This window comes from Giraffa tippelskirchi, chromosome 2, assembly GCF_054371585.1.
Source record: "Giraffa tippelskirchi isolate mGirTip1 chromosome 2, T2T-mGirTip1v1.2.pri, whole genome shotgun sequence".
Lineage (NCBI taxonomy): Eukaryota > Metazoa > Chordata > Mammalia > Artiodactyla > Giraffidae > Giraffa > Giraffa tippelskirchi.
Genome location: NC_137276.1, coordinates 150,396,745 through 150,540,923, shown reverse-complemented (window position 1 = coordinate 150,540,923; position 144,179 = coordinate 150,396,745). Strand labels below are relative to the sequence as shown.

The 144,179-nt window shown below is 40.3% G+C and overlaps 1 long non-coding RNA gene and 1 other non-coding gene across 2 annotated transcripts; one reads left to right on the top strand and one right to left on the bottom strand.

Annotated features, from left to right (window-relative positions):
* Positions 1-30,161: 30,161 nt before the first annotated feature.
* LOC145539421 (uncharacterized) lies at positions 30,162-89,184 on the bottom strand. Its single transcript, XR_014077783.1, has 5 exons — positions 89,116-89,184; positions 87,091-87,179; positions 36,077-36,229; positions 35,141-35,348; positions 30,162-33,647 (listed from the first exon to the last, which is right to left on the bottom strand). It is a non-coding gene; the product is annotated as an uncharacterized LOC145539421 (long non-coding RNA).
* A 9,245-nt stretch (positions 89,185-98,429) lies between these two features.
* Positions 98,430-98,502, top strand: TRNAR-CCU (transfer RNA arginine (anticodon CCU)). Its single transcript has one exon. It is a non-coding gene; the product is annotated as a tRNA-Arg (tRNA).
* The last annotated feature ends 45,677 nt before the right edge of the window (positions 98,503-144,179 follow it).

Below are 144,179 nucleotides of genomic sequence, written 5' to 3'. Positions count from 1 at the left end.
AATGTCTAGGCCATTTACAACTAGAAAGTTTAAGATAATTAGGGGAATGGATTAGTTGACAGAAAAGCAATGCTGAAGAATTAGATGATAATGTTACATATTAAAATCAATGTTTTGCCCAACCAGGAAGAGATTCTTTATTGTGAATGAGAGAAAATGGATCAAAAGTTGAATCCTTGAATGTTGACTTTTTTTAAACAAGCTTATGAGTGTTTGAAACTAGTCAATAATGGCAAAGTAAGAAAATATCTTCATAGATAAAGATCAATCAGAGAAACATCATATAAAATATTACCATGACCATGGTAATATAAACACTGATCATGCATGTGCACTGAGAAAACACCAGTCTTGGAGGTCAAAAAATGCTGTCAGAGAATTAAATGAATTGTATTTTGATACTTAAAAGCAAGGCTATTACTTTAACTGTTGTGTTTCAGAAGTTCTTATGAGTAGAAGGATACAATTATTGACCTATAGTCAATATAGTAAAATAGAATTTTATTTTTGAGTGAGATGATTATGTACTCATAACTGAGGGAGAGAGACAGAGGAAATCCAGGGAGTGAGAAGGAGATTTAATCATTCACCTCAAACAAGCAGGCACAAGATACCATAAGCTCTGTGAGGACAGGAGTCATGTTTGTCTTGATAACTTTCATGCCCTCAGCAGTTGATGAATATAAATTCTTTCCCATCTCACCATAACGTTCGCTTTTGCAGAGGATGGATGACAAGAGCAAGAAATGGTGCAGTGAAGGTAAGAATGAAGAGGAAAGATGGGAATTGAGATATATCATCAGCAACTAGTCTTAGCTGAGAAGGGATGTGTTGTGAAATGAATGTGAGAATACGGACTCAACAAGAGTAGTCAGTTCTTTTAGAAACTATAGATTTGAAGGAAAGAAAAGGAAAGAGCTGAAGTGGTGGCTAGAGACGGGCTGCTGGATCAAGGGGGACTTTGTTTCAAGGAAAAATGGGAGTAGACAAAAGGGCAAAAATAAAGGAGAAGGATTCTTGAGGAGCTAGGTGTGGGTCCTATCCGCACACAGTTGGATTGGCTTAGAGGCCACACGATTTGACTGAAAGAGCAATGCAAGGAGAATCAAAGGTGTTTGCCCTGCCTTTGGTCCTCATTCATCACCTTAGCGAGCTTGGGGAGGCAGCTTGAGTGCTTTGAACATCAATTTTACCATCTCTGCAGTAAAAACATATGAAAATATGTGGGATTTTTTCATCAAAAATTAAACAAGATGAAAGAGTTTTAAGAAAACACAGCACTGGAAGACACAGGAGGCTCTGTTAAAACACACTCAGAGAAACTTTTGTGAGCTATCACCAGTGACTGTGTCCCTAGGGTGAGCAAGCAATTACCAAGATGGATAGAACCACAGACCCAACTTCTCTTAGTAGCCCCATTATTTATTTCATCATTGTCCTTTTCTGCTCTGATTTGGCTGAGCAGGCCTCTCTGGGAACTCTGGTTTTTAAGCCAGAAAGAACAAACTGAGTACTACTATTGGTCCTTTTGTATCAAGATTTAGCAATCAGCAAATTAATAATGTCTCAAAGATTAGCATCGGTTTGAAAGGCAAAATTCACACAAAACAATTAATTAAGAGCATTAAAACAAATGCATTGCTGAGAGTGGAATTGGATCCAGGAGACAAAATGGGTTAAAAAATTTTTCTTAAAGGAATGCTCTAATTGAAAACTGGCAGCGGCAGAAGACACAGTATAGCTAAAACAGTATCTTATCAGAAAATTAGCAAAATGTAATTTTTATTGGATTTTACAGATGTTATTTTTAACCACATCAAAAATCCCACCTCATGGCTACTGGTACAAATTGTCATAATTACTATAATTTGAAGTCTGTGCGATGGAATGGCTGAGATAGTTATCTCAATCCCAGACTGAGTCTGCATTAGTTGGGCAGCCAGGAGAAGGAGCTCATGTTTTTGTACTTGGTCTGGACTTCATTTGTGTCCTTTATCCAATCTTATTCTCAGGAATATTGAAGAATAATTTTTTTTCCTACCTGAAACACTGGAGAAAATCAGGAGGTTAATATTAAGAGTGCTGAGGTCACCTTTAATTAACATACCAATCACCTCACCTCCAATCTGCAAGTAAAGCGTTGTATTTTATTCTATTTTTACATTTCCTGGTGAACTCTATCATATTTAATGCATATACTAAGTTCTGGGCATAATATATTCAACTACCTATATAAGCATGGCTGATAATGCTGAACTAAGAAAAAAAGGAGCTTTTATATCCCTCCTGATATCCAAGTTAAAATATTTCCTTGCTACTCAGGGAGTAAAACTATGACAAAACATGTCTAAAATATGTCTAACCTATAAGTCATAAAGAGAGATAAAAAAATGCCTTAGAGGAAGTTCTGTAGATAACTTTTATCCACAGATTGACAGTGATATCAAATAATGAAAACAATTATGACTGGGTCATACTTTAGCTCTGGGGTTAGATTGGCAGAGAGCCCAGCTCAGAGACTGTAGAAAGACTCAGTCAGTATAAGGAAAGAAGTCTCCAAAAGAGAATAAAGCTCATCGGACTTAAGGAAGCACTTTCCAATAAGAGAAGAATGGCTAACATGCAGTTTTAGCGATCGTCCAAAACTGAGTCATCCGTCATTTTAGGTACTGGAAAATTTTCACCATGGTTTCTTTCACACTCTCAACCTTCGCTTAACTAAAGGATCAAATGAAGAAGAGGCCTAGATTAAATCTATTCATTCAACAGATACTATGTGCTGGTGCTGCTCTAGGCACTAGAGAACAGTAGTGAACAGAAGTGGTATGTCCAGTAGAAGAACACAGACAGGAAGAATGCAGATAACAAACACGTCAAAAATAATTCAGTAATACTGTAATGCCAGGTAGTATGTACACTTTGAAGAAAAGTCACACAGAGTAAAGAAATAGGAGCTGATGGAAAGGTGGCTGTTTGGATGTGAATGCCCCTCAATTAAGATGGCATGTGGGCAGAGACCTGAAAGAAGTGATGGAGAAATTCAGGTGGATACATGGGATATCTCATTCCAGACAGAAATAGCATCAATCAAAGACTCGAAGTTAGGAACATTCTAGGATAGAGTGGAAGGAGATAAGGTGGGAAAAGGAGGCAGACTACATCATGCAGGCCTTGTAGGCTATGGTAGAAATCTTAGATTTTGTTCTAAGTATGACCAGGAGCCCTTGGTGAGTAGGGAGGGGGAAGTTGAGTAGTAGTGTAATGCAATCTGACTAAAGCTACAAAAAAGTGACTCTGCTACTGGGTGGAAGGTAGGAGCAAAAACCACAAGAAGAGGGATGAGGCTGAAGTAGAACTAGCCAAGAGATAATGGTGGCTTTGACCACTGGTAGTAGTGAAGGGAATGAGAAGTGGTCAGATTCAGGATATATGTTGAATGGGGTGTCAACAGGACTTGTCAAGGGATTAGATATAATGGAAGACAGAAAGAGAAGAATATGAAATGACTCTTAGGCTTCTGGCTGAGAGAATGAATGAATGTAATGCCACTCACTGGAATGGGGAAGACTTGAAGAAGTAGGTGTTTTGGATGTTGGGATGGAAATCAAAAATTAAATTTCAGTCATGCTGAATTTGAGATACTCATTAGATGTTCAAATGGGGACAACAAGAAGGTAGTTGGATAACAGATCTGAATCCAAAGGAGAGGTCAAGCCAGAGTTGTAAATTTTTAATTTGGAAGCCACCAGCTTATATAAATCCATGAGACTAGGTGCATCTATCCAGAGAAAATATGGAGAGAAAAGAGAATCCAAATTGAGATTTGAAAAGCAGAATTCCTCAAAAGTAACTGAGAAATATTACTTGACCTCTATAGGGCCCTTTCAATACAACTCATAGTGAAACAGACTGACCTCGGACAGGTAAGAGGACAAAATCAGGGGCTTAGAATAGACCACAATCTAGATTTAATTATTAATAGAATACTCCAGAGAAGGCAATGGCACCCCACTCCAGTACTCTTGCCTGGAGAATCCCAGGGACGGTGGAGCCTGATAGGCTGCAGTCCATGGGGTCGCTAAGAGTGGGACGCGACTGAGCAACTTCACTTTCACTTTTCCCTTTCATGCACTGGAGAAGGAAATGGCAACCCACTCCAGTATTCTTGCCTGAAGAATCCCAGGGACGGCGGAGCCTGGTGGGCTGCTGTCTATGGGGTCGCACAGAGTCGAACACAACTGAAGCAACTTAACTTAGCAGTAGCAGAATACTCACCTTATTATTGATGTTACTTTTATTTGTTATACAAAGTGAGATACTATACAATGAATATATGAAGTACAATTTTGAGGCACTTCTCTTTTTCAGTAAATACTGGATAAGTCAGTTCTGATGCAAGTGGTCCAATAATCTTTCTATAAGAAAGGCTTCTCTAACGTGTATCTTGGAAAGGAGCAACAATTAAAGGGAAAAAATATCAGGTTAGTATATAAGTCCCAAACATGAAGGTTAAAACACTAATGAGGTTTTTTTTTTTGGCTCAAAGAATAATAGACTACAGGAGTCACCAAGTTTTTAAGGTGATGGACTATAATTGGTAGTAATGAGGAATCTTCATTTTTCACTGCAAATTGTGCAATTAAGAAGAGGCAAAAATAGGAAAATCTGTGTTAACTTTCAGAAGCATGTTCTAATGAAAGTCATGAGAAACTAAAATAAAAATCACTGAGAGTCTTGGAAGAACTTAAAGGAAATGGACAAAGATCTCATCCTAGGATTATTTAAAGCAAAAAAAAAAAATTATAGAATTACTTAGTTCATAGAATCTCACACCTTTACAACATTCTATTTTTCTCTTTGCAAAATTGAATTATATTTGGTTTTCCTTTAGACTCAAAATTAAATTTTAAGGAATCATTTGACGTGAGAATCAATTGAGCAACATGTCCATCTTCTAGAAAGTGGTTTTCAGTAAACATTAAACATTCAGAGTGAAATTGAGTCTATGGTTTTTCTCTTTTGTTTATTTGTTGTTTTTTAAATTAAGACTTTGCTGTCAGTAGAGAGAAAAAAGGAAGGAAGTAATTGAACAGAAAAAAAAAAAAACAGTAATGTAACTAGTCAAAAAGATGCCATAATATGTGTTGGGAGCAGTTGGCTTAGGTATTGGGAGAGAAGGATGGTAATAGCTCAGAAAATCAGGCATTTGGTTTAAGTTGCTTAAACTAAAAGGAAAAGAGAAGAGAAAAGGGGTGGGGACCATTGGGAGTGGCAGAGTTGACTGCAAGTGCCAGCTACTAGCAAAGGAACCAGATAAGGAGTTAAACAGCCCCCACCCATGAAGATGCCTCTTTCATTTGGGTAGCCTAGATAATAGATGACTTAAGTGACCACTTTTCTCCCTTCCTGTGCCCTAATTCCACTCTTATGCTTTAAATTAAGCAATAAAGAGTGAACTGTGAAACCCTAGACACCCCACCCTCTTACCGTAAACACAGAGCCCCAGAGCTGATATTTCTCTCTCTCTACCCACAACCTGGATCTGTGACCCTCGGGTATGCCTTGTTCCCTCCAGGATCTGTGAATAATAAACCTTTTTGCTCAAAATTCCCTGATGGATTTTGCTGAAGAATCACGGGGTCAGTCCAGCCACAGCATTGACCCATTGTGGAAACGTTTGCAAGGCTCACTACAAGTAATGTGGAATCGGGGAATGACCCAGACATTTCTTGCTGATAGCATCATTATTAGTAAACTGAGACAACACAGAGATTAAAGTCAATTAAAGTACCTAGGAGCAGACACCTGATTTGGGAGTCAGCTCAATGAATCCCACAGGATTCTGCAACAGTTCTAGAATCAAACACCAAGAGCCCACCTCCTTCCAGGATCTTATTAAAGTGTACACAAACCCTAGGCAGCTCACCCATGTACAAGGAGATGGACAAACACATATTCAAAGAGTTTTAAAACATTTGTGGCTCATAGTGACAAGTCTAAGTGATCAATATTTTTATTATTTTTTGGTGAATTTTATTTAAAAAGGTAGGGATACATATGGCCTGTTTTCAAATAGCTGTTATTACATGGTCCATGAACAAATGTCAGTTGCTCAGTCGTGTCCGACTCTTTGTGATCCCATGGACTGTAGCCTGCCAGGCTCCTCTGTCCATGGGATTCTCCAGGCAAGAATGCTGGAGTGGGTTGCCATTTCCTGCTCCAGGGGATCTTCCTGACCCAGGGATTGAATCTGGATCTCCTGCATTGCAGACAGTTACATGGTGGGACTCTTACCTATTATGTATGAGACATGGAGTTAGTTAAGACATTGAAAGTACAAAGGTGAGCATGGCAGGCCCAACTCCTCAACAGTTGGGGGGCTGGGTGTGATGCTGATGAGAACAAATGAGTAAAACAGACGCTTATAATACAAAATACAAAAGAAAAAAAAAAAGGGGTGGGGAGGAGCATAAAATCTGACCAGGACTGACACAGAGATCAGGGAAAGATTTTCGAAAAAGTCAATGTTGAGTTGAGCCCTGGATGCTGAAAAGGAACGTTCAGAGTGAAAATGATTTAAAGATTTGAATTTCACCTATGTACAAAGCAATCCACTTTTTGAAACACCTTGCTCCCTCATTATACTAAGTAACAGACATTATTCTATAGAAGTCAATTCAAGTGGACATCTGGCAGTTTTCATTGTCCTAGCAAAGTTTTAAATTTTGAATCAATGCTGAAGCTTAATCAGGTATCTACAGCAGGCAGATAATCCACATATTAGGAATGTAAATTTTTATTCAACATAGGGTAGATGGAGATGTTTTCAGTTAAGGGAAAAGGTACTATAAAAACAGGTTATCCTACAGGTTTACAGTGAGTCAGGATTCTATTGGATATTATTTAGGCAACAAGAGGTGTACTTCATGTTTTCATATTTCGGTCCCTAACGGAACTAAGATGCAGAGAAATGTAAACTTTTTCAAATCTCAGAGGTATTCTGTTTTTTGTTCCATATTATAATCTTTGCTAGTTATTAGTTAAAGAAGATTGGCTGCCCCATTTTTGCTTCTTCATCTGGTTTATTCGTGCTCAGAAACAAAGTAACACAAAAGCATTTTCCAATAAAATATGACTAATGAATTAGAAAGTGCTATCCGGTACCTTGTGAACATTTCAAAATACCGTAAGTCTTTTTCTTCATTAAGATATTCCCAAAACAAAACCAATGGGGGAAAATGAATTCCACTGCATAAGCATGAAATATGATAACTAATAAGAACAATTATAATCATTTTCTTTAGAATACAGCAACTATGAATGACACATGTAAATAGCTCCAATATATTCATTTAATATTACTGATAATTAATGTGAGCACTAAATTAGAATTCCTTTATCAGCCAGAGTTGTAAAGCACTGTAACAGCCTAGAGATTACTGGAAAAGCTGATACCTGGGTAAAGAATATACCCAGTCTGCTGATAATGAAGGAGTGTACTGACTTTTAATTCCATAAATAAATAGAATGTTTTTAAGCATCAGACTTCATGAAAATTTTGCTGAATTAATTAGTAAACACATGCTGCATGTTTGTCCAAATGCTTTATTCCCTGCAGGAGCTAAATACCTTTCCTCATTTGCATCTGTGAGAATATTGAATTGTCCTAATTTTGAGCAAGCCCACAAAATGCATTGGGAGTGATCTCGGTAAATTTTAAATAGTTACATAATTCGGTAAAGTGATATGTTCAACACACTTCTTGACCTTTTTCCCAGATACTGTCAGAAAAATAAACAAGATCCTTTTTGGCTAGGAAAAACAAGTTATCCCACACCTCTCTTGGAAAACCTTTTCTCTTACATTTAAAATAATATGAATTCAGAATAACTCCAAATGAAGTAAAATAAATGACTATGGTATATCTAAAAGATGAAAGCATATGTATTTTAAGTAATTTAAACTGATAGAATGCCAACATTTGGGCAGTATTAGAACATCTGATTTGTAATAGGTTCTCAATAAATGCTTGCTGAATGAAACAAGCCTAGTGGAATTTTTTTAAAGTAAAACTTGGATGAAGACATAAAATTAATATCACCTATGTTATTGTTTTGGGGGGGCAAAATAATGTTTTATAAGTTTGCAAATTTTTTTAAAATTATATATTTATTTATTTGGCTGCTCCGGGTCTTGGTTGTGGCATGTGGGATCTAGTTCCCTGACCAGGGAATGAACCTGGGCTCCCTGCACTGGGAGTGCAGAGTCTTAGCCACTGGACCACCAGGGAAGTCCCAAGTTTGCAATTTTAATATCATGCAAATCCAAATGCTTATTTCTTCTTTCCTCTGACACTTTTAATTCAGGCCATCTTTACCTCACTTCTCAGTGACTGAAACATGCATAATGGGCTTCCTGCCCCATTTCTGCCCACCACCCCCCACCACTGCCCCACTCATGCTCCCATTCTTTTTCCATTCTATAAGCTGACCTTTCTAAAACCTTCTGTATCTGCCCCCCCATCCCTTCAGGATAAAGCCCAAAGCATTCAGAATACTTCATTGTGTGCCCACAGCCAATCTCTCCAGCCTCCTCCATCTCTACAATACAACTTCTGGCACTTAGTGCTCCAGCCATATTCAACTCTGCAGCTTTTCTGCAAGCCATGCTCTCACCCCAGAGCCTTTGCACATGCTGTCCCCTGTATTAGAAAGCTTTACTTCCTGCCAACTATTGGCCTTCTATCCTTTCATCTAGCTCACTCACACTTGTCTTTTTCGGTTTTGTCTGAGACATTATCTGCTCCAGGAGCCTTCTCTGACAGCCCCTCCTCCTCTCTTAGGATTAGATTCATGTCATATCACCCTATGCTTTCACTTAGCTAATGACTCAAAATCATGGTTTGTTTGTTATTACCTCTTAACAAATTCCTTGAGTTCCCAACACCTAACATGATGCTTGGCACATAGCTGGCATTAAATAAATACTCTGTGAATGAATTAGGAAAACCTTCAAAAACTGAGCAATCTTCTTTGATGAAGTTGATCTAGTAATAATTTATATTATAAATGATAATAGTGAAAAAAGAAATACACCAAAAGAGACCTGGATTATCATCATCCTAGCTCTGTCATTAACTATAAGTAATTTCTCTGTACCCCAATTTAACTTGCAAAATAGGTATAACACCTACCCCTCCTACTTCACAGGAGGATAGATTCAAAGGGCTCAATTTAGTGAAAGCACCTTGGAAAATATAAGGTATTAGTATTAGTATGCAAGCCATGCTTGCATGCAAGGTATTAGTATTACTGTTATTATTAAATGCCTAAATTGCCACTTTGTCATATTCCTGCTCAAAAGTCCCTAGTACCTCTACCCTGTCACCCACTCTTCCACCTTCAATAATACTTCCCAGAGCATGGCTATGCAAATTGATGATTAGTCTCATGGACATTTCTGTGTCTCAATTGGGGGTTTTCTGCCTGGCAGCCACTCTAATTTCACTCTAGAGGAAGTTCTTCTCTCTCCAATCTTGTATCTCATCCTTTGGGTGAACCAGATTCTGGCCTAGGACATCAAATAGGAAGCCTAAGTAGGCCAGTGAGCACCCTGCATTCTCCTAGCCAATGGGCATGGTCCCTGGGCCTCCCCAAGCCATGACTCAGCCAGTCCAATCAGAGTGAACTTCAGGACTTCTCCAGGGAAGAGTAGAGCGAAGATGGCCATGCTCCTCTGCTGGGTCAACCAGGCAGCAAACCGCCGTAGGAGGTGCCAGCAGTCATACTGCAACAATAAGCAAAGTCTGGTAAGGTGAAGCCAATAAATCCACAGCAAAGAGAGACATGAAAATATCTTGTCCTTGGGGCATTCTCTAGCTGCTTAGTCATGCCTCACTTGACACTAGCTCTACCCAGCAGTAATGATAATCAGGAAGAGGTATTTGGGCATCTTGACAATTAGTGTGACATCTCAGAGCTTTTCTTCCCAGAAAACAGATCTTTAAAAGTTCTCTTCTCATCACAATAATGCTTTGAAAAATAACTAAAATGTAAATCCATATTCAACTAATGCTTACAGATCAAATTTATGAAAACAAATGTTGATAAGTGAAGGGTTTTATTAATTCAAAGTATTACTGTAAGTGGAATTATCAGCATTGACTTGATTACTCATCTTCCTTCTTGTTCAGCTGCAGGTCTGCAATGTTGTTGAAATATGAAGCTAATGCATAGAAAAGTGGTTTATTTTCTACAAAATCAGTATCCAAGGGGAAAAATATTAAGTCCATGTGATCTAGGAAAAACTACCCTAAGAGGCACTTACTGTTAAAATTCCAGCCTGACTATCCTATCTAAATCTTTCAAAAATGTTTCTGGCTCTACAGTTTTGGTAAGATCCAGTTTAACACAGGCTTGTCAGAATTGCTTTCTTCAGTAGTAAGCAGTTAGATCAGGAAATAAACCACAAAAATTCTTTAATTGCTATTCATCTAAGTCAGGTCTTATACTTTGGCTGAAAAAAATAAACCAAAGGAAAGAAATGCCTAGCAGTCTTTTTCTGGGTATTTTTTTTTCCACACAAGCTAACAAAAACACCTTAACCAGCAAAGGGGTCAAAGAATAGAAAGGAAATATCTCTTCAAACCTTCCTTTCTAGGTAGAATTAGCCATTTAAGCTTTGTCCATATTAGCATTAAGCTAGCAAGGCTGGAGAGTGACTTAATTCATATCACTTTGCCAATTTGTTTACTTAATATTAATCCCATGTGTTTTAGGAATTGGTCTGAATCAAATTGCATTGGAATTGCTCTGAAAAGGTTAAGCCACATCTCAGGAGCATCTTAAACTATTTATTATAATAATTAATTTAGTTTTTAAGACTTATAATGAGTTGATTTATAATGAATTTATAATTCCCAATTTATAGAATGTTAATATATCAATGGATGGTTGAACATGGCCCACCTCTCATGTGTCCTTTTGGTATGAACACTGTTGTTTAATATCCAGTCTTAAATAGGAGAAATCTTTTAGAGAATTTCAAATAAGTAGTTTGTGTGTGATGAGTTCATGGTTCAGACGCAGACATCAACAAGGTCAACCAATTAACAAATAGAGACTAAAAATGACAATAATGCAGTTACTATTTATCCCTTTCTAAATTTGGAAAACTCAGCAGTGGCTACAGGATTGGAAAAGGTCAGTTTTCATTTCACTCCCAAAGAAAGGCAATGCCAAAGAATGCTCAAACTAACGCACAATTGCACTCATCACACATGCAAGTAAGGTAATGCTCAAAATTCTCCAAGCCAGGTTTTAGCAATATGTGAACCATGAACTTCCAGATTTTCAAGCTGGTTTTAGAAAAGGCAGAGGAACCAGAGATCAAATTGCCAACTGCTGGATCATCAAAAAAGCAAGAGAGTTCCAGAAAAACATCTATTTCTGCTTTATTGACTATGCCAAAGCCTTTGACTGTGTGGATCACAATAAACTGTGGAAAATTCTGAAAGAGATGGGAATACCAGACCATCTGACCTGTCTCTTGAGAAACTTCTATGCAGGTCAGGAAGCAACAGTTAGAACTGAACATGGCACAACAGACTGGTTCCAAATACGAAAAGGAGTCCGTCAAGGCTGTATATTGTCACCCTGCTTATTTAACTTATATGCAGAGTACATCATGAGGAACACTGGGCTGGAAGAAGCACAAGCTGGAATCAAGAGTGCCAGGAGAAATATCAATAACCTCAGATATGCAGATGACACCACCTTTATGGCAGAAAGTGAAAAAATAAAGCCCCTCTTGATGAAAGTGGAAGAGGAGAGTGAAAAAGTTGGCTTAAAGCTCAACATTCAGAAAACTAAGATCATGGCATCTGGTCCCATCACTTCATGGCAAATATATGGGGAAACAATGGAAGCAGTGTCAGATTTTATTTTGGGGGGCTCCAAAATCACTGCAGATGATGATTGCAGCCATGAAATTAAAAGACACTTACTCCTTGGAAAGAAAGTTATGACCAACCTAGATAGCATGTTAGAAAGTAGAGACATTACTTTGTCAACAAAGGTCCATCTAGTCAAGGCTATGGTTTTTCCAGTAGTCGTGTATGGATGTGAGAGTTGGACGGTGAAGAAAGCTGAGTGCTGAAGAATTGATGCTTTTGAACTGTGGTGTTGGAGAAGACTCTTGAGAGTCCCTTGGACTGCAAGGAGATCCAACCAGTCCATCCTAAAGGAGATCAGTCCTGGTGTTCATTGGAAGAACTGATGTTGAAGCTGAAACTCCAATATTTTGGCCACCTCATGCGAAGAGTTGACTCATTGGAAAAGACCCTGATGCTGGGAAGGATTGGGGGCAGGAGGAGAAGGGGACAACAGAGGATGAGATGGCTGGATGGCATCACCGACTCGATAGACATGAGTTTGGGTAAACTCCGAGAGTTCGTGATGGACAGGGAAGCCTGGCGTGCTGCAATTCATGGGGTCGCAAAGAGTCGGACACGACTGAGCGACTGAACTGACTGATGGGCCAGATACTGGAGAAGGAAATGGCAACCCACTCCGGTACTCTTGCCTAGAAAATCCTATGGACAGAGAAGTCTGGTAGGCTACAGGCCATGGGGTTGCAAAGAGTCAGACATGACTGAGCGACTTCACTTTCACTATGGGCCAGACACTATGCTAAGAAGGTGAAAAAAAAATACTATTTCTCATAACCACTCTGCAAAGTAAATTTTACTAAACTGATGTTATAGAAGAAGAAATTGAGCATTGGAGAGGTTAAGGGACTTTCCAAATATTAAGCTTTAAATTAGAATATCCTTACACAGCAGGGGCTTCCCTGGGTGCTCAGATGGGAAAGAATCTGCCTGCAAAGCAGGAGAACCAGGTTCAAACCATGGGTCAGGAAGATCCTGACCTGGAGAAGGGAATGGCAACTTACTCTAGTACTGTTGCCTGGAGAATTCCATGAACAGAGCAGCCTGGCGGGATACAGTCCCTGGGGTCACAAAGAGTCGGACAGGACTGAGCAACTAACCAGAATAACATAGAATAACATAGCTATACAGCTATCCTTCTGATCGGGCCAATATACAACATTTAGCTTGCTATTGGCTTTTCTGTTTGCCAGGATTTGCTTCTTTGTTTTCCTTTTATTATAATGTGCATAATAATGTACATTTTGGTGTGTGAAAAAATTAGCATGGTAATTCAATATTAGCATAGAATTTTAAATTAGTATAGAATTTCAAGCACAACTCTCAAGAATTATTGATGAACCTCGAACTTTCTTCAGATTACAGTTCCAGGACAGAACCCTTTCACTGAATATAGGGCAGAAATGAGGCACAGAAGAGAATACACACCCCTTGGCTAGCCACGGGGCTCACTAGCTGCAAAGGTGAAGTTTGAGTGGCTCAAGAAGGTCATGAGAATCCTTTGGTCTGTGCAGCTGCTCCTCTGAGATGAAGCATGCCAACTAGTCACAGGTATTTCATGACAGCAGATGGTGACTGTATATAGGATATGATTTCTAATTTACTATGCATTCATCCTACGGTATGTGCATAATCCCATATAGTCTTCCCAGTGGTCACGTACAGTAGTGAAAGCTGGACTGTAAAGAAAGCAGAACTCCAAAGAATTGATGCCTTCAAACTGTGGTGCTGGAGAAGACTCCTGAAAGTCTCTTGAACAGCAAGGAGATCAAACCAGTCAATCTTAAAGGAAATCAACCCTGAATATTGATCAGAAGGACTGATACTGAAGCTGAAGCTCTAGTATTCTGCTCACCTGATGTGGAGAGCTGACTCACTGGAAAAATCCCTGATGCTGGGAAAGATTGAGGGCAGAAGAAGAGGCCATCAGAGGATGAGATGGCTGGGTGGCATCACCAATGCAATGGACATGAACTTGGGCAAACTCCGGGAGATGGTGAGGGACAGAGAGGCCTGGTGCTCTGCAGTCCATGGAGTCTCAGAGAGTTGGACATGACTTGGCCACTGAACAACAACAACATATGCATAATCATTCTGCTTACAGTGTGGTCTGAGTTTTTGTATCCTTAGAGATAATCAAGGCCTGACTTGCTTCTCCACTGAGTCTGCTGCAGGGGAATGACAGGGCTAGGAAGCTCAGAAAGCCCATGTTTTAAGGTATCTTCCCCAGCTTTGCACTGACCGTTCTAACAGGGGTAGAAGTGGACTGGGAAACTTTTGAAGGGTTAAGATCTCAGCATCTTTCAGCTGCTTTCCTTTTTGCTCAAACTTCTCAGGGCCAGGGCATTTGCCTTTCAGTATGACTGTGCTGCTCTCACTTGGGCTAGACATCAACAGACAAGCATCAACCAATTCCAGGCGAAGCCTCTTCTGCTACTGAGAAAATTCTCTGTAAGTTTCCTCACCTCTGTTTCAATGTCAAACAAGATTTTTTACTGTGAACATTTGGGTATCTTTCCTAACAAAGCTAGCTTCCTGTATGAATAAGAATACTTCTGACTCAGAATGAGATATAATCTTTCAATGCCCTCTCAATCAGGGCTCTTGGTGTTGGAGCTCTGGCAATCATTAGTGAAATGAAATTTGTCTTGAGAATAAAAACCATTGCAGAGAGAAAAATTATGCAATCTGCTAAAAGAGAGGCCTAGGGACATGAGTTTATTTTCTAAAATGTTTCAGTCAACTTAAAGAAAAAATTGAAAACTACATTAATTTAAGTGTGATAGGACTGGGACTTGTGTGAAGTATGAGAAATCTCAGCAACTTTGTAGTCTATCAGCTTGGACATCATGTCCTGAAGAGGACAAGGTGACCTTCTCCACCCAACTCTGAGGATAGGGCAGGAGACAGAGGACATTGAGGCCTTAGCAAGACCTGTGCCCACTGGCCGGAGCTGCTCTAGTTTTATTTACAGGTTGTGATTCTACACTAGACGTATTGACGTAAAAGAGCTTTTGTTATCACCTAAGAAACTGGTGGATCACATGGTAAAGAATCCTCCTTCAGTGCAGGAGACCCAGGTTCGATTCCTGGGTGGGGAAGATCCCCTGGAGAAAGGAATGGCTACCCACTCCAGTATTCTTGCCCAGAAAATTTAATGGATAGAGGGCCTGTCGGGCTACAGTCCATGGGGTCGCAAAAAGTCAGACATGACTGAGGGACTGAGCATGCACAAGAGAGACTTAGAATTAAAAAAGTTGATTTCCACTCATGACTACTGTGACACCCTAATTTTATACATGGGGCAACTGAGGCCCTAGGAGATAAGGTGGCATGTTCCAGGGTCTCCCCATTAATAAATGACAGAGGTTTCCTGACGTCATCTATTACTTTCTACTTGCCTATATGACTGGGTGTTTTGCTCACAAGTCACTTTTTTGTGTATCTCAGCCTTTTTAAGATTTTAATTTTTTTCCACTTTTATTGAGATAAATTGACCTGCAGCACTGTATAAGTGCAAGCTGGACAGCATAACAACTTGACTTATCTGAATTGTGAAATGATCACTGCAGGAAGTTAACACCCACAACCTCTTATAGTGTACCTTAGTCCTAAGCTGCCTGCAGCCTCTTGGGCCTCACAGGCTTATGGACCCATGTTTAAATCCAAACCATCAATACTGTAAGGGATTCTCCTCATGTAAGGAGGATCCTCCCTCATGTTTGTGGTACTGAAGTTAATCAAAGGTCAGTGCTCCCTGATGTAACATGTACTGCTAAGACATTCTTTGACTGAGGAAGGTACATTCAGTCAATCAGACTCTCTGGCAAGAAGGAAAATTGTGCCTCCTGTGTTGCCTGGGCTTTTTGCACAAGTGGATGACAGTGATGTATTTACAACAGAACCTTGACAAATGGCTGGCAGGGCTTCAGATCTCAGAATTGGTTTTGGAAGGATAAACCTATTAAGAGCACTGTCCTTGACAATCTGGATCCTTCAGACTTTTAGGTCTGAATGGTTTAACCCAAATGGACTTGTTGCTGTCCCAAGGCCCACCTGCCAGCCTGTGTTTATGCCACTTCCCTGTGAACCCATCTGAATCTTCGAGGCTCAGGTTCATCACATCCTGCCCATCCTGAAAGCTTTGTGGGCCTCCTGGATCATGAGTGGGGTCTCCTGGTTCTCACTCCATGTGGACCACTCAGGGCATTCATGATTCACATTATCATTCAGACAATATTACTTTCTAAAGGTAATAGTTCAAAAAAAGAAAAAAACAAACATGTATTTAGCACCTACTATATGCCAGAGACAATAATTTTTCTAAGTAGGGATTGTGCCTATTTTATACACGAGAGAATGTGAAGTTCAGTGAAAATTAGAAACTTTCCCAAGATCAAATAGACAATAAATGACAGAATGGCTACTTGAACTTAGAATTCTATAGGCTGAGGTATATATCATTGTATAATGTGAGCTAAGCATACCTTAGGCTGTACATCAATGTCTCTCTTTTGGGGTATAAGCTACCTGAAGATGTGATTAGTTTCTTATTTGCCTCTTATCACCGTGAGGTTTTATACAGCCACAATCAGCGTGAGTCCTCAATGAGGAAGTGTCATGGTCAGCATGAGGAAGACCACATTCTGCAAACACAAAATCCTTTAGCACTGGAACTGCTGGTCACACACACACACACACACACACACACACACAGCTACCGTCACTCTCAGCATTTGGCTCTCTCTGCCATGTCTGCTGCAGCTTGGCGTTCTAATATCTGATGGATTAGTGCTGATCTACACTGATTGCTCACACCTGCAATTCAAACTAACCCCTGTTCCGCTTTGTGCAATCAGCCATGCCCAGGTAAGACCATCAGCTTCCCAAATGACAGGCAAACAGAGACCCACCTGACAGGTCGGACCAGACACCTGTGAGATCCGCAAAGTGGAAAGAAAGGGGGAAGGGAAAGGTGGAATTACAAAATTAAAAGGCCAAATGTAAACGTAAACCAATGAGTGCTTCCTCTACTTTTCAGAAAGATTAGAAACTTCGTAGATGTAAAACATCAAAGGTCTCCAGCTAATGAGTAAGTAACTGGCGATGGAATTGTTACAGGCCAGGATTTGATATTTGTGTTTCTATGCAGAGTAAGCTTTAGTCAGAGAAGTTAGACCCTAGATTATCAAAAGTGCCAAACATTATTGTGCTTTGATTTTCAATGTTGCCTACCAGCAAATTCTAGACACATTTGCCAACATTGTCCTGATAATCCTCACAGCATTCCCTTCTGGAGGTAAGGGGTATGGATGGAAAAACGCAGTGCGTGCAAGGATAGGACAACTTGTTCAGAGTATTATAGCAAGACCAGGAAAATACATCTGTTCTTCTTGATGAAAAGGGTCCAACTTTGTCAATTATGTTTTCTGTTCTGAATTTCTACCATCTTAGTTTTCAATATGTAGTAACTAATAGAAAAGGAGTGGTGTAGATATTTATAAATATATGTATGAAGGTATATATGTACAAATTTGTTTTATTAATGATAATAGTCACAGAAGTAAAAGCCATATACCCATTTATCACATTACCCTCATCCTTAGTACTTTTGATATTTTGCTTTCTCAAGGGAATAATAGTTTAATCCTGAGCACCTGGAATAATTCCAGCTACAACCATAAATAATTGGATTTTGGTTTATTTCCTCCTTTAGGGAAAAATTCCCTCTAACTTTTCTAAGTGTCAGATTTTTGCAACAGAAATTTTACTGAATTTGTTCAAGGTATATGACTGTTTTTCAAGGTGTAAAAGAAGAAATATCCAAATGATGGAGTTGAAGGTGTTGGAGTTTAAAGACATTATTTTCCAAATAAAGCTAAATATAAAAAATATCCATCACAATATCTTACATAATAAGTCACCATTTTTCCTGCTGCTACTTATTAAAGCATTGAACCAGGGGAATTTTGCTTTTCTAATTCAAGATTTAGTTTGTGGCTTGATGAGCTTATAAACATTAAGGCTCTGACTTCTTTTCAGGACAAGTTAGTGACAACTCTAGGCCGTCCTGGAAGTGACTTCCACTCCCCAAGAAAATCATTCCACAGACTTTCATTAAAGACAGAATGATGCAATGAATAACCAGGATCTTCTCATGTCCTTTTCTTATTTTTCTCTTTAGAGAAGTTGTATACCCTATTTAGTGTTATATGTATAGTATCATCATCATATTAGCCAGATAGTCAAAGTTGGCTCAGGGGACATATTTGAAATTGAGTGGATTCAAGTTCCAATGAGAATGCTAAAGCTTGGTTCTAGAAAACACTCTCCCTTTTGACCAAGCCCTGAGCCAACCTGGATGATGTGTAAATGTGCTTTGGGGTTGAGGGTTCGTCTCACCCTGAGAGAGTGAAATCTAGGGCTTAACACTAGACAAAGTGGCTGGGTGAAACTTCTGAAGACTGATGCTCCCATCACTATCCCCTTTCTCCACGTATCTTTTTATTAAGATGAGGAAGCAAAGAGGCTCAGGGAGCCAAACCACCAGCCTGACACCATTTGACAGATGAAGCCACTGAGAATGCATGCACATCACCTTCCTGTATCTTGTTTCCCTGCCCCGGGTCCTTTTGAGAAAGAACAACTCAAAATTACTACCAGTTGCTACACATATTAATTATCCATGTGCCAGACACCATAGCAATACCTTACACATGATCTCCTTTAATTTCAAAAGGTGGCATCAGGGCATGGTTAAGAGCATGGCTCTGGACCCAAGACCGCCTGGATCAAAATTCTGCTTTTTAGCTGTTTGACCTTAAGCAAACTTTCCTTGTCCCAGTTACCTCTTCTGTGATAGAAAATCCTTTCTCAAGAGGTTTCTGAGAACTTTCCCCCCTATTTTTGGCTGTGCCACACAGCATGCAGGATGCGGGATCTTAGTCCCCTTACCAGGGTTGGAACCCGTGCCTACCCCTGGAAGTGTGGAGTCTTAGCCATTGGACCTCCAGGAAAGTCCCACCTGTGAGAATTAAGTGATTATAACATGCTTAGGATAGTGTTTGGCTGGCACACCGCATAAGTGCCCAATACAAGCTGGATATTATTGTCACACAATTCTGTGACATAGGTAATATTAGCACCATCTTATAGGTGAAGATTGAGACTCAAATTGGGTTAATCTGATGGTTCTTGAAGTGTGGTCCCTGAAAATTTGTTGGAAATGCAAATTCTTGAGCCTCACCCAGCACTACTGAATCTGAAACTTCAGGGTAGACCTCTGCAATCTGTGTAAATATAGCCCTCTAGGGGATTCTAATGATGCATGCTAAAATTTGAGTGCGTGCTTAGCCACTAATTTATGTCGATTCTTTGTGACTCCATGGACTGTGGGATTTCCTGGACAGGAATACTGGAGTGGGTAGCCATTTCCTCCTCCAGGGGATCTTCCCAACCTAGGGGTCAAAGCCGTGTCTCTTGAGTTGCAAGGGATTCTTTCACCACTGAGCCACCAGGGAAGCCCAAATCTTGTGTACAACTAGATAAAGCAACTTGCTCAATGTTATACAGCTTTTAAATAATGAAACAAAGATTCACTCTGATTTAAGAGCCTATGTTCTTTCAACTAAACATGGTATAAATTCAGGACCAAATAGGAACTATGTGTTTTCTCCCAAGGTTTTGACCACACATTAGTGGGATAACTGTCCTCCTTTTACCATATTCCCACATATGGTTTCTTCTTTGTCAATGCAGCATCCCCTGCCTTAGCTATGCTATGAGAACCTTCTGTTTGTTTTCCCCAAATCCTGAGCTCTTATACAGCAGTAAAATTCTGAGGGTGGTGAGAGCTAGGGTGAAATGTTACACTATGATCAGAAAAACTTGTTATTTTGATAGGTGACATTTTCACGCAGAATTTTCAAATATGTGATTAAAATTAAAAAGAAGTTGATATCTAATTTTTCATTCTACCTCCAAGATTGAGAAGGGCATAAGAATATATGCATTTAAGAATAAGTAAGCACAAATAAAATCCAGTCTAAAGTGACTGTTCAGATGTTAGACTATCCAGTCTAAAAGCAACTATCTGGACGTTAGAAATGCCATAATTAACTGCCACTTGGTCATCAATAACTTAGCCAAAACTTCCTGCTGATCTCTTCCCAAAGCCATAACTTCAGAGAGGTAACTATCCCCCCTCAAATGCTCCTGCAGCTGTATCCTACTCCAGAGTCCATGTATCTTGCCAATTAATGTAAGCAAAGAGTCGTACCCACTTTATCCTCCCCCTCTACTTGCCACGAACAGACTTCTTTTCTCACTAAAGGATTCCTGAATAGAAACCATCTCTTCTGTGACCTTACAAAATTCAGATATGCTCTGTTATGTTCTAGCCCCACAGTGACTATCCTCAGATTTGGGATGTCCTATTTCCTGTTTAGTTGTTTAAGACTGTCTTCCTTAAAAGCTGATTAATCTCAGGTGCCTGGAGTGAAGGCCATAAGGCCATGTAATATTGAGGCACCAAGAAGACTTCAATAAGTGGTTTAATGTATTTGCAGCGCCCAAAATTAGAACAGCTTCCTTTTTCTTTAACAGCAGATTTTTGTGCTACAATTTACAGTTCTTCCCCCTCTAACAACTTGAGTTAATTTCTACTCAGAAAAAAAGGAGCAAAGGAGCCTAGGTAAAGCTGTGGATTGAGATAGAACTGGGCAAGTAAAAGGGTGAGGCTAAGCAAGGCAGAACCTTTTGGTGGTTGTTTCCAGTGACCAAGGCATCGCTGGGTGCCGAACATTCGGGCAGAGGCAGATGAAGAACTGGAGAGACCTGGAGACATGTTCCTCAATGGTGACATGGGGAGGGGCTCAGGAGTGGGCCTCCAAGACACAAAAGAAGAACCAGGATTTCCTCCGTGGTCCAGTGGTTAGGAGCCCTCCTGCCAATGCAGGGGACAGGAGTTTGATCCCTGGTATGGGAAGACCCCACATGACATGGGGCAACTAAAGCCCATGTGCCACAGCAACTGAGCCCGTGCCCTACAACTGTGGAAGCCTGAATGACTTAGAGCACCTCCACAGCAAGGGAGGCCACCGCGATGAGAAGTCCATCTGCGACTGGAGAATGGCTCCCACTTGCCACAACTGGAGAGAGCCCAAGCTCAGCAATGAAGACCCAGTGCAGACAAAATTAAATAAATAAAAATTTTTAGAAAAGAAGAAGAAATAGAGGCTGTGATGATTAATAAATGTCTCCTTCTGCCAGAGCTAGTTAATGTGCTATAACACCATTCCAGTTCCGTGAAAATAATATGCACATGTACATGTCTTCTTACAGGTATAATAAAATATAGATTATACCATTCAGAGTTACAAGTATTATTTTATATATTTGTATATAATTCCTAGGTAAATATTAATATATATGTAAGCTCTTTTACACTGTAATATACCCATCATGTTTAAGCCTTGGGTTCGTAATCAGAAGGTAGAAAGTGGAACATTTCCATTGGAAATGTAACACTCAAAGGCTCATTGGTCCTGAAGCTAAGGAAGCTTAAGCTCCTGGGCCCTCATAAGGCTATTAGGATTGTTGATATAATCACTACCATTCTCTAAGTGATCTAAGGTTTTTTTATACATCATTTGCATGCATGTATCATCAAAAATGTTAAATTTTTCTAGACCTGCAATGATCTCTTATAACGATTGACATTTCCTGGGTCACTATGAAAGCTTTAGCATGATTAAAAATATCTTGCTTCAGCCATAGTATATTATTTAAATCTTGTAACGTCTGGGGATGAGATCACATACCAAGCAGGATGTTTTCTATTTCTGTTCAGTCACCCTTTCATTCAACCATTACTGTTTACTCTGTGCCAAATGTTGTAAGTTTTTAAAACTTGTTTTCACATATAATTGTTACATGGTTATACTCAAGGCTTAAATGTAAGTCCACATTCAAACTTTTTCATTGTTTTCAAACATTTTTTAGGTCTTCATAATTACCACTTTTGGTTGCTGCATAATGTTCTATTTAAGAATATCTGCCACACTGTAACATTAAACTGTTCTTGGGTATTTAAATAATGCATTGTTATTAGAAATAATGTTGTAATTGAACATTTTTCTACAGAAAATGCTCTTCTCTTTCTTTGGATTATTTCTTTATGTTAAATTCCTTCAATAAGTCTGGGGAATTGAACTTTTTTTGGACAGTTCTTACATTCCATACTTTCATCTGAAATTTAAGGATACACCAAAATTTTGCAAACACTTAAACATTGTCACTTTATAGATGCCTGTTAGCAAATATAAAACAATGCCTCAGAACTTCCCTGGTGGTCTAGTGGTTTATATTCTCCAGTTCCAATGCAGGGGACACAGGTTCAATCCTTGGGTGAGAAACAAGATCCTACATGCAGTGCAATGTGGCCAGAAGATTTAAAAAAAAAAAAGCCTCCTTTTTCTTTCAGCTTTGCATTCCTCTGATAACTTGTGAGGTTAAACATTTTCTCCTACTTTTTAAAACACACTTACTACTCTTAAATTTTGTACAATAGGGCTATATGAAGAGTATCAGTCCAAAATGAAATATGGACCAAGCACACTGTGAGTGTTGGGTACTGAATTAGGTATACGTGGGAATATTTATGTGAAGGTTATGATGGGGATCATACTGAGTGTACTATGACTTGGAAAGTCTGTCCGACCTTGGGTTCATATCCTTCCTCTTCCACTTACTAGCTGGAAAAATCTGGACCTTAAGTTCAATGTCTATACAATTGTAATAATGATATAAAGCATCCAAGGCAGTAGTAAAAATCAAATAATTCAGAAATAGAAATTGCCCCCCAGCACGTAGCACAGTGCCTAGTAAGGAGTAGGCACCCAATAAGTACGTGGCCTCAGTCAAGTACCAATAACACAAGAAGTGCTCGATAAATAGCAAATTTTAAGATCTCCCTGATCTCCTGGAATTAATAACCTGAATGAGACAAAAAGACATGATAAAATTGTAGTAAGTTCTTTATATGGGTATTTACACATGGGAGGCCTTCAGTGTAGAAATAGTACATACAAAGAGAGTGCAAAGGACTCTTGACAGAAGACATGGGACAAAAATAAACACTACGACTTAGTTCATCTGATTAAGGCAGGAGTGAATAGGCCAGATAAACCTATAGAGATAGAAAGTATGTCAGCTATTGCCATGGCTTGAGGAAGGGAGGAAACGGAAGTAACTGCTAATGGGTATGGGGTTTCTTTGGGGGTGATAAAAATATTCTTAAAATTTGATACTGGTGATGGTTGTACTACTTTGTAAATATACTAACCACCACTAAATTGTACATTTTAAAAGGTGAATTTTATACTGTATGCATTTGTTTCATTGTTTAGTCGCTAAGTTATGTCCTACTCTTTTGTGACCCTATGGACTATAGCCCACCAGATTTCTCTGTCCATGGGATTTATCAGGCATGAATACTGAAGTGGGTAGCCATTTCTTTCTCCAGAGGATCTTCCTGACCCAGGGATCGAACCCAAATCTCTTGCATTGGCAGGAGGATTCTTTATCACTGAGCCACCAGGGAAGCTCAGAATAGGACCTATGTTATTTTCTGTGGTTCTTAATTTAGATTCCATGCCAATTAAGGGAATTCTGAAGCAAGATTAAATAGGGAATTCATTCAAAGTCTCCAATTTTCCATTTTTGCATGTAATTGCGCCCCAAATTCAGAAATTATGGGCTTGGTGGGATAAACTTTGGTACCAGTTGCCCCCTTCATCAAGAAGAAAATGGGAACATCTCTTGTTATCCTTTCCTATCCTAAATTAACTATTAGTTTCCTTGAATTTAAATGGTATAAGAATTACTGTTTTCAATTATCCTGGGTCTGTTTAATGTTTAACAGTGTCTAAAAAGCTGTTGAGAGCATATTTATAACTAGTGAGCAGCAGATCACAAAGCCTGGTTATTACTCACAGGATGGCTGATGATTCCCTGGGCAAAGACAGCAGAGATGCCTTTTAGGATCCCCTAACCAACCAGTCAAAAGGCAAAAGAAGGCAACTACAAGAGGGAACACCACCAGTTAAATATTGACTGTCTCTTGTTTCTTCTGGTGCTGCCCTTTGAAATGTCTTAGATGATTTTTCTCTTGTCCTTCAAAATCGCTGAGTATTTCTGCAGAATTTAGTTATTTCAGTATGAAGTGGCCATATAGTGTGTACAGTATCTGCCATATTGTGATTTATAATTTAAAAATACATATTTGATCTTTGTCCAGTTTTAGGCACAGAGTTCCTTAAACCCTTGGAATTAACTATGTGTAAGAGCAATAAAAGTACTGTTTGTGTTTTGTTAATGACTTTTGGACCACACCTAAGGATGGGATGGGGTTCCATGGAAGTAGGGGGGAGATCTTTGGTTGGGGGAAGGAACCACAAGATTAGAGGGGTTGGATCTTTTTGTCCTACTCCCTGTCCTATGAAGAGAGAGGGCTGGAGATTGAGTTCAAGACCAAAGGCAAATGACTTAGTCAGTTGTGCTTATGAAAGGAGGCCTCTGTGAAAATCCAAAAGACTGGGGTTCAGGGAGTTTCTTGGTGAACACATGGAGATTTGGGGAGGTAGCCTGCTCTGAAAGGGGCATGGAAGTTCTGTGCCTCTTTCTCCCTAACTTGTCCTACATGTCTCTTCCATCTGGCTGTTCCTGAGTTCTATCCTTTTATAATAAACTGGAAATCTAATAAGAAAAAGGTTTCTCTGAGTTCTTCGAGCACTTTTAGCAAATTAACTGAACCCAAGGAGGAGATCATAGGACCCTCTGATTTATAGTAACCAGTCAGTCAGAAGCAAAGATGAGGATCTGGACTCACTGGCCACTCTCAGAAGTGGAGGGCAGTGTTGTGGGACTGAACCTTTAATCTGTAAAATCTGATGCTGTCTCCAGGTAGACAGCGTCAGAAATGTATTGAGTTGAATTGCAGGATACCCAGCTGTTGTTGAAGCACTGCTCGACGTTGGCGGGGGGGGACCCACAATTCAGAGATGGGTGCAGGACCCTGAGGGTCGTACACGCCAAACAACTACATGTAGCTTAATCTTACATATAATCTGTATTAACCTATGTAAAATATAATTTTTCTGCTAAAAAATTCAAGAGAAATACATTTTTTAAATATATATTCCAAGCTTATAATAGACTGTATGAGCAATCATGCAAAACATAATTGTATGACTGCACACACAGTAACATACATTACACACTGTATCAAACATCAGATTGCCGTGTGTTAAGCATCAACTTATTCTAAAACTGTTCAGTAATAAATGAAAAATGTGATTTGGCCCCTTGCTGTGTGGTTTCTCTTGCCACACGCTCTCCAGCTGTTACCTGCTGGATCACACTCAGAATACCTGGCTAGACACTCTCAAAATTATCAATCAAACATGGAGGAATCAAAGCCTGGCTCATGTTTCTTGCTTGAGCCAACAAGAAGCAAAAATCAGTCCTCTGCTACTTTGTCCTAGTAGAAAGTTAAAAAAAGAAAACTTAAGGGAAGCAAACAAAAGCCTTCTGCTAAAACAACTGATGAAACCTACGCAATAATTAATGACTTCAAATGTCAAATAGACACGCTAGATTTGCCCCCCTTAACAGACTCAAACAGTAGTTCAATTTGAAAGTGCATGTGTCAGAGGGGAATAAACACAACAAATACATTTGCCCTGAACTGAATCTGAGAGCCGGTGGAGAGTCCAAAGTAATGGAGAAAACAAATCCACATTGCATTGTTTCCATTTTATTGTAGGCCATAGGCCATTACAGTGAGTGTTTCTTTTACTGGAAGTTCCTTTCAACCCTTGCTATTTAACAAAAGGAAGCTTACCCTTGGGGAGTTCAAGATTTGGGAAAGAAGTTTAGTCTGCTCACATCATTGATCCCCTCCCCCAATTCTGTTATCACTTTTTATATCTTTAAACACTCCCAAGCTCAGTTCCTCCCTGCCCAAACACAGTAAGAATGAATTGACCTTAAGAAGATCAGAATACTCTGATAGCCAAGTGAGTGGGTAGATGAAATTCTTAGAAGGAGATTTTCCCAAATCTGAACTATCCCCCAACAGTCCTTTCTCCCGGGAAACCTGGCATTTGAATGAATAGAGACTATCCTCTTCTTCCCCCTCCTGATCTTTCTCTTCCATCCCCTGTCACGTGCTCAAAAGCGGTGGCTGGGGAAAGAATCAAAGGAAGGAAAGTCCTCAGAGTTATGAAAACTCTTCCAGTTTTCCTTCTGATGTGGCTGAGTTTGTGTAGTGGAAGAGAAAAAAACAAAAACAAAAACACCCTGTCCTATTGACGCAAAGAAAACAGAATTCCACAATTGGCTCCATTTACTCATTCTTGAATAGATTACTTGAGCCCCGTGGGCCTCAGGTTCCTGATCTATTAAATGGATATAAAATATTTGCCCTTGCTGATTTACTGTGAGGAAAGTATCTGACACATGGTAAGTGCTTAGGAAAAGCAGTCTGTCATCCTGCGTGTGCTGAGTGTGTATACCAAAAGAGGTGGATCCATGCCTGTAGCCTCTGCACGGGAAGAGTGCCCCATGAATGTGCTGGGTGACCCCCAAAGCAGTTACAGTCCACTTTAGGCACACTTTTGAAAGGAGATACAAGATCTCGATTGAAAATCTCAGGTGATACCAGCTTATTCAGGGATTGCTTCCTAATACTTTGAGGGCTTCCTTCAAAACAGGACATCATAGAAATACTAGAGGATTTTTTAAGATGGACCAAATTCCTACTGTAGAGTAAACTGTATGCAATAGTGAAATAAACTTAGATCTAATTATGTGTATAATAATATATAATACATCTTTTTCAATTATAATCAGCATTTACAGATAAAAGATGGCAAAAAATGAAATGAGATGAAAAACTATCAATACATAACAAGTTGATGAGAGTAGAACAAAATGCTAATTAAAGTAGAATAGCATTCCCAGACAAATTTAATTTAGACAACTCTGTGTATGTGTGTGTGTGTGTGTGTGTGTGTGTGTACTCTCAGCGGTATCTAACTCTGTGCAACCCCATAGACTGTAGCCCACCAGGCTCGTCTGTCCACAGAATTTTACAAGCAAGACTACTGGAATGGATTAACATTTCTTCCTCCAGGGGATCTTCCCAACCTAGCGATCGAACCCAAGCCTCTTGCATCTCCTGCACTGGCAGACAGATTCTTTAACAGAACTGTAGAGAACCTTAAAATTTCAAGTTTGAAGACCCCTCAATGAACACGCAATCTAGCCAGAGAGCCAAAGCATATTCTACATTTCAGTGTATGTGAGAATTAGAGTCACTTCCATTTTCTCATTTCTCAGATCACTTTTTGAAAGTGTCTTACTCAAATTGTTGTATGTCTATCTATAAACAAAGATACATTTATGTAAATTTATACACATGCCCCTTCAATGCCCTTTTTCCTCTTGCATTTTGTTTGACTTGCCCCAGCCATCCTCACTCCCCCATATCAGCACTGCCCAGCAAAGTAACCCTTGTTAATAACTTCATATATATCCATTCATGTTTCTCTAGGATGAGGTAACCCTATACAGACACACACATACATAGGGCTGTTTTCATTTGTTTGTTTTACAGAAATGGAACCATCTTTACACAACATCCAAGAACAGTTATTCAGATTCAGCCCAATCTTTATCTACATTCCACATCTAAAACTAGCAGCTTTATAATGTTTGGCCTACTACCAGAAAAATCAACTAACATACTTTAAAGATATTTTCAAAAGTAAAGATGAAATAAATGGATTTTATAGAGCACTCTGTAGTTAACTTGGAGATTTGTACATAGTGCTTTTTCAGTAAAATTCAATTCTGATTTTAAAACCATTTCTAGTATTTATAAAGCTTTTTTTTCTTTTTCTTTTTGGTGGCTGCTGTTTGAACCACTACTCATCTACAGTGGCAAACTTTCAGAAGTTTCTGGGTAAAAGTTTTGGCCAAGATGTGTGTATGTTCTAGGGGGACCAGGCACATATACAGACAGCAAAAGTCAAAGGAAAGAGTGGAAACAGAGTGTGATGGGTCACTCTGAAGGATGTTTGAGTCCCCAGGAAAAATGAGTCAGAGGTTCCACCTCACAGAAGCACACCAGTTGCCACTCATTAATGCCTCAGTCACCAAGGCTCTCATTTAGTTTATTTTTGACTTGGTGAGATAGGAAAAGACCTCAACAAAGCAAAGAGGCTTCAAGTCTCCAATTCCACAGCTTAGGGCCTTCTTTCAACTCTCTCAGGCTCCCAGTGCCCCTGAGGTCTCATCCTCATTCCCCACTAAACTGCTTCAAAGAAAAGAACCTAAGGATTATATTAAAAATGAATAAGAGAGCTGAGGCATTATACCTGTCAGTATTGTTTACCTTTTAAAGAAACCAAAGCATTATTGCTTTTCAATTACAACAATAGATTTATTGTCAAGGATAATAGAAACATAGGAAGAGGGCCTACAGAACCTTTCCAGTACCCCTGAATGCACACATAAGCCCCCTAAAAAGCTGGCCCAGAGAACCCATTATAAACAGCACAGGGCTAGGAGTGAAGAAAGTCTGGTTTGGTTGCCACTCAGCCATGTACAAACATAGAAACTTAACCAGTCGCTTCTCTTGTCTGGGTCCCAGTTTCCTCATTTGTAAAATAAAAGTCTAGAATTAAAAAAAAAAAAAAAAAAAGTCTTGAACTAGTTGACTTCAAAGTCACATCCAGCTCCAGCAAGCTGGGATTCTGTGATGACAGCAGCCCTTTGGACTGGACCATATATGATCATCTGGATTTTGAAGAAGTTGCATGCTTGTCACAGTACCATGAGAGACTTCCTGGAAAATCCTGAGTGAAAACCTTCTACTCTGTCCTGGAACCTCCCCACCCCTCAGTTCCCCTTTATCCCTGAAGGGAGAGAGGAGAGCATGGCCCAAGGAAAATTTAGCTCCAATTCCATATTAGTGTGTGTGTGTGCGTGTGTGTGTGTGTGTGTATACATATATATATATATGTATGTATAGATTGGTAGCTTGACTTCTCATAGAATTATTCCATTTGTTCTGTCTACAAAACTAAACTCTACACTAATGACAGGATTCTTTTTTTAACATGAAGAGCTAATCATGCCAACTCCTGCTCAAACATCTATCATAGTTGTTTATCACCTACTGTAGCAAACACTGTTGATTGCCAACTCTGCAATCATTTGTCCCCTTTTCCCTACTTTCTCTCAGGCTTGATTTTGCTCCACTATCCTCTACCTGGCCATATACTTCAGAAGAAGTGGGTCTTTCCCCCTCCAGGGGGCGAGTCAAGGTTAGTGTGAGTCAGTCATGGTGGTCACATTCCTCTTGCCAGTGAATGGTTTAGGATCGGGCATGTCATGCAGTTTTGGCCACTGAGCCATGAGGATGAGTTGATGGGAGCTTCTTAAGAAAGCTTTTCCTCACTGATTAAAAAGATACACATCAAGAAAGAAAGCAAACAAACAAACCTCTCCTTCTTTTCAGTCATCTTCTGATCAGGAGAAGAGCAAGTCTGAGGATAAACCAAGGATGGCAGAGCAGAAAGGTGGAAGGAACCTAGGTCCTTAATGATAGAGTTGAGCCACTGAATTCAGCCTTCTTGAAATATCCCTACATTTGAGCATATTGTATATGTTGAAGAATCTTCTTTAGAGTTTAACCCCTTTGTGTTGGGGATTTCTGTACCTTGCAGCTGAACACATACTAATACATCTACAGTGTAAAACTAACAGACACTTTGTTCTTCATGTTTTAACCATCTCATCTCCAACACCATACATGAGTTTCTAGCCACCTTAAACTTTGCCTAAAATACCATCCCCCAAATTGTCTAATTTATGAATAGTAAACACCATTATTCATCCTTAAAGTTCTAACAAAAGTACCTCCTACTTTTCAAAAACTTTGGCCAATCTCCTTGGGCAGGCCCTGCTGTCCTAATTTTCCACAGCACTCTGACACGCCTCTACTCCGTCATGATAATTTGCATGCCCATCAACCATACTAGGCTGTGAACTTCTTGAAGACAGGGTCTCAAGGGCCTCTTTCTCTTGTACCACCATCCCCTGAGCATGGGCTCAATTCATGGGCACACAAGCAACATCTACTGAATGAATCTTAATGCCTGACTTTATCACTTTAGGAATACTGCATACCCCTAATTTGGAAAGTTTAAATCTTTGTGATCTCAGTGTGGGCCTTGCCACACTGTGGCAACTTCTCCACCAGTTCCTAACCGAGACCTTCCCAGATGTGGAGAGGCAGCTTTGGAATTAGTTATGTTTGATAGTCAGACCTTCAATCATGTTCTCTTTGTTAGAAGAAATGAACAAGAAAGAGAGAGGTGCCCAACTCCCTGTGGGCAGTGGTCACCATCCTGTCCTCTGGATCAGTTCCAAGATGAAGAAATGCTAAGGCACCCTGGGCCCCTGGGCATCCATCCTGAGACCATCAGTGAAGGCTTAGTTATGAAAGTGACAAAACCCCTCAAAACAGAAATATGAACCAAGGAGATTACAGACCACAAATCCAAAATCTTAGTCTATTCAGCTTGAGTCCTCTTCTATGTTGAGAAGCTGCTCAGTTGCAATCAGACATCACCTTCTGTGACACTCTGCACTCTGCCACTCCTCCCTAGCTCCCTGCCCTGCCCCCAACACACACCAGACACATGTGCAAACATCTAGAAAATCAGTTCAACTTCCTTCTGTAAGGATATGCTGCTTGTTCCAATAGCTCTGGTGGGTGACTCTGTAAAAGTCCACATCTGCCCAGATGTGAAACAAAAGACACACCCTGCAATGCAAATGATAAAGCCGTTGAGAACTGGAACCAAACAATTTCAGCGATGCCCTATTCAGGCCAAAGCGCTCGTTTGGAAATGTAGTCACGTTGAGTGTGACAGGGGGTGAACAATTACACTAGGGCTGAGATGACTCATTTAAATAGCGCAATTCAAATATCTTACTCATCTTGCAATATAATCAAACTCCTGAGGGGCTGCTACACTCCTTGCAGGAAAGAAAAAAAAAGTGACAAACGGGAAAAATGCAGAGACATTACAGAGCCTGGTTGGCAGTTAGCAGAGGCTGACAGGAGTTGGGGTGAGCAGGTACTGCCTGCCATCACAGTGAGAAGTCTTCAGCAGACTTTACAGAGCAAACTGGCACATTCTCATCTCCTCTTCCCAGCCTCACGAGTCCCCACTGGCTGCTCACTCTGTCTCCCTGAAAAACACACGAATGCTGGGCTGAAGCTGCTCCATCATCAAAATGTGCTGGGTACTGACTATCTGCTAGTTCTGGGGACGCAAAGACAGGACACAGTTTCTCTCCTGGGAGGAGATCCCACGATAACAGGGAAGAGAGACAAAACAGGGTGACCAGTGCTAGAACAGAGAGGTAGAAAAGATACTTCTGAGGAAACAGGGAATTCTACTTGAGACTGCAAGGCAAGCCTCACAGGACACATGTTTAAAGTGTCTTAAAAGATGAATAGAATTCTCTAGATGAGTAAGGACGGATACCCTGAGCTGTCTCAGAAACAAGGCAACGTTTCAAGTGGTAGGGTGCTGGGCATGTCTCTTGCAGGGGGTATTGAAAGCATATAAGTGGGGGCAGGAGGTTTCAGCTTTTACATCTATGCCCAGCCTTGAGCTGCTTCTCCAGCCTTGACTAATAGGCTGGGCACATCCCTCAGTACAGCCTGCTGCCTCTCCTGGCCTTCCTGCCTGAATGTGTGCCCCGCCCTCTACCTTGATTCCCTCACTCTTTTCCCTTCTCTGCCTGGACCTTCATCTCTCTGTGAAGCCTCCCCACATCCCTGGGCAGACCAAGATGCCTGCCCCTCTGCACTTCCCATGAGGCCGCTTGGCCAGACTATGTCTCCACCCCACAAAGGTACGGATGTAGTCTCTGCCTTCAGGGAGCTTGGGCCTCAAAGCCCTAAGACACAAAGCAAAAGACACAAGCTATGAGCACAATTCCTAGTGTCCAGATGATCACTGTTAATGATAGAGGCTCCAGAGACCCAAAGGCCACAGCCTGAAGAGAGTTCCAGGCCAGGCCATTCCTTCATCTCTTCCAATTCCAGGGCCCCTCGCTGCTTTGTCTCCATCCATGATCCCAATTTTGTTTCATCTCTTTAATCCTCCACGTAAGGACGGCTCTATTCTTTTCTTGCCGCATAACCAGTTATCTTGGGAGACCATACAATGGTGAAGGAGAGCACAAGCTTTGACTTCAGGCAGGATTGGTTGGAATTCCAGCTCCAGCAATGTGATGACTTGCTGTGGAGACTTCAGAAGGTGTCGTGGCACTCATTGTTTCAAGACACAGCAAGAACTCAAAAAGCCACAGGTCTTGTGTCTGTTGACTGGTCTTGGGTTATGTAATGCTACTACACCCATTTCCAAGCTTCAGAACTATTTTCCTGAGTTCCACCCATTTTCTTTCCACCCTGTCCCTTAACCCTCAACAAGAGCAACAGATCCTACACAACTTCACAAGCTTCATGAAAGTGGTGGCATTTCCGATGGGTCTGAAAGACAGGTATCATTTAGACCTGTAGCTCTGGCAGGAAGAGAGCAGGCCAACCAGTGGGAAGTGGTGAATAAAGATGGAGGGACGAAAGCATGTATCTTGTTCCTGCAGGCGTCAGGGGCTATCTGGCTATGGGATCCACGCCAGAGATATTAGCAGTCAGCATGCGCAGAGCCTGGGACCCTCATCCGTGGTTAGGGGGAAACCAAAGCATGGGTGTGTGTGTGTTGAGGGCTTGGGAGTTCGAGCAGTTTGTAGAGTGACAGTATGCAGGATGCCCTCAGAAGGGAAGAGACCAAAGGCAGAGTCTGCTCTTTACGGTCGACCTTCTTGTCATGCGAAGCACACTGGCCACAAATTCAGAAGCCCTGGGTTCCAAAATCCGCAACTGATGAGGCAGGTGACCTTGGGATTTCAGTTGATTCATCTGTAAACCGAGAGGCTTAATTTTCGTGTGGAGTCATCCAAGTTCAAATACCAGCCTGGCCACAACAGAACAGGAGCTCAGCTAAGATTCTGCATGTATTTGTGTCTTCATTTCCCTCATCTGTAAAAAGATGACAAGAGCGAAATACTCCCTTTGCAATGCTGCTGCAGAGACGCCATGCCAACAGCCACACCTGACACGCGGTAGGAATTCTCATAGAAAAAGAAAAACTGTCACTGTCAAAAGTCCTTCAAATTTAAAAAAAGAAAAAAAGATTCACAGGCCTTTCTATGCCAGAAATGACCAGCAAAAAACAAACAAACAAAAGTCTGGAACCCAACACAGGGCTAGTCTGTGATACAACATGAATATTTCTTTCTGATCCATTTTTCAAAAAAAAAAAAAAAGACTGACTTCAGTACATACTGATCCTTTCCAGATACATGTTGTCTTCAGAAAACGTAATTGTATTATCAGGAAGACAGTAAAGCAATTGTAAAAGTCCTGGAAGCAATAAAACTCAAGTAAGCCTTTGATTTCTACCTCTGACTTCGCCTGCATTTCGAAGAACAAGAGCTATCAAACAGGGATGCAGGAACCACTTGTGCCCTTGTGTGACTTGTGGAGACCCTGGAAAGCAAACAGACCACAGAAATATAACCAAGGGTTGGCCAAAGTCAACCCAACCTCAGCTGTCCCGCAATTTTGTCTGAAACAGATGAATACGGACCCTTTGGGAACCTGGCAATAAAAACATATGACCTATTTGAAGACTCTGGCTAATGAGGTCTTGATTTAGTTCTTAAAAGAAATAATATGAGTCCTAGTCCTAATCTACCCAATACACCTTGCACTGACCTGCTGTTAGGAAAACATTCATCACATTGCACCGGGGGTTCTGCATGTCTGTCTATCAGCAAGACTGAATACAAGGGCATGTCTCCTTCACCCTTCTCTCCCCAGTGCCTCCTGTATGTCTGTCACCACACCTACTATGCATTCAACCTCTGGAATCCAGGGCAGCTGGACACTAAAGTGCACACTCTTACAATTGCCCCTGCCTCCTAAAGAACGGAAGGAAAAAATGCCTGGAATAAAGGGTGAAGGAACATTCACATCCCATGCCAGTCTTTCCACCCTGAATACTCATTCCTCTCATCTTTGAGACTATTCAAGTCTCCTCTGGAAGGCATTCTTCACTGAGCCCCACTGGATTCTGTCTCTTGCCACTCTGCCTTTCTCAGCTCTTGGGGACTTGATGTGCATTAAGAGGAACTGCTGCCTCTTTTCACTCTCAAGCCCTCTGCCTCCTTGAGTAGCCTCCCTCTGGGCTCTGTCCTTTGGCTCTGCTGTCTGCTTGTCCACTCAGAAAGCTCCTCACTTTCTAAGCTTCTCTCTTTCAGCCTTCCTTTCTCACAAAAGATGTATCTCTGAGGGGAACAGAGCAGGACCCAAATAGGAGATTCTCACCTGGCTATTCATTACAATCATCGACAGAGGTTAAAAATAATAACAGATGGCTATGTGTGAACATAGTTTTTGGAAGAAAACAGATTTCAAGGAGCTGTAAGAAATGTCTGCCTTAGGACCTCCCTGGTAGTTCAGTGGTTAAGACTCTGTGCTCCCAATACAGGGGACATGGGTTCAATCATGGAGAATTAAGATCCCACATGCTGCATGGTGTGGTCTTTAAAAAAAATAATGTCTGCCTTTGGGGAGTAGGACTGAGAGTTAGGTGAAAGAGATTTTCTTTTCTGTACTATGAATTTTCACTTTGGGCATGCATGTTACTAAATTTTTTAAAAATGAAAAAATTCAGACTCTGCTCCCAGAGATGATTATTTAGTTAATCTGAGAAGCCTCAGCATCTGTATTTTATTTAAAGCTCTGGGTGATTTTGATGCAAAGACAGAGTTGGGACTAGGGGAAAGAAGTGTGAGTGTGAGTGTGTGTGTGTGGCTAGCGTAGGTGAGTGCATATGTGGTTGTGTGTGGCAGTGAGGGCAGAATTCCACAGTTGAAAAAAAAAAAAGAAATAGTCCTCCTTCCCAGTATGCCCCATGTCGAAATTTCCCCTGCCGTCCCCTCCCAGAAGTCAGATTAGTTTTGGACTCAGACACTCACCTTCTCCCAAGGAAAGGACAGGATGGAGCTTGTTCCCCACTGGAACATTGGTGCCGAGCAGTGCTGAGCACGGAGTCAGGAGCCAGGCACCCAGGTTCAAGTCCCGGTGCTCACTGTGCCCCTTGGGGCACAACTCCCTGACTCTTCCTTGTGTAGGATTGTATGAGGACGACATGCATTGCTATGTCCAAAGTGCTTTGAGCCAGCCCTGGTGTGGGAGAAGGACCATGCAATCACTGGCTACCAGCACAAATGAGAAAAACAGGTGAGTCCTCCTGATGAAGGTGGGAGCCAGGTCATCCTCCTCAGGGCCACTGCAGAGCCCTCTTCCTGTCCCTGTGGAATCACCTTGCTATGCTATTATTTGTTTTCATTCTTGGCTGCATTACTGGCACTTTTGTGCCCTAAGGGAGACACTGCATCTCACTTAATTTTTTGTTGTCTTTTGCACATAGAACAGTGGTCTCTGTGCACCTGTAAAGCACACCAAGGAAGGGGTCACAAGGTTAAAAGCCTAGCCCACCTTGCAGGTAGTGCAGAGCCTAAGGAGGGTAAGTTATGAGGAGGAGGAGGAGGAGAAGGGATAGGAATTCCTGGAGTAGAGAACTTGTCCCCATTGCAGGAGACACTCCAGTTTCCCCAAACGGCTGCCCACTTGCCTCTGTGTCTCTTTCTCTAGATCTCAAGCGATTCTTAGAGAAGGCATAAGGGCTACATTTTAGCTCTTTACTATCTCTTTTGAAACCCTGAGTAGGGACAATCACACACACACACACATACACTTCCATACTTCTCCCTTTCCAGAGTTATTCAGTTGCCACCTGTCCCATGTTCTGAGTATGTCCTTTCATATGGTTCAGCTGGGGCACCTCTTTCTTCCTCATCCAGCCATGACTGACTCGCTCCTCTTCCTCATGGGCTTATGCATTCACCTACCTTGGAACACTTCAGCACTCTGTCACCTTAGGCTGAAATTTGGTCTCTCCTCCCAGGTGGAGGACTCCTTGGCAATAACTCTTTTCTTCTCCCATGTGACACACTCCCAGATTCCAGTCCATTTCTTTCTGCAGCTGACATGCTCTGAAACCCCTGAAGAAAGCAAGGGAGATGTTAACTTGGCCTCCATATCAGTGGGGAGTTGGGGGTGGAGGTTGGAAGGCAGACTTATCTCTGCGGGAAGAAGTTTTTTTAGTAGAGTCTGCAGACACTTGAGAGATTGTGTCCTGGTTCTAAAATCCTAGATAATTCACTCCATCAACAGAGTGGCCTCTTGCTTTTTTATTAAAACTGCACAGGAATAACCTTGCCACGCTATTGCCACTATTAATACTGTGCAGACCTTATCACATTACAAATTGTGTTATGAAAATTGAGTGCCAACACAGGGGAAAACTGATAGACTCAGCTACCCGCACTGTTGATAAGAGAGCTGACTTCCTTCAGACCTAAGCTAGCTCCCTCCTGGGCCTGTGAATAAACTGTGACCTCTTCAGGCCCATCTGCAAACTCGCCCCCATCAGAGGACCGACCACCAAGTGCTCCCAGCTGACCTGAAGAACTGGCTCCATCGGCATCAGGGCCAGCAGTTGCACTCACAGCAACTGGCAGGCCTCTCAGCAGACAGAGACACAGCCCAATCTATACAGTTTTGGGCTCTTATGAGGACATCTCCCTACAGTTTCCACTTCAGCCATCCAAACCATGCTTGTAAATAGGCCATCGTCCTCACTTCCGTGATCTTGTCCTATTCTGTGTGAACTAGTTCTTCGAAGCAAAGGCAGGGGGCAGGGGCCAGGGCGGTGGTGATCTTACTAGGTACGCCCAGAGGGCTCTCCAGCGGGATTTTAGCCCCTCTCTTGTCACCGTGAGTGCACACACATAGCACTGTGCCCATGGGGGTTTCGGCGGAAGAGGTTTCCATCTCCAGCTCCTTACCACTGCTGCTGTGTACATCTTCCATAGGAATGGGGCCATCCAAGTCCAGCAACCCAGAGAAGGACCCAAGGAGTCACCTCCTTAAGGCTTCCCGTGCCCACCAAAACCAAACATGGGCTGAAATCAACAAGGAGCTGGTTTATAACTTTCTAAAATAACTTCTTATTCTTTCTGGGAAAACCCTCCCCAATGATCCAAACTGATTCTCCTCATTTCCAATGCAAATAGCACACACATAGACACACACACTGTGGCATCTTTTTGTGAGGTTAATGCTGGCATCCAGAACGTCCAAATTCAGCACCACTTTTTAACTTTCCATCACCAGGCCTTATCTTTCCAGAAAACAGATGAAAAGGTCTGACGGGGGGAGGTGATCATAGAGATGAGACTGGCTTTTATTAAAAGAGCGTTTTCCCAGACCTTAACTAAACCTCATCCACTTTTGTCAGTCAGGGCCGACAGTTGAGAGCAATATTAGAGGAGGTAATTGCATGTATCAGTCAACAGCTTTTGTCCCGCGGCCACTGAGAATTACAGTAAAACAGGCACAGGAAAACAGCATACTGGATTAAAGGCAAAAAAGATCTTTCTCTAGTTTCTCCCTACTCACCAGCTGTTATGTTCGGCTGCAGAGACAGAAGCGGCTATAATATCTGGGGGAAATCTAGCCTACCACAGTCTGGGTTTTTTTCCTCCTCCTGTTTTCCCTCTGCCTTGAAAGTGATTAATTATTGACTTTAAAGAGAAACTTTTTCAAAAAGCATTTTGTCTTGCCATAGCAACGAAGCTATTCACCATATATGCATTTTTTTCTCTCAGTAAAGCATATGAACACATATGAACCTGAACCTTCTACCATTTCTTAGGCAGACTATCAAATCACCACCTCAGAGCCTTTGATGTCACTTGGTAACAGGTCCCAGTAGTTGCTTAAGTCAACAGTTGGCAAGACACATACATATTTTACATACAGTTGATTGCAAATCACACCAAGCCAAACTCAAGCTGATGCAGAGGTGGCATAGGGGTCTGACATTTGCCCCAGATGAGGGGTGAGCTGGAGGAGAAGAAGAGAGAAGAGATTGGCCTATCCCTGTAGCCCTGGCACAAATACCCACAAGATATGTGTCATTGTTGCCATGTTCCTGGGGCTTCAGACACCATAGACTGGCCCCTACCTCAATACTGAAGGAATGCCCTTTCTCTCCATCATAAGAAAATGAGAAGACTGTCCAAAAATCTGCCAGAGACTGGATTTGAAAGAGAATAAGAGATGCATCCTTAGGGATAAGTCGAGGGTACCTTAGAGGGAAAGCTGGCTGCCCTGGAAAGAACAGAGACCATGTCCAGGGACATAGCAGGGGCCAGAAAACTGTGGTCTCGAGGGATTTCCGAGTGAGTGAGTGAAACAAGGTGCAGAGGTGAGTTTGGCCGGCTTTCCTGTGACTCTGACAGAGGTCATCTAGGACATCGATGTGGTGGGCCAGAATAGAGATCTTGTTATTCATGAATTCGAGCCTTGAATACTTGAAATCCTATGGTATATCAGGGCAGCCAAGGCTGACATCATGATGCAACAGGGAGCAGTTATTATTTCCATTTTACAGATCAAGAAACTGAGGTTTACAAAGGTAAGCCAACTCAACCAGGTTAACACAGCCAGTGAGTGCTGGAGGCATGATTCCAACTCAGCAGTTTTGCTCCTGCCACTACAACCATCTCACCTCTCGGGGAGGTGCATGTCCAGCACCACTTGACTGTGGACACCAGGGAGCTATGGGAGAGATCCGTCATAGTTTCCTGGGCATCAAATTTACTCAAACTTTGGTTGGTGTCACCCTACACTAGAAGTAGGGTGGGGTAAGATTAAGTAATTGCATTGCTTAGTATGTCAAAACACACTTTTTCATGTTAAAGTCAATGGTTATATTGGAGAGCCAGAGGCCATATTCCTATTTTTGAAAAGACTGAATAGGTAATGAATGAATATGATTCAAAATTCCAACACTACAAAATAGTACAAAGTGGAAAGTTTTTCTCTCACTTAACCTCCAAGCCTCAATGCCTATTTCCCTTTTCAATAAGCAAATTATTGTCTATTTTGTGCAAAGTCGGACATGACTTAGTGACTGAACAGCAATAATATATACACATATAGTCTTTTTTTCCTTTTTTAGACACAAATAGTAGCCCACTAGATATGCTTTTCCACACTTTGCTCCTTCTCATTTAACAAATCTTGGAGTTCACATCTGTAAATAAAGTCCTCCATCATTTTTGTTTACTGCTGTTAATATTTCATGAAATTGATGCATTATTATTTAATTAACCAATCCTATTACTGGACTTTCAGGATGTTCTGAAAACTGTACTACTATAAACAATATCTCAGTGAATAATCTTTTACATGGATCATTTCAGACATTTGAGAATATATACGTGGGTTTCACTGCTACAAGTGGAATTGCTCAGTCAATGAAATTGCATTTCATTTTAATAGATATTAACAAATCTATCTCTAGAAGTCTTATCAGCTGGCAGAAAACGATCTCTCAATGGTATCAAACTCTTTTTGTTTGCCATTATGATAAGTGAGAAATGAAATTTCACTGTCATTGCAATTTACATTTCTCTCCCTATGAGCATGGCTGAATAGCTTTTCGTGTACTTAAGGTATTGCATTTCTATTTTCTGCAAACTATCCTTTGCTCACTTTTTTGTAGGGCTTGGGACTTTTTTTCACTGATTGGTAGAGTATGGAAACTAGGCTTGTCTGAGACTTGAGTTGCACAGTTTCTCCATGCCGGACAATCTGCCTTCTCTTGTCAGTGTCCACTGAGAAGCCCAGCCCACAATGGTGGCACCAGGACCAACAGCCTGGCCATCACCATGGTGACCCAACTATACCTGCATGCATGTGTGCATGCGTACATGTGTGCATGCATGTGTGCTCAGTTGCTCTGTCGTGTCAGACTCTTTGCAACCCATGGTCTGTAGCCCTCCAGGCTGTTCTCTCCTTGAGATTATCCCTGCAAGAAATACTGGAGTGGGTTGCCATTTCCTCCTCAATGGGATCTTCCTGACCAAGAGATCTAAATCACATCCCCAGTGGCTCATGTATTAGCACATGGATTCTTTACCACTGAGCCACCTGGAAAGCTCCACCCATACCTGAACTCTCATGAAACCTACTCACTGCCTGGCCAAGCTTCCTGCCACAGCCTGGGTTCATCCCCCACAGTCTGCTCTCCTCCAAAAGACAGCTAAGTTACCCCAAACTAGCTATTCTATCCTCAGGCTCCCCTGAGGAGGTAAAGAGGTGAGGAGGAAAATGAGAACTAGTGCATATTCTCAACACTAAATCCCAACCCAGGGTTCATACAAACCACTATTTTTCATCCACTGAGCACTCCTAATGTCATGTAGAGGGGCTTGATAATAATCACTATCATGTATCAAACATTTACTAAGTGCCAAGCCCCAGTCAAAATACTTTACATATATTAATTCATTTCATGAATTATCATCAACCTATTCTACAGATGGCAACACAAGTGATGAAAATGTTAAATGATTTGCAAAGGGTCATAAAGCTGATATGAAGCTAGGATTGAAAGCCAAGCATTCTGGACTATATGACAACCTAACCATACTCTGACTGTAAACTTCATCAGGAACACTGGCCACCACTCAAGTCACAGATATCACATGAACATACACACAAATACACACACTGTATTTAGAGAAATTTATATAGAGAGAAATTTCACTAATATTTTATGATATTAAGGAAAGCATATCCTAGGACAAACATGATATGGTTGGTGGTCTTATGGCACTTAAATAAACTATGATACTGCAAATTAAAAATGCCTTGGGCTGTACCTTGCCTAGTTTTAATTGAAAGCCAAATAAGTTGCATGTAAGTCTGGGGAATGATCTATTACTTTCAAAGAATAAAGGAAATAATATCTAGGAAAAGATGGCCAGAGAATTATAACATGGGCTGGTCCCAAGGATATATTTGGAAGCAATGCTTTGTTACTTAACCTTACACCACTCTCATATCCCCAGCAGAAATGCATCCCAACCATCAGCACATGCATATGACAAATCTTACTACAAAAAGTGACTTAGGAACACCTACTTGTGCATTATAGCTTAGGTCTATAAAGTTAAACGTCCTCAATTCAAACTTTATCGAAGTAAAGTCTGATGCTGTAAAGAGCAATATTGCATAGGAACCTAGACGGTTAGGTCCATGAATCAAGGCAAATTGGAAGTAGTCAAACAGGAGATGGCAAGAGTGAACATTGACATTTTAAAAATCAGCGAACTAAAATGGACTGGAATGGGTGAATTTAACTCAGATGACCATTATGTCTACTACTGTGGGCAAGAATCCCTTAGAAGAAAAGGAGTCACCATCACAGTCAACAAAAGAGTCCAAAATGCAGTACTTGGATGCAATCTCAAAAATGACAGAATGATCTCTGTTCCTTTCCAAGGCAGACCATTCAATATCACGGTAATCCAAGTCTATGCCCCAGCCAGTAATGCTGAAGAAGCTGAAGGTGAACAATTCTATGAAGACGTACAAGACCTTTCAGAACTAACACCCTAAAAAGATGTCCTTTTCATTATAGGAGACTGGAATGCAAAAGTAGGAAGTCAAGAAACACCTGTAGTAACAGGCAAATTTGGCCTTGGAGTACAGAATGAAGCAGGGCAAAGGCTAGTAGAGTTTTGCAAAGAAAACGCACTGGTCATAGCAAACACTGTCTTCCAACAACACAAGAGAAGACTACACATGGACATCACCAGATGGTCAACACCAAAATCAGATTGATTATATTCTTTGCAGCCAAAGATGGAGAAGCTCTATACAGTCAGCAAAAACAAGACCGGGAGCTGACTGTGGCTCAGATCATGAACTCCTTATTGCCAAATTCAGACTTCAATTGAAGAAAGTAGGGAAAACCACTAGACCATTCAGGTATGACCTAAATCAAATCCTTTATGATTATACAGTGGACGTGAGAAATAGATTTAAGAGACTAGATATTACAGACAGAATGCCTGATGAACTATGGACAGAGGTTCATGACATTGTACAGGAGACAGGGATCAAGACCATCCCTAAGAAAAAGAAATGCAAAAAAGCAAAATGGCTGCCTGAAGAGGCCTTACAAACAGCTGTGAAAATAAGAGAAGTGAAAGCAAAGGAGAAAAGGAAAGATATTCCCATTTGAATGGAGAGTTCCAAAGAATAACAAGGAGAGATAAGAAAGCCTTCCTCTGTGATCAATGCAAAGAAATATAGGAAAACAATAGAATGGGAAAGACTAGAGATCTCTTCAAGATAATTACAGATACCAAGGGAACATTTCATGCAAAGATGGGTTCACTAAAGGACAGAAATGGTATGGACCTAACAGAAGCAGAAGATATTAAGAAGAGGTGGCAAGAATACACAGAAGAACTGTACAAAAAAGATGTTCATGACCTAGATAATCAGGATGGTGTGATCACTCACCTAGAGCCAGACATCCTGGGATGTGAAGTCAAGTGGGCCTTAGGAAGCATCACTATGAACAAAGCTAGTGGAGGTGATGGAATTCCAGTTGAGCTATTTCAAATCCTAAAAGATGATGCTGTAAAAGTGCTACACTCAATTTGCCAGCAAATTTGGAAAACTCAGCAGTGCCACAGGACTGGAAAAGATCAGTTTTCATTCCAATCCCAAAGAAAGGCAATGCCAAAGAATGCTTAAACAACCGCACAGTTGCACTCATCTCACACGCTAGTAAAGTAATGCTCAAAATTCTCCAAGCCAGGCTTTCACAATACGTGAACCGTGAACTTGCAGATGTTCAAGCTGGTTTTAGAAAAGGCAGAGGAACCAGAGATCAAATTGCCAACATCCGATGAATCATCAAAAAAGCAAGAGAGTTCCAGAAAAACATGTATTTCTGCTTTATTGACTATGCCAAAGCCTTTGACTGCGTGGATCACAATAAACTGTGGAAAATTCTGAAAGAGATGGGAATACCAGACTATCTGACCTGCCTCTTGAGAAATCTGTATGCAGGTCAGGAAGCAACAGTTGGAACTGGACATGGAACAACAGACTGGTTTCAAATAGGAAAAGGAGTACGCCAAGGCTGTATATTGTCACCCTGCTTATTTAACTTATATGCAAAGTACATCATGAGAAACACTAGGTTGGATGAAGCACAAGCTGGAATCAAGATTGCCGGGAGAAATATCAACAACCTCAGATATGCAGATGACATCACCCTTATGGCAGAAAGTGAAGAAGAACTAAAGAGCCTCTCGATGAAAATGAAAGAGGAGAGTGATAAAGTTGACTTAAAACTCAACATTCAGAAAACTAAGATCATGGCATCCGGTCCCATCACTTCATGGCAAACAGATGGGGAAACAGTGAAAACAGTGTCAGACTTTATTTTTGGAGGCCCCAAAATCACTGCAGATGGTGACTGAGGCCATGAAATTAAAAGGTGCTTACTCCTTGGAAGGAAAGTTATGACCAACTAAGACAGCATATTAAAAAGCAGAGACATTCCTTTGTCAACAAAGTTCCATCTAGTCAAGGCTATGGTTTCTCCAGTAGTCATATATGGATATGAGAGTTGAACTATAAAGAAAGCTGAGCACTGAATAATTGATGCTTTTGAACTGTGGTGTTGGAGAAGACTCTTGAGAGTCCCTTGGACTGCGAGGAGATCCAACCAGTCTATCCTAAAGGAGATCAGTCCTGAGTGTTCATTGGAAGGACTGATGTTAAAGCTGAAACTCCAATACTTTGGGCACCTGATGCGAAGAACTGACTCATTTTAAAATACTCTGATGCTGGGAAAGATTGAAGGCAGGAGGAGAAGGGGACGACAGAGGATAAGATGGTTGGATGGCATCACCGACTCAATGGACATTAGTTTGGGTAAACTCCGGGAGCTGGTGATGGACAGGGAGGCCTGGCCTGCTGCAGTCCATGGGGTCACAGAGTTGGATGTGACTGAGCGACTTAACTGAACAGAACTGACTGAATTCAAACCCACCTCTCAAATCCAAATATGCTGAGCTAGACACCAGAATCACTCATTCAGCCATGTCTCTGCAAGGCCAGATGAATCAGGCTCAGGTCTGCTCTCCACTCCCTTCTCATCCTCTATATGACTACAAAGGAAAAAATGATCAGGCACATCTTCATCACATCAATGCAAACCAAAACAGCTGTGACTAAAGGGATTTGAAAACCAGAGACCATCGTTGTGACCGGGTGATTCTGTACAGGAACTGGCAAAACAGAACCTCCTTGCACTAGTTTTGTAAGGGATTCCAGCCAGTGTCTATTTTTAAAAACAAAGTCAGATTTTGAATACTCGGTATAATAATCCAGATGGTGATCTAATTCGATTTTTAGTTCCTTCTACCCAATATTCCATTTTGATCAGTTGACTATTAATTCATCCCTTGGTATTTAATGCATTGTGGTGACTTGAATGGGAAGGAAGTCTAAAAGGGAGGGGATATATGTATATGTATGGCTGATTCATTTTCCTGTACAGCAGAAACTAATGCAACATTGTAAAGCAACTATATTCCAATAAACATTAATTTTAAAAAATTTATCCCTTAGGCTGAAGGACATTTCATTTATTTATCACAACAAAAACTTATTCTGAGTCCCTATTGTTCTATGGGCACTAGAGATAAAAAAAAAAAAGACTGAAAAAGAAAGAGTTCCTATCTCTAAGGAGCTATGGTCTATTAAGATATAGGAATCAAAAGAAAAAACTTTATTTTTTAATAAAGCTCTTTATTTTGTATCAGGATATAGCTGATTAACAACGCTGTGATAATTTCAGGTAGACAGCAAGGGACTCAGTCACATGTATACATGGATCTATCCTCCCCCAAACTCCCCTCCCATCCAGGCTGCCACATAACAATGAGCAGACTTCCCATGCTACACAGTAGGATCCTACTGGTTATCCATTTTAAATACAGCAGTGTGTACATGTCAGTCCTGAATGCTCTATCTCTACCTCTACCCCCAACCCTGTTCCTCCTCCCTGGTAACCGTTAAGTTCAAAAAAACCAAGAAGTTTTAAGGGCAATTGCCATGTTATAGAACTTCAGCTTGGTGACAGTTAGGCACAAGTGCACAGCACGGCCCTCAGAGCTGAAACTAGGCAAGAAGGCAAAGGACACCCGAGGCAGGTGACGACTGGGTCACCTGGTAGAGCTGAGGCCTTACCAGGTCCAGAGGGGGTGCACAGTTCAGAGGCGTCGTGAGCAGAGGCCTGCAGACGAGAAAGACGTGAAAGACGTGAAAGACGAGAAAGACGAGAAAGACGTGAGAAGACACAGAGGCGAAGAACGGCTGTGATTTGCAGAGCGAAGGCTGAGAGAGAAGCAGCTCTCAGCTTGAGCATGGGCACTCTGCCCAATGTGTCTTTGATCCTGATGGTGGAGGGGACACAGAAATACACTAAGCAGGTGTGTGCTATGACCAACTCTGGGCTTTAGAGAGGATCTCTCTGATAAGAGAGCTAGAGGAGGCAAGATTAATAAGCAGGTGACATTTGACTATTTCCCTCTGGTCTCTCTCTTTTCACAGTCTTTTCCTTGCCATCTCCTCTCTGACTTCTTCCTCAGCCAGATGGCTCAGGAGGTTAAGCATTCATGATAGACTGCAAAGGATGGGTAAGATTTAATCAGTTGGCGTTTTGATAACAGACAAGCAAAGAAATGACTCTGGATGTAGAATTTGGAAGAATCAAATTAAGTTGGTTGGATAGATATCTGAGTGGGAGATACCCCATTATAATTTTCCAGATCACACTAAATGACATCCACCGCTGGTCTCATTAGCACAAGATCACACACCCACACACCTGCAGAATCACTTATAGGTAAGATTATTCAATGCAGCAATATTTATCATACCATGAGACTGAAAATAACCTAAATATTTATCAGTGTGGGGCTGTTTAAATCAATGATGGCATATTATAAAATGAAATACAATAAAGCTATTTTTCAAAGCCTGGGAAAACACATTATAAACTAAGTTAAAAAGGATACAGTAGTAAGTGGAAAACGCAGAACAAGGACTATACTATACTACCATTTCGAGATAAATGATACGGGGAGTAGGGGAAGGGAAATATGTATGTATTTGTTAGTACAGGCATAAAAGAAATTTGGAAAGAGACCCAAGAGAACAATAGTATTTGGTTGCCAGTGGGAGGGGGAAAATGGGTGGCTGGGAGAATCAGGCTTCAGTCTATGTAAAGGTAGTCCCTGTCCTTGACTAGCTCACAGCCCACACAGACGAAAACACTTACCATGGCAAGAGCTCATTACAACTATCTTACAAGCTATAGCACCAAGGCAAAGAAGGGGTTAAAGACTTGGTCTCGGGTCAGAGAAGACAGGACTTAGATGTTATTCCTCTGACAACAGCCCACATATCCGTGGGCCCAATGGTTCTTCAGGCCCCTGCTCTGCAAGCTGTATTTAATTCATGATCCAGCACCCAGGGGGCTCTTCCCCTTGCTCTACAGACTGAGGAACTGAGGTGGACACTGAGGAACTGAGGTGCAGCAGGTGAAGGGATTTGCCTCAAGCTTTCCAGGTGACGTTAGTGGTAAAGAACCCACCTGCCAATGCAGGAAACATAACAGATGCGAGTTCGATCCCTGGGTTGGGAAGATCCCTTGGAGGAGGGGATGGCAACCCATTCCAGTGTTCTTGCCTGGAGAACCCCAAGAACAGAGGAGCCTGGCGGGCCACAGTCTGCTGCTGCTGCTGCTAAGTCGCTTCAGTCGCAGTCTATAGGGTCGCAAAGAGTTGGATGCGACTGAGCGACTTATCAAGCAAGCACACAAGTGGATGGCAGTGCCTCAAGTCTGAACTCACCACGGTGTCCCTCCCAGTGGCACAAACCCGGTCACTTCGGCAGTGCTCAGGACTGGCTGTGGAGATGCCACTGAGCCAGTCCTCTTTGGAAGCCCTGAACAAGCCGTGTGCTCAAGAACCATTTAGATGCCGCCTCCTCCCTCCTCAGCTGAGGCAAAACCCAGCAAACACCTGAGGATGTGCTCAGCAGTCACTGACTCCACTTGGTCCTGGCCACCTCCTCAGACCAGGATCCCCATCTTGGAACTTTCAGTCTGGTTCTCATGCAGAACAGTGTGGGCCTTCTGCGGAGTTAACCAACTGAAATCTCAACATTTAGTTATTAATCTCGCTTAAAAGAAAACAAAACAAAGGTCCATCCACCCATCACCAGTGAGCGCACTTCAGCCTTTAATTTCTCTGTAGCAACATATCAATTTGTTCTCATTTGCAAATCCCCACTCCCCTGCCTGCAGCAGTGAGCCAGGCCTGCAGTACTTATGGCTTTTAGAAACAGAACAGGGCTTAGCCTGAGGCAGCTCAATTCCTCAGAGATTTCAGAGCCCTGACTTGCTAACACTTCTTTAGTTTTTCCAATGAACTGCTCTTCCCATCCAGGACCTTTCATTTGCTCCCGCAACTCCACACAATTAACTGTTCAGCTCCCCTCTGCCCTCCTCATCAGCCTCTTTATTCTTCCTGCTCCTTCCTTGCACTTCCTAGCCACGGCCTGGTCCTAAAAATAGCTTCCCCCTTGATCCTGCCTGCTCTTTCATCTGTGATGTTATTCCTTTTTCCCTCTCGCTTCTAGGTGCCTTTGGAATAAGAGAGAAAAAAAATCATGTTAGGCAAATTTAATACTAAAATAGTGATGATGTACAATAAGTAACAAAAGCGGCAAATATTTATTGAGCACTTACTTTGTACCCAGGACCGAGCTAAATATCTAGCAGGCATGACCTCTGAATAAACACCTTTTCTGTTTTGCAAGCTATTTTTGTCTCAAATAGTAAGTGGTCTGTGGAAACACAGGCTATGGTTGATTTCTTCGCAGCCCACCCTCTAAGATGACAGTAATGGATTGTGTTACCATATAACCACGTTCAAGCAGACTTTAACTGTGTGACAGTTCCATTCAAGAACCACCTCTCTGCTAACACTCCAGGCTTCCAATGCAGGGGATGCAGGTTCCATACCTGGTCAGGGAATTAGGATCCTACATACCGCATGGCCCAAAAAAAATAAAATAAAGAACCAACTCTCTGGCTATAGGATGCTACACTGTAGCCAGAAATGGGTGGATGAATAACCACCTTCCCTCCTACCTCGGGGTGCCATGGAACAACACTGTCTTGGTTTTATTGTTAGGCTACCAATTTCAAATTTCAACATCTCTCACCACCACCAAATCCCTCCTGCTTGAAATGCTACCTTCATTTGAAACTATAAAACATGACAACCCAATAGCCACAGGATTAAAAGTTTGGAAGAGAAATATGTGTTAAAGTGACTTTTGATAATCTCTCCCTTCAACCTACAAAGTTCTTATTAAATTTCACTATTTGGGATGGGCACCCTTTTTTTTTTCTTTTTGGCCACATCGAAAGACTTAAGGAATCTTACTTTCCTGACCAGAGATTGAACGTGGGGCCTTGGCAGTGAGAACACCGAGTCCTAACCACTGGACTGCTAGGGAATTCCCTGGGATGGGCACTTTATATAACATCTTCATTATAAGAAGATTCCACTAGAACTAAAGATCTAAACAACTCTTGGAGCTTGTGATACTACATATCCTATGCACCTTGTTGTCTTTTTTTTTAATGGCTAAGTTGATGAATACTTGTTTTATTTATTCTATTAATATATCATCCGAACCTGGTCTCCCTTCCTCAAATCTTTCTCTCCTCTAATCAATCTGTTTCTACATGTTGCTATAGTGGTATTTACAATAAAAATCTTTGATTAAAATTGTCAAACACATAATCACTATCTATTTTGCCCACTGATACATCCTAAGACTAATAGGCGCTCAATAAACATATTTTTAACAAACAAATGAATTAATTTAAGATCAAAACATATTAAAACAGGAAGCTTACTGCTGCCTACAAATCTACATTTTTTTGGTTTGGGTTTTTTTATTTGTTTGCTTTAATAATTCTTCCCCAGTGCTGACAGGAATGTGATAAATTAAGTATCCTCATATCTTTGACAAAAGAGAATTTAATAACATAGCTTTTAAGAGATTTCATATCCTTTCACTCCTATGGATTGACTCATAAGAACAAGGGGAAGTTCATATAAAAAATGTTTCCAAAATTTGAAAATGTTTTAAGTTTAGCAATAATAAAATGTTAAGCAAATGGTGATGTAACCACCCATGAAACAGTGTGTAGTTATCAAAAATGATTATTAAATTTATGTAACATAATAGGTGGGAAAAAGTAACAAATCATGCACTGTGATAATACCTATATAAAATACACAGAGACTCATGCAGAAAATGCTACCAAGGGGAACTAAATTTATACTCTGTCCGCCCAGCTTACAAATTGCATTAATTTTGGTGGGTTCATTTCTGTGGTCAAATTTCCTCACGTTAACTATAATGTGATAATAATAATAATTAAATCACTGACTTCTTAGGAGTGTAGTAGGAGGGAAATGAGTGCTGTGACTGAAGAGGGTAAGCACTCAGCAGATGTGCTAACTCCAGTGTAACTATGAGGGTGATGAAACTATGGAGTTTGTCTTCATCTCCGAAATCCTAGTGCATGCGTGCATGCTCAGTCACGTCTGACTCTTTTGTGACCTCCATGGACTATAGCCCACCAGGGTCCTCTGTCCATGAGATTTCCCAGGCAAGAATACTGGAGTGGATTGCCATTTCCTCCTCCAGGGGATCTTCCCAACCCAGGAGTCAAACCCAGGGGGGCATTGTAGGCAGAATCCCTAAATCCTCAGTGATGGGCTAATAGTACATAAGTCATGATGTGCTCTCATCTTTCTCCCCCTCCTCTGGGAGAAATGCCTGGGTCTGGATCACTTCCACCCATGGTGCTTCTGTTTTCTTCCTCCTAGGACCTCCTGTGGTGCTTCCTGCTGGACATTATTGCTGGACAGTGCTTTCATGTGGCCTGGAGTTCATCATTACTGTTTTGTGTACATACTGATCCTTGAATTACCCTATGTGGCTCTCAGGAAAGGGGCACTTGGGATCCCTCTTCATGGGCCGTTCATCAGTTCAGTTCAGTTCAGTCGCTCAGTCATGTCCGACTCTTTGCAACCCCATAGATTGCAGCACACCAGGCCTCCCTGTCCATCACCAACTCCCAGAGTTTACCCAAACTCATGTCCATTGAGTTGGTGATGCCCTCCAACCATCTCATCCTCTGCCGTCCCCTTCTCCTCCTGCCTTCAATCTTTCCCAGCATCAGGGTCTTTTTAAATGAGTCAGCTCTTTGCATCAGGTGGCCAAAGTATTGGAGTTTCAGCTTCAACATCAGTCCTTCCAATGAACACTCAGGACTGATGTCCTTTAGGATGGACTGGTTGTATCTCCTTGCAGTCCAAGGGGCTCTCAAAAGTCTTCTCCAACACCACAATTCAAAAGCATAAGTTCTTCGGTGCTCAGCTTTCTTTATAGTCCAACTCTCACATCCATATAAGACTACTGGAAAAACCATAGCCTTGACTAGACGGACCTTTGTTGGCAAAGGAATGTCTCTGCTTTCTAATATGCTGTCTAGGTTGGTCATGACTTTCCTGCCAAGGAGTAAACATCTAACCAAATGCATCACCACAAGTTATTTTGATTTTTAAAACGCATTGATTTAGTGATCATATAGATAGATGATGTTATGTAAAGTGAAAGTGAAGTCACTCAGTCGTGTCTGACTCTTTGCGACCCCATGGATTGCAGCCTAAGAGGCTCCTCTGTCCATGGGATTTTCCAGGCAAGAATACTGGAGTGGGTTTTGTCCATAATTAATCAACATTAGCTCTTTTTTTCCATTTCTTCTTCAATCATATTTTATTTCTATAGTCACATATATGCTAAAGAAACAAATCTTGGTTTTCCTTGGCTTTTTATTTCACATCAACTTAATTTTACAACTCAGCAGAGCCTGCAGATTAACTAATTCTGTATCTTTCCCATACAGAAATAAATGCAATAACTGAGGTCAGTGATAATTGCTGGGGCAGGAGAAGGATGGTGTACCAAGTACAATGCCAGGATGCCAGAGGATAGGCCATATAAGACTTCTGTGAAAGAATGCTTTGGAAGGCAGGAAACCTTTCAAATTCAGTACAAATGATGCTCCCAATCCAAAGGTAAGTGGTTCTGCTCAAAGTTTTTTGTACCCACTATTTCCCTAGAATAGGAGTACTGCCAGCAAATACATTTAATTGCACCAGTTCTTTTTGTATTTTTCACAATTAGCTTATCTCCAATTATATAAACATGTGGTACACAATGACCTTCTTCAGTTATGGAGCTATTACTAGAAAATAAAGGTTACTTTAACTTTGAGAGTTGGTTTGAGGACAAACCAGATTAAACTTATGTGGATATATAAAATAATAGACTAATGCTATTGTCTGCTTCCCTTAGATTATTTTATTAGAAGGAACATACTAATTACAATAAAACCAAACTTGGACTCTGTGGGTTTCTAAAGAAAATTCCTTTGTAGCATCAAGACAGGATTTCCCACCATTTTTCTCTTTCTGATGAAATTAACTCCCCATGGTTGGTCAGCAGGATAATCTAATTTTAGCCAATCAGCTTGGGAGCTGCTGTTGACCTCACAAAAGGAGAGAAAGTATCTGCAGTCATAGCAACCACCCGTTCAGCTCTGATCATCTCTGGACCCTTCCGCCTAATGACAGACACCGGCTTGCTTCTTAGATGATTAATCTTTTCCCCTGTGAATCTCCTTGAATACATTAGCCAAACAAGTCTGATAAATTTGTTTATCCCAAGACAATCATTAGAAAATTACCTGCAAAAGTAATTCTCACTAGAGCAGTTTGTGAATGGAAAGCCATATGGCAGATGAGAACAGAAATACGCTATAAAATCTCTTGCTGTATGTTGCAACAGGTCAGGAAAGTTTTCCCCTTTAAACTTTATCATTTTACATTGGATCACAATAGCACAGAAGCCTAAAGGCCATTTCACAAGAGCAGGAGAACTTTAATCCAGTCACTAACTATTTCTTCTACCAGCTTTGCACACCTACTGTGCATTAGGCTTTAGGGACACACCACTGAATACAAGCTCTCTCTGTCTTCCACAATCTCAGAGTCCAGTGGGAGGAGATAGATGTGTAAATAGATAATTGCAGCACACCATAAGGGTCATGAAAGAGAAAATGCAGAGAGAGCTGAGAGCACTGGAAGGAAGTGGATAACTGTCTATTTTCCAGAATCAACAAAAGATGTCAAAACAGAAAGAAACAGAGAATGAACTTATGGTTGCCAGGAAGAAAGAATGAGGGGAAGGAATAGTTAGGGAGTTTGGGATGGACATGTATACTTGGCTGGATAGCATCACCAACTCAATGACATGAACTTGGGAAAGCTCCAGAAGATAGTGAGGGACAGGGAGGCCCGGTGTGCTGTAGTCCACAGAGTCATAAAGAGTCAGACATGACTTAACAATTGAATGACAACAATGTACATGCTACTATATGTAAAATGGATAACCAACAACGACCTGGAACTCTTCTCAATGTTATGCGGCAACCTGGATGGGAGGGGAGTTTGGAGGAGAACGAATACATGTATATGTATGGCTTAGTCCCATCACTATTCACCTGAAACTATCACAACATTGTTTGTTAATTACGATACCCCAATACAAAACAAAAAGTTAAAAAAATTTTTTTTTACTTTAAAAAGAAAACAAAGGATGTCAGTGCAATGACATTCAGATTAGGCAAAAAAAAAGAACAAGTGGGACTTTTCCAACATAGGAGAATAGTCTAAGCAAAGAGAACAGTATTAAAAAGACACAGACTTCTGGGCACTTGTGATAGACTCCTGGGCAACAGCAAAATGTCTGGAGCAGCTGGGTCTTGGCCACACCTTCTTCCAGGAAATGGAACTGGAAATATGGGTTGGGACTAGGTTGACAGAATTTTGTAGCATGGCATGAACACATTTTCAGGACTTCAAGAAGACTAGACAACAGAGATGGACAGGAAGGGCCAATTTAAAAGCTCTTCCTGAGCTTGAATCAAGAGAAGGTAATTGTTGATATATCCCTGGTGATGCTCCTCACATGTGGAAAGAATGGGAAGACAGCGAGTGTGTGTTGCAGCCACACAGCTAATATGGACCATTTCCATGTGCAGTCACTGGATCCACTACTACAGGGTCAGTTCGATGAGTGGGAGAAAGGTTAGGGTCCCTGTGTGGTTGAGAGGTTTAAATTGAGAGAATATATTTCAAGCAGCTGGTGAGACAAATGTGTGGTCATGAACATACTCATAGCCTACTTGACCCTACAAGTTCCTACAAGCCAATATTAAATGAACCTCTCCAAATCCAGGGATCAGGCTCTGCGCTGGACAGGTAGCCAGGGCAGTCTGAGTCCAGATGGGGACTCTAGTAGTGGTGGGTCAAGCAGGATTATGCAAGAGGTTCCAGACTCTAGCGCCATTAAGAGGGCTTCAGAAACACACGCTAGAATAAAGAGGCTGTGTAGCCAGGCCGATTATTGATAATGCTCTCCAAAACCATTTGGGAACTCCAGCAGGAAATGTGCTGCAGGCCTGGGCCAAGGCCCAGGGTCAGAGGATTTCTACATCTACAGGTCTGTCTGAGGATCCCAGTTCTGGTCTCCTATTCTGTCACATCTTCCAAGAAGAGTATCACCCGCCACAAACTCATTCCACAAAAACCTAAGAAAGGAGTCAGTCATTAAGCTGAGCAGTTGGTATTTTCTTTATTTTCCATTTTTTTCAGCAGTGTGTTAAGTTTAGTAATATAAACATATCTTAAAAAATAGAAATTACAAAATAAATGACTTCAAATGCTATCTTTCCATAACAGCAAACACACAGCAAGTTGATCATAATCATTACAAGTGCTTACTGAACACCTGCCTGTGCAAAGCCCCTCCTCAGCCCTGAGTGATTTATCTTCTCACAGCGACCCCATAAGAAAGGAATTCTATGAGTTTCTCCATTTTCTTGATGAGAAAACAGAGTTGGAAGTTTATGTCTTTAAGAAATTTATAAGCGCAATTATAGTTTCAGGTAGTCTCTTCTTTACTGGAGAAGGAAATGGCAACCCACTCTAGTATTCTTGCCTGGAGAATCCCAGGGATGGCAGAGCCTGGTGGGCTGCCGTCTATGGGGTCGCACAGAGTCGGACACGGCTGAAGCGACTTAGCAGCTTAGCAGTCTCTCCTTTAAAAAAAAAAGAAAAAGAGAGCGAGCACAAACTGTCAGCTCAACATTTTAAAGAGAATATTGACAGGAGGCTGTTACTGCTAATACCAAAAATTAAAAAAAAAAAAATGAAATTCTATCCTTTGACCATATTCTGAGCACTTGTGTACCAAGCTGTGAAATACAAGAAGAAGCAGGTGATCCGTTGGGGGAGGCACACAGACAAATGAGCGTAAGATGGTGTGATACATGCCTTAAGAGGATGGGCTTCCCTGGTGGCTCAGTCAGTAAAGAATCTGTGTACAATGAGGGCGACCTGGGTTCAATCACTGGGTCTGGAAGATCCCCTGAAGAAGGGAAGGGGAACCTACTCCAGTATTCTTGCCTGGAGAATCCCATGGACAGAGGAGTCTAGAGGTGGGCTACAGTCCATGGTGTTGCAAAGAGTAGGACACAACTGAGCAATAAACACATGCCATAAGAGTGGGCTATGCTAAATATTCAATATCCTATGATAAACCATAATGGAAAAGAATATAAAAAAGAATGTGTACAAATATATAACCGAATAACTTTTCTGTACAGCAGAAATTAACACATCATTGTCAATCATCTATACTTCATTAAAAAAAAAAAAAAAAGAGTGGGCTATGCTAAGAGATACAGGAGCACAGAGGAGGCAGAAATCAACCCATAGGCAGCCTTGTCTGAATGAGAACCATTATAGCAACGGCTCACCTCACTGAATGCCAAGCTACATGCTTAAGGTTTTGATATACATACATACTTCATTTATGTCCCATGACAACCTCAGGGTGTGGGTGCTACTTCCCCCTGCCATTGTATAAATGCAGAAGATAGAGGTCAGAGGTAGGGAGTTTACCTGAAGTTCCACAATTATTACATGATAGCTCTAGGATTTGAGCCCAGGTCTGTGTGATTCCAAAGTCTGACTGTTTTTCACTGCATTGTAAGTCGCAAAAATATACTCTATGCCTATCTTATAGATTTCAGTTCTTTACTACAACAGGATACTCAACCTGAATTCAGAAATGAATTCCCACATTCATATGATGAAGGTTTTGTTTCTTCCCTAAATTTCACTAACTCTCCAGCTTTCTTGTTTTTTTCATTCCCTCATACACGCAGTATTTTCCAGAGGACCAAGGCACAGAAAGCTTCAAGAAAGTACCTGTGTTTCAATTCCAAAAGACACAAACTACACATTTAATTTTTTTTTTTGGATGTCTCCAGACCCTGGAAATTTACTGGAGACAATATTCTTTCTCTTCTACTTCTTTCAACACTGCAAGTCCATAGTCGTCTTTTTACAAAGGAGCTCTCCATCAATAATAACAGGTCCTCTGAAACGCAGATGGCCAAGAGGCACATGAAAGATGCTCAACATTGTAATCATCAAGGAAATGCAAATCAATGAGATATCACCTCACATCTGTTAAAATGACTATCATAAAAAAAAAAGAACATAAATCATAAATGTTCACGAGGATATGGAGAAAAGGGAACCCTCCTACACTGTTGGTGGAAATGCACAAAATTACAGTTACTGTGAACTGTAATTAGTCTCTGGTAAGCATGCTAATGTCCAGAAATGACAACCATTTCAACTAGTGAACCAGAGAAAAAACCAGGAGCCAAGACAGAAACCCAAACAAATCATACTAAAATCTCTATCACAATCTCCTGTCTGCTGTTTTCTCAGCTCTAAGGTTTCTTGTAAATCATGTTGCATGCCCTTGACAGAACTATTTCACAGCCCTGCTGAAGAACCTACTATAGCTCCTCATTGCCCCTATTGTTATGGTGATCGTACATCCTGGTTTGCTAGATAGTACTGGCTTACACTTGTTATCCATGTGTAATTACTGATGGCATCTCCTATTATCCTCAACAGTGTTCCAGTTTGGATAATTATGTGGTCACCCTATCTCCTACCTACTTCAAATTCCTCTGCCCAACTTGTTAGTCTTTCATGCTCAGTAGTTCTCACATCATTTTGTGTTCATGATGACCCATCTAAGAGATTAAATTGGATCCCCCATTATAACTTGCTTCTCCCTTCAACACTGAGTAGAGCTATTTACTGCCCTGACTGTGGGTAAGAAGATGAAGGAAAAGTGTTTGATATCCACAGGATGGCTCATGGCAGAGGCCATCACCATCCACTCCCGTAGCTGGTGCTGCACAATGCTGTCAAACAGGTAGTTCCCCAACATAGCATCCTCACGTGTAGCAACGATGCACTGTACACATCGATCACAGTTTGGAGGTATGCCTAGGGACTGTTTGTGTCTTAGGTAGGGTTTGATTGATTGAGGGAGTGCTCTCAGGAGAGAGTATGTGGAGAGGGAGGAGAAGTGAAGCAGGAAGGTAAGCTCAGCTTCAGACAAACTTCGATCTGACCCCAGGGAGAAGCTCTGGAGAACAAAACATATCACAAAGTGAGCCCCCACTTGAGCATGAGGGCTAGCTTTTTACATTCCATGCATAATGGTCACTGGCCAAGGTCTGGAGGGTGTATCCTCCTGAGGAGTGAATGAAACTGAAGAGAAAAAGTGATACTCATTAATCTGTGGTCCTCATATGAACTCCTGTACATCCCACTGTGTCTGAACAACCTCATGAAGACTTTGGAGATTTGTGCATTTACCATGTGTGACTGAAGACAAGTCACTTAACTTCTCTAAACCTCAGTTCCTTTATCTGCAAAATGAAGTTGGTTGTATTTAATCTTGTAAGTTATTCTTAGTATTGAAAAATAACACATTCGTAAGTGGTAGTACACATGAAGGAGAAGCACATCTTTTTCTCACAGCCTGACATCTCTCCATGCATTATACACACATGGCATCTAGGTTATTCCACTCCAGTCTTTGCTCATGCCATCTCTCTTCTCAACCCTACCCCCAAGAAAGGGGTGCTGAACGTGCATGCACCAAGAACACACAGCATTCCTGTCAAAGGGCACCCACCTCAGAATAACTTCCAATGTATCCTCTGTTTTAAATTCCCATTTCCAAATCCTTCCCATCTCCTACCTGAGCTTTATCCATTTCCTCAAATTCACATTGTTCTTGCCCTTCTCTGAAATTCCTTTTCACTTAATTCTGTTTTAGCTTAATATTTCATTGATTTCTAATTGTTTAGTATTTGTTTGGTCTCTTCAAACCAGATTTTAAATTTCTACTCCTCCATTTTCACTCCAGAACATAGGCATCCAGGGCATCTAGTGGAAACTCAATATATCCTTTTGGCTCAATTAAGAATTATTTCTTGATCAGAAGAACAATGAAATACCTCAGTTAACCATTTCAATTCTCAGGATTCTTAAATCTAGCAAAATCCTTCCCTGGGATCCAGAGGTGCTTAGCTGACAACCTGGACCAATAGTGCATGTAAAATGAATGATAATGGCTTCCCCTGTAATTTAGCTCACAGATGAATCTTAGGTGAGATTTTTCTATTGGGTTCTAACAGTTTCTGAAAATTGGTGCCCTAGGAGGTGCAAAGTGGAATGCCCAACACAGCTCTGATTATCATCTGCAGCCTATGCATGCATTACAATAATAAGGGCTAAGCTGCTCTCAGTAACCTGAAATCTTTTACTAAATCAAACCTTAAATATCCAACATGTACAGATATGTCCTAATTTATGAAATAGGTATGTTTCTGGAAGTTCAGTTCAGTTGCTCAGTTGCGTGTGACTCTTTGTGACCCCATGGACTGCAGCATGCCAGGCTTCCCTGTCCATCCTCAACTCCCAGAGCTTGCTCGAACTCATGTCCATGGAAAGGTGGTACAAACTGAAATTTGAGGGGAGAGGAGATCAATTTATACTTGAAAATCCCTTTGAACACTGTCTAGTTAATGGCATTAGGCTACTGGGGATTTTTCCTGTAAATAATTATCCATTTATTTAGTTAGTTTTAAAATAGAGTTTTTTTTATCTTTTCATGGCAGGATATATCTATATTTTCTCTCTGACTTCTAGAGCAATAAATAAAAATTTAAAGTTTAAAAAAAAATTAAAGTTACTATAATCCAATAGTGCTTTCTTGCCGTCTTTTCCCCAATACAAAATAGGTTATTTTATCCTTTTACATTAAAATACCACCCATTTTTATATCAGAATCTCCATTTTACAGGTAAGGAAGTGAAAATTCAGAGGGATGATATATCAGAGTTAAACCGTGTGTTAGTTTGCTGGGGTGGCCATCACAGAGTACCACATGCTGGGTAGCTTAAAGAACAGACACTTAGTTTCTTACAGTTCTGGAGGCTGGAAGTCTAAGACAGAGGTGTTGGCAGGGTTGGCTTCTTCTGAGGCCTCTCTCATGGGTTTGCAGATGGCCATCTTCTTCTTGTTCCTTTGTGCCTATATGTACTAATCTCTTCTGAGGACATCAGTCATATTGAATTAGGGCCTCCCAGTGACCTCATTAGGGCTTCCCAGGTGGTGCTAGTAGTAAAGAACCCACCTGCCAATGCAGGAGACCTAAGAAATGCAGGTTCGAACCCTGGGTCAGAAAGATTCCTCGGAAGAGGGCATGGCAACCCACTCCAGTATTCTTGTCTGAAGAGTCCCATGGACAGAGGAGCCTGGCAGGATGCAGTCCATAGCGCTGCAAAGAGTTGGAAACAACTGAAGTAACTTAACACACACGTACACATACACACACAATGACCTCATTTAGCCTTAAATGAAGCTAAAGAGTCTTTGAAGACCCTATCTCCAAATACAGGGACAAATACAATCACTGGGTAGGTGGTTAGGACTACAGTTTGGTGCACACAATTCATCGCATAATACACAGTTACTGAGTGAAGGACTTGGACTAGAGTCCAGCAGCCCCAAAGGCCTAATCCAAGGCTCTTGTCCATCGCAACTTTCTGTCCATGTTTATTCCTAGCTCATGTTGCTCATGAATTGTTTTAAGATAAGATTATCAAGTAAATATAAGGTTTCATTTATATTCCTATGTTCCATCTACAGCATTTCTGCTATACTACAACATTATGCATTATTGAAAAATCCCTTGCCTTCTGCAAAATTGCACATGAAAAACAAGAGTTTATGGGGAGAGCTTCCCTGGTGGCTCAGTGGTAAAGAATCCACCTCCCAATGAAGGAGACATGGGTTTGATCCCTGATTGGGGAAGATCCTACATGCTGCTACTGCTACTGCTAAGTTGCTTTAGTCGTGTCCGACTCTGTGCGACCCCATAGACGGCAGCCCACCAGGCTCCCCCATCCCTGGGATTCTCCAGGCAAGAACACTGGAGTGGGTTGCCATTTCCTTCTCCAGTGCATGAAAGGGAAAAGTGGAAGTGAAGTCACTCAGTCATGTCCAACTCTTAGCGACCTCATGGACTGCAGCCTACCAGGCTCCTCTATCCATGGGATTTTCCAGGCAAGAGTACTGGAGTGGGGTGCCATTGCCTTCGCCGAAGATCCTACATGCTTTGCAGCAATTAAGCTGCTATACCACAGCTCTTGAGCCTGTGTTCTAGAGCCTGGGAACTGCAACTACTGAGGCCACGTGCTACAACTACTGAAACCCGTGCATTCTGAGCCTGTGCTCCACAACAAGAAAAGCCACCACACTGAGAAGCCTGCACACTGTAACTAGAGAATAGCCCCTGCTTGCTGCAACTAGAGAAAAGCCTCCGAACAAAGGAAGATCCAGCACAACCAAAAATATTAAAATAACTAAAGATATTTTTTAAAAGAAGTTTATAGGGGAAATGGGGTAAGGCAGGCCACTCCACAGCTGTAGACCTTTGGAATAGAACATTAATAAAAACATTAACAGTCCTTAAAAAATCCTCTTGGCATTAGCACTTAGCCTCAAATCAGTCTTTTGCAGTCTTAAATCTCAGAGCTTGGGAGTCATCTTCCTTCAAGATGTGCTTGTCAAATAACATTTGCTTCTATTAGAGACCATTTTCATCAAAATGCAATCATCTAATCTTGAGCGTAGTTTTCATAAAGACAGTGTCCTCACACTCTCCCTAATTTTGTTATGAATATCCAGTTCCTGGAGACCAGTATCTTAATGGGCAAAATACACACATGCTTCTGTCTGCAAGCACTGGTTAGATGGTCATTATCACACTAACAACTACCACTGGCCAAGCAGATACTAGGTGACAGGCCCTGGGCTAAGTCCCTTAAACATCTATAGCCTTCAAGAAAACTCTGCAAAGGAGTTATTTTTATCCTTAATTTTCAGCCAAGGAAACTGAGTCTCATGGAATTTATGAAACTTCTTTGAAAACACAGACACCCAACAGTGTGGCAAGGATTTGTTTCTGGATCTTACTGCAGTGTTCAAAAACTTTTGCCTGTTCCACACTTCACAGGTAAGCTGGCCTGTTAGATTTAGGTCGAACCATTGAAACAGGCAGCAATTTTAGTTAACTGTAAGAATCATCCTCACTACTTTGCTCCCAAAGTGAACACTCTAATCAAAATGTGCTTTCTGACCAACATAGTGTAGGATGACTTTATTTCTCATGAGACAGAAAATGGAGCAGCTGAGGTGCTCTATCAGTGTTTCATATAAACTGTTGCCGTGCTGGACTTCCAGCCCCTTCCTGTATGCTTTGATTTTTATTTTGTTTACCTCAATGCAGACCTTAATAGTAATCTCTGTTAGTTTTCACCACGTCAGTTTAAGCCCATTATTCCAGGCATCAGTTATCTTTTTACACCTTTACTATTAACTCACCCCATCACAATCCGAACCTCTCTGCAATTTTGATGCATATTATATATGACCGATTTAAGTCATTAATAAAGACACTGAACAGAACAAGATTAAGGTTAGGACTCTTCTTTCTTCTAAAGAATCCCTCTCTCTGGTCACAGAGGCATCTGTTAATCCATCCAACTCTATCATCTAGATTTTCATGAGAGCTATCATCTTGCTGAAAAGAAGATACAGTTTGTCAATGCATTTGGTTTTTCAACCAAACCAATAACAATGAATAGCTCTCCTTTTCTTTTAGGTACTTAGAAAACATTAGCTTTATAATTTGTTTTCAATTATTGCCCAGGATCAGCATTATAGTTTAGTAGTCCAACTGTTTTTCCTTTGTTAACAGCAATAGCATATGTCCATTTCTTATCTTCTGGCCCTGCTCACATTGTCAGCAATGTCTCATTAAGTTTTATCAGCAGTGGATTGGTGGTCATATCTGTAGATTCTGTAAGCTCCCTGCATATGTCATTCAAAAATGGAGGCAGGAATCTATTTGAAGCTATGGACTTTAAGTTCTTATTCTAGCCTAGTTAAATGTACATTTGTCTACAATTTTAACCCTACATTTCAGAGTCTGGGGCTCATGCTCCTTAATAGACGAAAAGAGTTGAATATATCTTTCTTCTTTCCAACTTCTATTATTATTACATTTTCTTTCCCAAATTTGTGCATCTTTCTCTTCTTGCTCTGAATGTCCTTTTTGAGGTCTTTGGTGTTTCATGCAGACTATTGAACATTAAAATTAACCTCTCTTACACCATTTAAACAAGATTGTATCATCCTTTTGCATGAATCTGCATTTATGTGGCCATTCCCTCATGCTCCTTAACATTTGAGTTCATCAAAGGACTCCCTGGGCAATCAGATCTCTCTCTTCAGATACTTCCTCTAATATTTTGAATGATTCCTTCAAGATTCTAGGGCAAAATCTTGTGTTTTTGTCTCAGATCTCAACAGATACAATATATGTATTTGCCTCACAGGTTTGTGGATGTTTGGGAACTATTGTAACACATAAACTAGGATTTGCATGCTTTCTTAATTTGCGTAATTTACATAAGTGATGAATTTTTTAAAGAGTATATAAGATCTCATCAATAACTGAATTTGGATCTTATTTTTAAATATGTTCATGGTCCTAACACATGGCTTTACTTTTCAGATATTTTTAATTAGTCTATGAATACATATTCTTTATAATTATTTTTAATTGAGTAAAATTTAAAGATACTAACTTTATCATATTTACATAAAGGGAGAATAATCAATTCAGTTAAAATGTTTATATTGTTTTAACAGACACTATACTGATTAAATAGTACATTAGTAGTTTCAGTCACATTTTCAACTCAAAATGTTTCAAGCCTTTGAAAAATTTGAGGGCTTGGCAAAAACCAAAACATATTTTCTCAATATATCTAGCCTTAATTTTTAAATCCATGTGAACTCTAAAAAGGATTTCACTCATCTGTTTTTTTTGTTAATTTATCCTGAATTCATCAAAATATAGTATTGGAAGAACTACTTGATGTCTCCAGAATTTAAATTATAAGTCAATTTCTAAGAACTATAGTAAGTAGGAATCAATTCCCGAACATCTAAGATTTATTTCAAAATGTATAATTTTAGAGATGAAAACTTAGCTAAAATTGCTTACTTAAAGACACTTGGTGAATGTAGGAACTTACAGATAAACAATGGGTTCTGCTACTCTTTAGAAAAAAGCAGTATTTGCTAAAAGCTCATGTCTATAAACAAAAGCAATCAACTCATACTATGCTTCTGACCACATCTCCCCATTAAGTTAACACGGATATCATGATACAGAAAAGTTAAACCGACATACGCTGGCCCTTAGAAGGAAAGTTATGACCAACCTAGATAGCATATTTAAAAGCAGAGACATTAATTTGCCAACAAAGGTCTGTCTAGTCAAGGCTATAGTTTTTCCAGTGGTCATATATGGATGTGAGAGTTGGACTGTGAAGAAAGCTGAGCGCCAAAGAATTGATGCTTTTGAACTGTGGTGTTGGAGAAGACTCTTGAGAGTCCCTTGGACTGTAAGAAGTTCCAACCAGTCCATCCTAAAGGAGATCAGTCCTGGGTGTTCATTGGAAGGACTGATGTTGAAGCTGAAACTCCAATACTTTGGCCACCTCATGCGAAGAGTTGACTCGTTGGAAAAGACCCTAATGCTGGGAAGGATTGGGGGCAGGAAAGAAGGGGACGACAGAGGATGAGATGGTTGGAGGGCATCACTGACTCAATGGACATGGGTTTGGGTAAACTCCGGGAGTTGGTGATGGACAGGGAGGCCTGGCATGCTGCGATTCATGGGGTTGCAAAGAGTCGGACATGACTGAGCGATTGAACTGAACTGAACTGAACACTGGGCCTCAGGAATATAGCCCAAATAATGATTATTCAAAGTAGTAGGAAGAAGGTAGAATGGGAACTAAAGCTGACACTTGGCTTGGTAGATATCCTGTCCTTGGTCATCTGTGTGTTCTTTGCTGCCCAACATGTGTTTATGCTTGCCCCATATAAAATCTTCATAAACATTCTTTATAGAAATGTCCTAATAGGGCTTCCCTTGTGGCTCAGTGGTTAAGAATCCATCTGCCAATGCAGGAGACACGAGTTCGATCCCTGATCTGGGGATATTCCACATGCTATGGAGCAACTAAGCCAGTGTGCCACAGCTATTGAGCCTGTGCTCTAGAGCCTGGGAACCACAGCTACTGAAGCCAGTGTGCCCTAGAGCCTGTGCTACACAACAAGAGAAGTCACTGCAATGAGAAGCTCATGCACCACAACAAAGAGTAGCCCCTGCACGCTGCAACTAGAGAAAACTGGTAATAAAGATACAGCCGAGCCAAAAATAAATAAATAAATTATTCTTTAAGAAATGTACTAATGAATGAATGAATGACTCTATAGTCCACTAGTTAGTGGACTTGAGATTGTCCAGAGACTTACTGCTAAAGTCAAGATTGATTCTGTACCCAGGTGAGGCTGAGCACACAGAAGATGGGTATCATTGATGCTGGAAAGAGGTAGCAAGTGTCCAAAAGAAGGAAGATAACTGGTAATATGCTGGTAAATGTTTAAGAACTGATTTGGAAGGAAATAAAAATTCCTAATTTGCAACCTTAGTCTGTTTTCATAGTGTAAATACTCCCACTATGGCCAAAGTGGCATCACTGAATGTGGAGTTGGGAAGAGATGAACACAGCTGCAGAGCACCAGTGAGCACATCAGCAGTGTCTAATACTTACATGTAGGTTATGACCCCTTTTCTTTGCATGTGTGTCCATGATTTTATTCAAATAAAATGTGAGATTAAATGCTCTAACCTCCAACTGTACAGATATACAATCATTTAAATTGACATAATGGATGCATAGTTATTCAATGGAATATGGAAATATATTCCATATCAATATTTATTGATGAGGTAAATGTCAAAACAGTTAATATGGTATAACACTTTATTGAAAATATAAATACATAATCAAATCCACCCAGAACAGTTCAGAGTAAAAGGGCAGGATCTCAGAGAAAAAGATCAAATATCAAAAGCAATCAGAGAAAATAGACATCTTTTCTACACAGAACTGCATAGATTTCTCATCAGTAGCAAACGAGACCAGAAAATCATTGAATAATATCTTCAAAATATTGAAAGAATATAGATGTCACTCTAGAATTCTATAACCAACTAAAGTGTCATGTGAAAATGAAAGACAAATAAGGGTTAGAGAGATCATAATATGCAGAAGTAATCACTGAAAGAAATTTCTAGAGGAATCTGAAAGAACTACTTAAAGAAAAGAAATTAACACAGATGGAAGAAACAGGATGAAAAAAAGAAAACTAAAAGCATATAAAATTTTAAGAGTAACTGATGAAATCTAGAAATAGATTCCACAACTTATAACTCAGTTAAAAAGATTCAGAAAAAGTAATCAATCCAAAAGAAGGCAAGAAATTAAAAGACAGAAAGATGTGTACAAAGAATGATATAAATAAAATAGAATGTATAAATTAAAAAGAATGTATAAATTAAAAAATTAATTCAAATAAATTCATCGCCCCAGTGGATAAAATCAGTTAAAACATAGAGGTTATCAAATCAGAAAAAATCCAGCTACATGCTACTTATAAGAGGCACATCTGAAATAATTTGCTATTAGGAAGGATTTTTAAATACATATCACTTTAATATTCAGGCTGAAGTTGTTATACTTTTGTCATGCCAGACGCTGACATTCTAAGTAGCCACTTTAAAAAACTTGATCAAGGTTGTTTTTAAGGCAATATTTGGTGCTTTTATATATGTATGCACATGAAAATATACATACACACATATACATATATGCCTGTATATGCTATATGTCGTGGAGCTAGGATCTCCAGCCAAATCTCTTTGGCATCAGAACTTTTTCCTTCTAGTAAGGATCTCTAAGCAATGTCAGAATCTCTCCTTCAAGTAAATAACAAATTGCACATATTTTTATAGTCTAAAGAAAACATGCACACACACAAAGTTGGCCAGTGGCTATAGGATGTTACTACTGACTGACCCTCTGGAAGAGGTTTCTTTGAAGATCACAGATCCATTAGAATCCAAATAAAGTTATGGCTCTAGGAAAAAATAATGTCCATAACAGAATTATGATACTATTTATGGGGCTTTACAGACATTCTTCTCCCCTCGAAACAATCCTTGAACCATACAGCTATGGATGGGCCCCGATATACAAATCTCTAGTTGCAAGATAAAGAAAAAGTGTTGCTAAAAAAAAAAGTTAAGGATGGCCAAGGCTGCCTGAGCAGGTTGTGGCTGAAGCAGGGTACAGAGTCAGTGCCTGCTCCCTTGAGCCCTCACGCAGTGTTCTGTCCACCAGTGCTCAGTGCACATTTCCCCACACTGTTGGGGATGTTCCCTGAAAGCGTATGATCACTTCTGAAATAAATGGAAGAGCCTGACAAATGCCGGATAACATCTTCTTTTCCTTCTATCTTCAGAGCAATTTTAAATGAAATTCTTAAGCCAAATGGATCAGTTAACTATTTAGCTCAATGAATGCAGAAGGGCCATATGGCCCAAAGTATGATGAAAAAAATCATAATGTATATTATGTTTAGGGTCTTTAAAGATACGTCATTAAAAATCAGGCATGGACATAAGGAGATAGTGTGGTACAATTAGGGTAAGGCAGGTTGGTCTCTTACAACCTTTTCTATTAAAGGGCATCCAAAGATTAGAAAATTATCTGCCTCAAAAGCACCTTGAACTATCAGAAAAATTCACTTTGCGATGAAAAATCAGTAATAATTATATGTAGATTTTTAACTGAGTGAAGATAGGAACAGTCTTCCAATAATTCATACAAACTGTGTCTTCCACTAAGATTTTTAAAAATGAGAATTTGGATAGAGAACCATGGCTAGCTGAAGAGAAGAAAATCTTTGATTTCAGAAACTGTACTATCTTTCTTTCTTATTGTTGCTTACTCAATAAGTCACGTCCAACTCCTTGTGACCCCATGGACTGTGTAGCTCACCAGGCTTCTCTGTCCATGGAATTTTCCAGGCAAAAATACTGGAGCAGGTTGCCATTTCCTTCTCCAAGGACTCTTCCCAAACCAGGAATCGAACTAATGTCTATTGAATCTCCTGCCTTGGCAGGTGGATTATTTACCACCGTGCCACCTGGTAACACAGCTCATATGTAACACAGCTCATTGACTCATATGTAAATGATATTTTGTCCTCCCTATTGCTTCAGCCTCCACTATTATAATAATTTGGTGGGACGTTTTTTGCCTCTTATCTATTTTCCAAGTTTTCATGGTCTGCTTGTTAAAGTGTTTTTGGTTCTTCGCGCTACTTTAAATTTCTCATGTGAGGCTTATTACACCTGAATACTGCTCAGCTATTTGATGGCACAGTTATAAATCCTGAATAAAAAGATCTTCAATAATCAAAAAATTAAATTAAAAAAAGTAAAGTTCTTTTTTTAAAAAAGCAGTCCATAAGTAAAAGAAAAGAGGAAAAGTGGATTGTTCAATATCCTATGTCCAAAATGTCCAAAAGTCTAATACAATGTGTAGTGAATGTCTACTTAATAAAAGTCATCTGCCTAATAAAGTTTGGTTTCAAAATGTACATTTGAGAGTTCTTAGGATCACCTGGGCCAGTATCTAATTAATCAAGCCCCAACAAGACCAGGAATAGGATGAGAGAAGAGCCAGGAACAGAAAGCAAATCTGACTCATGGGAAGATCATGCCATCAACAGCCTCTTTTTCTCTCCTTGCTCAATATTACCCCTCCACCTTTGCCAACTCCTGCTACTGTCACTCACTATTACACCCAAAGTGTCACACCTTGCTTTTTTTGTCTCTTCATTTCGCCTTGCACCCCACCTAGATCCCTACATGCAAACTTGGCTCCCTCCTTCTGTCCCAGGGATCTTAAACAAATTCCAAAAGCTCTCTTCTCAGTGCTCTATCTACAAGCCAGCAGCAAGTCTTCAAGACCACAAAGCAGTTTTCTCATCTTTGTCTCTTTGGCAAAGTCATCAACTACATGCAAACATGCACACGTGGGCATATGCATGAGTGTACAAGCTAACACACACATACACATAAAGAAACACATACACCTACATCTTGCATACCCACGTAATAGAAGCTAATAATGAAACATGTCTCTAGCATCAGATGTCTAAAATTCTTAAATGACCATTTTCTCATGGCACAGCGTTGTGCTCATTATTATTCATATTAGTGATCCTAAGATATTGCAAAATATTAATGTCTCTTATGATATATAGCAAAGATTAATCATTTCCGGATAGTTTTCATGATGAACCAATTTGAATGCGGTCACAGTCTGCAACTCCTGCCTGAAGGATGCTTTCTTGGCTAATTCCATCGAGGCAATCTCTTTGAGACCAAATGTCCATCGGTCCCTGAGGCCTGAGGTTTCTCTTCTCAATGAAACTTAAATGGGGTTTCTCACCCATGCCTAAAATGGAGTTAACAGAAAAAAATAAAAAACACACCCTTGTAAAATTAATTTCTCTTGTCTATCTGTGCATCTGTTTTCTATACATCATCTATGATTTATGATATGTAAAGGTTTAGAACTGCTTGGCACATACTAAGTGCCATGTAAGCATTCACTGTTTTAACACAGAAAGAATGTCACAGGCAAGACTTACAGCGCCCTTTGAATAACATGGCTTTTGACTTCTGGACAAAATCCATAACATGGATTTCTCCTCCTGCTGTCTTCCCCTGTGTCATTTAGCATTGTCTCCTTTTTCTCCTTCCATGTATTTGATCTCCACTAATCTTGTTTCTGTATTCACACTGAAATGCTAACTGAACAATCATAAAGCACATAGTACTCTAGACAAATACTCAAAATTCAATCAATAGAACATTAAGGTTTTATTAACCTTAATTATAAGAATTTATTCAATGTTTTTCCCTGTTATCCATGTAATGTGAATTTCTGCGCCTAGAATGAACGCATTTGACACTCTGCAATAACCCTCCCCTTACTTCTCATGAAGCTTCCTGAGGACACCCTTGCAAACCTTTAATGAGCCCTACCTGATGGTGGAAAACATTATTTAAAGACCTTGGCAGCTTTCGAAATGAACGAAGAGCTTCCTGGAAAAAATGCTTTTTCTATCTCTCTTATTCCCCAGTTCTGCAACTCAAAGATATAGTTTGCTATCAGCAAGAGGGGAGAGAGAGAATGTTGTTTTAATTGCTACCTATGTGCTATAAATTGAACAACTTTAAAGTATTTTGTTGATTTATCTTTGCATCTCTATATAATAATAGATTCACAATAAATGTTTATTTTATAGATGAATGAAAGTCAGTAAAGCAGATTTTATTTATCAGTATATCTAATCTAGTGTCATTCTAACATAAATGGAAATTTATTACTCTCACCATCATTATTTGGTATTACTCATGAAGAAAGAAATAAACATTACAAGGTATTCACCACCTAAAACAAATACATATATTGAAGTGTCCCTGACAAGATCAGTTATGAAACTGAATGGTTCAGAGAGAAGAATCACATCAAACTCCTTCCAGCATGACTTGCTCCTACTGCTAAAATCATTTCATTCACACCTAAATCAGAGAGCATTTCCTTCTTGGCAGGTGTTACACTTCCCAGGATAAATCAAGACCTCACCTTGCGGCATTCCACAAAGTTAACTCCTTAGACAGAGACTAGCTAAAATAAGATACTTCCTTTCCTTTTTTAATTAAACCAACAGGCAAAACTTGACTCTTAAAATTAGCAAATAAAAATCACAACATATTTTTTTGGAAAGAAAATGCCATAGAATGTGCAGTAAAAGCTTTCTTAAAGCACAATCTAGCCAGAAAAGTTGAAATGGAATCTTGCAAGGAAACAAGGTAGTCTAATTTTAGTTCTGCCACCCTTTTATTCTAATACAAGTTTCTTCTTATTTCTTCAAATGTAAAAAGAAGACTGAGTAGATTAAGGTACAAAAACAAATAAACAATGACTTCTAAAACAAGTGGTGAAGTCTGGTTTTTTTACCTAGAAATCAGAGCTTGGCAACCTTTCAGTCAGAGGTCACAGACCAACAGCCTCAGGCTGAAACTGGTCCAGTGCCACAGACAAGCATGCATATCTGAAATACTGACGTTTAAAAATCATCAATGTTGTGTAAAAATCTAGGTTTCTAATTTCTCCAAAAACCTGGGTTCTGGGATCCTCTGATTTAAGAGGTTCCCCTCTCTGAGTGGGAGGTGGGAGCTGAAAAAGCCACAATGACCCCAGGGATCCTCATGTGCCTACCATCCCTTGGAGCTGCTTGGAAGTAAGTAGGCTGACTCCAACTTGTCTTTCTTGCCAATTCAGAGATCTGGAACGACTGAAATCTAGATGTAAAGAATGTAATTCTGCCATTTTGAACTTTAGCTTGTTTATTCATTTTTCAATTGGTAAAAGCACATGACAATCAAATCTCTAATGTCAAAAGCCGTTCTTACCATTTTAATCTGCATTAGTATTTGAATAATATTCAGACCGAAACTGGGTTATTGTTTGTTAGAGTTTGGTCTACTAGTAAATCTCATCAGTTTATAAGTTCTTTGAGAAGAGGGAACTCTTGTCAGGCCCTCTCATGCCATCATCTTACCCCATCACAACCCTGCAGTTTGATGAGTAAGGTGGGCTGAGTCTCTGAAGGCAAGAGTCAAAACTCGATTATCCTTCAAAAAAAAAACCAAATTGAAAAGAAGTCAAAACTTGAGTACACAGTGGCTACCTTTGCTTTCATATTTAAGTAAATGACATGTCAGGGCATTGTTTAAGAGCATACAAAGGAAGCTCAAAGCACTGAGGTCAGTTCCTAAATTATTCCAGTTACATTGCTATTTCACAAAACAGGTTTCAGAGTCCAATTTGCCCCAGTAACTGCCTCCATTCATTTCACAGACTACATTATGTCAATCATCAATTTAGGATGGAAATATTTAAACAGTAAGGAAAGAAATATTTCTTTACCGTAATTGATTTTCCTTACTCTTTAAGAGGTTAAAATCACCGATACTTTTCATTTAGGAAAAAAAAAATCCAACTTTCAGTCAACATAAGTGTTTTAAGAACCAAAACCATTTAAATGTAAAACTGAAATTGCTTTAAAGTAATTTATGAAGACAGAAACAAAAATCATAAAGTATTCAGAATCGGAAACAAATTCATTTTGTAAAGCAAAATGCACAGAATCAAATATTTTTACATAGCAATAAAATATAATTTTCCTTAGGGAGTTTGGAAAATTTCCTTCAAACTTCTGATTGATAAGCTTTACAAAAGAAAGACCACTTTTTGAAGTAGTAAATCGCCTCCTGACATCATCTCCACAAAGCTTCAGTGTTTAATACCAAGCTGCTGGGATACGAGTACAAAGACATCAATTATCCCAAAATAGATTGGGGCAAAGTCCAGTTCACTTATTAGTTCTTTAAGCTATGTCCACAGGGGACAGGGAGAAATAGCGATTTGGCAATCAGCTGGTTAATTTGATCACTGCAGACAACTGCACTGTATAATTTAGGTCGGAAACATACTCTGACCTGGTGTTTCTAATTTGGAACATTCATCAATTAGTCAAATAATTGCCAATCCTCAATTGCACTATACTCTGGTAAACAGGGTCTTAATATCAATGATCAAGTTTTCACTTACAATCATAAACAAAATGTGACATTACATTATCTGGTCATTTGTACCTTTTAGCTGGTGTTCCATTTGGTACGTGGCCTTTCCGAACCATCCTCATTCTCCCCTAAGATGTCAGTCATCTTCCCCAAGATGATCTTGCCTCCTGGCATGTGAAGAAGATGGAGGCTATCAGATCCCGCTCTCTCAATACATACATAAACACTCCTTTTAGCTGCACCCTCCTTAACTCCTGTCCCAACAGGGCAGTTTTCTCTCTTCCTTTACAGAACTACCTCCTAGCATCTTCTCCAGATCTCACCAACACTGTATCTCAGGCACCTTGTTCCATCTTGTCTTCCACCTTTCATACGGTTCAGCCAACTCATATAAACAAATGAACCCTCTCTCAGGTGAATTAGTAGGTGCTTTCTGAAAAGCAATTTGGCAAAAGGTATCTAAGTGCCTTAAAAAGGTTCAGATCTTTTGACCAGATACATTCCTCCTCTAGGAATCAGTTCCAGGAAAATAGTACAAAATAAATATGGACAAAGCTTAGTTTCAAAAATATTTCTAGCAGCATTGTTATGGGGGAAAACAGGAAAAGAAAAACTGAATATTTAATATCAGCCATTGAGAGTAACAGTTCTGAAGAGATTTTAATGTTGGAGGAGTTATCAAGTGAGAAAGTTATACAAATGGAATTGAAACTTGTCTGAAGATCTAGCAGGTGAGTGCAGTACCTGTTACTGTAGGAGGAAGTCAAGTCCCTTTGTAGATGACACTGTTCAAATATGAGGAGATGATAAATGTCTGTCTGCTTCACTGCTCCATCCTTCAGCAACTAACACAGTGCACGTGGCAGACAACTAATAAATATTTGTTGAATGAATGAATGAGAAATTTTATCTCTGTCTAATTAAATTACTCCATATGGAGAAACACCCAGGGAGCAGTGAGGGAGGAAAGGGTCTAGCCAATTAGATCAGCCAAATCAACCCTGGTGATTAATGTGGGGACAGATGCTGGAGCCAATTCTCTGTATGTGCAAAAACAGAGCCTATAATGACTCATTTGGTCTCTTCTCGACTCAGTTAAAATACATGGAGAGGACTGGAAGGGGATAATAAAAAATGGTAGTAGTGTTTGAAATAGAGTGGTGGGATTATGAATGATCTTCTTTGCTTTTTAATACCTCCTATACTGTCTTAATATTCTGCAGAGACTATGTATTCTACCTTTCATTGGAAAAAATATTAAAAATAAAACCCTGTATTGAGGGCCTGGAATGGGAGGTGTTGGGAGCCTTCATGAACAGATTAAGAGGTGACCAGAAGGATAAAAGAGGAGACTGTGGGGCCAGAGCATGCCTCTAAGAAGTGCTGGTGAGGGGGCAGTGGGACAAAAGAAAGAGATTCGAAGTTAAAAGAGGGTGTCTGATGATGGCTCTGGTCTCCTAAGCAGTGTCCCTACCCCTTCTCGCCCTGTCCTCAATCTTCATTCTGTTGCCACAGCAACCCCAGGATCCCCACAATCAAGCAAGCTTCACCCCCTGGGCACACAGGTCCCTGGACCACAGTCTTGCTCACAGCACCTACCACGTCTCCCCACTTACTGCAGGAAGCTACACAATTCATGCCAGTGTCAAATGAGTGGTCACTTCCAGTATCCCTTTTCTCTCTTCTAGACTCTGGCCCAGGCTTCCCAGGTGGCACTAGCGGTAAAGAGCCTGCCTGTCAATGCAGAAGACGCAAGAGACGCAGGTTTGATCCCTGGGCTGGAAAGATCCCCTGGAGTAAGAAATGGCAACCCCCTCCAGTATTCTTGCCTGGAAAAACCCATGAACAGAGGAACCTAGTGGGCTACAGACCATGGGGTCGCAAAGAGTCAGGCATGATTGAGCAACTTTCATTGTATATCTAAAAAACTAAGGAAAATCATCAATTAATAAAATATCACATCATGTAGAAAGAGGAATAACAAAGTGTTCACTTAAAGAAAACCATGAATATCATTCACTGTTTGCACTCAATACTTCTTCTTATGGATCATTTTTCTAACACTATGACATAATCAGCTAGAAGCTTTATTAAAACCTGAAAGGTTTTTTGGTCACACAGAAATATCCAGGTGTTCTATTGCTTGAGAGGGACTTGAGTTCTCTTAGCTGTTTCACTGGCTGAGTTAAATGTTGGGAGTATATTTTTCCCATCAACTTTTGACCGTTTAAGCTAATCTGGACATGGACACATATTGCTTACCTGCCTGGAGCCTGGGGTGTTTGTGCTTGGTTTCCTGGTGCTTCAGCCCCCCTACCCCACCCATCTCCTGGTCATTGGCTCTGACTCACTTCTGGACCATCATGGGGAGGTCCCCAGCATAATCACAGACCCCTCAGAACCCCACCAGATTCAAATGCTGCTAAAATATTTTAAGGCAGAGCTCTGAAGGTTGGCTGGTTTGAGAACAATCAGGAACTCTTGTCCAGGCTAATAAGCTCAGTATTTAGAACATAAGACTAATGAGACCAAGATTACAGATTTTCTCCTAAACAAATCAGTCTGCTTTGACCTTGCCTAAAGCACTAAAAACTTTTAAGTTTCTCTATACGCTCTCTTTGACTGTAATCTGAAATAAATTTGTGTTGATATAAAATGTCTGTCTAGACATTCACCCTTCCTACCATCTTGCCAGAGCTTCTCCTTTGCCCTTGGGTGTGGGACATCTCCTCACAGCTGCTCCAATGCTTACCATCTTACTAGGGTTTCTCTGACCTTGGACGTGGGGTATCTCTACATGGCTGCTCCAGCAAAGCGTAGACTGAAAACCACAATCACAGAAAACTAACCAATCTGATTACATGGACCACAGCCTTGTCTAACTCAATGAAATTATGAGCTATGTCGTGTAGGGTGACCCAAGACAGACGGGTCATGTTGGAGAGTTCTGACAAAATATGGTCCACTGGAGAAGGGAATGTAAACCACTTCAGTATCCTTGCCTTGAGAACCCCATGAACAGTATGAAAAGGCAAAAAGATGGGACACTGAAAGATGAATTCCTCAGGTCGGTAGGTGCCCAATACACTACTGGAAATCAGTGGAGAAATAACTCCAGAAAGAATGAAGAGACGGAGCAAAAGCAAAAACAACACCCAGTTGTGGATGAGACTGGTGATGGAAGCAAGATCCAATGCTGTAAAGAGCAATATTGCATAGGAACCTAGAATGTTAGGTCCATGAATCAAGGCAAATTGGAAGTAGTCAAACAGGAGATGGCAAGAGTGAACGTTGACATTTTAGGAATCAGTGAACTAAAATGGACTGGAATGGGTGAATATAATTCAGATGATCATTATATCTACTACTGTGGGCAAGAATCCCTCAGAAGAAATGGAGTCACTATCTCAGTCAACAAAAGAGTCTGAAATGCAGTACTTGCATGCAATCTCAAAAATGACAGAATGATCTCTGTTTGTTTGTTTCCAAGGCAAACCATTTAATATCACAGTAATCCCAGTCTATGCCCCCACCAATAATGCTGAAGAAGCTGAAGCTGAATCTGAACAGTTCTATGAAGACCTACAAGGTCTTCTAGAACTAACAGCCAAAAAAGATGTCCTTTTCATTATAGGGGACTGGAATGCAAAAGTAGGAAGTCAAGAAACACCTGGAGTAACAGGCAAATTTGGCCTTGGAGTACAGAATGAAGCAGGGCAAAGGCTAATAGAGTTTTGCCAAGAGAATGCACTGGTCACAACAAACACCTTCTTCCAACAACACAAGAGAAGACTACACATGGACATCACCAGATGCTCAACACTGAAATCAGGTTGATTATATTCTTTGCAGCCAAAGACGGAGAAGCTCTATACAGTCAGCAAAAACAAGACCAAGAGCTGACTGTGGCTCAGATCATGAAGTCCTTATTGCCAAATTCAGACTTAAATTGAAGAAAGTAGGGAAAACCACTAGACAATTCAGATATGACCTAAATCAAATCCCTTATGATTGTACAGTGGAAGTGTGAAATAGATTTAAGGGACTAGATCTGATAGACAGAGTGCCTGATGAACTAGGGATGGAGGTTCGTGACATTGTACAAGAAACAGCGATCAAGACCATCCCCAAGAAAAAGAAATTCAAAAAAGCAAAATGGCTGTCTGAGGAGGCCTTACAAACAGCTTTGAAAAGAAGAGAAGTGAAAACAAAGCAGAAAAGGAAAGATATGCCCATTTGAATGCAGAGTTCCAAAGAATAGCAAGGAGAGATAAGAAAGCCTTCCTCAGTGATCAGTGCAAAGAAATAGAGGAAAACAATAGAATAGGAAAGTCTAGAGATCTCTTCAAGAAAATTAGAGATACCAAGGGAACATTTCATGCAAAGATGGGCTCAATAAAGGACAGAAATGGTATGGACCTAACAGAAGCAGAAGATATTAAGAAGAGGTGGCAAGAATACACAGAAGAACTGTACAAAAAAGATATTCATGACCCAGATAATCATGATGGTGATCAATCAGCTAGAGCCAGACATCCTGGAATGTGAAGTCAAGTGGGCCTTAGAAAGCATCACTACGAACAAAGCTAGTGGAAGTGATGGAATTCCAGTTGAGCTCTTTCAAATCCTAAAAGATGATGCTGTGAAAGTGCTGTACTCTATGTGCCAGCAAATTTGGAAAACTCAGCAGTGGCCACAGGATTGGAAAAAGTCAGTTTTCATTCTAATCCCAAAGAGAGGCAATGCCAAAGAATGCTCAAACAACCGCACAACTGCACTCATCTCACATGCTAGTAAAGTAATGCTCAAAATTCTCCAAGCCAGGTTTCAGCAATACATGAACCGTGAACTTCTAGATGTTCAAGCTGGATTTAGAAAAGGCAGAGGAACCAGAGATCAAATTGCCAACATCTGTTCAATCATCAAAAAAGCAAGAGAGTTCCAGAAAAACATCTATTTCTGCTTCATTGACTATGCCAAAGCCTTTGACTGTGTGGATCACAATAAACTGTGGAAAATTCTGAAAGAATTGGGCATACCAGACCACCTGACCTGCCTCTTGAGAAATCTGTATGCAGGTTAGGAAGCAACAGTTAGAACTGGACATGGAACAACAGACTGGTTCCAAATAGGAAAAGGAGTACGTCAAGGCTGTATATTGTCACCCTGCTTATTTAACCTATATGCAGAGTACATAATGAGAAATACTGGGCTGGATGAAGCACAAGCTGGAATCAAGATTGTCGGGAGAAATATCAATAACCTCAGATATGCAGACAACATCACCCTTATGGTAGAAAGTGAAGAATAACTAAAGAGCCTCTCGATGAAATTGAAAGAGGAGAGTGAAAAAGTTGGCTTAAAGATCAACATTCAGAAAACTAAGATCATGGCATCAAGGAGTAAGATACATACTCCTTGGAAGGAAAATTTTGACCAACCTAGACAGCATATTAAAAAGCAGAGACATTACTTTGCCAACAAAGGTCCGTCTAGTCAAAGCTACGGTTTTTCTGGTAGTCATGTATGGATGTGAGAGTAGGACTATAAAGAAAGCTGAGCGCTGAAGAATTGATGCTTTTGAACTGTGGTGTTGGAGAAGACTCTTGAGAGTCCCTTGGACTTCAAGGAGATCCAACCAGCCCATCCTAAAGGAAATCAGTCCTGAATATTCATTGGAAGGACTGGTGTTGAAGCTGAAACTCTAATACTTTGGCCACCTGATACAAAGATCTGACTCATTTTAAAAGACCCTGAAGCTGGGAAAGATTGAAGGCGGGAGGAGAAAGGGACGACAGAGGATGAGATGGTTGGATGGTATCACCGACTCAATGGACATGAGTTTGGGTAAACTCTGGGAGTTGGTGATGGACAAGGAGGCCTGTGTGCTGCAGTCCATGGGGTCACAAAGAGTCAGACACCACTGAGTGACTGAACTGAACTGAACTGAGGTGAGAGGTGACTAGAGGAAATGAGTGGGAGAAAAAATTTTTTACTTCAAAAAATTTTATATTTCAGGAGACATTATCAAGAGCTCCGCAAATAGTTTATAACAATTTACAGAGCTGAAGGCAAGCTATTAATCTAACCTGTCCTATACTTGGGAAGAAATTTTTTTAAATGATTTTAAGCTAGGAGGCAAAATCAGAAGTATCAAAAGTTGTAACATAAACAATCCTCCTCTTTGAACCTCTCCATCCACCCCTCAAGAGACACCCGTGTGTCCAGCAAAGACAACTTTGCCCAATGGTAAAGCAGTGCTCCAGTGAACTTCTAGATAAACAGTAGACGGACAGGGGAGAATGCTGAAATTCAGGCTTAAAGCAATGAGGGAGACCTTGGAGATAAACCAAGAACCATAACCATCTACTTTATAAAAGTATATGTGTGTACAAAAATACACGAATAAGAAATTTCATGAAAACAGTTTGCAACATCCCCAAAAGATTGCCTGGGCTTCCCTGGTGGCTCAGGTGGTAAAGCATCTGTCTGCAATGCAGGAGACCCTGGTTCAATCCCTGTGTTGGGAAGATCCCCTGGAGAAGGAAATGGCAGCCCACTCCGGTACTCTTGCCTGGAAAATCCCATGAACGGAGAAGCCTGGTAGGCTACTGTCCATGGGGTCGCAAAGAGTCAGACATGACTGAGCAACTTCATTCACTCACTCACAAAAGATTGCCTACATGCTTTTCACTATGGGACCAGTTAAATACATTCTTGGTAGTGCTCTGTAGCCATCAAAAGGATAGTAGTGTCATGGAAAGATGTCTCTGATAGATGATTAAGCAAGTGACAAGACAATTAGAAGAGTACAACCCATTTGTTTCTAAATGTGACTGTGCAAGTGTATTCATGTGTGCCCATACATGGCTAAAAAGGAAAAGGCCTAGAGCGACACACACTCAATTATGATCAGTGGCAACCTCTTAAAGACGGTGGCAAGAATGGGATGGGAATGTGGCATGGAAGGGCTTTTACATTTTCATTCTATATGCTTAGGAAATCTTTTTATATAATTACTTGTGTAAATATGTTAAGACAAGTGTGTATTACTTCTGTAATTTTTTCATAAAGCGCCATTAGATGAATTGCTAAGCTGCTTACTTTTCATGAAAAAAGAAGTTGTAGGTACCAAGGAGGCTCTCTCTTTCCCCAGGAACATGGGCCAATGGTTTCCACAAGTGCCGTCAGGTCAGCACCACAGTGCTCAGTGATTAAAACGTGCCTCTGAGCTGCCATTGACCATATAATCTAGCTCTCAATGGGATTCAAATATATCACAGCTTGATTCAATTCCATTTTATAGGATATAATTTCACCCCAAGCCAGGAATCCAGGCCCCCTAGATAACAGATCTTTATTGGGCATCTGCCTCTGAGAGCCTGTGCCATGAGGCAGATAGAATTAGTGCCTAAAATTAGTGAGGATGAGGAAGTATTTTTTTAAAGCATATATTGATTTTAAATGGCAAAACACCTTCTCCCTAGAAAACAATCTAAACCATAGCATTGTATATGGTGGAAATGATCTCTCTTTAAAATGTTCATTTAGAAAACTCTTTCAAGCTGAAAGCCTCACTAAGACTCGCCAAAGTCCATGCTTCACTGTGTCTCCTGGAATGTGACAGCCACTCATAGCAATTGCAAATGCAGAGCCAGCAGTCATCAACTGAGACCAAGGAACTCGGCAACTGAGACTAAGGATCTCAGCAATCCACAAGGAGTAGCTTGTAGTGTGCTCCCAGGAAAGGCAGTATGAATCCACTAGCCCTTACTCTCAGTTCAGGATCCAAAAATGCTCTAAAGGGAAAGGTTTTACAACTCATTTGCCCCCAGAACTGAACTCAAATGGTAGAAAATCTGAACTGATTGACACTTCTTATGGGCTTTATTATTTCACATATTGCAAATATTCAGTATATTTCAAAATATGAATATGTCCATATTAGGAAATACTAGTCATCTTGACTCTGGAAAAAATATATTCATTCAGAATATTCATTGTAATATCTCTCTAAAGTTTAAAAACTACACATTTGAAACCGCTTTTGACTTTGAGTGTTTCAAATAAGAAATGAGGACCTGTATATGCCATGATCAATGAAGGTTTGAAAGAAATGAGGTATAAGTTCTGCCAATAATCAAAAGCAATGTAACCCGTGATTGTGCACATGTACACACAAACACACACACACATAAGTTCAAATAACTTTTCAATGTCTAATACATAATTGCCTCATTATTAGAGAAATAAAATGAGTTACTAGGAATAAAGAGACGGAGGAGGGCATGGCAACCCACCCCTGTGTTCTTGCCTGGAGAATTCCCATGGACAGAGGACCCTGGCGGGCTACAGTGCATGGGGTTGCAAAGAGTCGGAACAACTGAGCAACTAAGCACAGCACAGGAAAAAAAGAGAAGCAAGTGAAACTAAGCCCATGTCAAAACTATTAGTAATAGGAAATGACCCTTTCCTGCTTTGGTTTTTGAGAGATATTGGCTTATACTTGTTAAATGAAATAACACACCAAGAACATTTTACTTATGGTATAGAAAATAAATATGACCTCCTCAAAGTAAAACCTTTCCAGATCCCTTTAAATGAGCATGATCTCATTCTCTCCTTGGGAAAAGATTATGAGGGATCAGTAATTAGGAACACTTAGCTGATTCTGTGGGTACACAATATAACCAACCTGTGAAAGCTACCCTGAAAATGTAGGAAAGACCCCTATATAGACTTAACTCCATCGACCCATTGATTTCACCTTAGGAAGGGCTTATAGAACATTAGCTTCATCTTATCTTTTAAATAGCTTATAAAATCACCTTGCTTTTTTTTCCACCAAACTTCTAGAAGAAAACAGAAGATAAAATCTTTGTGAGTGGGAGTTAAGCAAAGATATCTTAGATATGACACCCAAAGCATAATCCACAGTAGAAAAAGTTGACTAATTTAGGCTTCTTCAACATTAAATACTTTTGTTCTTCAAAAGTCACATCTAGAGAAAAAGTTACAACTAAAAACCATGAAAAGATAAGTCACAGATTGGGAGAAAATATTTGTAAATCATATCATATATAAATATATATATGGTTTATAGTCAGAATCTATAAAAGTTTGCAATAATAAAAAGCAAATGGCCTGGCTTTTAAAAAAAATGGACAAAAGATTTCATTAAACATTTTACCATGGAACATATAAGAATGGCTTTACTGTGCCCAACATCATTAGTTGTGCCCAGCATCATTAATTATTAGGCAAATGCAACTTAAAAATGACACTGTGCGACCACTGTACTACCATTAGACGAGCTATAATAAACAAGACTGACAATACCAAGTGTTAACGAGGAGGTGGAGAAACAGGAACCCTCATATATTGCTGGTAGAAATGTAAAATGAAATAAGCACTTTGAGGAATAACTTGGCAGTTTTTTTTTCAAGTTAGACATATACCTATCATAAGACCCAATGATTCCACTCATAGGTATTTATCCAAGAGAAATAAAAATGTATGTCCCTATAAAAACTTACATGCAAATATTCATAGTATCATTATTTGTGACAGGCAAATACTGAAAATAGCTTCCAGCTGGAAACAGTTCAAATGAACAAACAAAATGAGTACATCTATGGGTAATGGAACACTACTCAGTATTAACTGATAGGTCAATCAACACAGTTGAACCTCAGAAAAATAGTTTGCTAAGTGAAAGACGCCAGACACAAAAGGCGACATACTGTGATTTTATTTACATGAAATTTCTAGATAAAGGCAAAATTTTAGAGCTAGAAATCAGATCAGTTCTAGAGCTGGAGCAGATGTATATCTCAGGGAGGTACAAAAGGAAATTTTGGGGGTAACATAAATGCTGTAAATCTCGGTTGTGGTGATAACTGCACAAGTGTATAAATTTATTTAGAAATCACCAAACCATTAGAAAAGATCACTTGCTTCATTCGTATTTGACGCTATCTCTTTTGGGGCACATATAGATCAAGAATATGTTTTAGGAAGTATGGGTTAAAACAATCTGAGATAATAAACAATTACTGGGTGGCCACAAATGAATTGGTCCATAAACTTGTCATCTTGTGCTCACTGCCCCATTGTTGGCCATAGAAAAACTAGAAATAACCTAATGTTCATCAACAGGGTAATGGTTCAGTTCGGTTCAGTTCAGTTCAGTCGCTCAGTCGTGTCTGACTCTTTGCGACCCCATGAATTGCAGCACGCCAGGCCTCTCTGTCCATCGCCAACTCCCGGAGTCTACCCAAACCCATGTCCATCGAGTCGGTGATGCCATCCGACCATCTCATCCTCTGTCATCCGCTTCTCCTTCTGCCCCCAATCCTACCCAGCATTAGGGTCTTTTCCAATGAGTCAACTCTTCACATGAGGTGGCCAAAGTATTGGAGTTTCAGCTTCAACATCAGTCCTTCCAATGAACACCCAGGATTGATCTCCTTTAGGATGGATTGATTGGATCGCCTCGCAGTCCAAGGGACTCTCAAGAGTCTTCTCCAACCCCACAGTTCAAAAGCATCAATTCTGAGGTGCTCAGCTTTCTTCTCCGTCCAACTCTCACATCCATACGTGACCACTGGAAAAACCATAGCCTTGACTAGATGGACTTTTGTTGGCAAAGTAATGTCTCTGCTTTTAAATATGCTATCTAGGGTGGCCATAACCTTCCTTCCAAGGAGTAAGCGTCTTTTAATTTCATGGCTGCAATCACCATCAGCAGTGATTTTGGAGCCCAAAAAAATAAAGTCTGACACTGTTTCCACTGTTTCCCCATCTATTTCCCATGAAGTGATGGGACCAGATGCCATGATCTTAGTTTTCTGAACGTTGAGCTTTAAGCCAACTTTTTCACTCTCCTCTTTCACTTTCATCAAGAGGCTCTTTAGTTCCTCTTCACTTTCTGCCATAAGGGTGGTGTCATCTGCATATCTGAGGTTATTGATATTTCTCCCGGCAATCTTGATTCCAGCTTGTGTTTCTTCCAGCCCAGCATGTCTCATGATGCACTCTGCATATAAGTTAAATAAGCAGGGTGACAATATACAGCCTTTACGTACTCCTTTTCCTATTTGGAACCAGTCTGTTGTTCCATGTCCAGTTCTAACTGTTGCTTCCTGACCTGCATACAGGTTTCTCAAGAGACAGGTCAGATGGTCTGGTATTCCCATCTCTTTCAGAATTTTCCACAGTTTATTGTGATCCACACAGTCAAAGGCTTTGTCATAGTCAATGAAGCAGAAATAGATGTTTTTCTGGAACTCTCTTGCTTTTTTGATGATTCATCGGATGTTGGCAATTTGCTCTCTGGTTCCTCTGCCTTTTCTAAAACCAGCTTGCATATCTGGAAGTTCACGGTTCACGTATTTCTGAAGCCTGGCTTGGAGAATTTTGAGCATTACTTTACTAGCATGTGAGATGAGTGCAATTGTGCGGTAGTTTGAGCATTCTTTGGCATTGCCTTTCTTTGGGATTGGAATGAAAACTGACCCATTGTTGGCCATAGAAAAACTAGAAATAACCTAATGTTCATCAACAGGGTAATGGTTAAACAAACAAACAAAAAAACTCATCTATATTATGAAAGGCTATAGATATGCAACTGTAAAAAAGAATTAAAAGATCTCCAAAATATGCTAAGTGACAAAAAAAATTAAAAAAAGACATAGAACAATAATGACCAGTGTAATTTAAACCTAATGCACACACACACAAAGTTACATTAGGCTGAACCCCAGGGAAGACTGAAACAATGAGGGTAGAAGGGGACTTTTATATTTAATAAGTTAAGTTCTCTTCTGTGATATTGTAACTTTTTCATTTTTCATTTCAAAATATGTACCATTGTTACAGTTTAAAAACACTAAATGTTTTTTACTGGCCCTTGACTAAATATCACTTCTCTATTGGCAAGCAGTTTGATATCCTGGTAGCTTAGTAGTAATGATAACAATGACAGCAAGATTCTCTGGGCACAAGATTTCTACTATGACAGCACGACCATGCAATGCTACCACTCTTATTTTGAGGGGACTGTGAAGCTCAAGGAGTCAAGTCATCTGCCCAAGCCCACCCAGGTAGGCGGAGTGGGAGTGAGACCTCTTAACTTTAAATCTGGTCTTTTTATTCAGCTGCCTGCCTCATCAAGGATGACGATCAGCATAATGGTGACCCCCAGGCACTACAGTATCCTAAACGCCTTCTGAATCATCAAAGAAAGGTTTAATTATATTTAGTGCAGCTGGGGTTTTACTCATATGTTATTGTGTTTTAATCTCTGGAAAAGTCTTCAGCTGCTACAACACATACCATCACCCTTGGTTTGAAGACTGTGGCTTACAGGACCCCTCTGGCCAGGCTGAAAAACAGAGAACTTACTGGAGTTCCTTTTTAATTAATTTATTTATTATAGTTGGAAGACAATTACAATATTGTGATGGTTTTTGCCATACATCAATTTGAATTGGCCGTAGGTATACATGTGTCCCCTCCATCCTGAACCCCCTCCTCCCTCCCTCCCCACCCTATCCCTCCTAACACTGAAACATATACATTACCATATGTGAAATAGAGAACTTATTCTCAGGTTGAGCCCATTTATGATCTGAGACTATTTTACTTTCCTCTAAAAGAAAAGATATTTCTCTGCCCTCAAGTCTCTCTTCTCTCAAAGACTTGGTCAGTCCAGTCTTCCCACAGTCGGAGAACAGAAGGGGTCAGGAGCAGGTGGCCTGAGCCACCACTGGCAGAAGCCTTAGGGTGCAACAGCCTTGAGACTTCTCTCCCAGCTCCCTCCTACCAGCTGGGGCAGTGGTGACAACCTCCTGGTCACCACACCCCCACTCTGGCTGGGCATTGCCACCACGTGTGAATGGGAGCTCTCACAATGAAAGGGAAGTACGTGAGTAAAGGAAAGCCAAGTCTGAGCTCAGGCTGAAGGCCTGAGGCCACACTGCTTTGAAGAAGAGCAAACATGGACCTTTAAACTACAGAGTGAGCTTTATTGTGACCATACAGGCTACCACAGCAAGGGCAATGTCCTTTTAGGGGTTGATTTGCTCAGTCCACACAGGTTAAAACAGACCTTGCGTTTTCTATGTGGAGACAAGAGGCAACGATCTAAGACTGGGAAGCCGGTAGCCCATCCTAGAAATAAAGAGACAGAACCGTGCCTAGTAAGAGCCCATTTTAGAACCAGACAAACTTGAGTTCAAAACCAGCCATGGACCCTAATTGGATAATTTGGAGTAATCTATATGCCTCAGCTTCTTTGTCTATAAATCAAGGTAGGGATAATACTTACTTTGATGCTGTGATTAAAGATTAATCTATGTAAAATACTTAGTATCATTCCTGACACATGATTACTAAAAGGTAGACATTATTACTATCGAACACTCATCCTGGTTCTGCCACAAAAATGAAAAAAAAAAAAAAGCTGATTCCTCAAGATCCTCCTAGGTCTGAAACTTCATGATCCTGTTACTGATATGAGCAAGAGAGCTAACTAACTTGATTACCATGACAAGCCCCAGAACTCCATAAGTTAGGGATTCATTTCCAGGTCTCCAAGACATCCTGGTTTCTGCTGCCCAAGGAGCGCTAGAGCAGTCTCCAGACTCCACACTGATAAATCACAACCCAGGTGCAAGACCAGGTGTCCACTGTAGGATTCACTAACCACAAGGATGAAATGAAAGAAGCACAATTCCTACCTCTACTTAATTTCTTCTTAAAGGCTTTTTCTTTAACCCTCTGTTGATAAAAATTACCACGCTCTTTGTGGATTGGCAAATGTTAAAAAACAAAGAAGAAAACTATCAACTATAATTTCACATGCAATGGGCCAAAGAACTAAACAGACATTTCTCCAAAGAAGACATACAGATGGCTAACAAACACATGAAAAGATGCTCAACATCACTCATTATTAGAGAAATGCAAATCAAAACCACAATGAGGTACCATTTCACACCAGTCAGAATGGCTGCTATCCAAAAGTCTACAAGCAATAAATGCTGGAGAGGGTGCAGAGAAAAGGGAACCCTCTTACACTTTTGGTGGGAATGCAAACTAGTACAGCCACTATGGAGAACAGTGTGGAGATTCCTTAAAAAACTGGGAATAGAACTGCCATATGACCCAGCAATCCCACTGCTGGGCATACACACCGAGGAAACCAGAATTGAAAGAGACGCATGTACCCCAATGTTCATCGCAGCACTGTTTGTAATAGCCAGGACGTGGAAGCAACCTAGATGTCCATCAGCAGACGAATGGATAAGGAAGCTATGGTACATATACACAATGGAATATTACTCAGCCATTAAAAAAAAATACATTTGAATCGGTTCTATTGAGATGGATGAAACTGGAGCCCATTATACAGAGTGAAGTAAGCCAGAAAGAAAAACACCAATACAGTATACTAATGCATATATATGGAATTTGAAAGATGGTAACGATAACCCTATATGTGAGACAGAATAAGAGACACAGATGCATAGAACAGTCTTATGGACTCTGAGGGAGAAGGTGAGGGTGGGACGATCTGGGAGAATAGCATTGAAACATGTATATTATCATATGTGAAACAGAACACCATTCCAGGTTCGATGTATGAGACAAATGCTCAGGGCTGGGGCAATGGGATGACCCAGAGGGATGGGATGGGGAGGGAGGTGGGAGGGGGGTTCAGGATGGGGAACACATGTAAACCCATGGCTGATTCATGTCAATGTATGGCAAAAACCACTACAATATTGTAAAGTAATTAGCCCCCAACTAAAATAAATAAATTTATTAAAATAGAATAAAATAAAATAAAAGGGTGAACATTGCAAAAAAATAATAATAATAATTTCACATGCAGCTGTGAATACTTCATTTTATTCCAGATCTTTTACCGACACGTATTCCTACTTTTGTAAGTGAACTCACTGCATGTTCAACTGCTTGTTTCACTTAATATTTTAACAACCAATTCCCCAGTCAGTGGTTCTCTACAGAGCTTGTAGCTTGTGGCTGTAGTCTCTATGTCCTGGCAGACACAACCACACATACTACTCAGTCCATCTCCTAAAAGTCCTGAAGGAAAAAGAGTGCCAGAGAAATCAGTAGTCACCCTCCTTAAAGTCCTTGATTCCCATGATTTTCATAAAGTCTGAAGTTATTCCTTGGCTTTTTTGATGGTCTCCCTGAAGAAGAGGGGCACTGGGGATAAAAGGGTTTAATTCCTCTCTGGTCCCTGAGGTTCTACATCTGACATTTGGCCAATGGATGTAAAAGTCTGAAGGGCTGTAAAATTGGGGGGGAGGTGAAAAGTTAGGTCACAGAGCAACTAGAGTAAAAAAGCAAAGATCTTCCTAACACCTACAGTTCTTATGGCTGGTTTTGTTTAGTCACTAAGTCATGTCTGATACTTCTGTGACCTCATGGACTATAGCCTGCCAGGCTCCACTGTCCATGGGATTTCCCAGGCAAGAATACTGTAGTAAATTGTCATTTCCTACTTCAGGGGATCTTCCTGACCCAGGAATTGAACTCATGTCTCCTGCACTCTCCTGCAGACACAGATTCTTTATGGTTGAGCCAGGGCCAGGAAATCCAGCTGACAGACCACACCTACCCCTAAAAAGTCTTGACCTCATAGAGGTGTACTCCTCTCTCTCTGGGTGATCACAGGAAAATGCCCAGGAGAATGCAGTTTTGATGTTCCTGTGGATTGTTTAAAAAAAAAAAAAAAGTAAAAATAAAAAATAAAAAAAGAAAGGAAGAGGAAAGGAAGGAAAGAAGAATATGAAATAAGTGAACATAACTTGAATATTGGTAGTGTCACTGGTGTTAATAAACTAGTATCAGCTTGGGACTGATCATTAATAGGGAATGGTAGAGTTGGAATGGTAGTAGTGGTATTATAAATAATAACACCAAAGAATTACTTTCTTTTCAAAAATGACATTTGGACCAAGCATGAAGCCAAAATTCAAAACTATCCACCAACAGCATCTCTGGCATTTAGTTGCTAAAACTCCAGATTCAAAAGCATAGCCAAGAGGGGCGTACTGTTTTAAGTCAGAGCTTGCGGTAGGGAGCAGGCTTCTGTCCATCTACTCCTTCAAGGGAACTGAAAGATTGGCAAAGAACAGTGAGTTTATGTTGCATTGAGAGCCAATGGGGATAATTCAGGAGAAAATAAACTGCCAGCACAGGACAACATGGCTACCCAGATGAGCTGAATGCGAACAGAACATCTGTCAAGTGACATACCTGGCTCCCTCCTTCTTACCCCTTCACTTGGTGCCAAAGGGCAATGATGACATTGGGGGAAAGTTACTTTCATTGCATAGTAAACAATTCTCCTGGGTTGAATAGAACAGAGTTTGCCTGCCTACAGTATCCATTCTCCAGTGCACCTTGTATTGATCCTAATTTTCCAGTGGGGCTAGTGTGGAGGTGAGCACCTATCTGAAAATTCTCTTAACCTTGTAATTATTTTGTATATTTCATTTTATAGGATTCTGTACCTATACTAAGAACCAAACATGAACCAAGTAAAGGTATTCATCTCAGATAGTAAAGTGCATTCTTGTGAATTATGAGTCTCTCCAGTTAGTCAGGATCCCTAGTAATAACATTTAGAAAGATGGAGAAGATACTGAAAAAATCAAAGTAAGTAAATCCACTCTTATGGCGGAAAGTGAAGAAGAACTAAAGAGCCTCTTGATGAAAGTGAAAGAGGAGAGTGAACAAGTTGGCTTAAAACTCAACATTCAGAAAGCTAAGATCATGGCATCTGGTTCCATCACTTCACGGCAAATAGATGGGGAAACAATGGAAACAGTGACGGACTTTATTTTTGGGGGCTCCCAAATCACTGCAGATGGTGACTGCAGCCATGAAATTAAAAGATGCTTACTCCTTGGAAGAAAAGCTATGACCAACCTAGACAGCATATTAAAAAGCAGAGACATTACTTTATCAACAAATGTCTACTCAAAACTATGGTTTTTCCAGTAGTCATGTATGGATGTGGGAGTTGGAGTATAAAGAAAGCTGAGCACCGAAGAATTAATGCTTTTGAGCTGTGGTGTTGGAGAAGACTCTTGAGAGTCCCTTGGACTGCAAGGAGATCCAACCAGTCCATCCTAAAGGAAATCAGTCCTGAATATTCATTGGAAGGACTGATGTTGAAGCTGAAACTCCAATACTTTGGCCACCTGATGCAAAGAACCTACTCACTGGAAAAGACCTTGATGCTGGGAAAGATTGAAGGCGAGAGGAGAAGGGGACGACAGAGAATGAGATGGTTGGATGGCATCACCGATGTGACAGACATGAGTTTGAGCAAGCTCCGGGAGTTGGTGATAGGCAGGGAGGCCTGGCGTGCTGCAGTCCATGGAGTTGCAAAGAGTCGGACATGACTGAGCGACTTTTTGTTACTAGTTCCCAACTCTCTCAGGCAGCTGGAACCTCAAATGATATTTGATTTGTCATGTTTTTCAGTTTTATTTCATAATCCTCTCATTCACAAGGCACAGAACCCTCTGAGGGGATAGGGACCAGGTGGGTTCAAAGGCCTGTCCTTGGAAACACAATCTTTTCAGTGACAATTCTTGAAGTTCAGTCCAATCTATCATGCAAAGCTCCTTACTTAGGGTGATTTTTCTCTCAGGAATGTGATATTCCTCAACAGTGCCCTAGCAGTCCATCAGTTACAACTGTCGAGGTCTCAATTTCAACTGCCAAGAGCATTCAAATTCTCTCCCATGGTGCACCTAGGCACCAGGCCAATCAGATGGTGAGAGGCTCATTGTGTAACCCCGAGCATTCCATGGCAATTAGGAAGAGGGCTTTTCCACCTAGAGGACAGGGAGGACCCTTTGAGGAGGGGAAGGTACCCCTCAGGCCAATGAATTAGAATCTTGGTGCTGACCTATTCCAAACCTCCCAAGAAATGAAGTTCCTTGGAAATTATGGTAGACAGGTTTTCAGTGAGGGTTCCTAAAGTCACATTGTACTGAGCAATACTTGACAGAACACTTTTTTAATAAGCGATTTGCTACTTGTAAAAAATTTGGCACAACTAGAACTATCATGTGACCCAATATATATCTGAAAGAAAACAACACTAATTCAAAAAGATACATGCATCCCAATGTTCAGTGAAGCTCTATTTACAGTAACTAAGACATGGAAGCAACCTAAGTGTCCATCAACAGATAAATGGATAAATAATATATAGAATGAATATAAATACACAATGGAAAACTACTCAGCCATAAAAAAAGAATGAAATTTTGTCATTTGCAGCTACACAGATGGACTTGAAGAGCATTATGCTAAGTGAAATAAGACAAAAATATATAAACACTATAAATTATATCACTTATATGTGAAACCTAAAAAATACAACAAACTGAATTTAACATAAAAGAAGCAGACTCACAGATAGAAAGAACAGACTAGTGGTTACCAGTGGGCATGGCCAACATAGCGCTGGGGGAGTAAGAGGTACAAACTATTGGGTATAAAATAGGCTCAAGGATGTATTCTACAACATGGGCAATATAGCCAACATATTTTATAATAGCTGTAAATGGACATTAACCTCTAAAATTATATAAAAATAAAAAAAATTAAAGTAGCTGAAAAAGAAAGCCATAGTAAAGAAAAGTGTTTTTAAATTTGTTTTAATACTAGACAGCTTTGTTGAAGAGGTGCATTGGCCAATCTTTATTAGCATTTTTGTTGTTTTTTAATGTCTGTCTTCATTGGGAGACAGTGTTGACTCTAACAATCTGTGTGCATTTGTGGTCACCCACCCCTTACAGGTTGCCTTGAACAGCTTGGTTTCTCCCCCTGTGATGGGATATAAGCTCTAACAATAACCAGTCTCCCATTTATTATGCTGAATAATTCCTTCTCAGTGGCTTTATAATAATAATATTAAAAAAAGAATCCATATTATTCTGTTTGGCTCTTTTGAGATTCCTAGTATCTCATTACATCAGGGGAGTCTTTGTTTCCACAAGGTAAAAAAACAAAAACCAGAAACCCACATATTACTGGCCTTTTTATTTAGCTGTCACAATACCAGCAGCGGGAGAGTCACTATGAGGAGGAAACAATAGTAAGATGGATCACTCCACATTAAAATGTGGCACCTAATTATTACTTTTAGGGGCAGTTTATAAGTGGTGCTTGTAGGTGATTAAATACATTTGGGTTTGGAAGACCAATGGGGTGAGAAGAAAGCCACTCAGCTTAGTAACAGTGTGGAGAGAGAGAGAGTTTGAGTACTCCATCGGCCTCCCATCCCACCCCACCCACAGTGCCTTCTCATGAGTTTAACAATGGGCTGAAGAGGCCTGGGAACCACCCAGCCAATCGAGCCCATTCACAAAGGACAACCTGAGTTTGCTATGTATCATCACAGATGCAGCTTAGCATCCGTGGAGAACAAAAAAGATGTTAAGTGTATTTACAGCTGGTGATGCTGAATAGAAGGTCTCTAAAGATGTCAAAGTTCAGGAGTCCCTACCCTACAGCATGTATTATACCAGACACTGAGGATGAAAAGGTAAATAATAAGCCTCCCCAGCCCTTGGGAAACTCCACCTTGCAGTGAAGATAGACCCATGGACAATGCTATAGATTTAATGCTTGTGTCCCTCCAAAATTCATATGTTGAATTCTAACCCTTAAGCTGATCGCGTTAGGAAGTAGGGTATTTGAGAGGTAATTAGGTCATGATGGTGGAACCCTTATGAATGGGATTGGTGCCCTTAAAAAAGAGCCCCAGACAATGGGATGACCCAGAGAGATGGGATGGAGAGGGAGGTGGGAGGGGGGTTCAGGAACGGGAACACATGTAAACCCATGGCTGACTCATGTCAGTGTATGGCAAAAACCACTACAATATTGTAATGTAATTAGCCCCCAACTAAAATAAATAAATTTATTAAAAAAAAAAAAAAAAAGAGCCCCAGAGAGCTGCCTTCCTCCCTTCCACCATGTGAGGATACAATGAGAAGTCACTCGGGAGAAGGCCCTCACTCAACCATGGTGACACCCTGATCTCAGACTTCCAGCCTCCAAAACTGTGAGAAATGAATGTGCGTTGTTTACAAGTGACCCAGCCTGTGGTATTTTGTTATAGTAGCCCAGATGGTTTGACATGCATTTCACTGAAAAAGCACAATGATGAAGAATGCCTTGGTGGTCCAATGGTTAGGACTCAGCCCTTTCACTGCCAGGGCCCGGGTTCAGTTCCTGATCAGGGAACTAAAATCCGGCAAGCAACATGGTGTGGTCAAAAAAGCAAAAAACAAACCCAAGGTGTATTAAAACAGAGGTATAAACAAAACATTGTGGGAGCACAAAGATGAGAATAACTAATTCTGGCCAGTTTGGAAATATTGAAGGGGAAAGAGGAAAAGGTTCTGTGGAGGAAAGGCCACTTGAACTAGGCTTTCAAAAAGGAAGAAGAGTTCAGCAGGTAGAGGATGGACCCTTCGCCAGAGGAAGCAACATAGCAATCAAAGACCTGGTATATATATATATATATACATATACAACAGAATATTACTCAGTCATAAAAAGGAATGAGGCATGGAGGGTTTTTTAATTTATCAGCATTTTATCATTATTCTATTATGGATCTATATTGCTTTTGAGAAAAATTATTTGTTTTAATGAAGAAAGAAATGTGCATTGATTTCTTAAGAAGGCACTATAAACATATCCATCAAGATTTTTTTTAATTAAAATTTTAGCCCAATAATTTTTCTTCCGAGAGACAGTGTTACAGAGAGAGGAATCAGGATTAAAACATGTTGAATGATCACCCACTATGTGCCAGGTACCCAGGCGTGGGACCCCAGCCATACACAAGGCCAGGCCTCAGGAAACTCAAAATTAGAGGTCTGTCATCTCCATCAGGATCACCTAGAGGGCCTTTTTTTTTTATTTCTTAAAAGCTATCTCCTTCCACTTAAACCTATTGCTCAGGATCCCCAGGGTGGAAGACAGAAATCTCTGGCTTAAAAGCTGCATGGGTGGCTGATATTATCAGCCTGGAACCAGCCTCAGGGCACTATTAGTGAGATGGTTCATTGCCATGTCCTTTGAATACTGAAAAACTGCAAACTAACTGTTCAGTAATAAGGAAAAAGTTTTACTGACGTAAGGGTAGTTATTGTTTTGAGATTTTACACTGGCATTCCCAAAATTCTATTTTTAGATTCTATTTAAGGTGTTATTTAACTTACATGCAGAGTACATCATGAGAAACGATGGGCTGGATGAAGCAAAAGCTGGAATCAAGATTGCCAGGAGAAATATCAATTACCTTAGATATGCAGATGACACCACCCTTATGGCAGAAAGTGAAGAAGAACTAAAGAGCCTCTTGATGGAAATGAAAGAGGAGAGTGAAAAAGCTGGCTTAAAACTCAACATTCAGAAAATTAAGATCATGGCATCTGGTCCTATCACTTCATGGCAAATAGCTGGGGAAACAGTGGAAACAGTGTCAGACTTTATTTTGGGGGCCTCCAAAATCACTGCTGATGGTGACTGCAGCCATGAAATTAAAAGACACTTACTCCTTGGAAAAAAAGTTATGACCAATCTAGACAGCATATTAAAAAGCAGAGACCTTTGCCAACAAAGGTCCATCTAGTCAAAGCTATGGTTTTTCTGGTAGTCATCTATGGATGTGGGAGTTGAGTATAAAGAAAGCTGAGCACCGAAGAATAGATGCTTTTGAATTGTGGTGTTGGAGAAGACTCTTAAGAGTCCCTTGGACTGCAAGGAGATCAACCAGTCCATCCTAAAGGAGATCAGTCCTGAGTGTTCTTTGGAAGGACTGATGTTGAAGCTGAAACTCCAATACTTTGGCCACCTGATGCAAAGAGCTGACTCATTGGAAAAGACCCTGATGCTGGGAAAGATTGAAGGCTGGAGGAGAAGGGGACGACAGAGGATGAGATAGTTGGATGGTATCACCAACTCAATGGACATGAGTTTGAGTAAACTCTGGGAGTTGGTGATGGACAGGGAGGCCTGGTGTGCTGCAGTCCATGGGGTCGCAAAGAGTCGGACATGACTGAGCGGCTGAACTGAACTGAAGGGCTATGGAAGTTCACATAATTAAATAGGACTTGAAAAAAAACTGGTTAGCAAATTTTATATTTAGTATAATCACAATTTTATTACATAAAATATACATGGAGAGAAAAAATAAATGACTAGAAGAAAACTGGTGAAAACAGGAATACCAAATATCCATTATCTTATAAAATCTGTTAATATTTTCTATTTTTAACTTCCCTGAATTTTTCCAAATTCTCTATAAATGAACACATTGCTTTAATAGAAAAAAAAATTACCTTTTGAAACAACAAACAAGGAATTATTATCCTTTCCCAGTGGCAAAACTCACAGAAAAGCAGGATACTATGGCAGCAAAAACACTGGCCTCTTTCTCCAGTGTAGGCCTGAAGTGTTTTCAAGTCCTTGGTTTACAGGAGGCAGGACTTTATGAAACAGGTTTCATGATCCTCATTGTGTAGATGGAGAGGAAGCCTTAGAAAAATCCATTCACCTGTTATTCAAAAGATGCTTACAGCACCCATGAGTCAGTCAGTCATAGAGAGACCAGGTTTCTGCTCTCCCTGTCAGGATCCCACAGACAGGTCATTCAACAGGCAAATTCGCTCAAAGCCGAAGAGTGACAGAGCCAGGATGAGGATCCGGATCCTTCCGCTTTCAGGACTCAGATTCTTTTCAACGGAGCCCTGCGGTTCCTAAGCATGGATTCAAGATACATTAGACTATTTTAGGGCCCCCAAGACAGGCATGGAAGGCGTATGGCCACACTGTTCAGGCTTTCTTATCTTTAACTCATCCTTTGCAATCACCTCCCACCATCGTTGCACCTGGGGTCTCCATCTTTCATCAGAGGTGGGAAGAGTGAATGAATAAAAGTGAAAGAATTTTTCTATACATCCATTTTCATCATGTGACTCTAATACTCAAAATTTGTTCAAGGATTGCCCATTGCCTACAGGCATGGTCATTCAAGGCTCTCCCCTGACTGTCCCTATACTCCTCCCACCCATCCCATCCGTGAGTCCCCCTCCCATCCAATATGTCCCTGCATCAGTCCGCTTACTGAGCTACACCTCTTTATCAGCTCCATGGCTTCTGACAGCTTACTTAATATCATTAAATTCCATTTCCCCATTATAAAATGTTTTCTTAATTAATTTGTTTTTAATTGGAGTATAACTGCTTTATAATATCCTGTTGGTTCCTCCCATACATCAATATGAATCAGCCATATGTATATGTATGTCTCCTCCCTCTTGAACCTCCCTCCCACCTCCCACCTCATCCCATCCCTCTAGGAATTGTATCTCATCAGGATTTTTTAAATATTTGTTTATTTATTTGGCTGTGTTGGGTCTGAGTTGTTGTATGCAGGGTCTTTGTTGTATCATATAGGATCCTTTCCATGCAGCACACAGACCCTCTAGTTATGGTCTCTGGACTCAGTAGTTGCTACTCCCAGGCTTAGTTGCTCTGTGCCATATGGGATCTTAGTTCCCTGAACAGGAATGCAACCCTGTCCCCTGCAAATTGAATTATTTTCTCTTTTAAGAAAGAGATTTATTTATAAGTTTATTTATTTATCTGGTATTTATTTATATTAGAGCTTAGGGTCTGGCTGCACAATTCCTCTTTTCACAAAGAAATTTCAGAAGAATCTGTCTCATTTTGAGTTTCTTCACATCCATGGAGTGCAGGATGAGTTCTTAACCACTGGACCACCAGGGAAGTCCCTATCTCATCAGAATTAAGAATTAAATAAAATGTTTGCAAGGTCCCAGCCCAGAGTAAAATGAGCTGTAATGTTAATTTATTTCTATTATTATGGTTGTGACTGTTGTTGTGACTTTTGTTTTTTGCTTTTCCCTTCCCATATCTTTATTTACACCTTTTCCTTCCTCCTCCTCATAGCCCAAACCTAAATCATTTAATTCCCAGGTCCTACCCGAAAGCCCTACAGGCAATCCTAGCCCATAGCAAACACTCCCTCTGAATCCCTTTTATACTGACAGCAATGTTGTAGTGAGAGTTGCAGGACATCCTAGTGACTAAAATCCTCAGGCTCAGGTGTCAAAGTACCTGAATTCAAGTCCCTGCTCTACTGCTCACCAGTTGCAGGCAAGTTTCATCACCCAGAGTTGGTGTCCTGTCACTTTGGGCTGACCTGGAGAGAAGCCAGCAGATATGCCTGCCACCTTCACCCTAAAGTCTGCTGGGCATTGGGGCAGGGCTGTCAGAGTCCTGTCCCCCAGCCCTGAGATGCATCACTAGGCATTTTCGGGATGGGGCTGCCTAGGGTTTATCAGGGATAGTTAGATATTTAGAGGCTGGAAATCCCCAGGCAAAAACAACCACCAGTCCTTTGAAATCACGTCGCCAAAAGTCAATCACAAACTTGTAGTGCAAATGTAGTGCAAAGTCCTAAACTGAAAATTACTGTGTGATAATGAAGTAGCCTCCATCAGCTTTATGGCAAAGGCCCATGTCCTTTAATTACTCTAGAGAACACTTTGGTGACAAAGAAAGCAAGATTAGTTAAAAGTGTTGTCTGAAAAGGCCTAGGTTCCAAATGGGATTTATTCTATCTCCTACTAAGATTTGCCTAAAGTTTATGTCTTGCCTAAAGCCTTGTGCACACAGTAGGTATATAATCTCTGTGCACATGTTCATCAGTTGTGTCCAACCTTTGCAACCGCATGGACTGGAGCCCACCAGGCTCCTCTGTCCGTGGAATTTTCCAGGCAAGAACACTGGAGTGGGTTGCCATTTCCAGCTCCAGGGGATCTTCCCAACCCAGGGATGAAACATACATCTCTTGCATCCCCTGCATTGGCAGGCAGATTCTTTACCACTGCACCACCTGGGAAGCCTATGGTAAACAACATATGCTAGAAATTTATTTAATCATTAAAAGTCACATATTTATTATTAATTAATTAATTTGAAAGGGATAGCAAAATTGGCATCTTTGACTGAATAGAAATTTCAGCTAGAAATACATTCCCCTTGTCTAGGAAAAAAATTTTTTTGAAGTTTAACTGTGATAGAAAAAAAAAAAGAGACAACCTCAATGTCCATCAATGGAGGAATGAATAGGTGAGCTGGAATAACCCCACACTAAGAAATACTATGCAGACTCAAATACGCCCTAACTTGGAACAGTCTCCAAGAAACATTTTAAAATTAAAAACAAAAACAAGTTTCAAAAAGAGATATTTCTATTTATATTTATTTTTAAAATCTCCAAAGAATTTACATTTGTATGTAAATGTGAAAGGAAATTCAAAAAATACAGAGAAAACTTCTTTTTTTTTTTTCTTTCAACCTTGTCTGAAACTAGCCCACATGCTGTACAGCACACACCACGAGCACAGTTTCAGTACTACTATTCCTCCTTTTACGACCACTAAGACCAGGGTGCAGAGAAAACTTCTGACAGTCAGTCGCCACTTACCTTTTAGGGAGGGGAAGACAGAGTGCATGACTGTGTGTGAAGTGAAAGAGCTGAGAGGGGTGGGAAGGAAAGTATTTATTTAAGCTTTCACAATAATACAATAGCTGTATATTATCTATATAATAAAAAACATACTGTCAAAGGGGAATAAGCAATTTAAATTTTGTTAGAAGTAATTTTAGACATGATTCAGGCAAAAACATATTTGCCAAAGTATGACCAACAGAGTAAAGAAATTATTTCAGATTCTTTATTTTCCTCTGTGTGTATGTGTGTGTGTGGTTTAAAAGCTGGTTTCCTTTAGGTCATTCTGTTTACACTGCCACTTCACTCTGCCTTATCTGAGAATAAATTCCATGGCTAATGTGTTTTTAAAAATTAGAAAGTTTCCTTACTTAAAAGCCACCAATCACCAGGATTGACACTAACAAGTGTACTGAGCAAAATCTGATTTAGGTGGAATGGCAGGTCCAGGAAATGAAAATTTTGCATCACACGGCATTTCAGAACATGACAGTAGTCACTTAACAACAGAGGTCCCTTTATCTTTCCTAAGGAGAGCATTTTAGGGTGGAAGTTTTCTAATTGTTCCAGGACATCCAGGTGAAGCCAGGCTCCATTCACCTGAGCCACCACTTTCATTGTTCCCTCGAAGGCTTACCTGCCGGCACCGTGGTGGTTCTACCTACAGTGGCTTAGAGGGCTGGCCCTGGGGGCTGTTTCTCATAGTCTGCATGCTGCATCTTGCCCTGAGACCCTGAGGAAGCTTTGTGGTATCACAACGTTCAGACAGACAAGCTGCTAAAGTAAACAGCAGGGGAGAACAGGCCAGGCCACACACCTAAAAGACACCTACATTTCAAACATTAGCACATGTCAAGATGGTTTAAGATCGATTAAAATAGTCTCAATGCCATCAGAAGCCTCACTCGTCATCCCCTGAATGAGTTTCTCTTTCTTTTCCCCAGTTCCTCAAAACACCGGTAACCAAAGAGCAATTATCTCAGAAATCTCAGAAATCCGGGGGCCATGACGAAGTGTCCCAACTAGAATGCTGCAGGACAGCAAGGAGAAAACATGCCACCAAACATAAAGCAATCAACTGCTTCACAGAATATCTAACATAGTCATAAAGATGGGGAAATGTGCTTTAGATAGCAAAAGATAGTAACATTATCAAAAGGAGATTTGAGCAGTTTTTTGTACAGGCTAGTTTTAGAATGTGTTTTCATCTGTCAGATAAATTTTAAACATCAGAATATGATTTTGTTTGAGTCCAAAATTCAGGGAGAGGTTGGTTTTATACATGATGGTGGTATATGGCTCTGACTTCAGTGGAAGGGAAGGTTGGCAATTATCCAGACAAATAAGATTTTTAAATCTGAAGAAGGGGGACTTCCCTGGTGGTCCAGTGGCTAAGACTCTGCACTCCTAATGCAGGGCACCCAGGTTCAATCCCTGGTCAGGGAACGAGATTCCACATGCTGCAACTGAGACTTCACGTGCACGTAATTTAAGATCTTGCATGCTACAACTAAGACCCAGTGCAGTCAGATATTTAAGTAAACATTTTTTAAAAAATAAAGTCAGTTTTTCTCACCCCTCAAGTGAAACAGGATCGCTAGATTAGATTGGAGCTGGGAACAGGCATATCTCAAAGAGATTGTGGGTTTTGTTTCAGACTACTACAGTAGAAAAAATATTCTAATTTAAAAGTCACATAAAGTTAGTTTAAAAAAATTTTGAGTAAGGTGTTATTAACAGATTTCTACTAACTTTAGACCTGTTTTTTTTACCAGTGTCTTGATTCTATTTTGCTGTGAATGATTATTTGCTCAGTTGTATACTGTGGAAATACACAGGAACACAGATTAGAGTGAGTATGTTTTGCTTTTCCTTTCTTTGAGATCTTTTTAGGGCCAAAATAAGTCAGATTGGGGAACAATTTGTCATGTAGCTCCTTCTGCCTTCCCCTTACCTCCATATAGAGGTCTCCAGACAGCACTTCTTGACTAAATTTGGGGCTGTCTCTCTCAGCATTCATTCTTCCTATGAGAAATGCTGAGAGAACACTCTAGTCTTTCCCTGTAACAATTCTTACACTAAACCTCACTTTCAAGTGTAAGATCTCCAATGAAACTCTAGGCATGATTATGAGAACACTGGGTGATCAGATTTCCATTCTGGTCTGTTTCTGGCTTGATTTGATTAAAGTCCACTCAGACTCTACATCCAGAGTCTTACTTTCACATTCTTCCACCGCCATTTAATCCTTAATTTCCTCTTCTGCTGGAATGCTTCGTGCTGAATGATTGGATTAAACTCACAGCACTTCAGGATGTACCTCAATCAGCTTGGTGGTCCAAGCTCCTTTAATTGATAAGTGGCTTTTCCATATTTATCTAGGTTAAATGTTGCCTCCTTCTTATTTTCCTTAGTTAACACAAGCTATTTGCAAAGAAGACAGAATTTTGCAGAAGAAGGTCTGTCTCTTTTTCAGGGAAGGAGATGCTGGGAGAACACCCCTTATACTCACTTTTTTTTTTTTCCTAAAACAAGCATTGCATCTATTCTTTGTCCCCAGCTTTCATGAACTTTTTGTCTTTTCTCTCCTTTAGATCTGCATATATTCTCAACACCTGTCTCTCTGGGAAGCACATATCCCATTTCTTCAGCTCACCAGAAGTAGACATATATATTATTTCCCTGAGGGTTAAAGAAAGCTATCAAAACTTGGCAACATATAAAGTAAATACCCACTAATTGCAATACATTCATTTAAATCAGGTCTTTATCCTCCTTAGGCATTGTAGTAGGTGGCTTCCTTTGAAGTCTTGTTGAATTGGTCCAAAATTACCTTGCCTGAGGCGGACGGCTGTTTGGAACATTTGTTCTGAACCCATCCCCAAAGCAGTAAATCTTAGCGTTGGTAACGGCTCACATGCCACAAAGAGGAAATGTCCTGGGTAGGGCATGGATCCAGGCTTAGATCCCCCATTGTAAGCAAAGAAAAGAAAGAGAAAGGGAGAGATAACTGCACAACTCTCAGGGATATAATGCTATTGTACAACTCTGATGATGTTATAAACCACAAACCCTATACGTTACTGAAATACATAACCAAAAGCCTGCCAGAGAATTGCTTTTCTCTTTTTCCTGCTGCATACATGCATGTATGCATCTCTCATTTAACAATGATTTTGTTAGTGTTACTTGTTTGTTTGCTTGCTTGCTTGCTTGCTTTAATTGCAAGTAGCTTATACCCCTCATTATCTTAAACTCATCCAGGGAATTTTATTTACCTATATGAGAGAATCATGTTCCATCAGCATCAAGATATCTGTATCATAACTTTCATAGACTCCCATCTTCCCCACAAGTGCACTGATAACCTGATGCAAACAATCATACTCTGAGATCTTCGGACAGTCAAGCCTTTGTTTAGGCTGCTTTTTATGTCTCTACTATGTACATAAAACAACTTTCAAGTTTTTCCAGTCTGTTGCAAGGCTTTGCTTCTGTTATATCAGAAACTACTTTGCAGTAGGCAATGTGAAAGTGAAAGTCGCCCAGTCATGTCTGACTCTTTGCGACCCCATGGAACTATACAATCCGTGGAATTCTCCAGGCCAGAATACTGGAGTGGGTAGCCTTTCCCTTCTCCAGGGGATCTTCTCAACCCAGGGATCAAACCCAGATCTCCCACATTGCAAGCAGATTCTTTACTAGCAGAGCCACAAGGGAAGCCCAAGAATACTGGAGTGGGTGGATTCTTGACCAACTGGGCCATCAGGGAAGCCCACAGTAGGCAAAGAGCTATCTGAATGTGGAGCAAATAATTCTCCAGTTAATTGTCATGAAGACAGCCTTCAGTCATGCCCTTTTTGACTAAGGGTGGAATCCAAATCAGGTTGTGGAGCATTTATACGTTACATGACTAAGAGACATGTGAAAGCATAACATGGGACACACTGAGGAAGAACAAGTCATCCAAATGATGCTCTAGTGAAATCTCATCTTTGGATGATGGTAGAGTGATTAAGAATTATGAACCTCATCACAGTATAAGCTAAAGGAGTTCAACTATGAGTTAAAATGAGGGAGTAAAGCAAGAAAGAAGGTGACAGGAGACTTAGTAAGCAAGCGATTTTGCTCCATAAAAAGAGAAAATTCTCGGATGCTGGAGAAGGGAGATTGTAGAGCGTGGGATGGCATTGTACAGCAGGATGGGGGAATCATTCATACAGATTAGAGCAGGCAGCAGATTCCAGAATAATGAATCCAAGAATATGAACTTGATTGAGTACCCGATATGCTTAAATATACTGACAAAAGATTTAGACAACCAGGGAGCATGTGAAGATAAATTAGTGTTAAAAATCTAGAAAAGTAACCCAAACTTAAAAAAAAAAAAAAAAAAAAGCTAAATGAAAAGCAATTATTATCAGCTTCAGAGAAGACAAAAAAGTTATGAAAAATGCTATGAAAAGAAATAAAGAATATCTTTACTTACTACTAGGATCTTACTACTTATGATCTCCATGATATATTAAGTTAAATGCTTCCATTTCTCTAAGAATACATATTTGATTACATTAAAAATCAAAAAAGGGAAAGAAAACTCGTAACATCAAAATTTTAAGATTATCTGTAGAGCAAGTGACATAATAGATAGACATTTTTGAATTTATGGGCTTCCCAGGTGGCACTAGTGGTTAAGAACCCACCTGCCAATGCAGGAGACATAAGAGATTCAGGTTCTATCCCTGGCTCAGGAAGATCCCCTGGAGGTGGGCATGGCAACCCACTCCAGTGTCCTTGCCTGGAGAATCCTCATGGACAGAGGAGCCTGGCAGGCTACAGTCCATAGGGTCGCAAAGAGTCAGACACAACCGAAGCGACTGATCACGCACGCAGGCATTGTTTTACAGACTTGACTTTGGAACCAAGTTAACATTTTACACAATCACCAAGCAAAATTAAAATTTAAAATACAATCTAAAAACTCAAAGTTAAATGAAACAAATGAACTTCAGTATATAGCCAATTGATGGCATAACCTTACGGAGATGATATATTTCAAATGACTCTTACAACACAGTTGTTTGACTATATGTTCTTAGCAGGATATACTCTAAGGACAGTAGTTTTCACTAATTATAGTAAGCGTATATTATAGTAGTAACAGTATAATAGTACTGTTGGTATTTTTGTTCCAAGACTATTATATAATCATGCTAGTGTTTTGAAAACTGAGATTGTCAGTATCAATAAAAAGAGATAAATATGTAAGATCAAAGAGGTTGAGAAAAACATCTGAATTGCAACACATGTATATTTTATCTCAAATATATATATATCTCCTGAAAAAGCCTAGAAAAAATGACCAACCCAGCAGCAATAAGCACCACTAGTGTCCAGACCATGCTCTCTAAACACTATTTCCCACTAAAATGGATCAGTGTCCTCTGGAGATTCTCAGTTCTTGGTCTGGGACAGAAAATATACAAGATGATCTTGAAATATCTTGTCATACCAGAAAGCAAAGATACTATCAAGGATTACTGAGGTTGCATCAGATGGACTCAGGAGCCAACTTGAGGAGGCTTCTACTGGCTGAAGACTGAATAAACTGATCTTCAGTAAGGACAGTGGACTTCCCAGGTAGCTCAGGAGTAAAGAGTCCATCTGCAATGCAGGAGACATGGGTTTGATCCCTGGGTTGGGAAAATGCCCTGGAGGAAGGCATGGTAACCCAGTCCAGGATTCTTGTCTAGAGATCCCATGGACAAAGGAGCCTGTCGGGCTACAATCCATAGGGTTGCAAAGAGCCAGTTTATACATATATTTATAGATATGCATTTCTTCTAAAAGAAATTATGAGTAAGCTAATTCTATATCTATTATTTTACATTTTTTAAAATCTAAAACTATATTTTGAGGCTCTTTATATCCCAATATATCCAAATTCCCTAATTCTTCGGAATGGGTACACAGTATCCATAACAGATTTATCTAGTTCTACACTGATGAATCAGTTCAGTTCAGTCGCTCAGTCGTGTCCGACTCTTTGTGACCCCATGAATTGCAGCACGCCAGGCCTTTCTGTCCATCACCAACTCCCGAAGTCTACCCAAACCCATGTCCATCGAGTCGGTGATGCCATCCAACCATCTCATCCTCTGTCGTTCCCTTCTCCTCCCGCCCCCAATCCTACCCAGCATTAGGGTCTTTTCCAACGAGTCAACCCTTCGCATGAGGTGGCCAAAGTATTGGAGTTTCAGCTTCAACATCAGACCTTCCAATGAACACCCAGGATTGATCTCTTTTAGGATGGATTGATTGGATCTGCTTGCAGTCCAAGGGACTCTCAAGAGTCTTCTCCAACACCACACAGTTCAAAAGCATCAATTCTGCAGCACTCAGCTTTCTTCACCGTCCAACTCTCACATCCATACATGACCACTGGAAAAACCATAGCCTTGACTAGACGGACTTTTGCGCTGATAAATAGCTAAGCTTATTGAAGTTTTATATGATCTCTTCTATTTGGTGTTCCTATTTCACTTTACACATTTATAACTTAACTGATTGTGAACTCTTCATTAGGGTATACATCCTATTGCATGTTTCTTTAATGACACACTGTAGGAACTAGTGCTTCAACGATGGTATCGACTTGGCCCTCCATTTGAAAGGCTCCTTGAAAAATGCCCACAATGAGTTTCAGTACTCTAAATTTCCACAGCTTTACTTTTGAGGTCAGTAACCAGATGCGTAATAATTCATCTTTGTTCCTAGAGGAAGCAAGAAGCTCTTTACAAGACAGACCATTTAGCGCTTTATAAATCAGAGTTAACAATTGAAATTACACTCAGAGGTGAAGAAACAGTTGCCATAATGAAGAAGGATATAAGCTACTTTACACCCTGAGGATTTGGGTCAATTTTGTCTCTATGGATCTTGTTTCTCCTTAGGGCCATTAGATTTTGTTAGGAAGACAACATCGCGATTGAACAGTATACCATGTAACAACAAACAAGGCAGCTGAAATCTCCCCTATGTTTTCCTCTTCAATGTCATTGGAGATTGTCACTGCAGTTGGTTTAACAGCTTAGCAAACCCTCAACAACAACCAAATTCAAGGAGATCCTGAAGGTAGTGTATATATATATTAGAGGTGAATCAATCCATCCTAAAGGAGATGAATCCTGGGTGTTCATTGGAAGGACTGATGTTGAAGCTGAAACTCTAATACTTTGGCCACCTCATGCGAAGAGTTGACTCATTGGAAAAGACCTTAATGCTGCGTAGGATTGGGGGCAGGAGGAGAAGGGGACGAGAGAAGATGAGATGGTTGGATGGCATCACTGACTCAATGGACATGGGTTTGGGTAGACTCCGGGAGTTGGTGATGGACAGAAAGGCCTGGAGTGCTGCAATTCATGGGGTTGCAAAGAGTCGGACACGACTGAGTGACTGAACTGAACTGAACTCCCTGGCATGGGCTTCCCTGGTAGTTCAGCTGGTAAAGAATTCACCTGCAATGCAGGAGACCCCGGTTCGATTCCTTAGTTGGGAAGTTCCTGATAGGCTACCGGCTCCAGTATTCATGAGCTTCCCTGGTGGCTCAGACCGTAAAGAATCTGCCTGCAATGCAGGAGACCTGGGTTTGATCCCTAGGTAAGGAAGATCCCCTGGAGGAGGGCATGGCAACCCATTCCAGTATTCTTGCCTGGAGAATCCCATGGACAGAGGAGACTGGCTGGCTAAAGTCCACGGGGTTGCAAAGAGGCCGACATGACTGAACAACTAAACACAGCACCTCCCCCCCCACCCCCTGCCCCAGCACATTAAAGGCTAATTCCCAGGACAGTAAGAAGTAAATAATGCAAGAAATTAAATTTTAAAGATGAAGCTGTTTTGTCAGATAAAACAGATTCTGCTTCCCCCCGTCCCCTTTATTTGAAGTAAAAATGAAAAGTACTAAAGATTTTTCAGAGGTTTTGAAAATTATACTTTTAAATATCAAGAAATATTAGTACTTAATTCTGTGGTCATTTGTAAGTTTATTTCTTTGAAATTTAAGTGGGCTCCCTTCACACTCACTCACACTCAAACACACACACAAGCACACACACACAGGTGTGAGAAGCCCAATCACTCCAGGATTAGCTGTTCCTCAAAAAGCTCAGTAATGATCTGAAATCTGAAGCCCTACTTGAACTTTTCTACTAATTCAGTAATTACTGCTGTGCCTGAAATTGGCCCCTTTCCTGCAATTACTCAACATGCACTTTCAGTCAAAGAGGTTAACACCTGAATTTAGATTCTAATTAGCACCTAAGGTGGAATTTTTTGTTTAAAGCTTATTAAAATGGGGACTTTTCCCAGCATAAGATTTCACTAGTTTACACAGGTAAACGCATGTTTTATAGACTAATCTCTTTCTGGTTATCTTGAAAGCAACAGAGGTTAGAGATAAAACCAAGATCAACATTTCCCCATTCAAGATACTAACTTCAGAATAAAGCAAACTCAATCAATATCTGGAGTTATCAAACTGGACAGATTCTCAATACAGGCAAAGACCACTGTTTCCAAACCCCCTCTAAAGAAATGATTTCTCCCAAAGGAAGATGTAAACAAATGGAGATAAAAAGAAAAAAAGAAATTAATATTGCCATCATTGGCTTTCAGGGTTATCTCTGTTTCCTTCCATGAGCCTTCCTAAGCACTAATATTTAAAAGATAGTTACAGTAAAAACTCAGAATTATGTGGGGGCATGTGGTCTTCAATTCCTTGGCAACCATTAGTGTGATTTTAACTTCAACCACTGGTGTGTCTTCAAGTTAACTATGTGCCCTCTGCCACATAACTGAGAGCTGGTCACTGGGTCATTCCTTGGATACGTTCAGCAATGGGAAACTCACTACTTCGTGAGGCAGCTCTTTATCTTGTCAGGAACCCCTGAAAATAAGGATCTCATAAATGATGGCTTATAAACACAGTGAATTTGGGGGCATTCTCACCATTCAGTTGACTCATTATGAGCTTTCAATACACACTACTGTTTAACAACTTCTCGCCTCCCTTGCACTTGTGCAATTGACATTTTAAAGTCCAAGTTCAAGAACTTATAGTTAAATCTTTTGAATTTTCCTCTACTTCAGTTTAGCTCTTTGTTCAACTAATCAAGATGATTTGGATTGACTGTGCTCTCTGGTCTCTTGCTATCTAAATATAATAAGCATCCTTTCCTTTTCCCCACTCAAGGATAAACTTGAAGATATATGCAAGGTCTCTCAGCATCAAACCTGACTCAGCTCACACTGAAAGACAGAAATGAGGCTCTTGTGGTTTGTCAGTTATCCTGAGTCATGTCATTTGCAGAGCCAAGTCAAGTACAAGAAGTTGAAACAACGCTCGTGTCTTCCAACACAAAGGCAAGAGTGTCAAAGGGTATAATAGTAATAAGCTGCCATAGCAAAGTACCACAGACTGGGTAGCTTAAAAACTAGACATTTGTTTCTGGAGGCTAGAAATCTGAGGTCAAGTGTTGATGTCTTCTGAGGCCTCTTTCCTTGGCTTATCAACGGCTTCCTCTCTGTCTTCCCATGCTCTCTCCTCTGTACATGTCTGTATTATAATCTCCTCTTCATGGGAGGACACTTGTCATACTGGAGTAGGGTCTGCCCTAATGACCCTGTTTTAATTTAATTGCCTTTTTAAAGGCTGTATCTCCAAGCACAGGCATATTCTGAAGTACTTAGGGAGTAAAGACTTGAAATATGAATTTGGGTGAGGGCGGGGGGAGGAGGACGACAATCAGCCCACAGTGCCAGTTGAGACATTTCTATCCATATTCTGAGTTATAGATTGCCTATGTTCCTTTAATGTAAGTTTCTCTAAATGCTCAGTTCTAATCTCACAAGATTTGCAATCTTATTTATTTAATGCCCATGTGTTTTCTAAGGACTTCTATCTGTACTTCAGAATCTGCCTTCAAATGGGTTTGTGCACAAATGTGAATCTTAAAGTGTTTAACCTCTTTAAATTCTGCAGTTATTTCACAAAAGTTACCTTTTGCTGATGGACCTATTTACTACATAAATCATATATTAATCTACACTTAAATGAGCACCAATATGTAAATATACAAAATGTATAAGTTCACAGCATATTTACTTATATTTCAGCCATTCCACACAATCTTTCCTTGAGAGCATACAATATGAATATGTAGGTAAATAACCTCAGTTGCCTTGACCGAAGTGTTACTAAGGAAATTGGGTTATTTGACCTCCAGTGAGGTCAAACAAAGGCTATAGACAAATCTATGGACCAAAGATTTTTCTCCTTTAAATGTGTCTCGGGCTTTCCTGGTGGCTCAGCAGTAAAGAATCCACCTGCCAATGTAGGAGACCTGGGTTTTATCCCTGGGTGGGGAAGATCCCCTGGAGGACAGTCCATGGGGTCACAAAGAGTCAGACATGACTGAGTGACTAAAGAACAACAAAAACAGATATGTCTCATCACAGTGGAACCCTATACTTGTACCAAAAAGCTCAGAGCCCACAAAAGTAAGCCTACAGGAACATCTTAGGATAATGGATGTTAGCCACATTCAATCAGTAATGTACTCTCTTTATCCTAAAATTCTTAGACTCTAGATATTATTAGCAACTAGTAAATACTGTGTGTTTGTGAATAAAATGATTTTTTAAAAAAAATATATAATTCCCTTTTGACCACCCTGTAAATTATCATATTCCTTTATAGTCACTGACTGCAGGCACTTATAAAAAACTGCTATCATGGTTTAAAATTGCTTCAGTTATACCATGATAATATATTATGAAATGATAGATTATAATCATTTTAAATATATATAAATAATATATTATAAAATGATAATATATTAAGTAGAATAAGTTTGGATTGAAGACAGCCACTAGGCTTTAGAACCATCTTGACTCCTCAACTAGTTAGCTCCTTTAATAAGTAACTAGAGGATGTACGTTTGCCCCCTGCCCCTCCCCAATATGCCCATTACACCACCCAACTGTCACAAGGGCTGGATATCTGTGAGAGCAGGCCACATGTGGTCCAAATACACACAACTATTAATGTATCAGAGAAGCAGGGAGAAAAAACTAAAGTGAAAAATAACATGCAGGATGGCATTTTTTTTTTTTAATAGTACCTATTTATTCCATGGAACAAAACATGTGTTTTTTATGGCATTCTCTCAAGACCCTGGAAAACAAGAGAATTGAAGATAAATTAAATAAATCCCTTTAAAAATATTTTGTTATTTCTTTTGTACAATAAGAGAATAGAAATTTTATCCATATCTTCAACTAACCTCAGCCTTGAGGAGGTGGTGTAGTGAGTGAGGGCATGAACCCTGGAGCCAGGCTGCCTGGATGAAATTCTAACCCTTCCGCTTGCTCACTCTTAGCACGGGAAAGTTACTTAAGCCTCACCACCCTCACCTGTAACATGAATATATTAGTATCTACCTCTGAGGATTGTTGCAAAGATTAAATGAGGTCAGCCCTTAGGACAATGGCCAGCACGTAGCCAGCACTCAATCTTAGACATTATTATTTTTTACAAAAACCTCTAAGGCACCTGCTATTATCTCTGTTTATGCATGAAAAAAAATCAAGATTTGTCCAAGATCAACTGGCAAATGATGGAATTGAGATTTCTGCCCAACTCCTGCTTCTGCTGTAACTTCTGTTATAAAAAGTAATCTTATGTGGAAATTGCTTGTCTCCCCATGACCAAGGGCATGTAGCAGTGGGGTATTGGAATTCCTTTAGAGAACTCAGTCATTACACAGTTCTTTTCTCATGCTAATGAATGTGGCAGATTCAGGCCTAGTCTAGGCAAACACCTGAAGTGGGGGCAGACAGGGGACCAGGGGAGGAGCAGAGACATCAGGCAGTTCCTGAAGTCAGGGCATCAGTGGCATTCTGATTTCGAGCCATCTGCCCAGGAACAGCAGGATGCCAGCAAGTGACAGGTTAGGTTAGGGCAGCCGTCTTTGAGGGCAGAGGCCTTGTCTTCTCCAACTCCTGTGACATGCCCAATAGAGCATAATAAATACTCAATAATAACTGTTTGTTAAATTGAGTTGTCTTGAACTAAATTGAACTGGCCAGCCATCCTCACTGGTATTACTTGAGAAGCATGAAAGCCCCCACCCCCAACCCCAAAACCACACATGCTGAAATAACCCATTTATTCACTGGTTCATCAGTGCTTTCCATGGGAGTGCTCCATAATAAGCAAGACGGGCAGGGTTCTGCTATCATGGAGCTTAGAGTCTGATGATGGAGGAAATGGATAATTAAGGAAGTAATTACATACAGCAGGAAGAGTGCTCAGAGAGCAAAGTAGGAGGTAACCCCAGGAGCAGGTGTCAGGGAGACCTAAATAAAACAGTGGGGAGACAGTATCACAGAGTACAGGGCCCCTCGAGATGAAATTGAGGGCCTTGCAGGCCTGGATAAAGAGTCTGGGTTCTGGTGAGTGATAATGGGAAGACCTTCAGTGTTTTCAACTGGGAGTGTGACATGATTAGTTTGCATTTTAGAAAGCTCCATCCAGCTCTATTATTGAGGACAGATTGGAGGAGTTCACACAGCTGCAATAGTCTAGGCAAGAAAGAATGGTGGCTGGGCTAGGGGAAGGAGAAAAGTGGAAAGACTGGACATCTATTTTGAAAGGGGAGGTCAGGTGTGGAAGATTAGAGTGAGAGAACAATCGGAGAGGAGCCATGGGTTTTGACAGGGAAACTGAGATGACTGTGGTTCCATTCATTGACATGTAAAAGGATGAGCCCAGTTTTTAATGTTTATTTTGTAATGCCCCGGGGACATCTGAGTTAGCATATTGAGTCTGAAGCCCAGAAGTAGAAGTAAAGACATTATGTACTAACCTGTGATAATGCAGTAAAGTTGTCAGCATATGCGTGACCGTTGATTGAGTGAGACCAAACTGAGACTAAGAGGTGAATATAGTGAAGGATATTGAGGAATACATTTATTTCAGGCAGCTGACTCCAAACTTAATAGTGTATCTGAATCATGGAGGAAATTGTTAAAATATACAGGGCCCCATCCTGTGAGTTTTTCATTTAGAAAGTCCAACCTGAGGCCTTGCTTTTTATTATTATTTATTTTTGGCTGTGCTGGGTCTTCATTGCTACTCAGGCTTTTCTCTAGTTGCTGCAAACTGGGGCTACTCTCTAGATGTGGTATGCAGGCTTCTCATTGCGGTGGCCCGTCTTGTTGAAGAGCACAGGCTCTAGAATGTTCGGGCTTCAGTAGTTGTGGCTCACCGACTCTAACGCACAGGCTCAGTAGTTGTGGCTCACGGACTTGGTGGTTCCATGGTAGGGGGATCTTCCTGGATCAGAGATGGAACCTGTGTTTCCTGCATTGACAGGTGAATTCTTTACCACTGAGCCACCAGGGAAGCCAAGACCTTTCATTTCATTGGACGATTCTGAGGCGGATGGAATGTGAACAATACTTGAAAAACACTGATTTCAGAGAAGGGAAGGAAGAGAGAAATGCTCAGGGAAATCCAAGAAAGAACAGTGGGAGTGGAAGGTGAGGAACTAGTTGTGGAGCAAAGAAGACAGCTCCAACAAGAGAGGGAGGGGCCTGTCCACCATCTCTCCATCAGCCTGCTTGCATCGGTCACCCCCAAGTGTAACACCCCAGAAGGTCCTGCCAAAATGGGAATGTGTCACCTAAAATGAGTCATACATTTTTGGTCCTTGAAGATCCACAGTCTTGGGTCCATATGTGTTTTAGAATTCAAAATTCGGGGGATACTAAAATTCCCTGGCAGTCCAGTGTTTAGGACACTGCATTACCACTGCAGGGTGCTCGAGTTTGACTCCTGGTCAGGAACCAAGATCCTGCATGATGCAGGGCGTGCAGTCATAAAACAAAAGCAAAAAAAAAGAATTTGGGGGATATTAGAAGCCTGCTTGGAGAAGGCAATGGCACCCCACTCCAGTACTCTTGCCTGGAAAATCCCATGGACAGAGGAGCCTGGCAGGCTACTGTCCATGGGGTCGCTAAGAGTTGGACACGACTGAGCGACTTCACTTCCACTTTTCCCTTTCATGCACTGGAGAAGGAAATGGCAACCCACTCCAGTATTCTTGCCTGGAGAATCCCAGGGACGGTGGAGCCTGGTGGGCTGCCGTCTATGGGGTCGCACAGAGTCGGACACGACTGAAGCGACTTAGCAGCAGAAGCCTGCTTATTCCATATATTATTTAAATCTCCAACAGGGTCAGAGATAATATCTAATCGCCAGATACAAAAATACTTCTGCAACAAAATGTATAAATATTTATACTGAGCAATACAAGTGAAGAAAAGAGTCTCATATCAGTTTAAGCCAGGTGACAAATGAAGCTAAGTTGGATTAAGTTTTACCCTAAGCTGAGTTACAAAAACAAGAAAACCAACCAAAAAAAAAAACAAACTACTTTTTAGTTCTCAGAGCTTTATGGATTTCAAAACTGTGGATAAAAAGTTCATGGATCTCTGCCACCTGGTCATGCCTTCTATGGAATGTGTTTGTCAGACCACAGTTAATTTTGCTATAACATTTGTTTTGACAACACCAATTTATTTTAATACCATTGATAATATTAGGGAACAGTCTGAGCATAACTCAAATTTCACATTTATTTTTGCACATTTTTTTCTGCAAGAAACACTAGGTGAACATAGAAAACTGCATCCAGCTGAACCAACAAGGTAGGAATACACAAAACACACATATCTGATACTATCGACTACCTGAATTCATCACATGTGCTATTCTATGAGGTTGTGTTTTCTGTTCTTTCACACTTGTGAGCTTTTCTATACAAATACTCATTCAACATCCCAAACCTAAGAGTCTTGATTCAAAACACCAAGCATAAGGATAGTATATGTGTTGATATATATGTATATATATGTGAGGTATATGTACGTTGGGATATATTTTGTATATAAGGAAAAGGCTGAAAAGAAATACACTTAATTAAAAAAAAAAAAAAAAAAACACCAAGCAGTGCACAAAGGAAAGCAGCACATACACTTGAGGACCTCAAATGGAAAACCCCAGACCCTGCAAAAGTGGCTCCACTTTATGCTAGTAGTGGCTGCTTCAGTAGCTTCAAACATCAGTACAATTTTCCAAAGCTTTCAGCTGCCCAATGAAACTACAAGAAAATGAGAAAACTACAAAAGAATTTCTAACCATCATATAAATTTAATCGAAGAAAGCTGTACATTAGATCCAATTTTTTTATTCTGATGAAAGTTTTTTTTGTAAACAAATGTTTGGAAAGATCTACATGTCAAAGACAGAAAACCATGCTCCATGATTTAAAGCTGTGAATGATCACAACTGCAATCTTTGGATCACAAACTGAGGACAGTGAGTTGCAGCCATTCACATCCTAGTATTACAACTTTTTGTGGATTTCAGAAAAACCTCCTTCTGGCACTTCACAATAACTCACAAAAGGCAACCCTCCCAGTGCCTACTTCAAGTAAACACCAATTCTTTTTCAAACTAAAGTGCCATATGTATTTTAATATTTATGAATGTCATAACCATTTGACATGGTAGCTTTTTATTTTTATTAAGTTATTATCTTTGTAAGTTCTTATCTTTACTGACAAAGCTTTTGAGTCCTGTCCCTTTAATCTCATTATCCCATAAGTTCTATGCTTTTTATTGTACATTTATGCAGATCATGGATATTCTCAGGGGTGCATATAGATCACGTTACAAAAGAACTGACTGTACCTCTGGCATTCAACAAGATCTTAAAGGAATAAGATTAGAATGAATAAATCTTGATGGGGAGAAGGGTAGAAAATAATCTTAATGGTCAACTGTAATGCCCCCCTCACCCAAAATGTGTGTGACATATAACAGAAATACAATAATCAAAAAAGCTAATAAGTCATTTATCTCCGAGTGACATATGGAGAGTAATTCATTGTCTTTATTCTTTAATGAATATTCCAAGTTGTCTGCAATTCTATTATCTTTATAATAACAAGTAAGCACATAAATCGTTGCGTTTTATTCTTTTACTATTTTCTTGTGTCTTTTGAAATCTGGATCTCAACCAAGTACGTCAAGCTCAGTTGTGGTTCCCCCACATTCCTGGATGCCTGCGTTGGGAGTGATAGAGCACCTGAAAAGTCAAGCTTTCCCTTCTTCACAATTTTGCTCTGGTCCAGCCCTGCCAAACCCTTAACCCTCAAGCCTATCCAGACTTCCCTTGGTACAAGGTTCAGGGCCTCCTCTCAGGGAGAGGAGAGTTGGCTAGACTTCCTTTCCAGATCTACTGTCATCTACTGGACCAATCGCTAAAAGGGGATTGGGGACGTCAAAACCAAATACCAATCTCCAGGTCTTAGATCCTATCCTCTTTCTTAGAAAATCCAGCCTTAATCCGGTTTGCATTTTTCCCCAAAAGCAGCTTATTCGCTAATGGAACAGTCAGATTCCTTCACTTGTTCATTTGTTCACACAGAAAAAGCTGCCTGAAAGACCACCTGTATTGGTAGGGCAGCTGACTAAATGGTTGTTTTTTCTGAAAATGGATTTTCAGGGTAATTCTTGGGATTTTGTGCATGTCAGAGTCACTTTTCCAAGTAACAACGTGTAGCCCCCACAAAGTAGTTTCCTTGTGGTCTGTGGAAGTCCAACTGCCTGGCAGACAGAACTAAAATGTATGTTAGTTTCCAAAGCTATGAGGTTTCACCTCTCCCTTCCCCACCTGATACAGAGACAACGAAACTATTCACCCAGTGTCTAGAATTTGCCAATTCAGAAATCTATGTTGGGTCCAATTCTAAAGTAATTATTCAGACATAAGTCACAGTGACTTACAGGGAATTTGATCAAGGAAAAAAACAAGAAAACCTACTAAATCATGCTGCAAATACAAAACATATTAGATTGTTAATTTACAAACTGGAGTGTTTTCTGTAAAGTAGCTAAAGTCTCTCTTCTCAGAAATATTAAACTTTTAAAATTGCTTATTAATATTTAAGAGGCACCATTTGCTTTTACTCTATAATGTTTTGTCTCCTTTCCTACACTGTCAATGTCTAACACTGAAGGTGTACATAAGACGCTGTTTTCCAACGAAGTGTATGGATTTTTTTTTTTCATAGAACTGAATTCTTCTATGCCCTTAAGGATAAGTTGGAGGAGAACCCTTGTATAGTTAGATTTGAAGAGCATAGTCAAGTGACACTGCCCTAATTGGGAGAGAGAGGAGATAGTGATAGAGGAAGAAAAGTTAAGTGAATCATCATGTTGTAGATACAGGCAGGGTGCACTTAGAAACTTTTCAACCTGTCTTTTGTATGCTCTTTTATGGCATGTTTTTTTATCAATTCAGTACATGTTATGACACACTTAAGAATATTAAGTTAATTTTTGCTATCCCTGGTGTGGTCAATAGGGGGTACTGGGTAATTTTTTGGTAATTGTTTTGACTAAATTAGTAATTCTTTCAAACAACTTGTATAGCTAATCTAGTTTTTCACTGACTTAGGCAATTTTTTATTTTTTTACACATTGGACGAGTAAGCCTAAGCACTCTTAGCCTCTGAGTAGGTAACCCAAACTATGCAGTTCTGTCCCCAAGACTATCTCTGGCTCACAGGGAGAATAGAAAAATAAATCTATCCAAAGAACTTCCAGACTTCTGAGGAATGCTGGGATCAGCCCTGATGAGCCCTTATTCATCTTTCTTCCAGTTCTGGTGAGATGACTCAGTAGTAATAAGATGATTCACCATTGTCTCACAAGCAATTATAAAAATATCCCTGTGTGTGTGGTTTTAAAAAAAAAAGTTCAGAGATCAAGCTGATGAAGTAAATTTCATGTAGACCTATATACCATATTCTATTAATATAAAGCAAAGTCAGCTTTTCAGCCTCTTCTTATTACTAAAAACTGTTTTAAAGTCCCTCTAATACGACATCTTCTAAGAAGAGCTGGAACAGTGTGGATACTCACTGGAACAGAGCCACCCATACATGAAGACAGCAGGCAAGAGAAAATGAGAGCTCTACTGTATTGAGTGACTACTATGTGATCTTTTTAAAGATGAAGAAACAAGGGCCCAGGGATACTCAACCTTGCCTGAGGTCACACAGTTACAAGCAAGACTCAAGGTGAGGTCGTCTAACTCCAAAGTGTTTCCACTGCACTGTGGTAGATAGCCTTACAGAAATGTACCTTCACAACTCTGAATAAAGAAGTTCTCTCCCACCCAAGCGTCTTCACCCTTTAGGAGGCAATTATCAAATTGCCCTGTGCTTTGGGGCTTGGGCTCTCGTGACAGATAATTTGCCATTTATTAATGATCTGGAGCAACTTGAATAAATTCTTTAAGCCTCATAAATTATATTTTTAAAATATAAATATTTTATATGATTACAAATACGTATGTCAAAGGATGGTTGTGGAGATTAGATGTGATAATGTTCTAAAGGTCTGAGTACATAGTAAGTATTTTATAAGGGACCATTATTATTAACTATTATTATTTTTCACTGAAATAATGACTCCAGAGATATGGTGTATTTTTTTAATCATTGCAATGGGTTAATAACTTTCTATCCTCCTCTCTTTCTAATCTACTTTTAATTTTTTATTAATAATTAGCCTCTTTTTTCTTTGAAACTTTATATTTAACTTTTTCTTATAGAAAATTTCAAACATAAATTAGAGATTAGAAACTCAAATATACATCATTCAGCTTCAACAATTATCAACTTGTAACTAACAGTCTAAAGGTTAACACCAGTAGGAAAAATCCTCTTCAATTTACTTGCTATGTAGAATCATTTGAGTTTCTCTTATTAAAATGCCAAACGTTCCAGAAATTGTTTTCAAATATATTGGGTTGGCCAAAAAGTTCATTTCCTTAACATCTTTAGGAAAAATTTGAACAAACTTTTTGGCAACCCAATGTAAATACTGCTCACAGTTACTTCTCTCTTTGCTCATTTAAAAAAAAAGAAGTAGCTCAGCCTTTTTGGAATCACAGTATACAGTATAACAAGCTGAGAAAACTTTACAAATGATATATGATCCAACAAAGTCTCAAATCTCAGCATGGAATCAAGAAAATAATATGAACTCGAGAAGGGTCTAAGATCTGTGAAAAGTTTACAAATCCTCTAGCAAATTTTTTTCCTGAATCTGATCCAAGTGTTGGATTCTAAACAAAATACAAAGAAAATGAGTTAAACCAAGCTTTGTCCCCTAGTTAGAAGAATTCCCCATAGCTCTATCATTGAAAATTGGGCCTTTGTCTTCCAATATGGGCCTCCAAAGTTTAGGTTGTTGATGCAGAACCACTGAAGTTATTGTAAACCACATCTCATGTACTCCAAAAATGATTTCTTAGTAATGGGGAACTAATTATGTGATTACTAGACTCCCTTCATGTACCATTAGTCATATGAAGCTGGAAAATATGCCTGTTTTCAAGGCAAATTGCTGATTTTGAATTATGCCTCAAAATGGAGCCTCTCCTCTGTAGGCCTAAACTGAAAACCCCCAAGCCAAATTTTCAATCATAACTTCTAAACAGCCATCTTCAGCCAGGCCTGTGAATGGTCTGGATTGAGTTGGGGAATCTTCTAAATGGGAGACAGAAATGAAAAGACTGGAGTCTTCTGCAGATTTTTTTCCTTTCCTACAAGTGCTTGAGGGAAATTCAAATCACAGCCATCTTTTTTCCATAACTCAGAAAAACCCAGCATAACGATTAGTTCCCCTGACAAATCTATGGTTCACCAGGATACTGGCTCCGCTTCTCTGATAATGACAACTGACCTCATTTTCCAGTCCAGATGCACAGGCTCATCCTTCTGAGGTGGTTATAGACCTCGAACTAGGAATACGACAGCAGAGTTAGGAACAGGGCCTGACAGAGTTCATCCACAGCAGAAGGAAGAAGACCTACCTGCACGTGGTATAAACAAGAGAAACAGAACCATCACCCCTTCCCCAAAAATGCAAGAAGGGGTGGGTGGTGGGAGAGAGAATAGAATATGGCTGCAAGAAAGCCAGGGAGAATGCGAGACTCCAAAACTTGCTAGGTCAAGAACTCCTTCAGGCACAAACCGCATCCCATTCATTGCTGTAACCGCAGTGCTTGGCACACAGTAGGAATGCAATGAATGTTTGCTAAATTCGATTTAATTGAAATGAGAAGAAACAGATTGACCCAATGTAGCTGGCAGTATCTCTAAACATAATTAATTCTGGGGATTCTCAAAGTCATCTGAGAGTTACTTGCAGGCTCAGTAATAATTTTCATCTAAAGACAGCTCCTTAGACCCGATATGAATTTCATTAAACGAGTCAGCATGCCAGCAGCTAGAATATGAGGAAAATGTTAAAGAAAATCTGTATATCGCCAGGGTCAGGGGACAGAACAGGATATGGGTCAATTATGCTGTCTCAAGCTTTTGCTGTATGGAATTTGTTTCCCAGAAAAGGAGCAATCTGCTTCAGATGGGAATCAGGGTGATAACAAGTAGGATTCTGCCAGAGTGTGTGTGGCCAGGACCCAAGCTGCTGACTTCAGGGATGCTCAGCTGTGGCCAATCTCAGCTCTGCAGGCACACCCTGGAGGGTGCAGCACAAAAACTGTGCCTCCTAGGCTGGCAAGTGATGTCAGCCAAACCAAAATTAATTGCTCAGATTGGGCTTTGGTCCCCTTTAAAACAACTCTACGAGGCAGTCTGATTTCTACTGTGACGTTTGCTGTTTTAAGTTCCAAATGACACTCAAGTTCAATCTTGTTTCAGCACCAAACTTTTCATTCAGGTGTGTCCTCAGCAAAGCTGATAACAATTCCATACTTTCCCTGACCTTGTCCCAACTTTCCTGTAAACAGGTAGGAGATGGGGAAAGAAATGCAGAATGGTAACCTAATACCAACTCCAGCTCTGGGGTGGCTGGTAACTTGCTTTATTGTGTCTCTTTCTGCTTTCTGCTACCACTTGAATGTAGTCAAAGGAAAGGATATGATACTGGAGGTCTAAGAGACAGCACTGTAAATTGTGTCTTCTTTTCATAAGCTAAAGATGAGCCTTATACCAATAAACATCTGGGCCTCCCATTGTTCTGTGTCTGAGTATCAGGAAGTTTTGGTAGCAGAGACAATGTGAAATGCTATAGACAAAAATAATTACTTGAATCAGTACAAGTTACTCTGGTGTGTTGATTTAAGATGCTCCTCTAGCTACTGTACCAAGTTAGGGCTTGAGTTCTTTTTTGTTGTGTTTGCTTTCTTCCCAAGTGAACGAATTAAAGAAGTACAAGACCGGAAACTGAAGAGTACATGAGGCAGGTAGGTGGGATTTAACGAGTTAAACCTTTAAGCTTTACAGAAAGCTAGACTTTTAGGGGACAAAAAGTTGCTGACTAGAGGCTTAAACTGCATGCTTTCATCTTTGGGATGACAGCTAATTAAATATGTCTTTACAGTATCTTAGATTTGATACTCTGCATGACAAAGCATGACCTGGCATTGTGTAAATAGAATTTTCTATGTTTCCAAATGCTGTTTAGTAAAGACATATTTCTTTTATAATGAGAAAAAATTAATGTATTAACTATTTGAAAAGTGATCCGTCAGGAAAACAAGAGAACAGGTGAAAGATTTGATTCCAATTGAAAGGGTTTGGGTTCAAGTTCTAGCTCTGTTACCTCCTAGCTCCAAGAAATTGGAAAATTTCTTTACTTCTGTGTGAATTGCTATTTTCTCACCTATGACATAGTGCGTGATAACACCAACCTCTTCACAGAGTTGTAATGGGGATTGAAACCATAAAAAGTACCTCAGACTTAGTAGTCACTCAGCATATGACAGCTGTGGCCATGACTTAAGAACTCCCTTCAGCCCATAGCTGTTGTAAGGAAAAAGCCAATGCCATTTTGCAAAAGAGCATTTTTTTAAAAAAAAATCAATTCTATATAACCATAAGTTTTAAAAATGCTAACTGAAAAGCACAGAACTGATATGAAAGGGTATTTTTTTTAAATCTTTTTTTTTTTTTTGGTTGCACTGCTAGTGGGATTTCAGTTCCCTGACCAGGAACAGAACTCAGGCAGGCCTTCTGCGATAAGAGCCTAGAGTCCTCACCACTGGACCATCAGGACGTTCCCAAAAGAGAGTATTTTTAAAGACTGTACAATTCGGTGGGAAAAGCCAGGAGGCCTTGGAAACCCTAGAAAGAAAACAATCTTAGGTAAGTTTCCTTGTACCTCAGTCTCCTCATCAGACCTACCCCAGGCAATGTTGTGGGGGTCATAAGAAAAGCACGTGGAAGAGCTTTGAAAGCGAAAAGATCTATAGGCACAGAAGATAGATGTTACTCTAATTCCATAATTTGAAAGTATACATACATATTAGTATCCACTCAGAGTGTGGTCATGCTTTTGAAACATAATCTACCTAACCAGCAGCTGCAAAACAAAACCAAAAAAAAAAAAAAGATTTTGCTTGGTATAAAAAAGAAATCTCCTGAAACTAGGATGAAAAAAAAAATCCTATTTCTATATAAACTTTTACAAAAGATTCAGATAATGTGGTATGTATTGATTCTCTGTAAGTTCCAGAAAATTTGCAAAAATATCAACAAATCTACAAAACCAAACAGGCAAACAAGCATTGCATGCAACAACAACCTACTGGTTTTTCTAGAATCTTAACTAATAGAACTCTTGTTTATTCATCATGCATAGTCTCTTTGCTTTATTTACTTACTTTTTATGAATGAAATGAGTCAGAAATGGAAGATCCTGGCAGACAAGGATCCTGGGACATGCCTTCACACATGGCTGGTGAATAATTGATTTAAAATAATCACTTAAATGACACACATTCATTGCTGGTGTCAGGTTCATTGTTACTAGCCTTCAGAAAGCAATACGGCAAAATCTATTAAGAGCCATAAAAATGCCCATATAGTTTCACCCAGTCATCACATCCCTGGGGGTTTATTCTAAGGAAATAAATCATGCACAAAGATGTTTGTGGCAGTTTCATATGTAAAACTGAAATCACTTAAATGTTCAACCATGGTTGTAACAAACAAAAATTATAAAGATAATGCAGCAACCCAGAACTGGGTTTTTAATATTAATTAAAAATCATTAAACTATACATATTAAGTATAAAATGGTATCCTAACATGATTTCAGGTCTATAAAATTTTGATATGTGACTAATAACCAGAAAAATATGCAAAAATAAAAACTAAGGTGTTAAGAAGATATGATGCATAATTTAAATTTTTTCTTAACTATGCTATTTTTCACAATTAAAAAAATAAATATCAGTTGAAATGTTTTTCATTTGAATAGAGCTATAAGGGGATCAGCTGGCATGATCTTATTTGATTTTCAACACAACTCTGGAGAGATGGCAAAGGCGTATCCATCATCATTTGACAAATGGAGTATCTGAGACTTAGAGATATCCAGTTTTGCCTAGAGTCCCTCTTGGAAAGTAACTGAGCCAGGGCTTGAACCAAAAGTGTCTCCTGACCCTTAGTCCAGCGACCTGTCCCCAAAGTGCCTGAATCTGACCAAGCCTCTAGACCCACATACCAATTTATAAGAAACACAGATGGAAGATAGAGGAATATGTTAGGTACACTGCAGGGATACAATCTACAAAATCCAGACATGAACAGTTCTACAGGCCAAACAGTCTCAATTCTTCAGCAAATAAATTACATCACATGAAGAGAGAGAGAGGGAAAAGGCAGAGAGACATAAAGATTAAAGAGACAAAAAACATCAACAAATCATGTGTGAACTGCATATGAACACTGATTTCAATAAGCTATATTAAAAAAAGGAAATTTGTGAGACAATTGCAAATTAAAATACTGACTAGGTATTTGATGATATTAAAGAATTATTGTTAATTTTTTGAGATATGATAATAGTACTCTGTGTTTTTATTTAGAGGCTTTATTTTCTGAGACATGTGCTTAATTACCTACGGATGAAATAATATGATGTCTGGGGTTTGCTTCAAAATAATATGAAAAGTGGGAATGGAGGATTTAGGTGAAATAAGAGTGTTCCTGAGTTGAAGCTGAGTGTGATGGGTACATGGAGTTTCATTATACTATTCTTCTATTTATATTTGTTGAAAAATCTTCCTTAATAAACAGGGGTTTTTAAAAAATAAATGGTACTTTATTTGTTCATTTTCATCTTACCCTTCTCCCATTAGTAAAGTAAAAGTTTAATACAATAACCTGGATTGAAAACGAGAAGCTACAGCTGCATAACTTTAAATTTTTTTTAATATTTATTTATTTGGCTGCGTCAGGTCTTAGTTGCTGCACACAGGATGTGTTGTGGTGCACAGGCTCTCTTACGGCTCTCGGGTTTAGCTGCTCCAAGGCGTGTGGGAGCTTAATTCCCTGACCAAGGATTGAACCCACATCTCCCACATTGCAGAGTGGATTCTTAATCACTGGACCACCAAGGAAGTCCCTTACCTTTTTAAATAGAGCAACCGATATCTTTGGTAGGCTACAGAGTAGAGCACAATGAGTGAAATTGCCTGATATTTTCTTCAATTTAAATGTTTTTCTTTGTTTAAAAGATTTAAAAAGAGAGAGAGAAATAAAACAGAATGGATAAAAGGAAGGAGGAAAGAAAGTGAAAGGGCCAGCATAATAGTATAAACTAGTACGGATTTGAATAGGCCACTTGAAAAGAATCGAGTAAGGCTGGGGATTGTAAATATAATGAAATCATGGTTTTAGTGATTGTATTGGCATCAGGTTTTCAGCCAGACAGATGTGGATTCTAAGCACTGCACGTTTCAGGACTAATGACTTAAGTTCTCTGAGCCTCAGTTTCCTTGTCTGTAAGGGGAAGGATAATCACGTCCACCTTGCAGAGTTTGTGCAGAGATGAGACAAAGCATGTGGAATGCCTGGTCCACAGAGGACCGTGAGTACATAATAGTCTGCCTGTTAGTCTAGTGAAGCCAAAGGCCTTGTTGACCAAAGATGTCAGATGAGAGCTCACTTAGCCAATGGGCATGAGGGAATCCTGAATTCATGGTTCCATGGCTCACTTAAAATGCTGCCACTCAGCGATGAGGCCTGCAGCCCAACTGTCCGTTCACCTACTACATATCTCTAAGGCAACGAGTTGGCAAAGTCTCTACTCAGTATTTCTGAACACTAAAATAAACTACTGTGTTGACTGGGAATAAATGATCTATTTAACCTCAAACATTTGGACTAGAATTTTTTCATCCTCAGAACATTCATCAGCAACAAATACTTGGATAAAATATTTCCTTTCTGTGATGAAGTCAGTGTCACCCTGGCTTATGAAACCTCAACCCCCCATGTATAAACCAGAATCCAGCCAATGTATGTATCTACCATCACATTGACTTGGAACTGGGAATGAGCACGAATGCTCAACATAGTAAGGGCTATGGCTTTTTAAGAGAATTTCTGGGTACTTTCTGCCATTTGATCTTTCCATAATTATGCCACAAGATGCCAACTGCCAAAACAAAAGTGAGAAGCTCTAAGAGCACCATATAATGTTTCTTCTCTTAAATTATAGTATTATCATTATTGTTACTACCAAAGTAACACATATTATCTGTATCTCGAAATTCAGATAAACAAAAAGAAAAAATTAAATTCCCTGCTGTCCCACAGCGCATAGACAACTAATGCCAGGCTACCATTTTAACATTTGGGAATTCATCTTCCAATTTTTCTATATGGATTTACCTTTTTCCCTTCTTTACCTTTCCATTTTTCCCCAAACTGGGATAATATTGTATCACAGATTTATAATCTTTTTGGTCACATAACAACATATCATGAAACTTTTACATTAGCTTCTATTGCTTCATTTTTAATAACTATGTACTATCCCATCATATAGACATATTATAATTTATTTAATAATTCCCTGTACTGGGGACTTCCCTGGCAGTTCAGAGGTTAAGACTCCACACTTCCACTGCAGGAAGTATGGGTTCCATCCCTGGTAGGAGAACTAATACCCCACATGCCTCAGGATGAGGCCGGAAAAAAAAAAAAAGCTTGTATTGTGTACTTTCTCTACTAACATAATCCAGTTTATTAGTAAGAGAGTTGGGAAATTCTGCTTTAGTAGATCCAGACTTAAACCTGATATCCAAATGGGCTAAATGCAAGCAAGAAAGCCTGAATCTAAAGTTCAAAACCTCTTTGAACTTTAGCGCTTCCATTCAGGTGCCTCAGAAGACCTGCACCTGTGAGGCTGCCTCCCCAGCTCAGCTGGAATTCCCAAGGGGACCCACGCCATGCAACGGAGCAGGCAGCTTTGTTTCTCCAGAATCCCATGGGAGCATTCATCTCAGGGTTCAAGCAATGTCATGTTTGCCAAGACTGAGTCAGAACCTCCACCACCCACCAAATGAAAAGCATTTTTACTGTAGCTTTGTTTCAAGTTTTGCCACAGAAATAAAAGGAATGTGGGGGAGGGTAAGAGAAACTACCAAACTTCAAGCATGTTTTCATCTCCAGTTGGGTGGCTGATGCTACATCTCCTTCCGCTTCTTGGGTTCTCAGCACCAACTCCCATCAGTCACTGGAGCTGCTTTGATTCTCATGCAATCCTAGACATCCAACTTTATACTCTGGGTGGTTTTGCCCAAAAGAAAATGAATGACTCTTGAACAGAAGAAGCAAACCCAGAAGCAACTGTGAAAGGAAGTCAGATGTGGTTGGGGTAGAAAGTCCTTCTCAGATAGTGGCTTTTTCCAGTGTTGATTTTTCTGTACAAACAATATAAAGCCGAAAAGCTGGCAACAGGATTCATCCTAAAGAAGAAGAAAAAAATATGTGTGTGTAAATATATACACATTTCTTTACAAATATTTTGGAAACATGAGGTCCAAAAGAATGGTTAGTGTTTTATGGAGGAGAGAGAATGAGAGGACAGAGAGGGAGCCAGGGCAGGGCACACAAGGACAATTATTAAGGTGCCCTCTCCCAAAAAAAAGAGGTAGAGAATTTTCTGCTAAACCTGGATTATCTCACTGCTTTTGAGTGTTTGTAATGAATACTTTTTTCCTCCAAGCAAATTAGTTACCAGAAAAATATACTGCCTCCCAGCACCTTGCTCTGCCTGACAGTACCTGTCAAAAAGATAAGATCTTTCAATGAATTAAAGAAGGTGAAAGGCCAATCCCTCCCAGGCATCTGGCTGTGATTTACATCAGTATAATTATATCTTCTATTGCTGTGGGAAATTGACTATACCTACAGGGAAAAGCTACTCATATATAGGAAGTTTCCCTTTTAATTACTACAGAATGCAAATCTGCAACTTTATTTTTGGACCAATCTCATGTTGTGCTTGGGTGGGGGGAGTATGGGCCACAAACGTGGAGACATTTTTTTCTTCATGAGTGAAAAAATCTCAAGATAGAATTGGGTTAGTACTAAAGAGAAAAGGAAAGCAAAGGATTGATATTAATTTCAGTAATTCTTTAATTGTGAATATGCGTGCACTTGCACGTTCTGGGAGGGGTTTGTGTCTTACGTCCTTCTATACGTTTTATTTCCATACACAAGATAGCTTATTACACAGATCATACCCTTGCAGTTGTTCCTTGAGTCACATTTAATCTGAGACTTTGATAAGTATCTTCATCCATTTGAGGTTTTGCTCCTTTGCATCATGCTCTACTTTCTACCTCATGCACCCTAGAATGTTATCACACACACATATGTACGTAAAAAAGACATGCCAGTGTGTACACCCACGAGTATATGTACACATATAAAATATTTTTATTTAGGCAGAGTCCTGTCTATGTTCTTCATTTTTCATTGAAGGAGTGAAGCAACTTTAATTATTATCGGGTTCTCAGTTTCAACATTAGTCTCAGGGGATGTATTACTTTAAAAACATTAGTCTATGTTGCTTACTTAAAAGTAAGCAAAATTTAGACTTAAATTGAAGAAAGTAGGGAAAACCACTAGACCATTCAGATATGACCTAAATCAAATCCCTTACAGTGAAAGTGACAAATCTATTCAAGGGATTAGATTTGATACAGTGCCTGAGGAACTATGACACTGTACAGAAGGTGGTGATCAAGACCATCCCCAAGAAAAAGAAATGCAAAAAGGCAAAATGCAAAAAGGTCTGAGAAGGCCTAACAAATAGCTGAGAAAAGAAGAGAAACTAAACGCAAAGGAGAAAAGGAAAGATAAACCCATCTAAATGCAGAGTTGCCAAGAACACCAAGGAGAGATAAGCCTTCCTCAGTGATCAATTTGAAGAAATAGAGGAAAACAATAGAATGGGAAAGACTAGAGATCTCTTCAAGATAACTATAGATACCAAGGGAACATTTCATGCAAAGATGGGCTCAATAAAGAACAGAAATGGTATGCACCTAACAGAACCAGAAGATATTAAGAAGTGACAAGAATACACAGAAGAACTATACAAAAAAAGATCCTCATGACCCAGATAATCACGATAGTGTGATCACTCACCTAGAACCAGACATCCTGGAATGCCAAGTCAAGTGGGCCCTAGGAAGCATCACTACAAACAAAGCTAGTGGAGGTGATGGAATTTCAGCTGAGCTATTTCAAATCCTAAAAGATGAGGCTATGAAAGTGTTGTACTTAATATACCAGCAAATTTGAAAAACTCAGCAGTGGCCACAGGACTGGAAAAGGTCAGTTTTCATTCCAATCCCAAAGAAAGGCAATGCCAAGGAACGTTCAAACTACCGCACAATTGTACTCATCTCACACACTAGCAGAGTAATGCTCAAAATTCTCCAAGTGAGGCTTCAATAGTATGTGAACTGTGAACTTACAGATGTTCCAGCTGGATTTAGAAAGAGCAGAAAACCAGAGATCAAATTGCCAACATCCATTGGATCATAGAAAAAGCAAGAGAGTTCCAGAAAAATATCCACTTCTGTTTCATTGACTACACCAAAGTCTTTGACTGTGTAGATCATGACAAACTGTGGAAAATTCTTAAAGAAATGGGGATACCAGGCCACCTTACTTGCCTCCTGAGAAATCTGTATGCAGGTCAAGAAGCAACAGTTAGAACTGGACATGGAACAACAGACTGGTTCCAAATTGGGAAAGGAGTACGTCAAGGCTGTATATCGTCACTCTGCTTATTTAACTTACATGCAGAGTATATCATGCAAAATGCCAGGCTGGATGAAGTATAAGCTGGAATCAAGATTGCAGAGAAAAACATCAATAACCTCAGATATGCAGATGACATCACTCTTATGGCAGAAAGTGAAGAAGAACTAAAGAGCCTCTTGATGAAGGTGAAAGAGGAGACTGAAAAAGCTGGCTTAAAACTCAGCATTCAAAAAAATGAAGATCATGGCATCCAGTTGCATCACTTCATGGCAAATAAATGGGAAAACAATGGAAACAGTGACAGACTTTATTTTCTTGGGCTCCAAAATTACTGCAGACATAGACAGTGACTGCAGCCATGAAATTAAAAGACACTTGCTCCTTGGAAGAAAAGCTATGACAAGCATAGACAGCATATTAAAAAGCAGAGACATCACTTTGCCAACAAAGGTCTGTATAGTCAAAGCTATGGTTTTTCCAGTAGTCATGTATGGATGTGACAGTTATACCATGAATAAGACTGAGAACCAAAGAACTGATGCTTCTGAACTGTGGTGTTGGAGAAGACTCTTGAGAGTCCCTTGGACTGCAAGGAGATCAAACCAGTCAATCCTAAAGGAAATCAGTCCTGAATGTTCATTGGAAAGACTGATGCTGAAGCTGAAACTCCAATACTTTGGCCACCTGATGGGAAGAACTGACTCACTGGAAAAGACTCTGATGCTGGGCATGACTGAAGGAAGGAGATGAAAGGAACGACAGAGGATGAGATGGTTGGATGACATCCCTGACTTGATTGACATCATCACTGACTCAATTGACATGAGTTTGAGCAAGCTTTGGGAGTTGGTGATGAACAGGGAAGCCTGGTGTGCTGCAGTCCATGGGGTCACAAAGAGTCAGATACAACAGAGTGACTAAACCAAACTGGTGTTGCTTCCTGCCTGGGATAAACTGAGTACTAAAAAGAGAAAGAAAAAACTTTGTAAATGCAATTAAGGCTAATTCAGTTGCCCCTCTTGTCTCATAAATGGTCTGATTTTATCATATAGGAATGATCCTTAAAATCTAGTACATAGTCTCGCTAATTGAGTTAGTTTAAGAACTGATCTGATATTATTTGTAAACAGGGAAATTATTTTAAACTATCAGCTTAAACTCTGGCCTAATTTTTTAATCCAGAATATCTCCATGGCATCATTTGATGGTTTTTAATAGACTTTTAAAAAAATTCAGTAGTTCGATGCATGATACAGGGTGCTCAGGGCTGGTGCACCGGAATGACCCAGAAGGATGGGATGGGGAGGGAGGTGGGAGGGGGGTTCTGGAAGAGGAAAACATGTACACCCATGGTGGATTCATGTCAACGTACGGCAAAACAAATACAATATTGTAAAGTTAAAAAATAGGTAAATAATTTAAAAAAATAAAAATAAAAAAATTCAGTAAATCTGAGACTTCAACTTGTAAACTTTCTCAAAGGAAATTCCAACTTTTTCTCAGTTACAAATATATCATTGTGACACTGGACGTGTTCAAATCTCTTGCCATCAAGCACCATCTGATCTATGTGTTGTTTAGGAAAGAGATCACAAGCTGTCTCAGGTTAATGCAGAAAGCTAGCCATCTGAAATATATGGGCTAAATATGATTCCCTTTATCTATGTTTAGAACTAGAAGTCATCTTGTTCCACCTTCTTAGTTACAGGTGAGAAAACTGAAGCCTGAAGATGTTACATAATGGTCCCAATTTTAAAGGATAACATAATGGTAAAACTGAGACCATAACTCAAGCCTCCTCAATGTCAAATCAATTATCACATTATTTTCCATGATGGAATGTTTCATACGTCAAGCTCCCTGTGGAAGGTTATCACTCTTTTCGGCAATGGGTTTCTCATAAAGATTTCAGTGTCTCTTGAAGGGAGATACATTCTGGGAGATGGGCTTCCTCGATGGCTCAGTGGGAAAGAATCCACCTGCAATGCAGGAGATGAGGTAAAACAGATCCCCTGGAGAAGGAAACGGCAACCCACTCTGGTATGCTTACCTAGAGAATTCCACTGGACAGAGGAGCCTGGCAGGCTACAGTCCATGGGGTCACAAAAGAGTCGGACATGACTTAGTGACTAAACAACAACCACAAAATTCTGAGAGATGATATTTTTCCAAAAATGGCTACAATACTATCCGCCATCCTACATGCTTTTACTATGTACTGAAGCAGGGGTTTATGGAATTTCCCTGGTGGTCCAGCGGCTAAGACTCCACATTCCCAATGCAGAGGGGCTGGGTTCAATTTTTGGTCAAGGAAATAGATCCCACATGCTGCAACAAAGAAGAAAGATTCCAAGTGCCTCAACCAAGACCTGGCACAACCAAATAAATAAATAAATATTATTTTTTTAAAAAAAGATGTGTGGTTTATGTTCCATTCCCTCAAATCTGGGCTTTTGTCTATTGCAGAAGTGATGCTATGTGACTTCTGACACTAATCTTAAAAGGTGATATAGCTTCTCCCTGGTTCTTCTGGAATACTCACTCCTAGGACCTAACTACCATGCTGTAAAGACACCCAAGCAGCCAGACAAAGAAGCCCTAAGAAGATGCTCTGGCCAATAGACCCAGCTGGGTTCCCAGGCTACAGCCAGCATCACCCACCAGATATGTAAGTGAATGAGCCCTCAACAGTTTATGTCTCCCCAGTGACCAAGTCACCCCCATCTCTGGATCCACTGACTCCTGGCTGCAAGCACAGCCTTTGCTGTTCACAGTATATTGGGAAAGGTATGGCAGACAAGCCAGACCCCAAGGCAAGGACAGTCCAACTTTCTCCCTACTTCTTCCTCATCCTGTTCTCAGCAGCTGAGGGAAAACTCAGCAGGAGTTACTTGGGTCCCCTCTTTTCCTGTCTCCAGTGATTTACTTTTTCTTTCATGTGCTATCTCTTCCTTCCTTAAAGACTCAGTTCAAATGACCTCTTTTTCCAAAAAGGCTCCATTGAACCCTTCACCTGGAATAGCACCGATATGCACCAGTTAAGATTATATCAACTACAAATGACCAATAAAAATATAAAAGCTTCTTTGTTCCATCCATATTCAGAGAAATGCAAATTAGGAAGTCATCCATTATTTTTCCCCACCAGATTAGCCAAAGTTAATGCATCTGGTAGCATTCAGTCTTGAGGCTGTGAGAAAGCAAATATTCTTGTACGTTACTAGTGAGACCATAAAGAGGTTCATCCACTTTCAAAGGCAATTCAGCAGAATCTATTGGGGTGGCCAAAAAGTTCATTCTGGTTTTTCTGTAACACCGTACATTTAAAATATTTAAAGTGTTACACTTTTTAATATGCCTACCATAGGCTCTATTTCTCCATTACATTTCTAGAGAAACATTGTTGTCTATGTTAGCAAAGAATTGGAAACAACATACACGTCATCAATACAGAAACAGTTAAATAAGTTATGATACAGCCATGGCATGCTGTGCAGCAGTGAAAAAAGGATGAAATACACCTATAATTCAAAGATACAAGATTCTCCAAGACATTGTACAGTTTAGAAAAAAAGAAGCAAGTTGTCAAATAATGGATACAGTACAAAAACTACTTACATAAACACTTTTTTAACTTAAAAATTATGTATTTCTCTAGGTGTATATATTTGTAAACACATGTAAAGTTAAAGGTCTAAAAGAATACACACCAAACCACTGATGGGGATATATGTCGCTTGTAGGTTCTGGTCCAAGAGTCTTTATCTTTATCTGTATTTTTTTAATATTTTAAAGAGAATCCCTTCATATATTACTGGTGTTATTTTAAATGAATGCAATTTAAGAGGTTCGAAAACATGGCAATGCAAAATAAGTGCTCCCCACAAGTGCCAAAACAGAGATATGAACAAGGTATTATGTAACCTAACAAAAGGTGAAAATAATCTATTTTGTGAATTTTCCAATCCACCAAACATACCTTTATTCATTTTAAAAAATAAATTATATACCTCAAGTGTTCATACACACCCAGAGACTTAGACTAAGCAAAATTACTTTGGCAATCTGTGACAGCTTTAGAATGCTCATTAATTTACAAAAGTTAGAACCAAAATTATTAAGTACTCAGGCTTATTAGTTATTCCTGCCAGCGACTCTCTGCAGTGTCAGTATCCCGAACTTTAGCTAACAGGTGGGAAAATAGGAAAGGGAAAAGGAGTGTCCTGCCGAGAATCATCCAGCAGTCAGTGGCAAGAGCAGAATTTCAAATCCAAAGGACCTGCTGAAATCGATTGTGTTGAAACTATCAGATGACAATAGGTGATGCTTTAGAGACATCTCCTCTTCTCAAGAAAGAAGAAAGTATGTCTGGCCTCACCTATTAGATGTCTTTACAGGGCCATGTGGCTCATGATGTCCATAGGACAACCGAAACATTTTTGTCCTTCTTCCAGAGAAAAGCCACAGCAAGAGGCAGGTCTCCAGGAACATTCTGAGCCTGCTTCTCCAAGCTCACTCCTCTGCTGCACATCAAACATAAACTCAGCCTCCACACAGTGTGAATCACTGCCTTAGAGAGGTCCTTCTATGTAGTAGCAATTTGTCCTTATCTCAAGCTAGAAGAAAACCCAATGACTTGAATAAATCTCCTAGCATTTTTTTCCATGATAAAGTAAAAAGTCCAATTTATTCCTGACTTAGCTTCACAAATAAAAGTGCTCCTGCATGCCACATATAATTCACAAATGAAGCTGGCACTCCTGTCAGCCCTCATTTATTCCCAACAGGTGAATCAGAAGCACACGCTGGCAAGATGTGATGCTGGGTAACTTGGCTTTTTTTCTCCCTGATTTAACTGAGACCTGTAATGTTATTTGATGCAGTTTTCTGTATTTAATTAATTTAACATTCCAGATTTTTAATTTGCATTTAATTTAACATTTCAGGTTTTTAATTTACCAGATATTGTTTATCAAATATTCATTTCAGAGACTTTCACCGTATATACAGTGCATACCCCTCTTTAATTAGTGTGTGGCAAATTAATTCTTCTCTCCTTGCTCCTTCATCAGATATTGGATTAAGGAAGTTGCACTGTTTCAACATAGCACGTAAATGCGTTTATTAAACCAAGATGGTAAATTTCCCCATGTATGTGTCTTGCTAATCTGCTTTCATGTTTAACCTGATAAAAGTTGTTTTGGTTAAAACCAGAAATCTGTTATTATTTAAAGCCCACCGCTTGCTTTGACAATGGGAGTGTTACGTTTTGTAGTCGAGCCCATTATTGGGTCCAATTTTGCTCTTTTCTTTCTCCTCAATCTGCGACTTGGCCACCTCCCTCCCTGGCCTTCTTCCTCTCTCTCCCTTCAACCACATTACCAACTGTCTCCCTCCCTGGGATATTGGCTAAAATAAGATTACACTTGTCAACTTTTCTCCAAGACACGAGCTCTCCCAAATTACAAATTTACCTTCTCATCCTTAAGTTTTACACTTCACTTTTCTCTTACCTCCTCCCTACCTCCCTGCAAATAATAACCAGTTCCCAAAGTGATTACTATGTCTAAATTAGATTGGAAGGGGCCTCTGTGGCCCGAGCGGTCTTATCTCTCCCATTATGTTCTCAACTTTTTGAGAACACATTTTTCTCAATTCTGCATCCCAAACAGGGTCTACCTAGCATAATATCTTACATGAACAGACAAACAGTCTGGATAAGTGGATTAATAGATGGTTGGAGTCATGGATAGCAAGATCTTATCTGTATGCCTGGCACCATGCTTGTTCTTTAAACTATGTTTTCTCACATAAATGTTTCTCATAAAGGAAATAGTCCCATTTAACTGATGAAGACATGGAGGCCCAGAAGTTCAGGTAAGGTTTTACTCATTATCTCATGGCTAACAAGTAGCTGAGCCCAGATTTGAACCCCAATTTGTCTGATTGTACTTGGGCAGGACTGGCTGCATAAATGTGGGACTGCTCTGATATGAATGTGTCTCCTCAAAATTCATATGTTGAAACTCTAATGCCCTAAGTATCAGGACAGTATCAGGGGTTGGAAACTCTGGTAGGTGGTTAGGTCATGAGAGCAGAGCTACTCTTGTGAGTAAGAAAGACACGGGGAGACCCCCTCACCCCTTCCCCCACATGAGAATACAACACCAAGTCTGCAGCCCCCAAAGAGGGCCTGCACCTGACCATGCTGGCTTCCTGATCTCTGACTTCCAACCTCCAGGACTGTGAGAAATAAGTTTCTATTGTTTCGAAGCTACCCAGTCAGTTGCATTTTGTTATAGAAGCCTCAACAGACTAAGATGGGGGCCCTGTGAAAAATTAAAATGTGGACCCCACATTCGAAAATTATTAATAATTTCAAGACAATGACAGAAGAGCCTTAAACTTCAGCTGGAGCCCTTTTAGGCATGGAATTTGTGGGGCTTCATAGCCAGACACCCATAAAGCCAGCCCAGTTTCTGGGGCCCCTCACTCCCAGGCTGCTATCCAGCCCAACTGTCTGAGGCAGAAGTATACCAGCCCCACCCCAGCTGCACACAGGAAGCTTGAACCTTGTTCAGACACTTGTGGTTAAAAGTTAGATACACATACTAAAATAGACTGGGGATGGCCATGGGCAAGGATCACCTCAAAATATGTTTCTGTCACATTCTGCATGGCTGTCACCACCAACACCATCAATTACCCTGATCAGAGATGGCAATGGGAACTAGGAAAATAGTACGCTTTGCTCTGCAATTTCTCACTGACCAACCAAATCAAGTCCCTAAGAATAGGTGTCCTGCCCTTGCTCCTCTGCTGAAACAGATCTAATACATCAGCAGGTAAGGAAGAGCCAGCTGGGAGATGAGAACCATGAAAAGTAAAGGGTAACAGTCCAGTACTTGAGCTCCTGAGAGCTGGAGCTGACTGTGATATCCAGAAAGGATCCTTTCTTTGAAATTCCATGAACCAATATCAGGGCCAGTATGAGCTAAGTCTAAGGAGCCCTAGTGTGAAACTCAACTTCATACAGCCACAAGCTAAATGATTGCCCCTCCCTCCCCTAAGGCCATCTCCCGGTGGCTACTACTACTCTTTTCAAAGGAAAGATAATGACACCTTGATGGCTATTTAAAGAAATCCTTAAGACACCAATTTCAGAGGTAGTAGCCATTGATAAAATATCACAAAGCAGGGGCAAGAAAGTCTTTGAAAACTTGTGGAACAGCACAAGGTAGTAATGGCAGCTCTGCTTGGGACTTAGGAGAGTGCTAAAGACCAACAAATAATAAATGAAACACTGAGGTCATTCAGGATGAGATGAGCATCAAATTAAGGGCAAACACTCCTTGACTATTGAAGGCCACGTTTTTGTGTCCTTGAAGGCAGGGTTCACGTCTGCCCCGTTCTTTGAGGAATCCCCAGGATCTAACAGTCACTCAATAAATGTGGGAGGATAGAAGTAAAGGAAAATGTTCCGAGAGGAAAGATGAGACAAGTTTAAAAGGTTCAACTTCCTTTGTCCTTCTTTTGTCACTTTATTTCCAAAAATAGTTTATGGCATTTGTGTAAATTCTTTGTTAAGATGTACTTGAGTATTTTAAAACACAGAAAGTGGTTAATTCCATCTCTTAGGTGCCATTGCTGTCACCTGAAGTCCAGAACTGAAGTGTCAGCATTTAACTTTCCCTTGATCATCTGCTTTCCCTTCTCCTGTTCACCTGAGTCCTGGCAGCCCTACTGGAACACAGCCCTACTAGATGTCAGTCAGGAGGCTCTGTTATTTTCTGTAAGGCATTTTTTTTAAAACATGTTTTTCATTTTGGGTTAATTTTAGATTTCCAGAAAAGTAACAGAAATAGTATAGAGTTCTCATATATTCCTGACTTTGTTTCTCATAAGGTTAACTTGCATAACTATGGTGACTTTATTAAAACTAAGATATTAACATTAGTACATTACTATTAGCTAAAATCCAGAATTTATTCAGATTTCACAAGCTTTTCCATTAATGTTCTATTTTTAAAAGATTAACAGAATTTATTTTTTTGATTAAATTTTAGAATTACAGAAAAATTGAGCAGGTAGTATAAGTCCTATATACCCATTCTATTCCAGCCTCTCCACACCTTGCCCACAGTTTCTCTTGTTATTAACACCTTGTATTAGTGTAGTACATCTGTTAAAGTAAAGGGCTAATATTGATACACTATTATCAACCAAAGTTTGTAGTTTGTGTGAAGGTCACTCTTTGTGTTGTACAGTTCTATGGGTTTTGACAGATGACGAACGACATTTCTCTATCATTATGGTATCATACAGAATAATTTCACTGCTCTAAAGATACCCTGTGTTTCACTATTCATCCTTCCCCTCTCTCTCCTGAAACTCCTGACAGCCACTGATCTTTTTACTGTCTCTTTAGTTTTGGCTTTTCTGAAATCTCATATAGTTGGAATTGGGCTTCCCAGGTGGCACTAGTGGTAAAGAACTTGCCTGCCAGTGCAGGCAGATGTAACAGAAACCGGTTACATCGATCCCTGGGTCAGGAAGATCCCCTGGAGAAGGAAATGGCAACCCACTTCAGTATTCTTGCCTGGAGAATCGCCTGGACTGACAGCCTGGAGGGCTAAAGTCCATCGGGGCACAAGAGTCGGACATGACCTAGCAACTAAACCACCATAGTTGGAGTCATACAATATATGCAGCCTTTTTAGATTGGTTTGCTTCTTTGAGCAATGTGCATTTAAGACTATTCCATGTCTTTTCATAGCCTGATTAATGTCCCTTTTCTGTTTCAGGATCCATCCAATACAGAGTACTTAGTATTTAGTATGGAAGCATTTTTTAACACTCCCTTTTCTATGGTCAGAATTCTTTTCAAAGCAAGAGATTCAGTTTAGTGTCCTTTGGTAATTTTTTTATACTTAGTGTTATATTTATTTCTCTAGCAAATACTGGCTTTTGGCCATGTCACGCAGAATGTGGGACCTTAGTTCCCCCACCAGGGAGCAAACCCACACGCCCTGCATCTCTGCATTGGGAACTTGGAGTTTTAACCACTGGACCACCAGGGAAGTCCCTTTAACAAATATTACTTGTGCTCTTATCATGTGCCAGGCATTGTCTTAAGCAAAGACTATTACAGATATGAGCAAGCATACAAGATCCTTGCTCCTATAGAGTTTAAAAACCATTCCTAAAATTACTATTCATAGCTGCATCCTATTCAATTTTATCAATTTATGTTGGAACAAATCATCTCCAAATTTTTCTTATTTTTAATAACACTGTGATAAATACAAATCTTTGACTATCATTCATTCTGTCCTAGGAGAGAGTATTTAAGATATGTATGATAGGCACATTCGAGATGTTTAACACCTGGTACCATATTCCTGATCAGAAAGGATGCAGTTATTGACACTCCCTTCAGCCACGAAAGTTCCCGTCTTCTGTTTACTGTGTCTGCTATCTCCCCTCTGACATTCTCCCTGCTCTTGGTGGTGGCCCTCAGTTGTTTGCTCTCTCCCAGTGCAAGCAGTCTAAGCAGTCAGCCTGCAGTCCCAAGTTGTTTTCTTGGCTCTAGACTGATTCATAGAATCCACCTCCCACCAAAACTCCTTTTTTCTGTGTGTGTACTGATCATGCATATCTCAGTTTTCTGTATTCTCTGCCATCTGGGACCCATGCTTAAATTCTTTATGGCCAAGTTCCTCACTGTAAAATTGGCACACTCTAATGGTGAAGGTTAACCATTATATGGGGTTTACAACCATTAGTTGTGCGCAGGTGACCATGCTATATTTCCATGACCCCAGAATGGGATGCTGTGTGTGTCTGTGTTAGTAGCTCAGTTGTGTCTGACTCTTTGTGACCCATGGACCGTAGCCCACCAGGCTCCTCTGTCCATGGAATTCTCTAGGCAAGAATACTGAAGTGGGTTGCCATTTCCTTCTCCAGGGGATCTTCCCGAACCAGGGATCAAACCTGGGTCTCCTGCCTTGGAGGCAGATGCTTTACCATCTGAGCTACTAGGGAAGCCCCAGTGTAATGCTAGACTATGAAAAATATGTAAACTGAGGGCAATTTTCTGTGATTCATTTCAAAACCCACTCTCTTTTTAACTCTTTAATCTGTCACTGTGTTTTTATTAGAAGTACATATTTAAGATACAACCCCTCATTCTGAAAAGCTCATTGTCTTTATCTCACTGAACGCAGTAATATGCACTAAAAATAATATGGTCTTTGGAAGCAGACATACCTAGTTTTAAAAACGCAGTGCAACTGGGACTTCTCTGGTGGTCCAGTGGCTAAGACTTCATGCTCCCAATGCAGGGGCCTGGGTTTGGTTCCTGGTCAGGGAATTAGATCCCACATGCCATAACTAAAGATATTACATGCCACAGCTAAGACCTTGTGTAGCCAAATTAATTAGTTAACTAAAAAAATAATTTTTTTAATCAGTGCAACCATTTGCTGATTAAATGGCAAACAAGTGACATAACCTTTTCATGTCCAAATTCCTCCCCTCTAAAATCAGGACATTATGAAGAACTAGGGCTTCTCTGATGGCTCAAATAGTAAAGAATCTGCCCACAATGAGGGAGACTTGGGTTTGATCCCTGGGTGGGGAAGATCCCCTGGGGAAGATCCCCTGGAGAAAAAATGGCAACCCACTCCAGTATTCTTGCCTGGAGAATTCCATGGACAGAGGAGCCTGGTGGGCTACGGTCCATGGGGTTGCAAGGAGTCAGACATGACTCAGTGAGTAACACTATGAAGAGTTAACCCTTGGAAAGAGGTTACCATGTGCCAGACACTGTTAAATTGATCCTCATTACAACCTTATGAGACAAGTTCGATTATTATCATTTCCATTTTACAGAGAAACAAACTAAGCCACAGACAGGGTAAGTGACCTGCCCAAGGTCATGCAGCTAGTGAGAAGCAAAACTGGGATTGAATCCTGGGAGAAATGGCTCCCAGTTCTAAATTCTTAATCCTTACATACATGTGCTCTTGCTAACACTGCTGACGCTGCATGAAATAATTATGAGTAAGTGAAACAACTTATACTAAGAATCTATCACACAATGTGCAGGGCACATAAATATTTACTCCCTTTTACCCACTCTTGTTGTATGAGTTCTCAGTTGTGTCCAACTATTTGTGACTCCATGGACTAGGGCCCACCACGCTCCTCTGTCCATGGGATTTCCCAGGCAAGAATACTGGAGTGGGTTTCCATTTCCTACTCCAGGGGACCTTCCTGACCCAGGAATTGAACCCGCATCTCTTTCATCTCCTACACTGCCAGGTGGATCCTTTACCACTGGCACCACATGGGAAGCCCACCTACTCTTGTTGTGAAATTGTCATCTTCCTGGTCCTGGGGACTCAGATCTCAGCCAAACAGACCATTCTGCCTCTGGATCAGACACAGCTTATCACAGCCTTTCTCATTCCTAGAGGGAAGCCTGAGCAGAGAGGTGAGACTGTTTTGATGGATGGGAGTGTAGTCATGGAGGGCTTTGAGTGTCCAGAGGGAGGCAGTGCAATGTAGGGTAAAGGACCTGCGCTTTGAAATCAGCTGGGTTTGGATCCCAGTTCTGCCTACCTTATAGTGTAGTTGGGAGGATTAAATGAGATACAGTGAAAATGACACTCACCATACCTTCTCTTAAATTCATTCACACTCACACAGTTGGACCTGTCCAGCTGCATAAATAGAAATAAGACTAACCTCAGAGTGAAAACTTCTAGAAATATATAGTCCTGGGACTTGCCTGGTGGTCCAGTGGCTAAGACCACGCTCCCAATGGAGGGGCCCCGGGTTCCAGCTCTGGTCAGGGAACTAGATCCCACATGCCACAATGATGACCTGGAGCAGCCAAATAAATAAATTAAAGAAAAAAATATATATATATACAGGGACTTCCCTGGTGGTCCAGTGTTCAAAAAATCTGCCTTTCAATGCAGAGGACTGAGGTTTGATCCCTGGTCGGGGAACTAAGATCCCACTTTCTGGGGTGGAGGAGGGGTGTGGAACTAAGCCTGAGTGGCGCAACTACTGAGCCCATGGGCCCTGGAACCCATGCTCACCAATGAGAGAAGGCTGCACACTGCAACAAAGACCCAGCGAAGCCAAAATAAAGTAAAAATTACATAGTCCTGTCTTAGGTTTAGTCAGCAAATAGATTGCGCCTGGCATTGTAGACCCCAAGCTGCTGGGGAGGCCTGCTGGGGCCTGAGATCAAGGCAGGCCTTTATGGGGGAGGGAGGGGTTGGGGAGCGGGAAGCCAGTGTACATGGTAGGTGATGGTAAGTCTGTCCTTAAAGCAGGGTGCTCATCCAGGCGCCACCAAAACCTGGATGAAGTACCCTCATGATTCTCAATCCTTTACAGCTTGGATTCAATATTCACCAAGTAACCTTCTGATGAACACCTAGATCCCCAAAAGCGTGTCCAGGTAGACTGCACAGAAATATTCTGGCCCTTAAGGGAAAAAAAAAAACTCCGTCATAAACATAGAAATCAACTTCATAGAAATTAACAGTTTCGCTGTCCAGAAAGTAGAATAACCCTTATTCTTTTAACACCCTTTTGATTACATCATCAGGAAAATTTTGGAAACCCCGCCTTGCATCTTTGACTGCCTGAGCACTGACTTTGTGCCAGACACAGTGAGGAATTCAACACTGAAATGACACAGTCCCTGCTGAAACAACTTAAAACCTAGTAGAGATAATAAGGCAAATACACCAAGAACTAAAATAAGGCACAAGTTGGACAAAATGCCATCTCATTATCACCTTGAGAAACCCCCAAGGCCAAGTCCAGGCCTCCCAGTTCTATTCAATTTAAGGAAGTGATAATGAGGAGAAAATGTTCTTGCCCATTAAAAGGGTTCTAAACTGTAGATCAAGACTAGCTGCTAAATGGTGGGATTATACCTTTCAAATGACATAGGTAACTAACACATGTTAGCTTTTAAGATATATACTTTACAAAGACTATCTCTATGAAAAGAGAAAAAAAAAACGAGAGATGCATACATAGGGGAACAAAAGCATAATTTATTTATAGATAAAAAAACGGCAAGAGAAGCTGCTTGCAAAGGCCATTTGTCCTCACAGTGATGAGCAAATCAACAGGCATAATTCAGTGACTCTCAAATCAAGCCAGTGCTGGACAGGCTGCGGCTGATGACAAGAGTCTGCACTAGCCCACACCCCACCCTCACAGATAGACCACCCTCCACACAGGCGCGCTCTTCTTCCCCTCTAACACCTTACCCTGCCTTCTCAGCCCAGACCAGTGTGTCTGTGAAAAGCCCTTCCTGCCGTCAGCTAATAGAAGGTATCCTTCCTCTTCCAAATTCCCACATATGTTGTCTCAAAGGCCTTATTGGATTCTTCACATTTTGTCCTGCAGGTGGCTATGAGGTAACAAAAAGAATATCAGAAATTGATTCAGAAAGCCTGAGTTGGTACTCAGATGTTACTGCCAATGAACAGTCTAACAGTGGGAAAGTCATAATCTCCCATCTCAACAAATAGAGAAATTGTGTCCACTTCAAAGGGTAACCCGGAGATTTCAATGAGTAAGTTTATGATAGTGATGAGCCAACTGCAGGAGCAACACAAAACTGAACCTAGCAGGAAAGCATAGGACATGCACTTCCTCAAAGATGGTTTCAGGACTTGGCAGGCGGTCCAGTGGTTACTACTCCAGTGCAGAGGACACGAGCTCCATCCCTGATCAAGGAACAAAGATCCTACATGCCATGCAGTGTGGCCAAAAGATTAAAAAATAAATAAATAAATAAAAACGATGGCTTCAAAGGGAAAAATCTAGTTTTGAGGAAGAGGAAAGACTGATAAAAAGATCCACAGAGGGAATACTTGACGTATCTGTGATCTTCTAGTGGTAGAAGTAAAATCAAAATAACTGATGTCCCTTATGTTTATGACAATGGTCAGAAAGAATTACAGACCTGAGAAAAGTATAGAGATATGCGTTAATAAACTGTGTGTGTGGGCTAAGGTGCTTCAGTCATTTTTGACTCATCGAGATCCTACGAACTGTAGCCTGCCAGGCTCCTCTGTGCATGGGTTTCTCCAGGCAAGAATACTGGAGTGGGTTGCCATGCTTTCTTCCCGGGGATCTTCCCGACCCAGGGATCAAACCGCCATCTCTTACATTTTCTGCATTAGCAGATGGGTTCTTTACCACTAGAGTCACTTGGGAAACCCTGTTAATAAACTAAATCATATTTTAATTTGAATATATAAACAATAGAGACTTGACTTTAGATAAACAAGAATAACCCCAACATGGACTCCACCAGAATCTTTAGTCTGTTCTGTGGACAAGACAGATGGTCTCTCAGAAGCTGTGTTATTAGAAGTGAAGTTGGGTTCTTATGGACCAGTAGTAATGACTTAAAATCAGTCCAAAGGGACTAAAGAATAAAGTAATGGGGAAAATATCAGATGGAGAATCAGGGGAGCCAAGTTCCCATTGTTTCCCTGTTAATGTTTGTGAAGCAGCCTTGGGAGGGTCTCTGGGCCTCTGCTTCTTCAATTGTATAATGAAACAAAGCCATGATTGCCTTCTCAGGGCCCTTTCAGCCCTGTGCTTCTCTGACAACTCTCAAATCAACAAAGTTCAAGAGGTCAGTAATAAGCCAAGGGAAAAACCATTCTGCTCACAGTCCCACCTTGAGGTCCTAAATTATAAAGCCTCCATTCTCAAAGCATTCAGCAAACCCTGTGCTGGGCACTAAGAGCTCGACACAGGTCACCTGGGAACTGAATACCCATCGGGACAACCAAAATAAAAAACAGCCAGAGAATCAGAAAATCAGATAATCTTAAATCTAAAAGGAATTAGCTCTCTCCTGTATAGAGAAGGAAACCAAGGATCACTGAATCAGAAGTCTTTCTTCCCAAGGATGAACAGCTAGAGGAAGATGCAAGAAGTACAGATGGAAAGAGCACCGGACTGGGAGTCCTTGCTGCACAAGGAACTAATTGTGCCACTCGGGGTTGGTGGCCACATCTTTCCAGGCCTCAGTCTCTCCTTCTGGGTAATTACGAATCTCAACTACTGTTTCCTCCTTCCTAACCCTCTTGACAGTTGTGGCATTGAGATTGGAATCCAGGTCTCCTGATCCTCTGCCCTGTCCCACCAAAAAGAAATACGGATGCCACAAAAATGCACCCAATGGCAAAGTTCTGGGAAGATGAGGAGAGGTAGAAACCAGCTTGTCATGAAGCCCATTAGTACCCCCAGGAGACTCATCTGAGAATTTGTTCATGTGTTTCTCAAAATACTCTTTACCTGTGCATGGAAAGACTTTTACTCATTTACTTATTCAGAAATGTGCAATTTTTGAAGAGGCGTAAATCTAATAGTAAAGTTAGAAGATGAAAAGGTATACGTAGACAGAGGCTGTTTTAAAGCTGATAAAACTTCAGCTCTGAGTTCTTTACTAGCAGGGGCTCCTTCCAAGATACTGGAAGGGTCCTAGTAGTGGGTCCACATGGCCATATGAGTGTATAACATTTTCAGAAGTGAGATATTTTTGAATAATTTTTCATAAAGAAGACAATGAGCTTCAGGTCCTGTGAAACCTATATCCACTCTGTCTTCAAGGCTGAATTCCTTCCCTTCTCTGCTCTTCTCTCTTCCTTCCTTTTTTCTAGGACTAGACAATGGAAAAGTGTGTGGTTTTATTAATGAAAAGAAATATATCAATGTATGAATACAACTTAAGATCAAGTCAGAGTAATTAAAAATAAGAAGGTATAAAAAGCAAACTCTGAGTGAAATCCTCACAGTCCCCTTGAACAAGACAGGTAGGGTGAGTTCTACTATCAGTGTAGTGGCGTTTGGTGAAAATATATTGAGTTTGAAACCCAGACTGCCTTTCATCTCACAGAATTATCAGTCATTGAACTGATTTGACACAACAGTGACAGATCAAAAACAAAAGTTTGTCAAACAACCTGTTGGGCCAGTTTTTAAACGTTATTATTAACTCATCTATTCTTCTGATCAGTTAAGTCAAATAAAAACAAATCCATTTGCTGACCTGGTTCACAAATTAATTTGTGAGTGAGATTTTGAGAGTCATCACTAAAAGAACCCCAGAGGAGGATTCATTTAACTTCTGACCTCTTCTACCACGGAACAGAAAGGCCAGTTCCAACTTCTCAGCTTCGTTGAATAGAAGCCACCAATTGGGGACTGTTACTTTATAGTGGGTGAAGATATTTTTTTTACAGGAAGGGCATTTGGTTGTGTTCCATAGGTATGCCACAGAAACATACTCTGCTTGTGACTAGTCTATCCTGAGATACCACATGTCTGACTACAGAAATAGGGTGTGGCAGATTGCCATATTGTGAAGGCAATTAAATCAAGCTTCCTTGGTGGCTCAGATGGTAAAGACTCCGCCTGCAATGCCAGAGACCTGGGTTCGATCCCTGGGTTGGGAAGATCCCCTGGAGGCGAGCATGGCAACTCACTCCAGTATTCTTGCCTGGAGAATCCCTATGGTCAGAGGAGCCTGGCAGGCTACAGTCCTTAGGGTCTCAAAGAATCGGACACAACTGAGCGACTAAGCACATAGCTGTTACCAGATGCCTCTACTGGGTGCAACCCTGAACTTTTACATATGGCTCCAAAGATTTCTGAGCTCGGCGTTTAAAATAGAAACCTCTGAGAAGAAACCGCAGGCATTTCACGACCTTCCTCCTATAAGCAAAAATGGAAAAGTCTCAAATATTTTAAGTCTGAGTCACTAGTAAAGTCTAAAGGAGATGCTGAAGGTTCTCTCACAGGCCCATGCACAATGACACCCTGGGAATGGAGAGCGCTTGCCCCTTTCTTTCCAGGGAAAGACGTTTATCATTCAGGTAGAAGAGGTCAGCCTAATGACGGGATGATTCAGTAAAACATCACTTTCCTCTCAAGATTCTACAATGTTTCCCAAACTTGCCAGATAAGAATTATCTGAGGGAACTGAGGAGATATCCAGGGCTTAGGTGGAGTCCAGGAATCTGTTTTTAGCAAGCATCCCAGGTGATTCTTATCACAAAGCCTAGGTTCAGAGTGGCCCTCAGAGTCATCCTATTACTGGAATCAATACAGCAGTCATGGGGAAATGTACTTAAACCTGTGCACAACTGGGAATCCACCAGGATTCATGGCTTAGAATTTCATCTTCAAGCCAAGATGTTAAACATATCAATGAGTGTGCTTTCCTTATTATCACCCATAATGGTTTCCTTCTTCATGTCTTAGGGGAACGCCATATGCCCAGAGTTCCTGGCAGCAGAAAACCAAAATATTAACAGAATAAATTACTCCAAATTAGACATGTGCTGCTGAACTAAACTAAGGTATTTGGAATATTAGCAAACTTGGACCCAGCCAAAGATCATTAATAGCATTGTCCTCTGAGCATATTCTTTGAATGAAAACCTTCAAAATTTGCTTTCAACTGCCCCGGTATAAGCATCTTCATCATCCTGCAAAGAAAGCAAGGCATTGGTTTTGCCAGCTCTTCAAAGCTTTCTCTGTGATACCTGCAGTCAGAAACAGCTCACCTTGGGGACCGTGCCAGAACCCCTGGCTGCCTCCTCCCCTCGTCTGCCAGTTCCAGCATGACCCAGACAGCTGAAAAATGCAAAGAAGGGTCTTGTTGCTGCTGAAGGGAAGGAAAAGACTGACTTCCTCCTCTCCAGGGATACCCTCCAACTAAGAAGAGCTGCCAAGATCCCAAGGTCAAGCTCATTACACACATGAATGGTGGGAAGAATCCCAGAATTATGAATTAAATATAAACCTGTGAGAAAATG